This window comes from Hippoglossus stenolepis, chromosome 2 (assembly GCF_022539355.2).
Source record: "Hippoglossus stenolepis isolate QCI-W04-F060 chromosome 2, HSTE1.2, whole genome shotgun sequence".
NCBI classification, from domain to species: domain Eukaryota; kingdom Metazoa; phylum Chordata; class Actinopteri; order Pleuronectiformes; family Pleuronectidae; genus Hippoglossus; species Hippoglossus stenolepis.
In genome coordinates this window covers 15,175,291-15,317,825 of record NC_061484.1, presented here as the reverse complement: position 1 = coordinate 15,317,825, position 142,535 = coordinate 15,175,291, and the positions used below count along the sequence as shown (strand labels likewise).

Genomic DNA, 142,535 nt, shown 5'->3' with positions numbered 1-142,535 from the left:
AGTGTCATAAATATAGCAGCAACATTTTGAAATTGACTTTGGCTCCGTTCAACCTGCTGTTTTCTCAGAGCTCTGAAGTCTCTGAGCACTTAGGAGGGATCAGCTTACAGACTGCCTCCCACTCGCACTATACAATGAGGCAGAAATCACGAAACCCTAATGATTTGTTCTGTCTTTGTTTGTTGTGTCCTTTGTTTTTCTGTATCGCATGCTAATGATGATGCTAATAATCATAAGATACATGATCCTTAGTGAGGATTTGGTTAATCAGCGTGACCACAATCCTCCTCCTTGGTGGCAGTCAGTGTGTTGCAAAGATGAGTCAGTGTGATTCAATAAACTGCTTACAATTCTACTTATATTTTGAAGTAATGCTTGTCTTTTGTGTGGGTGTGAAATACTGGATACTCTTCAGGCCTTTAGTAATCCTAAAAGTAAAATCCTAAATTAAGGAAAACTCACTCTTATATTAAGAATAAAACCATACTCTGTAACAAGGAGGACACACAAACATATTGAATACATATTGCTTCACATATTGCTAGACATAAATCTTGTTTAATGCGTCTGCGCTCTCCTCTTCTCTTTTCTCGTTTCTGACCAGAAGGATCTGCCTCTGCCCCGAAAAAGTAGCAGGTAAGTTCATATTTACATGTTATTCCTCTATTGTATGTATGGGGTATTAAATTAATTTCCACTACTTGTGGAATTCATGGAATTTAGTGGGACTTTGAAAGTTGTATTCCAGCTGGAAAAGTATCAGAATCAAGGAAGATGGGTCACTTCATCTGCTATGGCTACATATATAAAACCTTACTGTTTTTCTACATCTTATGGCCACAACATACAACCAAACGGTTTTCTGAGCTGAAACACATACTGACACAGAGGGAATTACATTGTTAGGCCTTGGGATGTTTCCATCTTTATGGTACGTCATGGTTATGATGTGGTATTGTGAAGTGGGAGTCTTGTCCTCAGACGGCAGCGTGTTCCAGCTTTGTGTGAGCCCTTTCTCACTCGGAGCGTCTCAGTCGGAGCAATCTGTTGCAATCGGGCGTGCAATGAACATTCAGCAGCAGGAGACGAGTGCTGTGACCTCAGTTGCCCATGTGTTTCTGGGAAGGTGGGGAGGTAGAGGAAGGAGATTAGAGCAAGACATGATGTGTAATGTACAGTGATTAGATGTAGTGTCGTTTGTTGTTTTATGGCAGCACAGAGCACTATAGTCAATGAATCTCGTTTAGCATTAGTATTGAAGATGCTGACCTACTTTTTACAGTAAGGCCAAAAACCTTTTCTGAATAATACAAGTTTCTCTCATGAACTCAAATCTCAACAGACAGATAGAAATTCCAATTTAGATCCAAGGACATCATGTACAGAAGTCAATCCAGGATTTCTCTGAGAATAATTCAGTTTTTGAGTTTTCTTTAGTAGCAAAGTAATCTTGGAGCCCATTGGCTGCCGTGGGATAATTAATTAGCCTCTTGGACCTATGGCCAATATTAAGGGACTTTCGGAGTAGACAGTGGATATCTGGGCCAAGACACCGGCATCCAATCATCTTACACTGTTTCCAGTTCGACTAGTTTTCTTTTGTCACATGAGTCGAACGTTTCTCCACACAAAACACAAACAGTGATACTTTTTTTTAGGTGTTTTAAGTCCAGACGACATTTTAGCTAATCTCTATTAATAGCCATTGGCATATCAATGTAGATAAATCAGAATGCCAATACCTGATGCACTTGGGTCAATGTGTTCCGCCTCTTTTGCGCTCCACAGGGACTGTTTACCTGCAGATTGGTCAAAGTAGAAATGGAAACTAGAAAGCTTCCAGCCCCCAAATCTTGTCCCTCGCCAACAGATACAGTGCATTTACGTGCAGAATCTGTTTAAATAAATTAGTGTCAAAGTAATCCAGTGATGGTTGTTTATATACCTCCCGGTAAATCACAAACCTGCCAATAGCAAACTTAACATACTGTAAACAAACTTAACTGCCAAAAGGAATAGCACCATTTAACCAGCGCCACAGTTACAGTAACATAAATCTTAAATTGTAACCTATTGTTTGAAAGTGTTTTGTGAAGGAAATCATGTAAATCAGAAGCAGAGAGTTTGAGAGGACGCCCTCTCATGCCTCATCTCAGCTACTCGCGGTGCTCTTGAATGAAATCATTCATGGAAATTTCTTCAAAAAGTCAACGTTACAGCCAGACATTAACATTCAGAGACGGCTCTACAAAAACATGATTGGCTTCACGGAGACAAAGCGAGAGATACAGTTGGCTTCTCCACAAAGATGGATTACATTTAGTGACTGAATTAGAGGCCTCGGGAGTCATTTTCTGTGCCATTTAGGAATGAGTGGGACTGAATGATCCTCTGAGATTCGACAAAACTGATTAAAATATCCTCATTTGTGGTACATGCACATGAAAGCGCTCACACTAAACAATTAGATCAGGCAAAATGTGAAATACGTGAAAAGACTGGTGTTGTTTTAAGTGTGAGTCTCTGTCCATGGTGCTGAAATACACAGTGTCTCTATCACTGTTTTACTAATATTCCTTCAATAATGATAATGTTAATAATAATAATATATTAATATGTTAAAATGCTACGTATGTATTTAGGACATAGTGTCCTAAATACATTTAGATAGGTTAATTATGTTAATGTTCATTTAATACTACTTCCATCATGCTTTAAGCAAATATTTTGGCGTTATGCTTGATTTGTAATGTCCCTGTGTGTTGTAGTTCTTTTTCAATGATACAGATATTAGGATGCTGTAATAAAACTACAAACAACAGCAACGTCATACTGATAACTGCAATTAATCTCAGTACACTGTCTGTAGGAAACACTATGGATGCCAACTGTCTCTGCTTGTAGTTTGGAGGTAACATGGGGAGCTTTAAGTTAGTAATTCTGGGACTCTGATATTCCTTCATATTCATTACTTGTCATTGGTCTTAAAAAGTTTTAAATTTAATTCATTGATATCCTTGAAATTTTTCTGAAATTGCTGTATTCCAGAGCCGCACTTTTTCTTATTTTAGTTTCCTGCTTTTGTTCAATGTGAGCAAAATATAAAACTCTGTCATCGGTCTCTTTATCATATAAACTGTTATCGCTGCACAGAGAGTGTTGGCAGAACAGGAGGTTGTAAATATGAAGCATGGCTTTAATTCCCTGTGTATAGCTGAATTTGTATTTCACTTATTTCTTTGTATTTGTGTGTGTAGTTGTCTACTCAGTATTCTGCATGCGTCACACTCTGGGCAGAGGTACTGTCTGGCAGAAATACCCTGATGATGCTTCTTATACATGCCTGTGATCTTTAATGTGCATGTGTGTGTGTGTGTCCCGTGTGTTATTACAATTTACAGCCTTTGTGAGAGTGTGTGCTCCCGTGTGCAGTGCGGGTGTGTGTCCCTGACTGCTGTCATCGGGTGTGTTTTGCCCGTGACCTCTGACCCCGTGTGGCAACGTGGCAGATGTCACAGCATGACATAAAGGAGACACCGGAGCTGCAGGCTCTTAGCCAACACCCTTTGCCTGGTGCTGGAGTTGGATTTTTCTACACATGTCCTCCTGTGGGTGGAGCCGCAGTCTCTTTTTTACTTAGGGTGTAAACAAAAATGATGTTGACATCAGAATGGAAACAATTGACAAGCAAGTTGATAAATGTTTGAAACCATTACAGGTTGAATTTTCTTCTGTGAAAGACGGACAGAGAAAATCCAACTCCTACATGCCAGACAAAAATATGCACTATGCTTTCTATGTGATATCATGCTGCTCATGCCTGTCTGGGACCCCCCCTGCTGTGTGCCAGTGATATCACCACCCTCGTCCTCCTGCCCCCTTTCCCCTCGTCTCTACTCCCTCATGTATATTTTATCCATCCAGTCTCCCACATTAGAGATGACATCCATTATTGAATTACTCCCCTCAGCACTACTGTGCAACTGTCACCCAACGTCAGCTTTAACATTTGGTGGGATTGTTTCAAAGGGAAGGAGGAAGGGCGTACACATGCACGCACAAACACACACGGAGACATTACATCTCTAGACGGGCATTACAGAAGCAGCTCCTCTGATATGTAGGACAATGCCGGAGTTCGTCCAATATGGCGTTTATCTTGGGAAAAACACAAACATATGTCTGTCTCTATATTTGAAAGGATAAGGCTGATGAAATTCTATATTTTCTTACTGGCGATAAATCCCATGAAAACCAACAGTGTGTCAGTCTGTTTCTCATGACTTGTCCCTTTCTCTACCCCGGCTATCGCACTCAGCTCCTACTGAACATGTACCCAATGTAAATCTTTAAAGACTGGACAGAAACACAGTTTCAATTATTTAAAGGCTCCGTAAAAGCATGATTCGATCTTTTTGTAATTAAATATTTGCTTCAAAGGAAACATCTATCAAATTCCAGTAATCTCTGTCTGTCTGTGGAATGCTTACCTTGAGAGCCATTCATCTTATGGGCTTCACACGTGGTATGTCTATTGTTAAGGAAGTGCAGTAAGAAATTTGGTCTGATTTGGACACGTGATATTTTTTCATTAGATAGATTCCGTAATGCACTGATAGAGTAATGCATGGTTGGTTTCGTTATTCTTATGGGATTTATTAACAATAGTAAAAATATATATGAATACCAGCTCAATGCAATGTTTGTTATCATTGTTATTTGGAGGTGGAGGTTTATGGTACAGAGAAATAAGCTCCATCAGGCTTTAGCTACACAGAAAATACTTATTATTAGGTTTTTTAGTTGTTGGTGTTTGTTTCCAATAAGAAAAATATAGAATATAACGTTATCCTTTAACGACCTGTGTCTTTGTAATGTCAGTGCCACTCATGAGAAAGATTTATATAAATATCACACAGAATAATCCACGGTCACATTTAAAAATCAGCTTGCAGTGCCCTTCACTCTCTCTCTCTCACTCTCTCTCTCTCTCTCTCTCTCTCTCTCTCTCTCCGTCTCTGTCTTGTCATTTACGTTAGTCTTCAGTTCACTGGGTTCACTCCTCCATGAATCACTCGCTTTTTCTTGCATCTTCACTTAATTTCTCCCACACGCTGCTCTCTCACTCATACTGTATATGCTTGCATTGACTTCCCTGTCTTTTCCATTCCCTTTTTCTTTCCCTCTCTCTCTTTGTCCCTTTCTCTCTCTCCCTCTGTCTGTCTCTCTCTCTGTGCCTCCCTCCCCTCTCGCTCTGTCATGTTGCACTTCCTGGCTTGGCACGATACCCTTGAGAGCAGCCCCACAATCCTCTCCCCTTCTAAAAGGGATGCTGGGCAGCCTGTTCCCTCTCTCTCTCTCTCTCTCTCTCTCTCTCTCTCTCTCTCTCTCTCTCTCTCTCTTCTTCTTCTTCCCTCCATGCTCTCTCTCTCTTTAATTCTGCCGCTTTCTCCGCCTGTGACACAGCTGACATTTTTCAAATCCTTTTTTTCCACACTCCTGCACGTATCCACACGTCGACAGAGTCACAGACAGAGAGAGAGAGAGAGAGAGAGAGAGAGAGAGAGAGAGAGAGAGAGAGGGGAGAGAGAGAGGGGAGAGAGAGAGTCTGGTTGTGTGTGCATGTGTTTAACTGGCCAGAGGAGGCTCACATGCCGGCGTGGAGTGTAATCGCTGCCTCTTGACTGCCTCTCTCTATCTGTGTGTGTGTTTAGTTCCCTGTGTGTTTGTGTGAAGCCTCAGCTGCTCTCATGTTCACTTGCCAGCACAGCCTCTGCTTCTAGCAACATGTTTCGACGCACAAAAAGGTAAATGGCAACAATCTGTGTCCGTGCAGTCTTTGTGACCGGTGTGATGCCCTGCTGCTGTTAGTATGTGTAGATTCATCGGAGGAGGTTGTTGTGTTTTTCCATGTATTACCCTCGTCCCTGCCAGCTATCATGCTGTCTCACAGTTGTCTCCCTGTCTCCATTTAGCTCCAGCAATATGGTGTGTGTGTGTGTGTGTGTGTGCATGTTTACTTGATGTTTGTACATGCATATGTGTGTATATGTGACGTGTTTCTGTGCATTTAGTCTATTGTTACATCTGATGAATATATGCCTACAGGGTTATATCAAGGTTAATCGTCTGTTTGACGATTTTTATTTGTGTGTGTGTTCCACTAAACAATTCTGCCGCTACAACTCCTCAGATGTGTATGTATTTATATCCCTGTTGAGCTGTATTGTAGTGATGCACATAGTCTGTAGATTATGACCTGTGAGCTGGTGATGTCACTGTGTCTCTCTCTCTCTCTCTCTCTCTCACACACACACAGTCAAAGGCATGTGTGTGCTTGGCCAGTACCCTGTGTGTCAGAGATGGCATTATGATAGTATTATTGTCCAGTGTCCAGGGAGTGCTTGTGTAGCAGAGATCCAAAAGTGGGCTGTGCTGAAGTGGTGTCTGCTTGGCACAAGCTCCTTGCTCGTCCCCCGTTCCCTCTCGCCTTTATTTTCTGTCCTTAACGTCACCCTGTCTGTCCTCCATCTTTCCCGTTGACTTTCTGTTTGTCTGTTTCCCTCAATTCTTCCCTGCAACACTTACACTCCTCCCCTCTCCTCTCCCCCCTCTCATCTCCTCTCCTCCTCGCCTAATGTACAGTCTGTGCAGACCCCGTGGCCCCTCCTGCGGTGCCTCATTTTAGCTTTAGTCTTCATCTCATCTGATCTCAGGAGGATTAGTTGAATCTTCACCATTGCTCCCACTGTGCAGGGAATGAACAGCAGGATGTTCCGTATATGAACAACAAGGATAAGACCTCCCTCTGTTGATGGAGAACATGTGTGGGCTCTTTCCATTAGGTGTGTTTGCTTATGAGGCTCATGACACGTGTGTTTGCTGTTTCCTTGTTGGAGCTTAGCATGTTCACAGTCTGTTTGTTTGTGTGATGCAATACCATTTTTCTGTCCTTGTCTGTTTCACGTGCGGTCATTGGCCAGTTTTACGATTATTATACACTAGGGTAGAGTTTATTACTAATAGTACTGCAGCAACTTGAGATTCAAAATTTTAAATAGTAGAAAATAATCAGAAAATAGTAAAAAAATGCAGATCACAACAAATATCCATCAAACTGGTAAGGGGGGGCAAACTAGGCGATGCTGTGAGCTAAATGCTAAAATTAGGATGCAAGCATGCTTACAGTGACAATGCTCACATGATGACGTTAAACAGGTGTAATGTTTAGACCTCATGGTGGCGCTATAGGAAAGTCAGGGGCTCAGCAGTGTCATTAGAATCCGTGCTGGTTTAAGGTGTCATATTAGCACTCGCATCAATACCTATAGTCCTAATTTAGAGTTATAAATATCATCAAATAATTTACGCTTGATTTCTCTTCCTGCCTCCCTCTCTTTGTCCCTTTGTTGCTTTATATTGTGTGTTTTCTGGCTGTGCTATGGCATTTAAGAGAGATCCTTCTCTGGGCCCACTCCCAAACAGATTGAGCTAAAGGAAGACAGCAGAAGTGAGTAAGAGAGAGAGAAAGTGAGGCACGAGAAAGCAGCGGAGCAACAGGAAGAAGGGAGTCTGGTGGGATGAAAGACAGAGCCTGAGGAAGTGTCTCAGCCTACATTTAAGAGTAGCCCACCGGGGTTAACTGAGCCCCTGACGATACACTCTCAGTGTGTACTTCTTAGCCTCCCCCCCTCCTTGCTTGTCCTCTCCACTTGAAGGTAAACTCTGCAGGTTTTTTGTTTGGGCTTTTGAGATAATGGACGAAGGGACTGAAAGTGGATGATAAACAAGTGAAGGAGCTCCCAGTGGTTTGCAGCTCAAGAACATGAGAGTGCATGTTTATTTCACTCACTCAAATAGTACATACACTATTAGCCCACTCATACACTAAGATAACTACAGTCATACAGGATGCACTTCCACACAGTACCATAGATTGTATATAAAGGTGGAGGACAGGACTGCTCCCCAAAAGTGAAGCCAAGAGTCTCTATCGCCACCTAGTGGCTAGCTAGGCTAGGTCATGAATCCCACCTCCTCTGTGTTAGTGGATGTGACATGAACAAAACCAAAAAGTCCATCCATCCCTTATCTTTGCTGCTTATCCTTTGAGTGTCGCAGAGGGCACTGGAGCCAGTCCCAGCTGACTTTAGGCAAGACGCAGGGTACTCCCTGGACAGGTTGCTAGCGTGTTGCAGGGCGAAAACATAGAGAAAATCATTGACGCTCACATTCACACATATGGACAATCAACGTGACCCGATATGCTTTTGTTTGGACTGATTGCCCAGAGAAAATACCTGGAAATACAGGGTGAATGTGGAAACTCCACGCAAAAAGCTGGGATTCGAGCCAAGAACCTTCTTGCTACGAGGCAACAGTGACAACCATACCAGGAAACAAAGATGGCTTCTGTCAAGTTTGATTTAAAATAAAAATGTGATTGCTATAGAAACACTGAGTTTTGACAGCTGACAGCTGAGAATTACTCGCACTTAGTAAAGCGTGTTTATTGACGGGACCTTGCTTCTGCAGCTAAGCCCCCCAATCGCTACTACGCAGACTCTGGCTCCAGATGTGCAAGATGGCTGCGATCACATCTGGGTATTGGGGGGGAAGTGGAGACACGTCGTCCATCTTTACATGCGAAGTACAGTGTTTATGTATTAACATACTTTTCACATGATGTGACATAAATAATTTATTATAACCATCATAAAATCATGTTTTACTTTTAGACTATATGCTCTTTTGTTGAACAGACATACATTTTTTGCTACACTGAATATAAAAGATTTTAGACAAAAACAACTCTCACCTTGAAACACTCGCTTCATATTACACATCTGTTGATTTTGCTGTGATCTGTGCAACAAGCATTTCAGAATATTTTAGGCTACAGTGCAGCAACCATGAGGATGATGGACCTGAAAGCTCATTAGCAGGTACCACAATTATCTGCTTTGGCATCTACAAATGACCCACACTTACAATGAAGCTCAGTGTTGTGGCCTTCAGAGGTCACTAATGAAGGTGCTTACGCAGATATTTTTGCCTGCATGGTGTTAAAAATAAAAGAAAACCTGTTTGTCCTGCCTCTGAAACATGGGTGCTGTATATTCAGTGACACACGTTTGAGCAGCAGCATTTTTTTTTAATGAAGGAGCGGTAGAGAGAAGGATGGTGTGGAAAAGGAAAACTCCCGTGCACGCTCCACTCGTGTTGTTTGTAGCATGACAGCACCATCTGTTACTGGCTGGTGTTCAGGCCGGCCTTAACCAAAACACACAGACTGTTTGTGGTTTATCTTTGATATAACGATGACATGATAACACAGCGTATCTTCAACAGCTGACAGGGAGTTGGACGAGCACCTGGATAACATGAGTTGCATGAGAATGATAATCTCTTATCAAAAAATTGTTTTTACAGATAAATATAAATCTGGTTGAATTATTAATATTTAAGTGGTGCATTAGGATTATATAGACGTCATTAAGCCATTCATAAGAATGACTGTAAGACAGCTGTGTTTTGATAATGGGACCATAAAGAATTAATGCATTAATGCCTTATTGAATATTAATTTCTTAAATGCAGAAAAGTGGAATTTGAGCCCTGGCCTCATTCTGCTCCAGCAAATAGTTTGCGAAACAGTAAGTTTGACCAAAAAAGAAAAAAGCATTCTTACCTCAACACCACTTACCAGCTATTTTCTGAGCTTTCAACTCTATCTCACTGCTCAGTGGACTCAACACTTTACAGAGCTGGCTCCATGACAACTGGGCAAAGTGTGGAAAAGCCAATAAGTTGATGTTGAATGTTTTCTTTTGTTTGAGACGGGGTTGATACTTGACATATTTAATTGAAACTAATGTTCTATCAATAGCCTGCATTGTGTTTGTAAAAGCAAGGTTACGCAAAAATCACTTGACAGATAACTTCAAAACTTGGTGGAAAGATGCAGTGTGGTTCACAGAATAAGCCGTTGCATTTTGGTGCTATGTTTACATAGACAAGGCCTTTTTTGATGTTTTTACAGATTTTCCAGATAATTATTTATGGGTTTGGTGCAGCTTGAATTTAAGGGGACCGTCTATCGAGTGCCATTCTAGTCACTCTTGTGTTATCACATTATAAGAGAGCTTTAAATCATTCATTTATTATTTACGACATGCAATTCACGTAGGGAATAATCGTCTGCTCACAAAATGCCGAAGCTGTTTTGTTGAACTGTTTTCTTCTGAAGCTAATTTAAAACTATCAGTATCATAATTTAAAGTCTTGCAGCACCACGCCAAGCAATCTATTAAGTTAAGCTTCCTATTGCCGTCTCCATTCTAACACTCTTCTAAGAGATGGAAGCCGGCGCCTTGCTTTATTGTGAATCTGTATGCATTATCCATAATCAGATTAGATCATTTTTAATGTCTGTTTAACATGCTGCCAGACACTCCACTCATGCAAATGAGGTGCAGCTCACTGGCGAGGCTCTGTTTAGTCTTTATGATGTCTTTAGGACGGCTGCAGATCATTGGCTGTGGATAAGGTCACGGTGGAAATGTCATGATTATGGCGATTCAGAGCACCTCTCAGATCTCCACGTACAGTGACTGCAAAATATGAGGAGGGGAGACTGGTGCAGACAAACAGGAAACCAGCTGAGGAGAGACTGATAGTGACACATGCAGAACGATCCAGATAGGTCTTTGCACTGCCGCAATTTCCTCCTGCATCACTCTGCCTGAGGATACGCTTTCACACCTTTAGAGAACATCTGACAACACCTTGGACTGGAGAGCTGTGGCGTGACTAAAATAGACGTCTGGATGTTTATTGCGTCCCGTTGCGTTCTATTTTTGTGTGCTGTGCCCTCCCCTCTGATTGTGGTGTGTGCCCGACCAGTTGATCTTTAGGGGACATGGTATTAAATGTAATACACATTTTTCTATAATCTTTAATCATAACCAGGAAGCTTAGCTGAGCTTTAGCTCTTCTTACTCTTAACCTTGTTTATTATAAAGCATTTGTGGGAAAAACTCTGTCAGTGACAAATTTATCTCAACTCAAGATCCAATTCCCACCTTTTTTGTGGCTTTCAACCTCAGCTCACAGTCTTTCTTACACTTCGCTAAGGAGGTAAGGAGGAGGAGCTTTCATTACTGTGCCTTCATTTCTTTTTACTGAATGGATTTACATGAAATTTGGTGGAAGGATAGTACATGTTCATTCAAATTTGATGTGGAACCAGGAGTTTTTTTTATTGTAATGCCCCTTTGCCACTGGTCCGAAAGCCCACTAACATCCACTAACATCTGGCTTATGTCTGCAATGGGAATAGATTCATTCCCGGGTCAAATGACTGCAGAAGACACTGGTTTTTATCGGCTCAGATCCACACATGGGTGAATGCGCTAATTAGGCAAGACAGCGAGGTGAGAGAGTGCATCAGTTGTCGGTTGAGTTATCGAACATGGCGCACTGGGGGAAAAAATCTGAAAGGCAAACTCCTCCACGGGCAATAAGAAAGGAGTCAAATGCCTTTTTTTTTTTAGCTTCAATAACCCACGTATACCCACTAACTTTCATTTCCCAGGGAATAAGGGAATAATTCATGCACATTTAGGGAACTAATATCTAGTTTGTGAAATCTATTGTAGATCTGAATAGAAATCTGGATCTAGTGAATTTATATATGGTTTCATAAGGGGACCACTGGGTCTTTGGTATGCGTGTGATTCTAGTTGGTAAACGAAGCTGGCTGTTGTGTCCTCTCTTGACCTTTAGTGCAGAACATGAACAGTTCGGAAAAGCACAACCCTGCTCTCATTTCATAGATAATCTTTGGCCTTGTGACATCTGAGTCCGCACTAACTGATGAGGTCTGTGAGTTGAGGTTGAAAAACCTACTGAGATAATGTTTTTCTCACATAATGATCTCAAGTCAAGAACAAAGTTCAGTTATCAAACAGGACAATATCATAGGTCTTACATTTAGCTGATTTACATTCCTTGTGATGTTTTCTACCTCTCTCGTATGTATGGAACTACAAGCAGCAGATTATTAGCTTCGTTTAGCAACTTGCTGGGGTCTCAATTTTTTAGTTTTCTTCTCTGTGAGAGGATTTAGACGACGGCTCCGACCCCCCCCCCCGACAGACTTTAGTGTTATGACTATGTCAGTCAGCCACTACAAAATCAACTCGCCAGTGAGGAAGTTGAGCGAGCCAGAAATTCAGCCTGAATATCAGCCAGCATGTCAATCATCCAGCCCGCCGGTCGGCCCGCCTTGTCAGTCCGCCAGCTCTTTATTCAAATAAGAGACACCACAAAACACACAACCTTTGTTCATTTCTTGAACTAGCACCAAGTCTCGTTGTAAAAACTGAGAATTGCCCCTGAGTCACAGCATGAATTGCCAAAATCATTGCTACATGTTGGGGTGACTGGGTGACTGAGTCAGTATTTCATCTTCATTTACTTTCTCTCTCTACGGCTGTGAAGCTCTGTTTGCTACTTTTTTAGGTCGGCTTTGTCTTCATCGTTTTTTTCTCTTCCTCATGCTTTGCCTCTCTTTCATGGGGAATGTCAACAAATCATCTGTTTATGTGTCTCTGTGCTCCATTGCATAGCAACAAGAAAAAGCCATGTGACTAACCCCTGCAGAAATCCCGAACACTAAGACGGCCCACACGTATGTTCTCCTCCTAGTTTCATGTCCTTTATCTTTTCATCCATCTTCCTTTGTGTGTGTTTGCATTCATCTCAATCACCCTCTCTGTCTCCGTGTAACTGCCTCAGGCTTGATAAATCTGCCCAGATGGCTTGATTTGGACACTTTACACCCTGCATAGATCCCAGTGGTTGTTTAGGACCCCGGCATTACCAGCAGTGGATGCTGCATAATGGGACGCACCAACTAGGACCTGGACCTGTTGAACCAGGAAGCTTTTTTAAAGGGGAAGCATTTTATTGCCTCCATTTTAAGTTGTAAACATGCACTTACCTTTAAGATGTGGAGAGAGAGAGAGAGAAAGAGATAGATAGAGGTCACCTGACAGGAAGTGGGTTTGGATTAATAGTGTGGTGTAACCATCACAAAGGTTTGGTCTTCTGTGAGTCAGCACTCGGAACAGGACACGATGCTACTAATAGACAGAAGACACGCACACACACACACACACACACAGCAGAGAGTTAATAATCTACTAGGTGAAACACATTAAGCATGCACAGGCACTCACTCACATCTGTCACAGCCTTACATGTGCATGCGATTGGATAATCAGTTACGGTCCAGCACACACACACACACACACACACACACACACACACACACACACACACACACACACACACACACACACACACACACACACACACACACACACACACACACACACACACACACACACACACACACACACATTGTTGTTGCCTGTGTCCTCCTGCACATTGTTAAACGTCCTCTCATGACGGGCCACCATGCTGTCAGTGTTGGCTCTTCACTCTGAACGGGCTCGTTCCTTTAATTTGATTCTGTGCATAATGGAGGTGTTCAGCTCATTGTCCACGTTGCTCTGTGTTTTGATCAGTGTCCAGCTGTTATAATGAGTGTGCTCAGCTGTCTGACTACATCATAGACCAGTCAGAGGCCGTTTGGTTTTAGGATGGAGACGACAGCCTGCTCCATGAGGAGTCAATTTAGGAAGTAATTACGAAGCAAAGAAACATAATGAAGTTAGATTCTTTCCAAACGCTGGTTCGAGGGTGTTCTGTCCTTGACCTGGGAAAGTATTTATAAATGAGAACAAAGATAATTAGCGCTAATCACTTCACAAATCTAAGTTTTCCTCCGCACCACCTCCACACGCAAACAGTGTTTTTAATTGACTAAAACAGAGATTTTCAAAAGATGGAGGGTTTGGGAAACAATGATTTGCTTTGTGTAATGAGAAACAACAACAATAATGTTACACTTAATGATTTAATTATTAGTTTATAGCTATATTTAGCATTACTGGCCTTCACAGGCATCTGTCTCAACCAGTATTACTTGGATCACAGTTTTCTTCTTTGATATTTGACGGATCATTGATGTAGACTTTATCGCCACCTACTGGCCTGGCATGCTTCTTAGAGCGTCTGTAGTCGCTTTTGTGTTCTCGACTGAAGGGAGAATGTTTCTTTATTAAAAAAAGCAGAGTTGATTGGAAGTCCAATTGGAAATCAAACAATCCACAGGTCAAATAGTCAAATTATCTGTTCATCGTAAACATCCATCTCAGTTTAAATACTCACGTCATTATTCAACTTTGACCTGCTGCGGTAGTTTTATGCAATGAGGGATTATTAGCAACCTCTCAGATGTGTTTCCTTTCAGTTTTATCTCCAGGTGAAGTGGTTCAATCAATGTTGCTAAATGTTGTTTTTCCACTTTGCAGCAGTTACTTTGATGAGCGCAATACTATCTTAACTAAAGCTCTGGATTGTAATTAAACACATTTATACTTTAGGGTTTTTCTCTATTATTAAACAGGTTCTTTGAGCAGTTGGTGCATCATGTCTTACTCCCAAGAGACTGTGTCAGAAACAGGGGAGAAATAAAAGCGTAGTTTTAATGATCTGTATCGAAGTGTTGTTGTTTGTGTTACTTCTGTTGTTGTAATGAGTGGAGACGCTTTGCGACAGTTTGGGGGCAGTGTTAGGGACCAGCACTGTGCTTATGTGTATTTTTCCATGAGTGTGGGCACATTCGGGGTTATGTGTGTGAGGGGGACTAATGGCCCAGTGCCAGCCGAGGGCCCGCGGGGGGATAATTGCTCGTCAAAGCTGATGCGGTAGTCATTACCGCGGATTTAACCTCTGACCCTTCGGCAGCGGGCTGATCGTAACGTCGGAGCCGATGACTGCCTGGGTGCGGCGAGACACGAGAGTGGAGTGTTGGTCGTCTTGTGTGTGTGTGTTTGTGTGTTTGGGTTTTAGTAGCTCTATTTGTTTGCCCGTGGGTCACCTTTATGTTATTCTCTCAACATTGATGTGTCAACATGCGACCGGGTCACCTACAAAATACACTGGTATGTGCTTATTTTCTTTTGCCGTACATGTTTTAGAGGAATTTTAATTGATAGAGCCTGACTGATTTACCGATTGATAAAAATCAGCTGATAGGAGCCTTTGACAGACATACTGACAGGTTTTGGCGTTTAGGTTTGCCGATATGCACCAACATAGAAACTTTTATTTACAGAATAGAATATGCTGAAAAGATGTGCATTTATAATTTACATTTTACCCCAAAAATGTACTTTCTTAATTCAAGTTGTTTGGTTGTATTTGTGTTTTCTTTTAAATTATAGTTAATTATAATAAAGTTTATGATTAAACTGTAAAATATCAACCCTCAATTATATTTCTCTATCATTAGGGTTCGATAACAGCATCTTAGGAATCATTGTCAGGTGTCAGCATAACACATCACTAACTGATGCCTGGATTATGTTTACTGTCAATTTGTTTTTTATTCATATCAAAGCGTTTGTCTATTAAACAGCCAACAGATACGGAGAAACATGACTGTTTTGAGGTTGTGTTTCCGGTGAATGCTGAAAATTTGTCTCTTCAGCTGCTAAATATTCTGATATGTTCACTAGCGAGTTTCTAACCTTGTCACTCTGCTGTTTGGTGCTTAGCAGGAAGTGTACAGTGGGTTCATCTTGATCTTTTTGCTGAGAGCAGCTGCCTCTTGCAACTGGAAATAATCAATGAGAGCGGTGAGAGGGAAACAGTGCAGTTAAGTTGTTGGTGGGAAAATTAAGCAATGAGCTAAACGATGCTGAAATGCTCCATAAACATGATAATTAGTCCCACCATGCATTTGTCTATGTTTGTTAATAGGATTATGCAAAAACTACTGGACACATTACCATGAAACAGAGAAGGAACCCATTCAATTTTGATGTGGTTCTGGATCAGGGGGCAGATCTTTGCAAGATATCAACATTTTTGTTGATTTCTCAGAGAATATTTCATGGATTTTTATGCATTTCTTGCAGATCCAAATAATGGATCTAGTGAATATAAATATGGTTCCATCAGGGGGCTGTTGGGCCTTGGTGGAAGTATTTACTCTACTGAGTATCCTTCTAGTTATCTGTGGCTTTGTTTCTTCTTCATCATGTTTTCAAGTCAGTTTTTTCTATTTTCCCACAATTGTTCCTAACCCTAAAGGTCTTGGAGTTGCCACAACATAAAACCATTAGTTGTGCTTAAATCGCCAGTAATGCTCCCTCTCTCTTCTTTCCCTCTTTCTCCTTCCCTGTTTTGTTGTGGGGGCGTTTTTTGTGACCACATGGATGCAAAACCACCTGCATCCTGCAGAACAAACAACACAAAACCACTGATTTGCTTTTGCAGCTTGTGACAGATTCAGCCCAACACCATGAGAGATACATTCTCTCTCTGCTCTTCTCACTCACAGCTTTCTCCTCAGCTCTGGTGTCCATCAACAGAGGCCCACACAATAGCAGCATGCACCACTGACCTCGATGCATCATACTCCGTCTGACTGACAGCACGCGCACCTCACCACTACTCCTCTGTCACACACAGATTGAGCCTGTATGATGGATTACACAGTGGATTATGATGGATTATAAATCCAGCATTCATACATAAGAACACAAACAGCTCTATCAACAAACTCTGACTCACACCATTCGTTTTCACTGCAGGGTGAGAATTTTTTTTTTTTTGGTTTCTACTCATTTATGGTCAGAGCTGATTCCAGCTGATGCTCAACGTCATTATTTAATTTATTTCACACAAGTTGTGTGTTTCTCGTTGTGTACACCTTCTTTTGCATGTGACTCTAAATGCGTTGCTATGGAAACGTTCACACACACCCCCCTCTCCCATGACTCTTCATCTTCCCTCCCTCCTCTTGGTCAATTCATTATGAAAAGAGAGAATTTGTTCTTGATTAACCCCATTCGATCAGAAAGAGTCTGAATATTTTAAAGGAAAGTGCCTCGTTTTTAAGTAAAGCTTCCGCTTTCTGTTTAAAATTCATTTATGCACGAGCGCGTGACGGGAGAAATCCAAACATCAACCATCTGCCTGAAAACAGCGGAGGAGGTGGAAAACTGACAGTGTGTTTGTGTTTGACCACGAAACGAGACAGCTTTAGATTTATGATTCAAAGATGGCAACGTGCAGCATACTAACTTTTTTCTGTCGCACACACATGCACGCACACATACAGCCTCTGAACGAGATTGGGGGACGAGTCCAGGCTGCATGGTCATAACCGTGACAGAGTGATTTAATGTCACATTTATGCACACACACACACGCAGACACACACGCACACACACACTTTTTCTGCCCTCCACCAGCAGCACATTCCCACCTCTTATCTCCTTTCCTTTTTTTCAAGCGTGTTAGTCTTAAGCACTTACAGCCACCTCTAGCTGCCGTCCTGTAACCTTCACTGACTGCTAATTATGTGACCACGATTTCAGGGCAGGACAAGAAACATGAACGGGCCTGACAGGTTAACATGAACTCCTTCTTTAATATGCTGCCACATCTTTCTGCTCAGTGAAAGAATGAAGCGAGGGATATAAACCCTAAGAGAGTTCAAATTTTGTAGTTTTGTAATGACAGGTAACTTAGAGTAAAGAAATGAAAGGTTAAAAGTATGACGGATTTTCATATTCAGTATGTAGCCTATGTAATGTTGTCATAATGTGAGTATAATACAGAATAGAGTGCATACCTCCTCCAAGGCCCTATAGTCCCCGTAAATTCAATCAAGCTGCATCAATTTTCACACACTCAGATATCTCACCTATATTTAATTGGCTCTATCTTGACCCATACCAACTTTCCACCAAGATTCATGCAAATCTGTTTGGTTGTTTTTGTGTAATCAAGCAGACAGGGATGAAAACATAGATTTCCACTATTATTTGCAGTGATTTCTTGGAAAATGTGTTTTTCAGACCATGTTTTGGCTGCTTAAGTTATATTCCCACCAAGTCTGGAGAAACTCTGTTAGACGATCCACGGATGAAAGTTGCGTCCACTGTCTCTGCTCCTCAACGTCACAAGCATCAGAACTCTTTATCTGACCTTTACTGGTGATAAATATGTGACTGGTTTCTGGAGAGTAGAAGAAAGAGCTGCACTCCTATTCAACCTTTTTTTTACACTAATGCTTTTGCAAGATGCCCTTTAGAAGTATTCATTTAAGATAACAATGTTATAAAGCAGGGGGCGACGAGAGTCTCCGGGCTTCATGGGAAGATTAGATTGCTTTGCCCCGCTGTGTTTTTATTCTGTTACAGTCTTTAATAGTTTTGCTGACTCTCTAACCCTCGAATCTGGAGTTAGAGGGTAAGAATTAGTTTTCTTGACTTCACACGCTTCAATAATTCATCATTCAGAGACTTAATTTAGAAGAAGGAGCAAGCAGAATGAGATTAGAGCAGGATGTGAGGAGAAAGTGAAGAAATGAAGGTGAATCAGAGGGAGAGTGATTTAAAAGATGTTGAGGAGATTTATCGAGACTGAGGGTAATCGTCGGGTGAAATTCAGAGAAACAAGGTAGATGAAATCAAATCCCTGTCTTTGTAATATGTGGTGTGCAACATTAGACACTTTATACTTGCCAGTGAATCACCGCCATTTGACAATTTGCCGGCTGAGTAGAGCTGTGGTAGATGCAATGAATCATAAATCAAAAGCTCATAACATGTTGTGAAGAGATGCTTGACTAGCATGTGCTCGAGTGATTCAGCTTTTGATTAAGAAAGAGCAGGGACGGAAATGTGGATTTGAGAGAGCACAGGTTCAAGGAGGGAGAGAAATAGAAGATGATTTCAGGCAGATTCAAGAGCATATATAGTATAAGAGAAGAGTGTGACACGTGAAAGATATCAGAGGAACATGCCGTATGCACGCAAGTCTCTTTACTTTTTCGTCATGTTCTTTTTTTCATCCCTCCCCCCATCTCTGTTCACCATCTTCTAAGAGTGGTAGTGAAGGATGGCGTTCAGCCACTTCCAGCCCTCAGTCCAAACCTAATGCATTTCCTTTAAATATTTCAATACGCTCCTCCTCTGTTCTGCAAGGTTGAGAGAAGCTCTCGCTCAGCTGGCGCCCACAGAGGCGCACTGCCACCAGTGAAATCCCTGCCAAGGGTTTGATGTCTCCGAGTGTTAGAAACAACTGGCGAAGACTCACATCAAAAAAACGAGGAAGAGATGAGGCAGAATGTGGGAGGACTGCGAGATGGGGACATAGATTATAGATCGAGGTGTTATTTGAGATGCATCAGATAACCGATGTGTGTTGCGTGACTTCGCGCTTTTATTTTCATGTGCGTGTGTGATCCAATTTTTTTGACTGCACTTCCTGCACAGATGTGGAACAGCGTGCCGGCTGATGCAACGGGGGGGCAAACTTGTTTTGTCTTGTCAGATGTGACTCTGCAAAATCTGCTCTGACAGGCACTCGAGTGAAGTCCCCCGACGACGCAAAAGGCTTGCGAGCGAAAGCCCATCCACACATGAAAATAACACCTGAAAAATCCACTTCCCACTTTACTTTCGCTGTTACGCAAGACAAGAACCCTCATGCATCTGTGTGTGTGTGCTGTCCAGGTATCACTCATGTTGCAGGGACCTAAATCTGTTTACCCGGTCACACTTTAACACCTATAACACAAATCATTTCAATTTAAAATGAAGACATGTTTTAAGGGAAGGTTTAGGTTAGGTTTATATCAAGGTTAAGGTTATGTTTAGGCTTAGGGTTAGGCAAGTACTAACTATGGTTAAGGTTAGTAGTAAATCTCCAGGAAATCAATGTAAGTTAATGTAACACCCTCTAAAGTCACAGAAACACAACTATGTGTGTGTCTGTTTAGTCTGTGTAGTCTGTGTATGTTGTGTGTGTGTGTGTGTGTGTGTGTGTGTGTGTGTGTGTGTGTGTGTGTGTGTGTGTGTGTGTGTGTGTGTGTGTGTGTGTGCGTCGTGCGTCCGTGCGTGCGTGCGTGCGTGCGTGCGTGTGTTCCTTCAAGCTGCCCATTGAAACATCAAGTGGTGGCAGCATGGACAGCGAGTGAAGCATTTATGGTTCAATAATTCCACATCCTCATTACGGTGTGTACCTGTCCTGTCCTCCCTTCTCCTTTTCCTCCTCTCCATCTCTCTCTCTCTCCATCTCTCCGTCCTGCTGTTAAATTTCATGGCAGCTACCGGCGTGGGGCTGGACTTGGAGGAAATTAAAAATCTTTGTTGCTTTGTCGCTCTCCCCCCTGTGAGTGGGAAGACGTCAATAAAATCTTACATCACAGCCTGACACACGAGCAAGCACATGCTGTACTCAACATACAAAAGCATACACACACTCGCAGCCACGTGTGCATTATTGTATTTCAGGCTTTACATTTACTCAGGGTGACAAGTGTGCTCAAGGCCAAACACGGACACAGTATATTCATTAACCTGGAGGTGATCGGGGGGGTGTTTGTACCAGCTTTCATCTGACTGGTGTCGATGGAGTCTAAGGTATAATTAAGACAAATATTGACGTGCTCCTTCTTTGTTCTCCCGTGTGTTTTTGTAGTTGCAGAGCCAATAACCGGAAAAGCCTCATCCTCACCAGTACGTCCCCCACCCTGCCACGGCCGCACTCGCCGCTGCCTGGACACATCGGTCAGTATATCAAAGAGTTAACGCATCACACAATAACAGACCAAGCAGTATTATAGGGACCTTCTATATGCTTACTTAAAGCCCCTACAAGGAGTTTTTTAATGGTTATGAAACGGTCTTATTTTCATAATCCTGCCTCTTTATGACCTACAGCAGCAAATCAGACAATCAGGGAGAAAATTGGGAGACTTTTTGTATAAACCATCCTCAATGTCTGTGTTTTCGGGGATGGATTACCCGCGAGGTCAGAGCAACGATTTATGGAAGTCAGGCTGGAAAATCCTATGTTTAGGCAGAGGGAGAGGAAACAGAAGCAGGAGGAGCGAGCCAGGCTACGTGCTATGCTAAAAGGCTAAAGGCTAAGCTAAAAAAATCACCCGTACAGACAAGATGGATGAGATCAGAATGAGAATTAGGATATATTACCTCATCGCTATGCATCCTGCAAACAGCTGTGTGTAATGGTGTGGTTTGATATTCCAGGCAACTTTAAACCCCTATACATTGAGTGACTTGGGGAAGGGGGGTATGGATTTCTCGTGCCTGTATAAATGTATTAAATACTCAGTGGTGAGTATGTTAAAGAGTTATAATATTGTTAGAAGATTGTCTTTACCGACAAAAGGATTAATATTTTATGTATCTGAATATGTTGAGTGTTTTGATCTTTGAACCACCCCCCCCCCATGGGGTGCTGTCTGGACCGAGCTTTTTACGACAGGTGACAGTGGAAACACAACAGCTTTCAGAAAATAAAATCTAGGTCAAAGTAGATTGAACTGTCGTCTATTCAGGAAATCTTGTATTTTTAATTGTTGAAAATACTCGACAAGAAAACATTGAGCCTTAAAGAGCAAACTGACTCCATCTAATTATCTCCTACGATGATTCTCATTCTCACCTTGCATGTTAGTACAATGTCACTTCGCTGCAGCAAGGTGAGAATTCAAACCATTAATGCAGTGATTCCCACAGTTCCTCAGTGGGTATTAGGGCCAAAAGAAAATAAATTACTCAAGGATAAGGTCATAATATTATGAGAATTAGGTTGTAATTGAGATGTAAGTCTTAATATTACCAGAATTAAGGTTTAAAAAAAATAGCAGCAAGGGGAATCAGTGCTGTCTGGAGCTCCTCTCCGTCTGGATCCAATTTCTTGAACCAATCTCATTGTTTCCTGAGAAACTACAAAACCCCTTTAATTATCACACAGATGTAACGATGACCTCACAGTCGACCGCTACCGAACATTTCCTCCTCCAAAAAAAGAGGCAATTTCCTCCAAGTCTGTGATTCCTTCTTCGTAATAGACTCATTTTCTCGAACGATCTTTTCAAAGTCCTCAGATACTTATGATAATGTGGTGCTGATGTGACAACACATAAATTATTTTGTTATTTGTGAAACATATACTAAAGTATAACTTAACAAGATGCTCCACATTCCTCATTTTAATGCTGTGACCGGCTGATCTTCTGGTTCCCTCTCTAAAAAAACATGTAGCCATACACAACTTTATTCTTGTAATATTATGACCTTATTCTCAAATTCTCTACTGAATTTGTATTCCCTCACAATGGCCCCAATACACTGTTGTACCATAACACTCTGTAGTGCCACTAGATCTGTAGTCCAATATTTTATTTATTTAGTTGTTTATTTATTTTAAATTAAATTTTTCGGTCCTCGATTTCAACGATCCAAGCACACGGAGTACAAGCATTACTGTGTGAAATACTGCACCAGTGACTCCTGACTTTTGTTGGTCAAAAGACACAAGATAACAACACGGTGCACCCGACCACACCTAATTTTCAGACAGACGTGTCCATGGGCGCTCAGGTGGCCACAGGTTTATTTACAATGCAAACAATGTGTTCACTGGACAGGAAAATGGCAACTGCTTTGGTCTGAAACGAGCAAACACACTTGTGTGTCGATGTGAGATATGGCCCTTAACAGTCAATGTCAATATTAAGTTATGTTTCGCTCGATTATAAAATTATGCAACACCTGTTCTATCTGTGTCAGACACGTCAAAATGGAAAAATACAAGCAACAGACATCAGAATCCCTGTCTATGTTTTCATCTGTATCCTGGTTTTGATCATTTTTTAGAATGTCGTGTTTCCATGGAACAGGAAAAACCTGGTTATTCATGTCCATGTTTACATTATTCAGTATCCAGGGTTTTGCAGGAGTGTTTGGATTCTCACCAATCTGTTCTGCACCAATCCAAGAAAAATCTTTCTAGCACATCTAGGGTTCTCAAAACTGGGTCCTATCCAAATATTTGTATTTGTATTTTATACCTGGCAGCATATAACCTGAATGGCTAAAAACAGGATAGTAGTGTACGTTTAATCACACACATTATACTAAAAACGTATAAATGCAGTTATACCACAGCTGATGATATGAGATTTTACAGTTGCCGTAGTAAAGCAAGCATATGAGTGTTCAAGATGCACAGCCGTAAGAAATACTGACCATCATAGAAAGCAATGGGAAGATTTCTGAGTGCACAAAGAGCTCTAAGGAAAACAGATTCATCTGAGGCCTCAGCACAGTCTAAGACAAGCGAGCCTGTGGTGCTACAAAACAAACAAATCACCACGACAGGAACAGGATTCTCAGCTGGTGTTAAGTTGCTCTTTAACTCCATCCATCCATTATCTCTACCGCTTATTAGATCATAGGGGGAGCATCATTGCTCTTTAACTTAATCTTTAATCATTTAACACTGTAGGACAGGATCTAGGACAAGATTATTATTTTAAGTAGGATTCATGATGAATATACAGAGTTTTTAATTACAAATTAAAACAGTTATACAGTTATTATCAGTGTGTAATCACCTAAAAGCCAAAATGAAATAGTCCACACTGTATGTTCTCTGTTTTGCCGACAGGAAGCAGTCCGTTGGACAGCCCGCGCAACTTCTCTCCAAGCGGACCCGCCCACTTTTCCTTCGCCTCTTCTCGAAGGTTGACATCCCTCCTTCATTCACACGACAAGTCACACATGCAACGTTATGAGAACAGCGCTAAGTAGATTAGGCTTATTTTTACACGTACACACACTGGCACAGTTGAACTCTTCAGGGAACACAACAGCCTGCAGTCTCTCACACACACACACACACACACACACACACACACACACACACACACACACACACACACACACACACACACACACACACACACACACGCACACACGCACCGTGAAGCTGCATGCCGCTGCTCTATCTTTGTCATGTAGGCTGCTCCCGCCGTGTGTGTGTGTGTGTGACAGAGGCGTGACAGCAGAGTGACATGATGGAAGCGAGGTGCCAGGATTTGGCCCAGACGCGTGTCCCTCATCGCTCACTCAGAGGAAGTGTCAAACCTGGGGACATCTGGAGGAAGGCCTGAGGAAGAAAATGAGCAAATGTGTTATAGGATAAATTGAAAGGAGAGGAAGGTGGTGAAATGGCTGTAGTTAAACTGACAATTGTGTTGCTTGGAAGAAAGAAAAACATGCAAGCAACGATACTAAACTATGGTGGAGTTGTTCCAACGTATGTTCTCCTTTCTTTTCCTGCACTTCTCCTCTCAGGGCTGATGGTCGTAGATGGTCCTTGGCGTCTCTGCCCTCGTCAGGATATGGAACCAATACGCCCAGTTCAACGGTGAGTTTAAGGGGAAGATGATCAAGATAAAGAAGTTACACTTTAATATTTCTTTACCACACTGTGTGAAAGGCATTGGAATAATTGTTTATTTTCTTAGAATATTGTATAAAATCAATTTGATATACTCACTGCAAGCTAACGTCAGGCCAGTGATTGCCGTGGCACTAAAAACAACAACCCACTGTGACTAAATGACTGTGACTGATCGCTGATCCACTGAGTTTAACTGTAATGAATGTGGATCAGTCATGTCCCATAACCAGTCCAGTACTTTATTGAATTTTCCTGAGTGTATTTCTTTCCTCATAAAACATTTGCAAAGCTGATTTTTTATTTTTTATTTGAGCAGAAACAGTGTGAAACCATTGACCTTGATGTTTATCCTGATGCATCATAGATCTGGATGATCGGTCTGTGGCTTGAATTGGCAGCTGCAGCTCCATTGCTTTGTAATCGTGTGTTAATGGGTGAATGAGAGGCAAATTGTAAAACGCTTTGTCTCACTTAGGTTGTACAGAGCTGTATAAGTACAGTTCATTCTCCATTCACAGCCAAGAAAAGCCTCTCACATCCACACTGGCTGTAGCTTACGTGGTAGAGTGGGTTGGCCACTCAGTGCGAGGTGGATGGTTCGATTCCTGTGCTTGTAACTTGTAACTTGTACTACTTGATGTGTGTACATACTCTCGTGCTGAATACTTGGTGTGTTGGTCAGTGTTTTCAATATGCTGCGTACTCCTCTACTTTCTTTTCACATGCTATTGTACTGTACTATGCGGACCATCCACCACTATAATTTAAGTAACACATACTTGGCCAATATAGCCGATTCTGATCTGCTGTATTTGGAACATCGTGGGATGAAAACATTTCCCAATGTCATGTCACGCATTAAGAGCCTGCATCAGAAGAGCTTTGTGTTCTCTCTCTTTTTAAGATGTGACCAACAGTACAGCCGCAACTTTCCTGCACCCATCGTGTATTGTTACTGCAGCAGCCACTGCACCTTACCCTCTCCCTACTGTAGCATAGAGCTGACTAAGTGTGTCCTTGTAACACAAACCGTGTGGCGATCAAACGCCACACCACGGCCTAGCAGCAGCAGTGCCTAAGAAGTCCCCTGAGTTGAAATGTGAAACTTCTGGTGATAATTAAAATGTTTTTATGGACAAACTCCTTCAAGTTTCCATCAAGAAGTGAAAAGTCATTTCTTATTTTCTTCCTAGTTTCATCAGAGAAAAAAAAAAGACAATAAAGTGAGGGATCTGCTTATTCATCTTTTCCTAATTTGGCTCCATAAGTCAAGAGCTCGACACACAAAACTGTGTGTGATTGTTCTTCCATCGCTAATTTGACGAGGTGGGCTATGTATACTTTTCATGAATATGGATTTCACCCAAAGAATTTATTTGCATCTATTTTCATGCATAAAATCAGCGTGTGCTCTGCTGCATGTAAATTCATGTTCTGAGGTTGAATCTCCTACTTTTGTTACGCTTGAAATGATTACACGCTACACTAGCAGCTAAACGCCATGAATACACAAGCACACACACCCGCACACACCTCTGTGTTCTGTGACTGACTTCTGAGGTTGTTTAACATGCATCACATGTAAACCATACCTAAAAATGGTGCAACTATTCCGTTGCTAAGATATGATCGCTGGTGTTGACTTGACTTTTCTGGGAGAAAAAAGTGGGTCAGTGATAATTGAAATGAAATGTAACCATTTCAACCAGTATTTCTGCATTGCAGTCGCAAACCAGAGTTCCAGGAACTATTTCTCCATCCATCACTCTTGAAGAAGTAGAGATTGATGGTAAAGAAGGGCAACAGAGACAAATAAACACAAGTGTAGGTGGAAGTGAAACGTGTTAAGAAGCAAACAGAGACAACAATCATGTTCACTTTTGTCTGGGAGAAAGATGTTTGCAGCGTGGGAGACGACTCAAAGGGGAAGGAACCCCGCCAAGGTCCATTTGGTAAATAGTCCATTTGAGAAATGGACCTTAATGTGTGTGACGCTCAGATGGAGGCAAGGTGTTGCCTCATAATCCACTCCCTGTACATTTCAGTCTCCAACCTGAACACAATCCCTTCCTGTGCATATCTGCTGCTTTTCACACACCATTTCTTTCATTGACTGTCTCCCAGCAGTACACACAGTACTGTAGGCAACTGATTGATCTCTTTTTACTGTTGCACGAGGTTGATGATGGTTTCTCAGTTTCCACCACATTCCTCTCCACCTCTTCCCTGCTCCGTCCCGTCAGGTCTCAGCGCTCTCTCAGTTCTAACATGGGCCATTACTCGCTTGATCAGTTACGGCAGGACCCTTGCATACTGAGCAGAGCAGATTAAAGCAGAAGATGTGTGTATGTGCCTGTGCGTGTAGGTTTTTGTGTATGAAGAGGTGGATATGAGCTTAATGTATGCAGAAAAGCTGCAGGAGTAGTTAGAGATGTAAGACATGGTCAAATATGGAGGAAGTTAGAAGGTTGAAATGTTTCAGATCCCAAGTTCCCTGCATCCGAGTTCACAGTTCCAGTTTCCCTTTATTGTTGATCTAATAGGTATTTGGATGCTGCAGTGGTTTGGCCTGGTTTTGACTGAGACAAATATAACTCAGCTGTTATATTATTTATTATTTACATCATTTATTTCAATTCAGCATCTAATTCAAATCATTTGATCTACCTTAACTGCAGATACGATTAACAAGTGTGCAACTTTACACAAAAAGTGTTTCTTTTCACAGTCAGGAAGAGGAGATGTAACAAACACGTAAAAAAATGTGATTACTCATTAATGTGACTCTGACAATCCTTGTGCAATATGAAAGAAACCATATTATAATATGCTATAGCCTATAAGGTTTATATAAATCGCCAAAGAAGTTAAGGCCCCAAATGATTCTACAAATAATGAGACACTGTCATCATAGCCTTTATGAATTTACAAACAGAAATTCAGAATTGAATTATTCATAAATCAGCTATAACAAACGCTCTGTACGTTTCAAGTACTTACTTGTCATAGCTTTGACCACAGGGCTGACGGGAGAGGGCGGAATGTATCGGTTGCAGATTTTCAGTGCAGCCTGCTCTTGCTTTAGCTTTTGCAGGATTACCAACCCTAGGTCTAAGAAATTGTGGATTCTTCAAAACAGTTTGTTTTAAGGGAAAGCAGTAGAGTCTCATCTCATATTCCCTTTCTTTAAAAATGTGTTTCCTCACTTCCTCTTTCCTCGCCTCTTCAGTGGGCGTGACCAAGATGCAAGTGAAGATAATCTTCATGCAGTTAAGTGAAGTGAGACGCACACTGTGCAAGACCGGAGCAAGGCCTACGTCAAACATTTTTCATCTGTGACAGCCATTTTATCCAATGGCATCTTCCTCCATCTCTGAGCTCTCTCTGTCTGCAGGGAATGTATTAATTGATTCTGGAGACTGGACTTGCTGCATCCTGCAGCTTGCATGTGGCTAAGACCTGAATGGAGTTTCTAATGGATTTTTATAGCAGAAATCGTTGTGTGGCCAAAGCCAACCGAGGCGTCCCACTGGGAGATGTGTTCATTAAGCCTCTGATTGATCCAGGCTGTTTTTTTTCTCCTTCCTGTGCTGAAGAAAAGTCTTTTTTTTCAAGACGGAATAGTGCTGCAGTTAGCCCCCAAGGAAGCCGACACTTAAGGCGGCAGTAAACTTTTACTTTACTTTACTTTTACTTCTCTCCCTGCAGTCTTCTTCCTCTGTCATCTCAGTACAGATTATTCTGTTTTTACCCTCCCACACTACCTCCTTCTGGATGTTTTCCTTGTTTCTGCACCTCCCTTTCCCTTCTTCTTTCAACTTAGCTGCTTCTTTGTTTTAGTTGTTTCCACCCACTCACCTCAAAGTACATCTCATCTCTTCTCTTCTCTTCTCTTCTCTTCTCTTCTCTTCTCTTCTCTTCTCTTCTCTTCTCTTCTCTTCTCTTCTCTTCTCTTCTCTCTTCTGCTCTCCTCTCCTCTTCCTCTCCACTTTCCCTCCACATCAATGAAGGTGTTTTCATTTGTTGTTTCAGATTTCCTCTTCGTCATCCATTTTTCAGCTTTTGATGATGCAGCTGCAACGGAGACTTTTGAAAAAAGAATCCACCAAAGATCAGTCCTTTTTTTTTTAACCTTGTCTCTTTCCCGTGTCTCTCTCCAGTCATCCAGCTCGTCCCAGGAGCGTCTGCACCAGCTGCCCTTCCAGCCGACCATGGACGAGTTGCACTTCCTGTCCAAGCACTTTGGCAGCACAGAGAGCATCACGGACGACGACGGGGGGCGCCGCTCGCCTCACGTCCGCCCTCGCTCTCGGAGTCTCAGGTGAGACTATGACAGATTATTGGGAAAAAATTGTTATAGCAAATGAAGATTATGTCCTGTCTTCAGTGATAAGGAACCGACTTACGACTGATCCCTGAGATGAGGAAAGGAAGTGATATTTGTAAAGTTTCAAAGTGATTGGTTATAACTATTTTATGAAATTAGTTTGCAAGGAGAAAAATATTAAATACCACTCACCTTATCCTTAAATTGTTAATATATACTACTGTGTAGATAAGTCTATTGAAATAATCACAAATTCTAAATATTCGACCTTGAGGTACATGTACTTTACTTGAGTACATGTTTTCAGTGTTAGGATATTTTCCACTGTTGTTGTATCAGTGTCAGTCCAACCCTCCAGTGCTTTGAGCCTCACCAGAGTAAAGCAGTTTCTTCATTAGCAGGAGTCTCTGGTGTACACGTTGTTCAACCACACCTATTATTATCATCGCCGGGCCTCTGCATTCAGCACCCACACCTAACTACCTACAACAAGTCACTGCTCACTAGTATTCAGTTTGTGTATTGAGCTCCTTGTCCCGATTGCTGTTCCAACTCTAATATTGATCACAGTGAACATGAAATGTTTCCATTTATTGATAAATGAATTCTACGATTTAATAAGGATAGACTGAAAAGAAATGAACTAGAATAGCACTCAGTAGAGTGCATACCTCTGCCAAGGTCATGGATGTAATGTGATGTTAAATGTATCTCCTCTGCTGTGATGCATGCAAACTGATGTGTTTGGGAGAGTTTGTGACTGTGAAATTCATCATATAGGATGAGTTGCTGTAAAATATATTGAAGTACTTGTGCTATTTTCTTGTCTCAAATCAATTTATTTTTCCTTATGCCTGTGCATGTGTGTGTATAAGCACATGTGACTTATGTATTCATGCTTATGATGGAGGAGTGTGGCATGATATGCAGAAAAGACAAGAGTCCATTAGAGAAACAAAGTACTTTGAATTTCTGATCGCTCCATTAGCATAATGTACACAGACGATGGACATGATGGGAAGCAGTGAAATAATCCTCCACTCAGGTGACAAATACAGAATCTCATCTCTTTCGTCTCACCAGCCGCCCCCCCTCCCCTACCCTCACTGTTTTACTGTTTTTCTCCTTTGATTTTCTCAGTCAGCACCGTAGATTACTCTCCTGCTCTCTGTGTTTGTCTCTCTGCAGCCCGGGGCGCTCTCCTTCCTGCTATGACAATGAAATAATGATGATGAACCATGTCTACAAGGAGCGCTTCCCCAAGGTCAGCCGCACACAAACAAATACACCGTGTGTAAACTCTGCATTCACACGCTCCTCAAATATGCACACGAACACTACGCAAACAGTGACCCGCTTTTTAGCTACACTGAACTTCCTTTATATTCCAGCCGTTATCTAGTGAAAGATTGAATTGCAGATCTTTACAGTGAAAACCAGATCATGTGTTTGAAGCTGAACGCCTGTAATCAGGATGGTGTGGGGCTACTGAGTGAGGAGAATACACCGCCTCAGCCCAGGTCAGCCCTCTTTCTCGTCGTACAATGTACCTTGACCTTCATAGAGCTGAATTTCACTGGTATGGCCAGGAAAATGGGACAGGTCCCAGGACTGAACCCCGGAGGACACATTGCAGTGGTAAACAATTGATTTCACGGCCCTCTGATCTCCTGGAAATGTTCTTCGTGAATCGTGGGATCACTGAAAGGCCTTGAAAATATTTGAAGCCCCACATTATATGTTCTCATGTCTGTTCAACTGTACATTTGGCAGGCTGTTAGAATATAAAGCATAGATGTATGATGTATATGTCATCAACTAGAAGGATGTTGAAGGCCGCGACTTTCCTTTGTGTGATGTATTATTTGTCAAGAGCTTCACATATGCATTCACATTATAGATTTCAGGGAGGATGACCTCTTGCACTGAGCCGTTATCTCCTGTGAATGAGGTTTATCGTTCTCCTCTGACCTTCAACATAAAGAGAGCTTTCAGTCAGAGTGCTGCCCCTGATATGTTGTTTATTGCACTATTCATGTTAAGCTGTTGACAATGAGGTATGTTAAAACCCCTGGAGGTCGGCCATGTTTGAGATCCTAGTTCGGACTTGTCTGTCCCGGATTTTAAGCACAAACTAAATTAGATCATATCTTGCTCAAACTGGAACTTACGCTCTTAAACGTGTCATTCTATTCTGAGATATTGGACCTGACTTAATGTTTGACATGTTTAATGTTTGAGTCAAATACTTCTATGTCCAAGTGTAGGTTGGAAACTAGAATATCACTTGCTAGAGCACATACCTCCACCAAAGTCCAACAGGTTCTTTCCTGACCATTACCACATCATCCCATCAAGTTTTGGGGTAATCCATCTATTAGTTTTTGAGTCACCCTGCTAACAAACAAAGAAACGCAGATGAAAACATAACCACCTTGGCGGAGGTAACAACAGATACAGGTGTTTTAATCTAATTTATAAGCTGCTGATGTGTTAGCTTAAGTAATTTATCATCAAATTCAGACCTTTTCTAATTCTCCTCCAAATTAGCAGAGCACCATTGATTATCTTTGACAGGTGATTACATTACTCTCCCTACACCCGCCTGACAACGTGACAATAATTGACTGTTTAACCACTTTCTTTTCTTCAATCAGGCCACGGCTCAGATGGAGGAGAGGCTGGCAGAGTTCATTCACAGCTACTCCCCAGAGAGCGTCCTGCCACTGGCCGACGGGGTCCTCAGCTTTATCCACCACCAGATAGCTGAGCTGTCCAGAGACTGCCTGACCAAATCACGCGAGGGCCTCATCACCAGTGTCTACTTCTGTGAACTGCAGGAGAACCTGGAGAAGCTTATGGATGACGTGAGTAGCGGAGGTGGAGCGGAGTGATGAGTGAAGTCTATTGCTTTTGTTCAACACTACATCGCACAAACTGACCCCTGTCTGTGTCTCTGTGTCTGTCCACATCAGGCTTATGAGCGCTCGGAGAGTTCGGAGCTCACCTTCGTCATTGAGCTGGTCAAGAAGCTCTTCATCATCATATCTCGTCCCGCCCGGCTCCTCGAGTGTTTGGTGAGTTTGACACCGCTGTCTAAAAGCATAGCCTGTGTTTGGTGAAAAAAAAAAGGCTTTGAAATTGCTCAGATTCTCAATACACACTGATATGGATTTGACAAATGAGCTTTAATTGAATGTAGAGACAAGATGTTTTATTTTCCTTTTTATATTCTGAATATGTTCTCCTTCATCTGCTGGGAGAGACTCTTGTCTTCACAGGGAGATGGAGCGTCTACTCATTAATGCTGAAATGGCATTTAAGTAGTTGAAGTAGGGCAGGCTGTTTACTGTGCTTTCAGTCTGTAGTGATGAAACACAGGTTTTGCATGCATGCAGTTTTTTTTGCATTGCTAATTATATTACAGCAAGAAAGCTGTGTTGGCACCCTTCAAAACGCTTATTTAATCATTTACACTAAATTAGTTTTACTCGTCCTTGCTTTTATGGTAAAAATCCTCTAGTTTAGGAATAAGAACATAAGAGAGACTGACTGCACTCACTTACGGAACAAACTCCCAAAATGTAACACCTACCTGCACACATTAAAAATGCCTAGAATCTCAGTCTGAGATCTTGACAACCAAATACAAGCCCTTCCCAGTACTTATCTACCCTGTGCTGACAAGTCTTAACCTGTAGCTGCAGAAAAGAAAGAATCAACAAATAAAAATGAAATGAATTGAAATTGTTTACATTATAACATTATCATGATATGTCCCCTGAAGTATTTTAGACGTGAAAAATAAGTAGAGAATACAATATATTAGTAACAGAGAATGTTATGTATGTTCCTAGTACACAGGATGATGTACACATACTGTAAACACACATTTCAGTCTTGTTGCTGAATGTACAGCTTCTCAGGTAGACGCAGCCCACGTAGGTGACGACAGCAGGACGTACAGATGTCAAAATTCTTCAGTGTGCTTACTGCGATGTGCCATGCCATCTTATTTTATCCTATGTCAAAGAGAATGTCTGCAACTGAACTGAGTGTAAACAAAGTGCAGTACTACCTGATAACATCATCTGACGTGTTTAGCGTGTGAAGCCAGAAGGTGTGCTGAAAACACCGAGCTGGAAACTCTACTCCCTCACCTCCTCCTTTCGGCACTTGTATATTTGCATATTCACCCTAATCGTCTGCATTCACAAATCTCGTGCACTTGCTTCCAGTAAATGTAGTGTCACCTTCAGTAACACGAGCTGTGGATGTCTGTATGCTCTGTATTATGGAGTGTAGAGGTCATGGTTTTGTTTATTCGGAGCAGCTCAGTATCATCAGAAATGCTGCACATCTCTGCTGCAGCATTTCACTGCCCTGGGATGTTTTATTTACAACTTAATTCAAAACTTTGACAATATTCTTTCAACCTCCATGTTCATCACTCCTCTCAGCAGCACATCAAATTGTCCGGAGCCGTGTCCTTAGCATGTTCCTGCATACAGAACATAACTCAACACAACTTACTTAGTAATAACGAGTTTATACACCGGAGGCCTAGCCATCATGGCTATCAGCTCACTGATTGATGGCCTCCCATGTTCGTCATTGGCGTGGTCCCTCCTCCCAGCACCGGTGGCTCATCTTTCTGTTGCCAAGGCAACCGTCAGAAGAGGTTGATGGGGTCAGGCAGGATGTTGAGGGGACTTTAGATCCTTGCAGCCCTTTGGTTAGAGAGGAGAAGACACACAGCTAAAATATTGTCCAGGCCTGTAGAGTTCATTTAGCATTCAAGTCAGTGGTGTGGTCTGATATAGTGAAAATGTCACAGTCAGTCTGTGTTTAGCTGCTCGAATATTATCCCGGAGCAGAGCGAGCTATCAGAGAGGCAGGTTAATGCCTCCATCTCCATACTCTGGTCTGGTGTAGGAGAGCAGATATGAGGGAGTGGGGGAGGAAAGAAATGATCATGGCTGCCCCGGGGTCTGCTTTCTAATCAAAATGTTATTCCACCGACAGGAATGAAACTGAATCCCACAGGACAGCCACAAAAGATTTTTTCATCGGGGAAAAAAAGGATGTTTTCAAGAAAGCAATTTAAAGTTGGGAGCTGTATTAACACTGATTATGTTCGTCTGACAGCTCCATAGAGGTGTTTGGGCATGAATTTCCTGCGGCTTGTAAAGTAAAGTCTAGTTTTGGTGATTGTACCTCAGTTTTGGAATTGCTGTGATGCGTTTACGTGGTGCAACACAATATTATAACATCACTTCATCAGCAGTCATCCTTTGTAAGCTGTTATCACATCCCTTTGTTTCTGCTAACCAGGGAGATAACGCCGGTGGTTCGATACCTGGCTGTAGGCCGGGGGGAAAAAGCTGATCAATATGGGGATATACTGTGATACGTTCTCTGTTCATATGTGATCAGAACACTGAGCCAGAGGTTGTGTTTCTTCCTATTCTGCAGAAAGTTCACCTCTTCAACTCTTAACTGTTCTGCACTCAGTTCAGTGCCACCATAAACACATACTGTATACGCACATACATATATTTTAGACAGCTGACTTGCAATTTCTCACATACTTCACGATACCATCATATTTACAGAACAAATAATCATGCAGCACATCATAATTATAATGGTCTTAAAGGGATTGTTCACCCAGAAATGAAAATTCACTCATTATCTACTCACCACTAGGCCAATGGAGGGGTGGCTGAAGTGTTTGAGTCCACAAAACACTTGAGGAGTCTCAGGGGTAAACAGTGTTAGAGCAGAATCCAATACCATTGAAGTAACTGGTGACCAACTCTTCAGACGTAATAATACAACTGAAAAAACACAAGATATCATAACACCTCCATACTGCTCGGCGGGTGTCATCCAAGTGTCCGGAAGCCCTGACATTCATTTTCGATTTTTTTCGATTCTGCTCTAACACTGTTAGTATCTTAAGGCCGTCATACAGAAACAAACAACCATTAACATTCACACTACAGGCAATTTACAGTCAATAGGACTCAAAGTAAACCCACACAATCACAGGTAGAACATGAAAACTCCACAGAGAAAGAAACTGGGACTCGAACTCTCAACTTCGGGGTGACAGTGCTAACCACTGCAACACCGTGCCACATATTTAGTTATTTATTTATGTAGGAAGGTAAAATCTCTTTGTTGAGGGAGACCTGGCCAAGGTAGCACACTGTTTCAAGGTTACTGAATTCATAGAAAATAAAGCATATCAGAGAAACAATGTCCAGTTTAGGAATAACATGTGCTCTCTTCAGTTGCACAGTATTTTATGAAAGCTTCCAAAATCGCCCTTGGGAGACACAATCATTGAGCTGCAGATTCTGTAGTTCTGGAGGTTATTTCATGATGACTGGGCAAAGTAGGAGAAAGCTGCTCTGAGTTCTGAGTAAATCCTGGATACCCGGTGGAGAGCAGCCGTCCAGTGGAGTGATAATCACAGCAGCGCTTTGTGAGTGATAAGAGACCACAGAGATATGAAGGGGGAGGCCCCGTATGGCTTTATAAATAAAAGGAGGCTTCTCCTTAGGCTTATTAAAGACCAGGAAAAAAGGGTCTACTACAGAAAGCTGGTGTACTACAGAGTACTGGCAATGTAGTACTGAGGAGGCAGCATGAATTTAAATGATGTCCCCATAGTATAGAACACTTCAGAACGTAGCCTGGGCAAGTGTTTTACTATCTGTGAGATTGAGGAAGGCCTTGTCCTGATAATAAAAACTCTACTATTGCTCAGTTTCTTCACAAGGTTCTTAATCTGCACATGAGGCTTCTGAGTAGACTATCGAATCATCTGCATAGAAATGCTCCTAAGCTTTAAGCAAGCCCCTCCTAATCATATTTATAAAAATAAGACAGGGCTAGGATTCAACCCTTGACTTGTCCCCATCTGTATGTTTGCACTGGGCTCTATCTGCAGAGCCGTCTGAGCTTTATCATATACAGTTCAGCCTTTTCACCCATATCGATCAATTCCACACCATCAATTCTCCTGAAAATCTGCTTGATATTAAAGGTTTCCTTTAACACTTGAGCAGAAGCTGCTGTTTCAGTTCATCTTCTAGTGTGTTGACAGGAGCTGATTAAGAGTTTTGCTTTTTCAGAGGTGATATGATTCCTGCACTGCTCTTCAAACCAATCTACAGGTGTTTAAAATGTACTGTGAGATATTTTATAATGCTACGTGTGAAATCAGCAGTGACAGTCTTTCACTACATTGTTTCCACCTTTTTACTTTAGCTCCTATTCGTATCCATTTGGATTCCAAATACTACATTTGAATTATTTTGACTGCTGCCAGATCCTCAGTTGTGGCAGTTTAAGCTTTAAGGTACTTATACCTTAGGTATTTATATCGTCGTTTTCTTTGGCATTTCATGTATTTTCTTCTTTCAATAACAGGAGTTCAACCCAGAGGAGTTTTACCATTTGCTTGAGGCAGCGGAGGATCACGCCAAGGAGGGACAGCTGATGAAGGCAGACATCCCTCGGTACATCATCAGCCAATTGGGTCTGACCAGAGACCCACTGGAGGGTAAGAGAGAAAGAAAGAAAAGAAATGTTCCAGGAGGTGATCAGCTGAGCATGAAACCAGCAGGGAAGCAGCTGCCCTGTGTTAACATGTTTTGTCTTGTTTGTGATGGGCTGTAACTATTTCCTCCTGAAGCTGTGTCTTCTTACTATCCAGCCAAGCACTTAGATCTCAGCTTGTCAATTTACTACAGTATGTTGATTAGTAAAATGATGAAAGAGAACCAAGCTCTCTTTCATCTAACTTTTCAATGAGATGGCAAATACACCTTTTTTTTAACCAATAATGTCAAACTATTGCTTTTAGCCAGAGATTTCAAGGTGGGAGCCACAGTTTCTCAGGGGGGTGCGGAAGAGCTGCATGGGGGCGGTAGGCAAGGAGAGGGAGTGTGATGTGAAAGTGACAGATACCTGCCAGTGCTCAACAACAAGGGGAAGGCACTTCAGGAGCAGAGTTATCTGTGCCAGAGAGGAGCTCCCTAATATGTGTACTTTCATCTTATATACTGTATATGGTGAACCAGTATATGCATACCTCATTCCGCACTGAGGGAAGTCCACCATGGACTGAAACGTTTGCACTTTTACACTCCTTGCACCTTTGCCAGTTTTTTACTCTCAGTACAGCCATGCATGTGAAATGTAGACATTTGAAATCCAGACTACACTCTGAATCTCTTTTTGTTCTTTGTCCTTTCAGCTATTGATCAGTTTTACAGGATGTTCAGGACTAGGATATTCATTGAGATGTAGAGTCTGGATCATTTGCTGGCTGCTGGTGCATCGTTCATTAATCTTCAGGGCTGATGCTCTCGCTCCCATTCTAATCCATCAAGAGCTCTTCATTAGCTGATGGGCTAAATGACCCAGAAAACAATAAACCTCTGTGGTTTTTATTTTTGAATTCAAGAGAAATATTGGCCTGTTGAGTCTCTCTCATATTATCTCCACTAACAATGTGCCACTTGATAGCTCGATCTTGCACCTTCTTTTGCACCTACATTGTGATGCATTGACGCAAATTCACACCCACGCAGCTGCATGCATGTTTGTACTTCATACTCTCATTTCTTTTCTTGTTTCCCATGGAAACAGTTTCCATTATGACATAATGTTTGATTTTCAGCCCAGTGACTTTACATTGAGTAAATGTCTCCAGAGCAGCTAATTATTATTCAGTTATTTCCCTAATCGGGAGTGTATACAGTGTTTTCTAGCAGCTGTCACTTACAGTACAAGAGGGCAAGAAGACTGGAAATTAGCTGCCAGTGTTACTCAAGGAGGGAGGAGGCGGGAGACAAAGAAAATGAAAAGAAGGAACAAATTATAATTCATATATTTTTCTCTCTGTGATCAGACGCTTTTGGCCCTTCCGCTGTTTATGAAACTTGAATAGCTCTTTCATTGAGATGTTTGAGCAGCTTCTCACAGCAGTGTGGGAGGCCTGGTGTTATAGCTTTAAAAGTGCCTCCCGTCATGTTGCTGCTGGGTTTGGTTGCTAACTAACATGTTTCTCCCCAGAAATCGTGAGCCTTGACAGCTACGACAGTGAGGGTCCACACACTCCAGAGACTGATGACTCGGCAGAGGTGAAAACCAAATATAATCACAGACAGATATTTAAATTAAGCTTCTTTGATCTGATTGATAATCTTAAAAATGTTGGTTATATCATCAGGGAAGAGGGAGAACCTTCAAGCCACCAAGTGAAGAAGATTTTCAGAACATCAAACTGATCAGCAATGGAGCTTATGGGTAAGCAACAGATCTACCTCTTGAATCAAGCTTCAATGTGATTCAGTGCATGTACATTTCTCAGTTGTAGAGTAAGTATATTTCCATTGATTAAAAAACAGCTGCCTTAAAGGTTCAGTGTGTAAGATTTAGGTGAAAGGATCTCTTGGCAGATATTGAATATAAAATAATTCTAGTGATGTTTTCACTAGTGTGTTTGATCTTCATTGTACGAATTGTTGTTTTCTTTAACCCAGAATGGGCCCTTTATATTTAATACTTTATATTTACATCGGGAGCGGTTCCTCTCTACGGAGGCCGCCATGTTTTTTACAGTAGCTCAAACTCTACAAACTAAACACATTTTGAGTTTTTATGACAACTGAAGGCTACCACAGGTTCTCTTCATGTTTGGAAGGGGAGGGTGAGGTGAGGGGCATTCTGCTGCAACATGCAACTTCACCACTAGATGTCACTTAAATCTACACACTGAACCTTTAAATGTAAGAAACCATTCATAACATTTATGGCACTCGTAGCAAACTCTACATTATTATATTCTCAGCGGTACTGCATGGAAAAGAGATGAAACATTTATTTTTTACCACTGTCTCATCCTCCTGTCTTTTGCTCGATGTCCTCCTCTGTCTCACTCTCACTCCAGTGCTGTCTACCTGGTGCGGCACAGGGAGACGCGTCAGCGTTTTGCCATGAAAAAGATCAACAAGCAGAATCTGATTCTGAGGAACCAGATCCAGCAGGCGTTTGTAGAGCGAGACATCCTGACCTTCGCAGAGAACCCGTTTGTCGTCTCCATGTTCTGCTCCTTTGAATCGCGCAGACACCTCTGCATGGTCATGGAATATGTTGAGGGTAAGAGAGTCGGGTTTGGTTTGCAGTAAAGACGGACTCAAACTGATAATGTGTTTAGGATTGTGAGGCCTCTCTGAATCTGTGACTGTTTGTATGTGCCTGAGGAAATGTTGTGTTTTTATCTGTTTTCTATTTTAACAACACTTTTCAGACTTGAACAAGCACTTTGTGGTGTTTGTGTTTTCGTAGGTGGTGACTGTGCCACGTTGCTGAAGAACATCGGCGCTCTGCCTGTGGAGCTGGCGAGGATGTACTTCGCTGAGACTGTTTTAGCCCTGGAGTACCTGCACAACTATGGTATCGTCCATAGAGACCTCAAACCTGACAAGTGAGTGTTTTAATGCCCCAATGAATAATATTGTTGTACTAACAATTGATCAAGTGTTAAGTGTGAAAGGGGTTTTTCATATGATTCTTATCACAAAATTCTTATTATTCATGATATTATAATTTTGGATTATTATTATTATTATCACCCAACAGAGGTAACTGGGAGACCTGAGTGTTTTAGTGTTGTTCAGCTCACTGTTTTAGTTTTATTGTCAGCAGCTTTACAGTTTTGTTTTAGTTTTACCATGAGATTAGATTGAATTTGATTAGTTTGAGCAACAAAGCTGTGATAAACACACTGTTCACTACAGCATTCAGTGGCTGGAGAACTGTAAACTCACCACATGGCCAGAAAAACAAATCTTTTTGGTTAATGTTGATATTTGTTTATGTCTGCTGTACCTTAAATTAAACCACTGTTTACTAACATGTTCAGCATTTAATAAAAAAGTGCTGCTGCCTACAGTGGCTAAAAAGTAAACCTCTGCTTTAAAAATATTTCAGTCTCTAAAGAAATTATAATTTCATAGTCTAAAAAATTAATTTATTGAATCACAGACTAAATTTTAATAAAGAAACCTTGGTTGTGAAAATACCCACTTACTCCATTAAATATGGATTTCATTGCCTTGTGCCAGAATTTGAACTTAATAAATGTCAAATGAATCAAATCTCCTGTCTCTTTTCTCCACATAGTCTCCTGATCACCTCCATGGGCCACATCAAGCTCACAGACTTTGGCTTGTCGAAGATGGGCCTAATGAGCCTCACCACCAACCTTTATGAGGGACACATTGAGAAAGATGCTCGAGAGTTCCTGGACAAGCAGGTACAGACCCCGTAACCTCGTACCACTCTGTGGGCTTTTAGACATTAATTGCAGCACATTATCCTCACATTATAATGCACTAGTAGTCTTTGTGCCTGTAGCTGTGTGGCATTGGTACAAACAAATGCCCTGAGGAGGATTATGGCTTCTATTTTATTCCTCATCAGTCATCATGATTATTTGATGTCACTGAGGCAGCAAGTGCAGCGTACAATAAAAGACGGATTAGTGTCAGAAATGCACCCGCTAAGTTTAAAGTCGATCAGATGAGCAGTTGTCGAGACGGTCGAAGGACAGACAGAGATTTTAGGATTTATTAGTCTGGCTCAAAGTCAGGATGTTTGGTGGCTGAGCAGACAACTCCCATTCCCAGCAGCCTCTAGACTCCTCCAGCCATGCAAGCCAACCTGCCAAGTCATCCGGCAAAATCAATAATCTCCTAATAAAGACATTGCATTACAAATGCTTCCTGTGTTGTCTGAATTAGTGATTCATTAATGCTCCCCATCTCCATCACAATCCCATTTTGCAATTATAGTTATTGTTTATGCTGTGGGTTACAGCAGTCATGATCAGTCACATCGACCCGCGTGTTCTCCAGCTCTTCTGGGTGGAAGCCGGCATCTGTTTGTCTGCCGGTAACCAGCTCACATGTGCACATGAAACAGTCCAGGAATTTGCTTTTCAGGATTCTAGGGCAGATTTTGGTCAGTTTTAATGCTTTGACCACCACAAACAAAGTTCAGTTCACCATTATTGGATTAGGGTGACGGATCGATTCACTGTGGCAGATCTAAATAGCTACATCAGTGGATGAACTGGATCTTACAAGAATAAATGGGCTAATTTAAAGTTTTTAAATTATGTTTTCCTGTTTCATCAGAGCTCCTAAACTAATCTTTACATCTTCAGGTATGTGGTACTCCAGAGTACATTGCTCCGGAGGTGATTCTCCGTCAGGGCTATGGAAAGCCGGTGGACTGGTGGGCCATGGGCATCATCCTGTATGAGTTCCTGCTCGGCTGTGTTCCTTTCTTTGGAGACACTCCTGAGGAGCTGTTTGGACAGGTCATAACAGGTTCGAGAACAATTTCTCAAAATACTATGATTTTTATTCGTTTCCCTGATTGGACACTAATGCTGAGAGAACAAACTGAACATTACTAGTCATTAAAAGGAAACAAGCAAATAATCATATGCTTCTACAATCAGATCTGTGTTCCCGTGCTGTCTTTAACCTCCGAGTCCCTGAAGAAAGGGAAAAAGAAATGTGTTTAACTGACACCTTTCTTTAGTTAACATTTTGCTTCTCCAATGTTAAAGTTCAGGTATTGAAGAAGATTTTTCAGCGGTTTGAATTTGTTTCTCTTGGTTTTTACTCGGGCTTGTTGCTCTCTCTCTTTTGTCTCTGTTAGACAATATAATTTGGCCAGACGGGGACGACGCCTTGCCTGCAGATGCCCAGGGTCTCATATCAGCTCTGCTGCAGACAAACCCTCTCTTGAGGTTGGGAACAGGTACTAACTTATGCCTTTATTTGACACCAGACCTACCGTCTGCAGCCATGTGGCAACAAGGTTGAGAATCAAAGATGCATAAAAGCAATTTTAGTAGACAGTGAGATGAGGTAAGGTTGCCTAGCAATAACTGGACACAGGGGCTAACTTAAAAAATCCATCTTTCTATAATCTGTTCAAATATCAAAGTGTCAGAACAAGAAGTCTGAGTTTTAAGGGGATACGTTCCAAACTCTTTCTTTACTTTTCGACACAGTCCAACTTTTCTGTCTTTGTGCCAAGTTCATTGTCTCTTGTGTAGCTTTATTTTCAATTCATTCAATTATCCAGCCTAGTCCATCTTTAATTTGATCTCCGCCAAGGAGGTTTTGATTCTGTTTGTGTGTTTTTTTTGTTTGTTCATGAGCAGAAATATACAAAAATATATAACCTATATAAGAGATTTTCAATGTTTTGTATTGAATTTTTTGTTGCATTTGGATGTGGTTTTCATATAAGCCATTATTGGTTGCTACAACTAAACTAAATTGGATTAAACCAAAATAAACTAAGCTAAAAAAGAAATATATAAATAAAACTACTCGATTTCCATTTGGGTTCGAGGAGGGGTGGGGCATGATCCAAGGAAGAACCCACTCAATGTTGGTGCGGATCTGGATCAGGGGGCAGATCCATGATTTTAAATTTTTCTTCACTTTCTTTAACATTGTTTTTCAGAGACATTGTCTCATAATCAATGGATCTTGATTAAAAAAAATGCATGTTAAGAGGACTGAGATTTGTGAGTAATTTGGTGAGGATCCAAATGAAGATCCAGATCTAGTGTATTTATATGTGGTCTCATAAAGTTGTGTTGTTCGTACCCCTGCCACCAGGTGGGGCGTTTGAGGTGAAGCAGCACTCGTTCTTCACCGAGCTGGACTGGAACAGTTTGCTGAGGCAGAAGGCAGAGTTCATCCCTCACCTGGAGTCAGAGGAGGACACCAGCTACTTTGACAGTACGTGTGTCTGGATTTATGTGTCTGTTAAAGTGCAGCGCTTACATCAATATCGGGTTTATGGGTCATATAATAATTTCCTGACAGCGTTCCAGTCAGAAATGCACACTTTATTTTGAAGTGACAGCTCATATAAATCAACGCTTCACTCCCTCCTCTGCCCAGCCCGCGCGGATCGTTATCACCACATCAACACGTACGACGAGGATGACACCAATGACGACGAGCCGGTGGAGATCAGGCAGTTTTCCTCCTGCTCGCCTCGCTTCAGCAAGGTCTGACTTTGTCTTTCTTGCATCCTTCACTATTTCCTCACTCTATCATTGTATATGACTTTACATAGAATCTCACTCGTACTTTGAGGTTATTCGACAGGATTAGTGGAGGAGGGAAAGATGGATGAAATGAGGTCATCGGTCAGAGAGAAGCAGCTGCATTCTGGAACCAGGTGTCACACCTGAAGTTGAGAGAGTCTAACTGGGCTTGTTTCAACTGCTCCTCCTTATCCCTCTTGTCTCCAGTTTCTTTTTATAGGCAACTCAGAGACCCATGTACCTTTCATAGCATGGCCTGAGTCGACATTCTCTTCTCTACTTGTCTGCAGATGTGCGTTTAATGACCCAGACAATCTTTCATCCTTATTTTTCATCCACACTCTCTCCTGCCAACCCCTCGACTCTCAGCCCGCCAACCTGTTCTCTCTGTCACACTTCCTCTGGTGGGATTTTCTCACCTCATGCTGCCTTTTTGTTCCCTCTCTCATCTCTCACACCGCTATTCTCTCTCTCTCTCTGTCACTCTGTCTCTCCATCTGCCATTCACCCGGTCCGACACTCTTTTGTTTGGGTTGTAAAGTCGTGAAGGAGCTGTTCAGCTAATTTCTATTCAATCTGAGATGCATTTGAAGTTACCATTCAGAGCAAAGAGCTCGGCTAAACGCACACACAAAATGGTGAACACACAAACATCATACTTTTAAGTTATTAATATGGAGTTACAGTAATTAGTTGACAGATTTATGATAATTTTTTTGTCACAAATAATTTTTGGATTTTCCACCTCTCTTATTTACAGATACAGTTCAGTTATAGAGATAGGTTGTGAGATAGATATCAATAACTTTAATATAAAACCATAATAGTTAATTATGACTTAATTTATAGTGTACCTCAAAAGTACAAAGTGCTGTACAACAAGAAAACAAATGGTTAATATGCAAGGAAGTACATAAATAATAATGGCAAAAATAATGATAAAAGCGGTAAAAGAACAATATTAACCCGGCACGCCGAGTGAATTCTGTAATTTCCCCTCTGAAAAAGGTTCGTTCTGAGCTGAGACTTAAAAGCAGAAACTGTCTCAGACTTATTTCCTCAGGCCATTCATTCCTCAGCCTAATTCTCAGCCTAGATTCAGGAAGTGACAGCAGACCCTTGTCCGAAGATCCCAAGCTGCGCAGAGGTAAATACTGAATTAACAGATCAGAGATACAGCCTGGGGTCCGGCCATGAAGAGCCTTAAAAGTAATCAATAACATTTTCAGATTAATCCTAAAACAAACAGGGAGCCAATGTGAAAACGACAAAACAGGTGTGACGTGATCAGATATCTGGAGCTGCTGAATTTTGTACCGACTGAAATCGTTTTCTGATTAAGACCAGAGTGGCTTCAACTTTTTAAATTCTAAATTGATTCTTCATGTTTTGTGTTTTTATGCTGTTTTTATGTGTGCTTTGTGTACACACATGCTTTTTGAGAGGCACTTTCACGATTCTCGGAACTGAACATTTGTACTTATTATTCTGTTCCCCTGCTCAGTACCATGCGAGAGAGACAATCATGTTTTAATGCACTAGCTCATTTAATATGGTCTCATTTAACCTTAGTATCTCTGTCGTACCTCATTTATTATTTTGTGGAAATATAACAAAAAATACTAAAATATACAATCAAAGTAATTAACAAACAGATCATAAAAAAGCTGAAAGAGTGAATGCAAATGACTCCTTTGTGCAGGTGAGACTATAAAACCCTGAAGGCTTGAGTGGAAAAAATCCCACTCCAAAGCATAAAAGGCACGTGTGTGATCATCTGGAGCTTAAAGCAGCTTTTCTCTAAATGTCCTATAGCTCTTTATTTTAATCACAGCATTAAGATGTTTCATCGATTTGATGAAAATAAGAAATTGGCTCTGACATGGTTTTGGGTTTCTTCCTAAGGAGACAGCTGGGTCTTCAGCTGAGACTTGTTTCCATGGTGCACTGCTGAATATTCTGTAGTTCTTCCTTAACGTACTGTAGCTCGTCTTGTTGTCCTCCCCCACACGGCTTAGCTTCCCTTTTGTCGCTGTGCAATCTGCACATAATGAGAGCTTTACAGAGTCACTGTGTGCACGTCTTTGTGGATATGTCAGCAATTACATGCATGGTAATAACTTAGTGTTGCTTCTCACCGAGTAGGTCACATTCCCTGTGTCCTGTTTTGGCTTGTTAATAGTCATTTGTGTGAGGCTGGGAGTCAGTTTTATTGTCCTAAAATACACAAGAGAGCGTTTTGAATATACAGCTGAGACTGTTTCCTACAGCAGTGGAAGATATGAGAGATATGACATTTATATAAACTCAAGTTTTCAATTATTTAATTTAACTGAGCAATAATCATTTTCTATCCGTGCAATTCCAGTTTCCTACAAGTGCAATACTGCTCCACTGTATAGATTTTGTTTACATTGTGCATATTTTTTTTTGTTTTTGTAGTTTATAGTTTATATTTCCTCTTTGCTGCAAATTTCCCCATAGTAGGACTAACAAAGGACAATCTTATCTCATCTTCACTAATCTCATCGTATTGTATCATATCTTATCTCATCTTATCCTATCCTATAATATCATATTGTATCAACAAAAGTTTTTTCTAATTGCCATTTTGCTTATTAAGCTGTAATTTAACAAAATCTTTAAAATGACTCGTAACACAGAAGATTACATAGTGTACACAGTTTTCAAAAGCTGGCATCCTAAGACATGTATTTACGACTGTTGCTTGATAAATTCCAAATATTAGACACTGCGGCCAATCAATATTATATAATCTTGACAAGGGCTAATAGAAGATGTCGGCTGTGAAAGCCAACATAGACATTTTTAGGTTTACGCTGCCAATAACCAATATATTGTGCCAGTATTTAAATCTTGACTATTTTCGTGCCAAAATGTTTAAAATAAGAAGGATTCATAATGTTCTGCTTGTTACATCTTAAAAAATAGTTTCATACTCTTTTAGGAAGAAGAAAGTTTCATAACATGTTTTAAAGGCTTACATTACCCATAATGCAACTCCACTGCTGACGGTTCAGAAGCCGCCAGCCTCAGGCAGACAGGCTACAGAGGTCTGGTAGTATCGCTTCCTCTGACTCGACACCCTCAGATTTGTTTCACTTTCAAACTTGACATCACTTGAGGCGGTTTATCAGATTTTTTTCACATATGCAGTAAAACTCCCAAACACCTGTAAACAGAGAAAAACAAGAGTTCACCCTTAAAGGGATAGTTCACCCAAAAAATGAAAATTCACTCATTATCTACTCACCACTATGCCGATGGAGGGGAGGGTGAAGTGTTTGAGTCCACAAAACACTTTGGGAGTTTCAGGGGTAAAAAGCGTTGCGGCCAAATCCAATAGTTAGAACAGTATCTGCACCTTTTAATGTCCTCTATTATCTTATTGTTTGTTTTCTGTTTTTACTCTGCACAAAAGATGTACAGCAATGAATAAAACACATATATCTGAAACAAAAACAGTAATCTACAATCATATCATACAAATATTTAGCTGTAATGCACATTCACCAACAACATTTTTCGCAGGCTATTAATAACTGCTAACAGACCAAATGATTATTGATCTGACTGTGTCCCCCTGCAGGTGTACAGCAGCATGGAGCATCTCTCTCAGCTGGAGCAGAAAGCTTCGAGCTCTGTGTCCCGTCGGGAGCACAAGGGCCCGCGGGACGACAAGGTGACCAAGAGAGAGAGCCTGGGCAGCTTCAGCATGAGGGACAAGAGCTGGAGGACGGGGTCCCCTGAGATGTGAGTGACAGAGATGACGAGCTGAGGGGTTTTAAAGACATATTTCTGTAAACTGGTGCGGTCAGGAGGAGCGGATCTACTGAAGCGTTCTTCTCTTTGCAGTCACACATACCAGAGACCCTGCGTAACTGGTTTCTATATCAGGGAGACCAACTCCGACACTTCTTTGTGCGAGATTTCACTCTCACTTTGTGTCAGCATCAGGCAACAGATCTCACCTCTGCCAAGTTTGAAAACTGGGGAAGTGGAAATGGATTGTTGGCTCATGTGTCTCACAGAAACCCAATATGTCTCAGAAGTGTTTTCATGATTTGTTATGAATAATGCAAACGTAGCTGCTTGTTTTGACTCAAATCCAGTGCCATGTTCTCTTCTAATGGAAATAGGAGTAATTTTAAGACCGTTGAATACAGGTCGTTTGATGTGATTTGTAGCCTCAAGAGTAAAATTATATTTGCACAAAATCACAGCATACATCATCTCATGGTACTTTTCATTGTAAGGTGGTGACCTTACTAAATTGTAGAGAAAGACAACAGTTCCCACAACAAGTATCTTGGGGAGTATGGCGAGCAAAAACAGGAAGAAAACTCTAGTGTGGGCGTCCGCCTGCCTGGACCGGTCGGGGTGAGAGGAGAGAAATGGGGGAGAGAAGAGAGAGACCGGGAACAGTTGTGTAACCATCATATTTAAGCTCCTTCAGTTTTAGCCCAGCAAATGAAGAGATAATTTGATCCCTAGATCTAGATTCATTAAACATAATTCTGCTCTGCCGTCATGCAGCAGCTTAGACAGATGGCAGCCTGCAGAGGTCAGACCACACAGTATAATTCACTGATACACGTCTGATTGAGAACATACAGCAGAATCTGATTGACATTACTTCTCATTGCTCAGTTCCACGTCAGCCTTTAGGAAGCACATGTCATTCCCTCTATATTCATATATTAAGTAAAATGATTTCTTCATACATTCATAATGGATTGAAAGAATGATAAGGTGGACGTGGATCATAATTTATTGCCTTGCATATTGAATTTTCTCTTCTGCCATATCAAGTAGAAATGATCTCTTATCATCTCTCTTCATTGTCAGCTACTGATCCTCAGAGATTTCAACTGATTCTCATCAAAAGTTACAATTACCAGAAGGTGCATATGTTCATTATTATACCTGCGAAGCAACAGCAAGCTAGGACTGCCAGGATTGTCATTATGGAAATATTAGATTTCTGTTGTTAGCGCTTAGCTCAAAGCACTGCTGTGCCTAAACCATAGACTGTATATTAAGATGGAGGATGTGTCTCCACTTACTTCCTTTATAAAAAAATTATGCTTAAATATCCAGAATATGGGCTCAGCAGTCTTGAGCTTTTGATCTCATTTGGAGCCAGAGCCTGAGCAATAGTGATCGTGAAGTGGAGCTGGGTATCGAGGTCCCGCCATTACGCGCGATTGGCCAATCGTGACTTAGTCTCATCTGTTCTTCATATCATTTCATCCCGTTTCTCCCATTTTTATAGCATCAAATAACTATTTAAAAACCCCAAAATGGGATAAGAACCAACTAAGGTGACAGAAACCATCTTTAGAAAAAAATTACTTGACTTTCAGTTTGGTCCATGAGACATTCACTAAAATGGAGGAGGCAGGGTTTATGTCCTATGCCACAGCCAGCCAGCAGGGGGCGATCTAGGTGATTTGGCTTCACTTTTAGGGAGCTGTCATGTCGTCCATTTTCACATACGGTCTATGGCTGAAGATTCTCAGTGTTGTTGGATAATGGATTCTTACAGAGACGACACGTTTGTGTTCCATTACGTGACTGCCTCCATTTCTTCCTGCAGGAAGCGCCTGTCGTGTTCTGAGTCCCTCTACATGGATGGTGACGCGAGCCCTCCCCTTGGTGCTCGGCGGCGCTTCTCAGCCCTGATGGATACGCATCGTTTTGCCTCACCTCTAGAGGGTGAGCCAGACTTCTTGTCCCGCCAGGCTCCCTTCAAGGTCCGCGGAACCTCACTGGACGGGACCAGCGTCCCCTCGCCGAGTCTTCTGGAGCAGAGGAGCAGTCTGAAAGAGATCAACGGAGCAGGTGTGTTGCAGCTGGAGGTCTCACAGGTAGTGAGGGCGGAGGAGAGGAAAGAAATTTGAGAGGTAGAGAGAGAAAGTGATAAAGAATTCATGGAAAGGGCATAGGAGGTGAAATAGCAGCCTGAAATAGTCAATTAGGGGGCTGGTGTTGCGTCAGTGGGCAGCTGGACAATAATTAACTTCGCCGTTTCCCATCTCTTAAGTGCCGTTTTGTGATTTCAATATGACTCTACATCCTCACAGACAAGCCCCCTCGACCTGGGGAGACACCCGGCATTACCACGCCAATCAACACGCTATCTCCAGGTCCTGCAGCAGCCAGCCGTGATGTGATGACCCCTCTGTATGACCCTCTGGGGGCCCGGGCCACCAATGACCTGGTGCTCCGCAGAGCGCGTCACCAACAAATGTCTGGCGACGGAGACAAACGCAACTCCAGACCTGGCAACAAGGTCATCAAGTCAGCCTCTGCCACAGCTCTGTCTGTCATTATACCATCAGGTGAGGGCCACAAGGAAAGATTACAGCCAAATCCTTCAGGAAACACTTAAGTTGTGACGCACTAATACAATATCTTCTTGTTTTTTACCATATTGCTGCAACTAGTGGAGCAACATGGCGGCTTCTCTCCGCTGGCCAGCCCCATGTCTCCTCACTCGTTCTCATCCAACCCCTCATCCCGAGACTCTTCACCCAGCAGAGACTTCTGCCCAGCAGTCAGTGTGCTGCGCTCCCCCATCACCATCCATCGTTCAGGAAAGAAGTACGGTTTCACCCTCAGGGCCATCAGGGTCTACATTGGAGACAGTGACATCTACAGCGTGCATCATATTGTTTGGGTAAGAAACATGTAGTAGTGACCTTCCATAAAGAGGGTTGGCTCATGCTGACTAAATGAAGCAGCAGTTGCCCATTGGTACAGAATGCAGCAGCAGCAGCAGCAGCAGGACTTCTTACACACACTCCACACAGAGAACACAGAATCACTCCAGTCCTCATCGACTACACTGGCTCTCCATCCGCTACAGAATTCAGTTTAAGATTCTATTGGTCACTTTTAAATCGCTACATGGCCTGGCACCACTTTACATGTCAGAGCGTTAACCCCTTACTCTGATCCGAGATCCCTGGGATCAAATGGTAAAAGCCCCAGAATCTAGATGTAAGACAATGGGTTTCATGGTTTAAGTCCCTCAACTTATCTAGATTATCAGAATCAGTGCCTCAGTTTAAAAAGTGTAAAAAATCTGTGTTGACTCTTTTTTTAATGTTTTTTATTTTACTGTTCTTTAATGTTTTATTGTATTGCTGAGTATGATCTTGCTTTTCTATGATTTGCTTACTTTGCACTTATATTACAATTTTTAAAGCACCTTGTAACTCTAGATTTAAAAGGCACTGTAGAAATAAAGTTTAGTATTGTATTAATAAGTCCAGGGATCAGTGAATTATAAAACATGCAACAGAGGAGTCGATTTCATAAATGAAAACATGACCTCATGTCAGGAGTAGAAATCACCATATATTTATTTTCCTGTTACAGTTATATTCTAGTTATAAACCTTTAATATTATATTAATGAATGAATTAACAAATGGGAAAATAATTCCTCTAATCTGACACTACACAATTGTTAGTCCTTCCATAAACTTAAAGTTAATATTAAAGATTTTAATTCTGTAGTGTGTATTTTTACATAATGGTGACTTTTTGTATGCTTTGTGTATTCGCAGCATGTGGAGGACGGCGGCCCTGCACAGGAAGCTGGCCTGTGTGCCGGTGACCTCATCACCCATGTCAACGGGGAGTCTGTCCATGGTCTGGTTCACACTGAGGTGGTCGAGCTCATTCTCAAGGTAGGAATCAGTTACACTCACCTGTACTGTACATGGGTAAAATCAATATTATTATATCCATATCCTCTGTAGATATTTCTATCTCTGTGTTGTCAATTACAAGAAAAGGCCTGTAAATAAAGGCAATGTGTCGGTTAGTCAGTTTTTGCAAACCTTGACAATAAATAATTATGAGTGTCGGTTTCATTTCGTGTCACTGTTTTGTGCAGAGTGGAAACAAGGTGACAGTGACAACGACACCTTTCGAGAACACCTCCATCAAAGTGGGACCAGCCAGGAAGGCTAGCTACAAGTGCAAGATGGCTCGACGGAACAAGAGGACTACGGGAAAGGACACCCAGGAGAAGTGAGACGTTAGACACCTGCACCACTGCACACAGATGTCTCTTGTTGTATATTGCTTATTGTTGCATATTTTTGTATATATTAATATTGATTGTTTCTCTGTACGTCCGTTCTTGTAAACCTTCTTTTCACTTTTCACTCTCTCTCTCTATCCTGCAGTAAGAAGCGCAGCTCGTTGTTTCGTAAGATCACAAAACAGTCCAATCTGCTGCACACCAGCCGCAGCCTGTCCTCTTTGAATCGCTCTCTATCCTCCAGTGAGAGTCTTCCTGGCTCCCCAACTCACAGTCTGTCTGCTCGGTCCCCGACGCAGGGCTACCGCTCCACCCCCGAGCCCTCATACCTGGGTAGGCACTGGCACATCCTGTTTTATACCTGAACACAACACAGTTACACATATATATATTTTTAGGGCATGGATTTGGGAGTCATACAAATTTGTTTATGTCCTAGAAAGTGTTTTAATGCCAGAAGTTCTACCAGAAACGAAGACCAACACTCACTTTACTTTTAAATCAAGTGTTTGGATTTTCCTCAGCGATTCAATGTACCTCAGTTGATGTTTCTGCACTCTGTGGTCCTTTAGGTGCCTCCTCCCAGAGCAGCTCTCCAGCCTCCAGCACTCCAAACTCCCCTGCTCCATCACAGCACATGAGGCCCAGCTCCCTGCACGGCCTCTCACCTAAACTCCACCGCCAGTATCGCTCTGCCCGTTGTAAATCTGCCGGTAACATCCCCCTGTCCCCTCTGGCCCACACACCTTCCCCTACCCAGTCGTCTCCTCCGCCCTTGCCGGGCCACACTGTAGGGAGCTCCAACACCACCCAGTCTTTCCCCGCCAAACTCCACTCGTCCCCACCGGTGGTCCGTCCCAGGCCAAAGAGCGCAGAGCCCCCTCGATCGCCTCTCCTCAAGCGAGTGCAGTCGGCAGAGAAGCTGGGCTCACCTCTGACCCAGTCCAGCTCTACGGGAGGGCTGGGGGGTCCGCTGAGGAAGCACAGCCTGGAGGTGCAGCACTCTGAGTACCGCAAGGATGCTTTCCTCTGTGAGCTCGGGCTCCAGAGCCTGTTGGAGACAGATGGGGAAAATTTGCCTAATCCTCCTCACATGCAGTCCTCCTCATCCTCAACTACACCAGAGACTGGAGTGCTGAAGCCTGCGAGAAGACTGGGGAGGCAGGAGTCACCGCTCAGCAGGGAAACACTGTTAGCCGGGAGGGAGAGGGAAGAGAGGGAGAGAGGAAGGGAGAGAGAGAAAGAGAGGGAGACAGAGACAGGGACAAGTCGGGTAGGAGCACCAGCATTCCAGTCATCTTTAACAAGAAAACCTCATACAAGTGATCTGTACTTTAACTCACAAAGCTCCAGACTAGGTGCAGAAGGCACTAAAGTATCAACTCTGAGCACCCCGACCAAAACATCAGGGAGTCTGGGTGGTCAGATAGCACCTGAAAAGACCCACCAGGGTCAGGCAGAGTTAACTCCAAAACAATTAGACCCCAAGGCAGGCAGAGGTGTGTTATCTAATAGTAAAGATCTGCAGGAGCAGCAGCTCGGGGCGAGACCTGAACCAAAGCAGGAAGGAAACAACAAGAGTGGTTTCTGCAGGCCGAGTTTTCTTGGTGCTGCCTTCACTAAGAGCTCTGCTTCCATTCCAGATAAATCCATGGGCATCAACGTGACAGTGACAGCAGGTCCTCTGAGCATCAACAAAACCTTTAAGTCATCAGGGATGGGCGACGGCCTGAGAAAGGCTGGAGCTGAGAGCAGTGACTCAAGGACTTCAGACCTCGGCTCCAAAAGCCCCAAACTTACAGCTCGGGTCCTCGCTCCAGTTGTCCCCCCGCATGGGCAGTCGCTCTCCCTGAGCAAGGTAAGGCAGGGACTCGGAGCCGTCAACTGCTACAGGGGAACCCTTGACTGGGAGGACAAGTGTCGCCTGGAGGTGGTGGAAGAGCACTCACCTTCCCCTTCTCCCTCCCCTACCGCCGTCGCCCCCTCCCTCTGCGGGCCCTCCCTTTGCAAGTCGCGACCTGCATCCCCTGGCGACAAGACGAGCTTCGTCAGCCAGCTGACCACCGTGGCCAAAAGCGTCCTCGGGCCAATCAAGCTCGGCTCCCAGGAGGGGGCCAAGAGCAAAGAGCAGCAGACTAAAGCAGCGGAGGAGAAGCACGGAGGCACAGCAGGGAAGTCTGACATGCCTGCTGGAGGTCGAGTGGTTGTTGGGGCTGCGGTGGTGACCCAAAGTCCTGCTGGGTCACCCCTAGAGAAGGCTGCGACAGGCAGCAGCCTGCCCAAAATGTGACTGTCATGGTCTCACGCGAAAAAAGATGCCTTTTTTTTTTGGGAAGAACAATGCAACAAAAGTCAAGTACTTAAAACATTGTACATTCCAATTTCAGAGTATATAAATTGTTATTTATTGATTTCAATCATTGACTGATTCTAACTTAAAACCAGGAGTAAAAAAAAACTGTAAAGGTGCATTTACTATTGCTTTTCTATTATAAATTATTTAATAAGAAGACTCTTAATGTAACGTGGAACACTTTATCAGATGTATATGTGTGTGGGTCTATGTGAACGCATGTCATATGGTATGTGCTGTACATGTTTAATAGATACAAGAGGTCAAAAAGTGCTTTACCGATCAAAACATGCTGAATACTGTGAATACCAAATCCTGTCACTCTGTTTTGTCTTTCAACCAGCCCTTTCTTCTAATACTGCTCAAACAACAGGACGGGCCAGCGAACTGAGGCACAATTGAGTTGTTACGTTTTTATCGGACGACACGCAGCGTTGGTTTGGAGACGGCGTGTGAGCAACAAGATGATTAGACTCATTTCTTCTTCATCCAGCAGTTTGCTTTCTCTGAGTTGCGCGGTCAGACAAAGCCAAAGCAGGCGCTCTGTCAGTGGAGGTCACATCAAGCTCTGTCTGTCACAGTGGGGATTGTGTGTGTGTGTGTGTATGTCTGTGTACATGTGTGTGTGTGTGTGTAGCCACCTTGGGTCTATTTCTGGTGGTTCTTGAAGGCTGTGTCGTGCTGCACAAGAAATCAGGGGTGACAGAGCTCAGGCTCAGCGCTTATCTCCACTTCGCAGGATGGCTGCCCACTGCCCTTCTCTCCCCTCCGCTCCTGACTATCAGCCGACACAAACACATGCGCAGACGCACACACACGTCGCCACTGGAGGCCGCAGTGTCAGCAGCTGATTTTCATCCATTTAAATCCACCCTCCCTATGGTCCGTGAAGCGGGGTCGTGAGTGTGTTTGCGAGTGAGTGAGTTAAGAAGTGTGTGTGTCTTCTTCTAAGGGTTACACACAGCACGGGTGACTCAGCAAGGGCAATGTCCAAAACCATTGCAGGCATAAACAGACAGCAGTGAGGATCCAGTAACACGTTTTCAACCAGTCACACTGGCAATGAGAATATAGGATGTAAAAGCATAAGTAAATAGTATAAGCACATATACAGTGGACCCAATAGTTGGAAGAGCAGGCAGTCATGGATGTAGCATACCGTCATTTATCTGTTAAAGGGCTCTATAGCTACGGTAGGGTTCGTGGATGTGGGCATGGTATATCACAATGAACCTGTTATTGTAAAAACAAGGTTATCTCCAGTATATTCAGAATGACTGTGTTGTTAGGTACTACAAGCTAGGTAGTCGAGGTTGATCAATGTATTGCTATGTGACGTAACGGTGTTTGAATCAGCCTCGGGGGAGGGTGAAACGTTCACGACAGATCGGACTTCATTCGCCTCCTCATAGTTCATATCTCAGTAACTCTCCAGTGTACATAATCTTATGCAACACGTGCAGCTGTGTGGGAGGACCCCCGCCACTGCACGGCTTTCGACGCGCTTTTGAATTTCACTTTCTGCCATCGATTTGATTACATGTGTCTCTGATTCTTCCCTCGCCGTACAAACTGATTCAGCCAGCAACAGCACACATGAACTTCAAGAAAAATGTGGTTTCTCATCAAATGTTTTGTTTCAAACAAGAGGAAAAACAGGTTCAACTTCCTAAATGTTGACGTTATTTTGGACCTGGATAGATGGTGAAGAGTTGATCCTTGTTGCTGGTTATTATCTGTTTGGACATCAAGACAAAGAGGTGGAGGTGGCTAAATGCTACGTAGAGCTGCAGAGCGTGAGCCTGATTTTTGCAGTTTATAACCTTTACACATTACTAGTCATTAATATAAACTTTTCTCAATGCATTTCAGATGCAATATAAACTCATGTAAATCCTTTTAAATGTTTAGGCTTCTGTTTGCAATCCATTCTTGAATCTAATATTGTTTCAATGATTTAACATCACCCCAGTAAAAAGTCCCATAAATTAGTCAGCATTGTTTTTTATTTGGCATGGTGCTCTACTGCCCTCCAATGGTTCCCAATGCCCACTGTCCACGTTCATTAATAACCCTCTGAATGCCAGGACCGTTGATTTACTGCAACATGGATGTTATTAGCCATATAGGATTACCGAATATGCATTTATGTATCAGAATATTTGCAGTAATTATCAGATAACACTTGAAACATGAATTTATCAATTTTTGTTGTTGTGTTCCTCATGTGACTGTTAATGATATCTTCTGGATAATAGGAATTAACATTTTTAGATAATCTGTCTTATTATATATTCTACTGATAGGAAGCAGTTCTTTTATATCTTGGTGTAAGAAACAAGTGGTCAGGTCAGCTCCGCTCACCCGATTAACAAAACTAACTGTAATGTAATGGTATACAGCGATTATGTCCACTTTCAGGCCTTCTCCCAGTCAATGGTGTCTATACTAGTGTTATACGTTTGAGAACTTCTTTCTTTTTTATTTGTGATTGACCGAGAGAGTAGTAGAAATGCACTTTATTTGATAAACATCTTCATTTGCTGGTAATGTTTGTAAGTCACTTCGAAGAAAAGTTAAATATATTGTATACAATTCTACAAAATTAACACAAAAGTCCAAGTATAAAAAAAAAACATTCCACGTTTCTCTGTTCACTGAAAAAGTATTTATTTGTACCATTGGGGGCATTTTTGTTTGTGATAGATGTGATTCAAATGCAGACACCTGAAGTGCAGTATGTGGAATAAAACTGTTCCAAACTTTGTCATTTTCCTGTCTCTTTAACTGACTGTCGACATCCTGAAACCGACCTGATAAAATCTCAGTAAAACTCAGTGCCTGTAAACCATTTTCACAGCAAACATTTTGGATGATATAAGAAGGTGTAGCTACTGATAATATTTGGGACTCATTTCTAGTTTCGCAGTTCCAGGACCGTGGCTCACCGACTCTGCAACGGTTCCCAAACTGTGGGACAGGAGAAACATTTAAGGCGAAAAAAGTTATATAGTTATATATTGCGTTTCACAGCAGACATTTTAACCTGTCAGCACACGTGGAAATAATAGCATTACCTTCTGCAATACTGCAATATTTTCTTGAATTAAGCCATCATTTAGGTTATTAGTTCCACTCAAGCTTTTGCTTTTCCTGTTGGGAAAAGTCGGGATTCAGCAGCATTTACTCAGACACAAAATGAAGCCTAAAGTATGAGATGGGCACATTTTTAATGGAGCAAATAAGAAAAACTGAAAGATCATCAAGTCAGTCAATGCAAAACATAAAGCTTTAGCTCTTGGTGCAAGTTTCATTTCAATTTCTACTTAAACAAGTTTTTCCCCGCATGTTTATGACAAAAGAAAATCAACAACCACTGGCTCACTGAATGTTCAGAGCTATATAAAAATACAATATTTGAATAATAATGTGTACCTGGTATAGATTATCCATTATAAAACTTTTATCACTGAGTTAAAATAAAAAATAGGCCTACACCTCCTCCAGAATCTATAAATGTGCAATTATTTTATGTGCAATAACGTTTTGGTGTATTTTTTGTGCATGTGCGTCAAAAACTGCGGGAGGAGTAGAGGGACGAAATTTATAGCAGAAGAACAAAGAAGAATAAAGACAACAAAAATAATAATAATTATCAATAATTGATAATTGATCAGACATATGTTATCTTATTATTATGTGTGCATACATTGCATTACTGCACACATAATAATAAGATAACATATGTCTGATCAATTATCAATTACATAATTAGTTGCCTAGGTTACATGTTATATAACAGTGAAGGTTAATATCAGCCAATAGCACACTGCTCGTGCCCGTTATTCCAATATCACCCAATCAGCTTCCTCGCGGCGATTACTCCAACCAATGGCGCCACGTCAGGAAAGGACAACAGGAAGTGAGCGTCAGGAGACACCACAGCTGCTGAACAAGGGAAGCGCCGCCCAACCCACAAATGATGTCCTCTGTCGAATAGAGGAGCTTTTACCACTCGGACGGCAGCTTTTTTGTTTTGTTTGAAAAGTCGTTCGCAGGTTTTCGGGCCCTGCGGCTTCTCTGCTAGCCTAGCACGCTAACGCCGGCCAGGGCCTCAGAGACGCTAAAGTTAAGCTAGGCTAACAGAGGAGTGGATTTACCTGAGGAGACCGCGGTCCTGGCCGAGGAGAGGAAGGACAACACCGAAATGAGTCAAACAAGGTACCGACCAGTGTAACAGGCTTTTACAGGAGGCACCCGGCCGCCATGAGCTTTTAATAGTAGCTGAATTAGCTGGTCGTAAGTGAGGAGTACGGGAACCTGTGTGGTCACCTGACTGTCAGACCTGGCTGTCAGACCTGGCTGTCGTGTTAGATCCAAGGAAAATCTGTGTTTATTTCAGTAAAAAGGTCAAACGCATCGCTCCTGTGAAGTTACAGTAGAACGAGTCCGTGTCGTGACAGACGCAGGCAGCAGTGTAATAGTATTAGGTGTTTAACAGCCTGATCCACGGTGATGAGTAATGACAGCCACCACAAGCAGATGACTTTCACACACTCTGGTATGGCGCCTGTCAAATGTTAAAGACTCGATGTGTCTATTTCCACAGAAACGTTCCCCTCAGTGTGATCAGTGACTTCACAGCACACAAGTGTTACTCATCAGTTTCAGGGAAGACAGGACGGAGACTTTCCTCCCAGGGTTTCCTTCATTGTGAAAGAAGAAGTGAAAGACTGATGACTTGATTTTTTTAAATACTTACATTGCTGCATTTATTTATACTTTCCAGGAAGTGAGATTCTTCTTCCAGACTCATGATTTTAGTGTTTTCCTGTACAGTGTAACGGAGCTGTGTGATATCCATAAGGTCAGCTGACTGGAGGACGAGTTAATATTTCCTCAAATAATTGATCGATCTTTAAGTTGTCAGTAAACAAAGATAAACGCTCATCACATTACAGGGTAGAGAAAAACACTACACAATTACAATTCTGTAATTCAAAAGAAAATCTCACTTCCTCTAAAAGAATGAATAATTGCAGTGTGACGTTAATATTTCGTGACGTTGTCAGTCAGATTGACTTGTTTTGGCCCAATAGTCCAAAACCCAAAGCAAACTTTAGTATAATTCGACAAACTAATATAAAATTGTGTCAAATGAATGTCAAGATTGAACTTACTTGTCCAACATAAATATAACAGTCATAGAAAACCTAGTATCGTGAAGCTAATCTTGTATTTGTGGGAGCTGAAACCAGCAGATATTTGGCTTTATTAAAATCAGTTGTGATAAATTGTCACTTTACTGTAGATCTTAAGCTCCACTTTAAACTTCTCACAATCTTCTTCATTAGTTTGTTCACTTGTCATTTGAATTGATGGTTTTGTGTTGAAGTTGTAATAGTACAACCAAGAACCTTCTCCTGAGGTTAATCTGTAACATCAGTCTTTAACTTGTTACCTTCTCACTAAGAACTTATTCACAAAAAAGGGTAAACGTTAATCAGGTGCATCAATCGAGTCAAACGCATTGAATTTAAAGTTGTTTCCTTCTGGAGAGCATAAGATTTGGACGGCAGCTAGAAAGATGCTCCAGATTTAACATTGTCTAGTAAGGGGCTTGAAGAAGGAGCCATCAGCCCACGATCAGTCAAGTCAAATGATTCTCTATAGCTCAACATCACAAATATCAAATATGCCTCAGAAGGTTTTACAATCTGTACATCCTCTGTTCTTACAGCCTTTATGTGGAGAAGGGAAAGCTGTACTAAAAATGATTCACAGGGGGAAAACGAAGAAATATCAGGAAGAGCAACATTGTAGGATGATTCCTCTTTTAATCCAGACATTCATTAGATAGAATATAGACAGAGTAAACTAAAGAAGCAATGGCAAAATGAATGGATATAGCCAATGTTGGGTTAGACAGGGTACAGCGATATACTACTGAGTAAGAAAATGTAATTGTAGTAAGTTAAAGAGTTTCACACTAAGTGTAAACAATGATTGGAGTGAAGAGTGTCAACTTTTGTCAACAGTCAATAATTTACCTCATGTCTTCCTTCCTTCCTCCTTTTGTTCTCCCTCTCATTTCTGTTTTGCATTGACAAGCACCAGAGTCCAGCTCTGAGCTCAAGAGGCATGAACTCAGTTTCCCCCTGCACAGCTCAGTACATAGGTGGAGTGATGCAGGATGAGCTGGTGGAGAACCGGAGGCAGCAGCAGCAGCAGCAGCCAATGGAGCGACAGGGCAGCTTTGGTCTCAGGCCACCTCAGACTCCAGATCCCGGGAGAGAGGCGGTCGGAGAGCCCGATGAAATGGACAAACTAAAAGCCAAACTGATGTCAGCATGGAACAACGTCAAATATGGTTTGTTGTTAGCCTAGGAGGAGTGTTGTCGGTGCGACTGTTGTACATGTAGTTTGGCCAGTGTGTATAACTGCATGTTCTTCATTCTGCAGGTTGGACTGTAAAGTCTAAAACCTCCTTCAACAAGATGTCACCAGTCTCTGTCCTGGGACACTCCTATCTGCTGAACAGTGAGGGTAAGTTCTTCACACACCAACATATCTCATAAAGCTGTTATACATTGATCCTTTTGATGCTGAGTAGATCCTGCATATCTTCTCTCCAGATGTTGTAGGTATTTGTGTCTTTGGTTAACCACAAGTGTAAACCCTTTAGCACAACGGAGCAAAAAGAAAAGAAAGCTTTTCTACTTATAGATTTATTTCACAAAATATGAATGTAAACTGATCTTATCTGTGAAGATTCTCAGTCATTCAGATCATGCTATCTTGAGTTGTACATGTGCACATAGGCAACTGGAAACAAGCGAGTCATGAAGATCTAAACTGATCGTTCTGAAATCAGTGAATTATCACAAACAGGTTTGCAGTTTGAGTAAAAATTGTGTTTGGGTTCTCCTTTTGTGTATCTCCCTCTCAGACGAGGTGGAGCGCTTTCGTTTGGCTTTCGTGTCCAGGATCTGGCTCACGTACAGGCGGGAGTTCCCTCCGATGGAGGGTTCCACCTGGACCACAGACTGTGGCTGGGGCTGCATGCTGCGCAGCGGCCAGATGCTGCTGGCACAGGGACTCCTGGTCCATTTGATGCCAAGAGGTTTGTGTCTTTATCTGTCAGGCACCCATATTTCACACTCCCACATAGAAATGAATAGATACATTTACTTGGAAAGTCTCACAGCACCTTTTAACAGACTTGTTGAGCTTGTGCTGCCTGTGTGGTTATTAAAATCCTGTTTTCTCTCAAAGGTGTGACACGTACACATGCATCTCTTCCACCGGTTTATTTACTCAGTTTAAGTTTATTCTGCTTTGTATCTCTCTTCTCATTTACACATTTTCTATGCTTTATTTTTGTTCAGTTTCTTTTTACTGCTAACAGTATTTGACTTCTTGTGTACTGCTTCTGACTTCTGCTTTGTGTATTTATAACCTGCTTTCATTATTTGTCGATGCTAATTAGTTTGGCATTGAATACGTACTGTTAGAAGCTAAACACTCAAGAAATTCAAGAATAAAATACCCTGTTGATTATCAGCCCGACTGTACAAAGCTGTTTTAAGAATATGTTTTCTTTGTGTGTGTTCCCTAGATTGGGCTTGGCCAGATGCTCAGCAGCTGACCGATGTGGACTTTGAGGTGTTCAGACCAAATTCCCCAGCTCGGGCAGGTGGGGTCCCGATCCCTTCTTTCGGGTCCCCACGAGGGTCTAACACCCCTGTGAAGTCCTTGCCAAGCGATCAGGTCCCTAAATCCAGCCAGAAGAAGAGGCCAGAGTGTGCAAGGGACAGACAAGCAGAGCCCGTCCACCACAGGGTGGTCACCTGGTTCGGAGATCAGCCCCTTGCACCTTTTGGAGTTCACCAACTGGTGGAAATTGGTAGAAGTTCAGGGAAGAAGGCTGGTGACTGGTATGGCCCGTCGATCGTGGCACACATACTGCGGTAAGGGCTTTACTCTTTTCTTAAATTACTTACACATTTGACAAAATTATGCAATGATTTAATACGAGTGTTTTTTTCTTTTCAGGAAAGCAGTAGCCAAAACCTGTGTTGTCCAAAACCTGGCTTTATATGTGGCTCAGGACTGTACAGGTGAAATTAACAGATTTCCGTTCACTTCAGAGTTTATGATTGTTACTTTGCTCCAACATGTTCACCATGGAAATATTTCACTGGAGGAAATCTTCTAGACCTTTTTCATTTCTGTCTGACCTCTCTAGTGTACAAAGAAGACGTGGCTCGTCTATGTGATCCGTCACTAAGCCAGACTCCTCCTGATCCATCCAGTGAAACCTGGAAGTCTGTCATCATCCTGGTGCCTGTTCGGCTGGGGGGGGAGGCCCTCAACCCGTCTTACATAGAATGTGTCAAGGTCTGTATGTTCTGTTTCACGCCTCTCACATGTTCTTGGTTTAGAATAATCCTTAAAAATAACCAATAAACTAATAATTAACCAAAATATTTGATTTGCAGAACATTCTAAAGTTGGAGTGTTGTATTGGAATCATCGGAGGAAAACCAAAGCATTCACTCTACTTCGTTGGCTTCCAAGGTGAGAAACGGCCTCCGTATGCTCATGAAAGGAAGGAAGGAAGAAAAGGAATGAATAACATTATGCATACACAGAGGAAGGATCTGGTGTTCTTTGAATACACAATGCAAGAACCAGTGCTGTAGGCAGCATATTTACTTGGTAACATGTGCTTTAGAAAAGTAACTGTGGTTGTTGCATTAAACAGGCTGTTTCTCTTTATTTATTTTTGTATCTGGTCTTTCCTGCTCAACTGCCCTCTGAAAGGTTGCTTAACTAAAACTTATATGTATATATGTAGACTATGTAAACATGAGCAGAGAAACACCGCTCTGCTTCAGGGCAATGTGATAATCAGGAGGCTGTTGCTTGTGGTGCAAGTAAACTCGAGGTGGAACAACCACACTGCCACCATCACAAATGACTGTAGCTGTGTTTCTACAGAGGCTGTGACCGCAGCCAAAATTAATGGATTCCATACGAATGAGATTTCATTGGGTGTGACCAGGAGGTTTAAATCATTCGCAATCATTTTTAACAATCTGTCTGTCAGCAAGATTACCCTAAAACTACTGAACCAATTTCCAAGACATTTTGTGGAGGGGTGGGACGGGACATCATATTTAGGAGCGTATAAACAGGTGCATCTAGGAAATGTTTTCACTTTCTTGAACATGGCGAGACGGGGCATTTGCCAACTAGGTTATGTTTTCATCGGCGTTTGTTTCTCAGTCTGTCTGTTGGTTGGAAGGATTACACAAAAACTACAGGATGGATTTCCACGCAACTTGGTGGAAAGGTGCATTCAGGGAATGAAACCATTACATTTTGCGGATCAGGAGGCAGATACAGGGATTTTGTAGCATTTTCTTTAATATTATGAGATGATATTCATGAGTGTGTGCAGATTCAAATAAAAAGTTGAATCTATTGAATTTAAATGTGGTTTCCTAAGGGGAAGGTTGGGTCTTGGCGAAGGTATGCACTTCTCTGAGTGGCGTTCTAGTTGAATATGTGATGTTGGTTGTGACTGGGATGGTAAAATATGCACAAAAGATTAAAGTCAAGGCAATTTTATTTATAAAGCACCTTTCATACACAGAGGTAGATTCAAGGTGCTGAATCCACCGTGAGTGTCCTGATATAAAAAAACTTCACTTCCTCATGTATTTTTGTAAATCAGGATACAATTCCATTTTTACACAATACAGTAGTAATGGTGACAAACACTCATGCATCTTCATCCATTGTGGAGTGTACACAGGTGTGTTAAAAATGTCAGTAAGATACCATATCTAATCATTTTATGTTCTGTATGAACACTTGTGGTTGCTGGGGAAGGATTGTTTACATTAGACCCTGTCACCAGTTTATTCTGTAGTGACTGTTAGACGGAGCTGTCGCCTATGACTCTGGCATTGGCGTCATCACTCACACTGGTAGTTGCCGTGTGGTTAATTAAATTGATTGGCTCCTGACAGGTGAAGATTTCATACTTTGATGCTGTGTTTTAATTCGTCTTTACAACTTCTCTTCTCTATCAGATGAGCAGCTGCTGTATCTGGACCCTCACTATTGCCAACCTGTGGTGGATGTAACACAAGTCAACTTCTCACTGGAGGTCAGTCACATGTCACTTTTTTGACTTATTCTGATCTGTCCTGACTTTGTAACTCACATTTCAGATCATTTTGGACTCAGGCAACATGACGTTCTCATTCTGTATTGTTTTGACTCCTCAGTCTATTAAGTCAGTGACTTTTATTGAACTTTGTTGTAAAACCCCTGTGTCCCTCTGTCACTTTCCAGTCCTTCCACTGCAGTTCTCCTAAGAAGATGCCCTTCACCCGCATGGATCCCAGCTGCACCATCGGCTTTTACGCCAAGAACAAGAAGGACTTTGAGTCTCTGTGTTCTGCTGTTAATGTAGTGAGTTTTTTACACCCTCCTCCAATAAGAATGACTCTAGTCATAGTTTAGTCATAGTCATTATTTCTGTAATTGATGAAGTGTTAGAGTCACTATCGAGACAAAATGTCAAATATATACAAAAAATGTAAACATAATCTTTTGCGCTGACAGATGATAGATGTTTTCCACAATAAATTTTGAACCAGAATGATCAGCTAGGTAATCAACCAATAATAATTGTTTTTTTGTGGAGGTGTGGGGCATGGCCCAAAGAAGAACCCATTGAATTTATCAAGGATAAACATTTTAATGATTTCTCAGAGAATAATTCATGGATGTTGATGAAAAAAATAGGCCCATTTAAGGGGACTGACATTTATGTGTGTGTGTAATCTAATGCAGATAAAAAAAAAAATCAATTTCTAGTGAATGTAATGTGGTTTCATAAGGGGACTGTTGGGCTCTCTGGGTGTCATTCTACTTGATAATGTGGGAAAATAAGCAGTAATGAAAATAATTGTAGCTCTACATACACTTGTGAATATAGTAAACAGATGAATTGATACTAGTAAATAAGCGTTTAATTTTGGAATATTTGTATTGTCCTTTACTCACTCTACTTGTAATATATTCTCGTGACTGTTATCTTTTTTGACTGAGCTCTTTTGCCCTGACAGGCTCTGTCGTCAACCAAGGAGAAGTACCCCATCTTTACCTTCGTAGAGGGCCAGAGTCAGGACTACGGACTTGAGGGTCACAGCAGCAATCACAGTGGACCTGCAGCCCTCATCCTGCCCCCGGGCAAACTGGGCCGGAGTAACAACAGAAGAAACAGTGACGAGTTTGTCTTCCTCTAAGACTGAGGAGGATGCTCCCCCAGCTCTCACCTGCAGGGGGCAGGAGAGAAACAGTTGATTCCTTTTCTAAAGGAAGGACTTGCGTGTTTCCTTTGCAGCTGCAAGGTGGACATGATGCTTTTTGTACTTCATCACTCTCACTGGTGAACAGACTGTGTGGCTCCTGTCATTACCTCTGTATAGATGGGTATTATAAGCTAGTGGGCTATTAGAGTGGGGTCCTGACTGGAGCATACAATTACTGGAAAAATAACTGTTTGAAGTACTTGAAATATTGTTGATTAACTTTATCAGGCACCTAGAAGAGAACTCAAATTCAAGCGCTTTAAAGTGCTCAACTCAGTCCCCACTCAACTACTGTGTGTCCTGGTCTGAACTGGACAAACTGGAGGAGATGTGTGGTCTACAAAATATTTAATGAGCTCACAGGTCAGGTGAAGGGCTGTCTGATGTTGTATTATAAACCAACTGCTGTACATCTCCTTTCTATTTCATTTATTTATCAGGTTTCAGAGTGTGTGTTAGCGTGTGAGTGAGTCTGAGGGTTTTTGTTGTTCATTTGTTTTGTCTTTAGTAAGTGTACTGGTGTATTTAAGAGTCACGCTGCAACCCACAGAAGTTTCAGATTCTTCCGAGAGCGTCTCGAACAGCGGTAAATAAATAATGGTGTTGCAGACTGGCTCGTTATCACACAGTCAACCCAGGAGCCTCGATCTCGTATGCTTCCATCATCTAGGTCTCCAGTATTCATCGTTAGGATTATGAAACAAGATTATGTTCCCGTTGCTTCAAGAGTTACATCAGCTCCCAGATCTCCTCAGTCATCTTTAAATGTTAAATTGTGGTTTGGATACATTTGTAAAGTAAAACCCAGAACAGCTCTGTTTGCTTATGATGAACAGGTTCCGGGTTTTACTCGGTAAAGTCTGAACGCTGAACAGGGATTCCGCCTGGATCGTCGAGCTCCTGCTGCAATGCCATTTGTGTTTTGTTTGTCCCCTTTTTTACATGAAGGCTACTACTGCAAGTTGCACTACTACTGTTGGTTTGTGTGCTGATTAAACTTCATACACTGGAATCACATCTCACTTGTGTAGTTTTGTATTTCAGAAGAGCTGCACTCTTATTCTGACACGATCACGAGTTCTTTAAAATATCATTTCCTAAGAGGAGTGATTGTGTCGCTGTTCGTTGCAGTGGTAAACTGAATGGTACTGTAATGTTGTCTTCAATTGTTTGGAGATGGAATAATGAGCCATTGAAGCTAATGTGTGATCTGGTGTGTTCACTGTGAACTCAACTAAGGATGTGAAATCTCTTGGCTACTTCAAAAAAGCCTGATGTTAAAACACAGGTTTATTACTTATTACTTATTTGTCTGTGATGATCATCTGACATTTTCGTTTTCACTGCAGATAAATAAGTGTATAAATATATAAACTAAGTGGGTAAATGAAGGGAACTGTGGTAAATGGTATCTGGTGGTTTAACATGGTTTGAGTGTTCTGTATAGAGCACATTACAGCAGACTATGGACTTTGTGTTAACCTCTTCTTATTCCAGACTCTTAAAACAGTTAAAATCACTAGAAATGATTTAAAATAACTATATACAGACTCTCCAGAACTACACTGAATGTGCCGAACAGCATTTATGTAATGCATTGATCCTACAGGACGACATAGTGGAGTATGGTATTGTTGGTCACTGTAGTGCACAATTGGGTAGAACAGAAGTCTTAAACTATAGTCTTTGTGTATATACAGGGTAGACCTACAGTCTGTTTATAAACAAAGTATATATATATATATACAACATAGTGAATACAGCCTAAATTAACCTTGAGTCTTTTCTACATACTGTATATATAGTATATAGCCTATATGAACCTTGAGTATTTCTATATATATATATATGAACCTGGATTCCTGTCTTGATGCTGAGTGTAGATGGAGCCTGGCGGCGCATGCGCAGGTTGTCTTGGCTGTGCCCAGACATTCGGTCATGGAGCAGAGGAGGGGGGCGCTCGAGCCGCGTCGGTGAAACAAACGGTCGCTCGGAGGCAGATCTCGAACATGATGAGTTCACTAATTACAACAGTTTCTGCGTCTTCTTCCATCTGCCGCTGATCTCAGCCCGGGAGCAGCAGACATCCTCCGGCTCTGAGTCCTGCTGACGCGGGTAGGTCAGTCTCACAAGCGCAGTCCGCCATTCCCCCTCTTTACATTCAACCAGACACGCTGTCATTGTGGGACTGAGCAGAATCTCTGTGGCTCCTGGCTCGTGTGATAATTCACTGTGTTTCCCCGCGTGCTCGAGCCTGCAGCTGAGCATGCACATGAGCACAGCGGGTGATTTGGTGCAGAGAGGCTGAGTCCACAGTGTGACAGCGTCAGACCACATTCACCTTCTCCTGCAAACATCATGCACCCACTTCATTTATCAGAAGTCCAATATCCAGCTGCAGAGTCCTGATGTTTTCATACAGTCCTGTCTAATCAAACCAATAAGTTCATGCTTATTTAGATGAGTAACTTTAACATAGTGTGTCTTCATCCCTCAGAGTTTCTCAAAGATCATGTCCTCACCTGTGTCACACTCTCCATCATTTCTCTCCTTCCTCCCAGGTAACTGCTGCTCATCCAGGAGCAGGAGGTCCAGGGCCATGTCCACTCCAGATCCCCCAATGGGAGGCACCCCGCGCCCTGGTCCCTCTCCTGGTCGGGGTCCCTCCCCTGGGGCTATGCTGGGCCCCAGCCCTGGGCCCTCGCCGGGCTCCTCTCACAGTATGATGGGCCCCAGCCCTGGTCCTCCCTCCTCTGGACACTCCCAGCCGGGGCCCTCTGGATACGGCCAGGACAACATGCACCCTCTGCACAAAGTGAGGACACTGACTGAGACGCTCCATGAGTGTGGACCTAATTATTGATCAACAGTTAGTTTTAAATTAATATCACAAATTTAACCTGATTTATGCATTTTAAAGAGTTTAAACATCATATTTACATAGAAACTGATGCGTGTGGAGTTAATATGAATATTAAGCTTAATTTCACAGCAGAACATAAAACTTGATCACTTAGAAGGCAGATTTGATATGTGGCTGTTAAGAGAATTTACCACACAGCATTTATATTTATTCATGTTTATTTTCCGAATAAACAATGCAGAAAATATGTGCATTTATGTTTATGTTTTATGCTAAAAATATATTTATTTCCCTATTTTAAGCTCCATATATTTGGTTGTATTTGTGTTTTGTTTTTTTATTGACAATTATTTATAATCAAATTCATGGTTCAAGCCTGAATGACATTTGATTGTCATGAGTGTTTGATCACATCATCTTCAGAATATATTTTTTAAGTATACGTATATACATGTACGTATTGGTCGATATATGAGTATCATAATTTTTTTTACTCCCCAATATCAGTATCAGCCCCCAGAAATCCGTGTGGGCACTGATATAAATATTGTGGTGGAAATTGGTCAACAAACGAGGTTCTGAGACAAGTTGTCTTTTTTAAGTTTGTTTGTAAAAGCTTTCTGCAGAAAGGATCACACAGACAAGGTGGAGGTTGCAAGTGTGATGAAAAGTGAAGTGTCTGTTCTCATATTTAAGTTTCTCTGTGTGGGTTACCTCCTGACCCCAAAACACTTGGGGGGGGGATGTATTGTTCTGTGTCATACATTCCCACAGAGGAAATAGTATCATGTATGGTTAGGGTGTTGTGTCAGTCAGCTGAGTTCTTCGAACAAAGGACCAACCCAGTTAAACCAGAGGAGAGCAAAAGGTCACTATAGAATTCAGGTGATCTCAGGATCAACTTCTGCAAGACATGAATAGACAATGGGCTCACATGCTAGACAGTGGGTGCACCAGAAAGTTTAAGTTGAGCTTTACTCTGGATGAAAATGTCTGCTGTAAGCATAAACTAAGAAGTTATTAAGTATATTTCCATTACAATATATATATATATATACCTGCACAGTGTACAACTCATAACAATTGTATGATTTACTGCAGTCACAGGGAGTAATAGTTTCATTCTGACACTGTTGGATTTCTCCCACAGCCGATGGAGGGCATGCATGAGAAGAGCATGAGCGAGGAGAGCCGCTTCAGTCAGATGAAGAGTCTGTCGATGAGACAGGGCGGACACAGCGGCATGGGCCCCCCCCCCAGTCCTCTGGACCAACACTCACAAGGTAGACATGCAACAGAGAATCATCTTGAGCAATTTCATGCTTTCCAGCGTTGTGCAAGACGAGCGGTTTCGAGTGAGACTTGCCTGTGGTGGTGTTGTCATGTGGCTCTGTGAGTGTGTCATGGACCATGGGCTGTTTCTCAATCTCTTCATATAGTTTCTTTTTTAGTATTAATATACAGAAATCAACAGCTTGGTTTGCTTGGAAAAACAAACACAGTGTGGACGGCACGGTGGCTCGGACTCAGCAGCGTCTGCTATAAAACAAACAAACAAGACAGTCAGACAGACAAGTTGAGCTCAGTGAATCAGAGTTTAACACATTGTGAAATAACAGGCGGGCAGGATTTCAGGATCTATCAGGATTGGATCTGTAGCAACAAGTGGAAGACAAATCTCTTCCTGTTACCTGGAGAGTCTCTGGACTGGATGTGTTAGTATTTAAAAAAGTCACAATATTATTATACTGTGAAGAATATCTTATACTCACTGTTAAGTAGGTGTTGGATAATTTACAAAACATATACAGATAATAAATAGATATGAGATCAGCTACTTACGAGATATTTATTTTAGAAATTACATACATGCCTATAAAACATGAAAGGCTCATTTTAAAACCCAAATATCCCACCAGAGTCCCAACATACTGTAGATTGTACTGGAATATTAAAGGAACATTATACAGGGTTTAAAATAATAGAGTAACTAGTGCTCTGATTTGTCCTTTGTCTTCAGGCTACCACTCTCCATTAGGTGGCTCTGATCACTCCAGTCCTGTCCCGTCAAATGGCCCTCCCTCCGGTCCTCTAATGCCATCGTCCTCCTCTTCCTCCTCCTCTGGCGGCCCCGGCTCCGCCTCTACACCTTTAGACGGCCCCAGCGGAGACCAACACACGCTCGGCCCAACTAACCGTCCCGGACCTCAAGGTAGCTCCGGCCCCGGGCCCAGCCCCGGGCCCATTCTCGGATCCAGTGTCCCCAGCCTCGGATCTGGCATTGACTCCGGTGGCCCCGCTGGCCTCGGAGGTCCCGGTGGTCCAACTCCCTTCAACCAGAACCAACTCCACCAACTCAGAGCCCAGATCATGGCTTATAAGATGCTGGCTCGGGGACAGCCCCTGCCGGACCACCTGCAGATGGCTGTCCAAGGGAAGAGGCCGATGCCAGGGATGCAGCAGCAGCAGCAGCCGATGGCCAGCCTGGGTCCTGGGGCTGGAGTTGGTCCAGCTGGACCAGGGCCGATGGGCTCAGGCTACATTCGAGCTCACGGTGGGTATGCAAGGGGAAAATCTGGAATACCAGGCCCCTTAACTGTGAATGGAAAAGCAGTCTTCGACTATTGGACTCCACTGTATGTCCAATGGTCTGATGGGTAATGAATGTATGTCACATTGAAAAGCTGGAGGTTGTAGCTCTAATACATTTTTAAAAGAACAATCTAATAGATGTGCTGTTAGTCTAAAGATAATCTGTACCTTTTTGGTTTCTTTAGGTATGATGGGTCCCAACATGCCCCCACCAGGGCCGTCAGGGACCCCAGCTGGAATGCAGGGACAAAACCCCAACGGACCACCCAAGTCCTGGCCTGAAGGTTTGTGATGTTGATTTAATTTCTCAACTTAGCAGTTTCAGACATTAACTCCGGGTAATGTCTGGACAATTGGACTTTGACTTTCACATATGAACAACACAGCAGGACATTGTGCGGGTCAGACACGTCAGACAACGAAATATGATCTTTCTCATTGAAACTGGTTTCTGTGAATAAGTTTACAACCGTACATGGTGTCAGCACGTAGCATAAAAATATCATTATAACTTCTCACAATCCATCTAGTTTGAACTTTAGATTCCATTATCTACAGTAGACTACAGCAGTACTTACAGCAGTGCCGTATTGATCTCTCCCCACTTCACATGCCTCCAGGTCCCATGGTGAACGCAGCAGCCCCCTCAAACGCACCCCAAAAGTTGATCCCCCCGCAGCCCACTGGCCGGCCCTCTCCTGCACCCCCCTCAGTTCCTCCTGCTGCCTCCCCGGTAATGCCTCCGCAGACGCAGTCCCCCGGTCAGCCAGCACAGCCCACTGCCATGATGCCTTACCACGCCAAGCAGAACCGCATTACCCCAATTCAGAAGCCCTGTGGCCTCGACCCAGTGGAGATACTGCAGGAGAGGGAGTACAGGTATGACAAGGCCTTTTAGGGATGTAACTTAATTTCTTCATTTTATGACACAATGACGCTCTGACTCTTTCATCTGAATATTAAGGTTATTTTATATAAACATTAAATATCCCGACTTTATAATCCATTCAAATTATACAGAAAAGTGGGTTCTCTTTACTTCCCCAGGTTACAGGCTCGTATCACTCAGCGTATTGTTGAACTGGAGAACCTGCCGGGTTCTCTCGCTGGTGATTTACGTACCAAAGCTACAATAGAGCTCAAAGCTCTTCGACTGCTTAACTTCCAGAGACAGGTACGTATGTGCGATATCATCTTTACTTTCACCTTTGACCTCAACACATCACACTTTTCCCATGTGAATCTTTTGCCTTTCACAGCTGCGTCAAGAGGTGGTGGTGTGTATGCGTCGTGACACAGCTCTTGAGACCGCCCTTGACGCGAAGGCCTACAAGCGCAGCAAGCGCCAGTCTCTGCGAGAGGCCCGCATCACAGAGAAACTGGAGAAACAGCAGAAGATCGAGCAAGAGCGCAAACGCAGGCAGAAGCACCAGGTAGAGGACAAACGCGGCTGAGACATGGCTGTTATAATGTTAAAGTTTGTACTTTTGATCTACTCTTCTCCTCGCCCGTGCTTTCTCCCCAGGAGTACCTCAACAGCATCCTCCAGCACGCCAAAGACTTCAAAGAGTACCATCGCTCAATCACAGGCAAAAATCAGAAACTGACCAAAGCTGTGGCCACCTACCACGCCAACACTGAGCGAGAGCAAAAGAAGGAGAATGAGCGGATTGAGAAAGAGAGGATGAGGAGGCTCATGGTAAAAAGAAACAGCAGCAGCAACAGTGCAGACAGAGTTACAACAGCTTGCACATCGCAGACTTACCTGTGCACACACCCTTCAATCACTGCTTATCCTGTATATGTGTATCTCCTCCCAGGCTGAGGATGAGGAGGGTTACCGCAAATTGATCGACCAGAAGAAGGACAAGCGTCTGGCGTACCTGCTGCAGCAGACTGACGAGTACGTCGCCAACCTCACCGATCTGGTCCGAGCTCACAAGGCTGCACAGGCGCTCAAAGAAAAGAAGAAGAAGAAGAAGAAGAAAAAGAAGAAGGTACAAAAAAACTGGAGGAGAGAGAGATGTTTATAAATCAACATTCAGTCCGGGAAATTTACACACTGAGCTGGACTGTGCATCTGTTTGTTTTTGATTATGTGATATATGTTGTGTGGTGTGTCAGTGACTCAGTTCTGATCTGTTTTGCAGATGGAGAACGCTGAGGGTCAGACTCTGGCAATGGGCCCTGATGGAGAGGTGAGCTGGTGCAGCATGAGGAGGAGGAAACGGTTACATCATACGTTCACCGTCCCTGGTTTTCTTTCTAAAGATATACTCTTGCTCTTTAAATATGCAGGGTCCCTAAAGCAAACGTGATTGGTTGTTATGTTGCTCTCTGTGGTCTCCAGAGAGACGTGCTCTAAACACTGCACAGATCAAATTTCACACAAAGCTTCAGGGGGTAGTGTTTTCTTTTTCCTTTTTAGTGTTGTCATGGCAAAAAGTTGACTCTGCAGACTGCACAATGATTTCCTCTGTTCACTGTTGCTGTGCAACCTTTTGATCAACTAGATTTGAGCTTGTTTGAACAACATCCCATCATGTACCGTATACATATCTGTATTAACGATCTGAAAGGAGGTGACCACATTCTATAGTCACAAGTTACAGCCCCAGGTGTGCATGAAAACAGTGGAGGAGTGAAGCAGTGTGTGTAGCTCAGTTGCCATCACCTGTTGTTATCAGTCAAAGAAAGAAAGATTCACCTCATCTGTGTTGACAAAAAGCTGAATTTTATATTTATTTGATTAAATTGGCAAAACACCAGCGACTGTTAACCTCTACACAGTTCAACTATCTGAGGTTTAGTCTCATTTCCTTCAGCTGTTTAAAAGACTCAAACTAAGCCGGTAATTAACGTCTACGTTTCCTGACGCCTCTTTTTTGGAACGTTTCACCACAGAATGGAACATATGATCAAGGCAGCATATTGCTTCCTTGTTAGGATTGTGAGCAAACAGCTTTCATCCTTTTCTTCTTTGACTAAATCACCGGTCCGGAGCTGGTCCAAAGGATCCATCGAAACATAGAGTGTGAGCAGTCAGGTCATTTCAGACACTCGGTCCGTACAGTGTGAGCTCATGAATTGTGAGCCTTGGCCTCTCATCTCAGGAGACTTAATCGTGCAGTGTTAGGTGGTATTCAATAATAACTTTATTTGTATAGCACTAATCTAAACAAGGTTACAAAGTCCTTCACACAAAAAATCCAGCGCAAAATGAGGAATGAATTATGATACAAGGTATTCAGTTCAGATCAATTTTAAGAGCCAAATCATAACATACGAAGGTCAAGACCTTAAATTTTTTAGAGAGACACAACAGTTCCGACAATGAGCAAGCACTTTGGTGATTTAACAACAATGTTTCTAAAGCTGCACAGTGTATGCCCAGATAAGATAATCTGTGTCCTCCCTCTGCAGCCTCTGGATGAGACGAGTCAGATGAGCGACCTGCCTGTGAAGGTCATCCATGTGGACAGTGGAAACATCCTGACAGGTTTGGACGCTCCTAGAGCCGGACAGCTGGAGACCTGGCTGGAGATGAACCCGGGGTGAGACTGGAGGGAGAGGAAGGATTTGTGTATGTGGATATCGTAGACTGTAAATAAAGATGGACGGCGCGTCTCCGCTTCCTCCCATTGGGAAAAAAATTAAGATAAAAAATCGGAGATAGGACTGCCGCCATGTTCTGCTTCTGACGTCTGCGTAGTAGTGGTTGATGTGTGGAGCTGTGGAGTTAAGGTCCTGCTCGACCAATCACGTGTCAGTCTCAGCTGTCAGTCATCAACTAAAATCTAAGTTTTTGGAAAAATTAACACTTGAGATAAGAACTACCAAAAATTACATCTTTGGGACTTTATTTGACTTTATAGTTTAGTCTGCTAACATGGAGGGGGTGGGGTTTATAATCTATACACCAGCCAGCCACCAGGGGGCGAACAAGATGATTTGGCTTAGCTTTTGGGAGCCATCATGGTTTCCATCTTTATATACAGCCTGTGCTGAATATGTGTGGATGTCTTTCTAGCCACACAGTAAACGTTACACAAGGCAGCTTAAGGGGCTAAAGTAAAGGTGCTAACATGCTATTATTGTCATCATAACATCATGAAGTTTGAAGATGACATCATATAATGTAGTAATGCGGTCATAACTTGTACAGATCTACATCTTACTCAGATTAACCAGTCATTCATCAATATATGGTAAAAATGACGTTATTATTAAACGGCATGATTGCAACATTGGGTATTTACAGCATGTGCAGGATCTGCCACGCCTCTCTGATGCTTTGCATTTCTGATGATTAATTTTTCATGTGACTTGGACTGTTGGTGGATTTAATCACGAGTGTGTTTGTGTTTTGCTCAGCTATGAGGTGGCTCCCCGCTCGGACAGTGAGGACAGCGAGGAGGAGGAAGAGGAGGAGGTGGGTTGCTTTGTTTGGAGCCTTTTTCACACTCACTGCTCCAGTCACTGACAAACTGCTGTTCCCAACATCTGGCAGGAGGAAGAGCAGGAGCCTCAGCCTTCAGCAACTCCCGTGGAGGAGAAGAAGATCACAGGCCCCGACTGTGAAGATGTGTCAGAAGTAGATGTTCGCCACATCATTGAGTGAGTGCATATATTGAGTACTACAGTGGAATACAATTTAGTGCCATTTAGGCTCTCAAATAAATTAGGTACGCTAAAAGGTGCTCACAAAATTAATTTATGCTGTGATTAAACGAAACTTTTTGTTTGTGCTTCCTCTGCAGAAATGCTAAGCAGGATGTGGATGATGAATACATGGGTGCGGCCTTCGAACGAGGGCTCCAGTCTTATTACGCAGTGGCTCACGCTGTCACAGAGAAGGTGGACAAACAGTCCAGTTTGTTGATAAATGGGCAACTCAAGCAGTATCAGGTATACATGCATGATTAGATGCAATAATATGATATTTTCTACCTTGGCATGCACAAAGATGTTTTTACTGCTGCAATGCGGTAAAAACATATTCACGGATTTCCCATGGAATATCATGGATCTTGATTGTAAAAAATCGGACATATTTAGAGAGCTGATATCTATGAATTTAAGAACTATTGGGCCTTTGCGGAGGTGTTCGCTCTACTGAGTGCCATTCTCATTGTATGTCATAACTCTGACGAGGGAGGGAATACTTGTTCATGTTCGAAACCCTTTCAGGTTAAAGGTCTGGAGTGGCTCGTTTCCCTCTACAACAACAACCTGAACGGGATCCTGGCGGACGAGATGGGTTTGGGAAAAACCATCCAGACTATCGCCCTCATTACTTACCTCATGGAGATGAAACGTCTCAATGGACCCTACCTCATCATTGTACCCCTCTCGTGAGCTAAACCAAATGATTTTACAACATATTTGCAGTTTTATTCTATAACATATGCTGTTTTGTTCGATAAAATCACTAACTGATCGGTCTCTCGTTGACAGAACTCTTTCTAACTGGGTGTATGAGTTTGACAAATGGGCCCCGACAGTCGTCAAAGTGTCCTACAAGGTTAGTTTCTGCAGTTAACAATACTCTGATGTGTCTTTGCTTTTAACTTTTATTTAATAACACATTTTTGCTTTGTCTTAAATGGCTTTTTGCTTTTTGCTTGCTAAAATGTCATGATCAATTAGAATTGATGTTTTTTTTTTTTTTTAAACAAATTTATTTGTAAGATAGATTCTTTTTTTTGGCTGCCAGGGGTCTCCTGCTGCCAGAAGAGCCTTCGTTCCCCAACTGCGTAGTGGAAAATTTAATGTTTTACTCACCACCTACGAGTACATCATCAAGGATAAACAAGTGCTGGCCAAGGTGAGATGATGTGTACAAACAAACACAGGCAGAAGGACATTCACAAACACATCATCCTTTAAACCTTTCCCTCTACACATGTACACATGCCTGCAGTGAGATGTTTCTATTTGTTATCTATTAGATTTTGCTTGAGGTTTCTGTGTTTTTGTGTTTACCAGCATGACCTTATTTCCCAAAGTGCTCTAAAAGTGTTTGAGCCCGACCAATCTGACTTCCCTCTTTGCTGCGTCTCAGTGTTCTCTCCTAGGTCCTGCAACATACTGACACCTGCCTGTAAACCACGTCTTCCACTGTCATCTGTGACCATCATGCTGCTATGCACTCATGTAGTCATGTAGGCTTCCTGACTGTGCTGCAAGGTGGGTGTTGTAGTTCAGGCAAGAGTTTCCCCCACCAGGCTGTAGCATGGGACCGAGCCAGTGTGGGGCCCGGGCACAAACTGGAAGAGAAATCCTCCACTTTCTGTTGTTTTTTATTGGACGGGCAGAAACAGTAAGTTATTCCACTGGCAGCTTCATCCAGATGTTCTCCTCTCCTCATGTCATCCCCACCAGATCCGTTGGAAGTACATGATCGTTGACGAGGGCCACCGTATGAAGAACCACCACTGTAAACTGACCCAGGTCCTGAACACTCACTACCTTGCCCCACGGCGAGTCCTCCTCACAGGGACGCCGTTGCAAAACAAGCTGCCTGAGCTCTGGGCACTGCTCAACTTCCTGCTGCCAACCATCTTCAAGAGCTGTATCACCTTTGAGCAGTGGTTCAACGCTCCTTTCGCCATGACTGGGGAGAAGGTGTGCAGGACGTTTAGCTGAGGCGCAGTCCGCCAATGCTGCTTCTGATTTGTCTCTTTGTGTTTGGGAGATGCCAGGTTTCTCTTTGTTTCTCTCTCCAGGTGGACCTAAATGAAGAGGAGACCATCTTGATCATCCGTCGTCTCCACAAAGTGCTCCGCCCCTTCCTGTTACGCAGATTAAAGAAGGAAGTGGAGGCCCAGCTTCCAGAGAAGGCATGGCTCAGTTCTTTCAGTCCACACACAGCAGACAGACAAACACATGTCCAGATGATCTTCGTTTTGATGTGTCACGTCATTGACTGGCCTCGGGTCTCCTGCTCCGTCTTTAATTGACTGAATGCGTCTCTTCCCTCTGTCAGGTGGAGTATGTGATCAAGTGCGACATGTCGTCTCTTCAGAGGGTGCTGTACAGACACATGCAGGCCAAGGGCGTTCTTCTAACTGATGGATCAGAGAAAGACAAGAAGGTGAGGACATGAACACTCGGACACTGTGGGTTGCAGCTTTTGACACCGTTATTAACCAAGGCTCTACCTCATGTCTGATTTTGGAAGTGTTAATGTCCACATTCAAAATTTTCAATCTGCGTTTTTTTTAATAATAGGATAGAATCATATGTGGCACTAGATCATTTAGAAATGTTTTTTTTATTTTATTTATAATAAGGTTAAGCTTTTGCTGCAAACAGATGAAATAAACTTCAGGGTTAGTGGTATAAATTGAAGTTGTTTTCTTTTCAGTCTTAGCTTTGGTCCTTGGCTCGAAGAACCTGTTCAGAACCACATTTAACTGGCCCTCACTGTTGGTTTCACGTTGCACATTTGATCTCATCGTGTTCACCAGGGTAAAGGAGGCACTAAGACACTGATGAACACCATCATGCAGCTGAGGAAGATCTGTAACCACCCGTACATGTTCCAGCAGATCGAGGTACCGCTGAGGAGGGAGATGTTTCAACAGATTTGATTTTGGTCAGGATATTATATAACAAGATATTGTATTTACAAATGTAAAAAGCACATAAACCTAAACAAAAGCACAGATTTACTTTAATGATATGAGCTTCAAAATAAAGCCCCAATTAGACTGAAATCCTTGACTGTGTGTGACAGAATATTTCTGACTGATTTTGCAGGAATCCTTCTCTGAACATTTAGGATTCTCTGGTGGAATAGTCCAGGGGTGAGTTCTGATTCTTCGATCTCGCTCTCTCTGACCCCTTCATCCGTCCTGAGTGATCCGATCACGAGTGGTCAGCACTAAGTTCAGGTCTGAATGGACCCAAATACGTCCTCAATTCGTCCCGAGATCCAAAAATCAAACCGCATTTGGAGGTGATTCTGGAGGCATGTGGCCACATTCTTTTCTGTGTGAGCGCAAATCCATCCTGGGCCACATATGAAGGACCATCTACTCAGCTGACGTCCTCTGACTCGCTACAGTTTCACAATGACTCTAACTTATTGTTAAACTTCTCCGTCTGTTGATTTGTTTGTAGCCACCTCCATAATATCAACTTGAAATATCATCAATATCATATCAATATCATATTGAAACAACATCATTTAGTCTTCACAAACACAAATATCGTGCGTGTTTTGGGGGATTTATTTGCATTTATGTAGCCGGGAAGTGAGATCCAAACACACGAGTCCACAGAAGACACATTCAGGATCTTTCAGGACGGTTAATACCGGGTCTGAACAGGACCCGGTATTAACACACACACACGACTTTTAATCTATCTCATTTCCGTCAGACTTGACCTGTATCGAGCATCAGGAAAGTTTGAGGTGTTGGATCGTATCTTGCCCAAACTGATGGTGACAAACCACAAAGTTCTGCTCTTCTGTCAGATGACCACACTCATGACCATCATGGAGGACTACTTCGCCTACCGAAGCTTCAAGTATCTGCGTCTGGACGGTGAGACAGTTTATAGAAGGGTTGTCTTGCTGTCACAGAGCAGTTTTGTCCCAATGCTCATCATTTTCTATTGCCTTTTGTAGCATTTCCTCACTTCATTCTTACATCTGTTCTTCTTCTCTTGTCCCACCTCGCTCACTCGTCAGGCACCACAAAGGCTGAAGACAGAGGAATGTTACTGAAGACGTTCAATGATCCAGAGTCGGACTACTTCATCTTCCTGCTGAGCACAAGAGCTGGAGGTCTCGGCCTCAACCTGCAGTCTGCTGACACCGTGGTCATCTTCGACTCTGACTGGAACCCACATCAGGTTTGATGATGCTTTCATTTACACAAGGTTTAGAAAATCAAGTTGACTTCACTTTAGAGTTGCTTGGCTTGTTTATACTGGAGACTTAAGTACAAAACAAAAATAGACGTGAACACAGCATGTGGGGAAAAACAATTGAACCTGCATTTGAACCTACATAAACTCTCTCTCCCTCCTGATTGTGTCTCCAGGACCTGCAGGCTCAGGACAGAGCCCATCGCATCGGTCAAACAAATGAGGTTCGTGTGTTGCGTCTCTGCACTATCAACAGTGTGGAAGAGAAAATCCTGGCCGCTGCCAAGTACAAATTAAACGTGGACCAAAAGGTCATCCAGGCCGGCATGTTCGATCAGAAATCCTCCAGCCACGAGCGCAGGGCCTTCCTACAAGCCATCCTGGAGCACGAGGAGCAAGACGAGGTCTGGGGCCAAGAAGTGTGTCTACGCATAAATGTGTGTGCGTGCACCAGCGACACAACATTTTAAAGAGTGAGCTTTCTTATGCTCTGCTTGCCAATATGTGTATGCTGTATTCAGGAGGAGGATGAGGTGCCCGATGATGAGACGGTCAACCAGATGATAGCCAGGAGCGAGGAGGAGTTTGATCAGTTCATGGTAAGTACCCGCCTTTTGAAGTTAAATTCACATCCAGCTTCAACTCTACAAAGTCCTCTTCCGATATCTTTGTCCGTCTCTTAACTTTTCTTCCTCGCCCCCCCCCCCTCAGCGTATGGACTTGGACCGGCGGCGGGAGGAGGCCCGTAACCCGCGGCGAAAACCTCGTCTGATGGAGGAGGATGAGCTGCCCACGTGGATCATGAAAGATGATGCCGAAGTTGAGCGGCTGACCTGCGAGGAGGAGGAGGAGAAAATGTTTGGACGAGGCTCTCGGCTGCGAAAGGAGGTGGACTATAGCGACTCACTGACCGAGAAGCAGTGGCTGAAGGTGATTAGCTTGAGGGTAAAGTGCAGAGCTGAGAAACTAGACAGAATATAAACTGAATTTAAAATCCAGGTGAAAACATCCTTGCTTTGTGTATTAAAACTTCATTCTCGTGTTCATCGTAACCTCGAGCAGGCGATAGAGGAGGGCACACTGGATGAGGTCGAGGAAGAGGTGCGTCACAAAAGGACGACCCGCAAGAGGAAGAGGGACCGAGACTTGGACCTCCCCGGTCCCTCGTCTTCCTCCGGGGGACGGGGACGAGGGGACAAAGACGATGATGGGAAGAGGCAGAGGAAGAGGGGACGACCACCTGCTGAGAAACTCTCCCCGAATCCTCCTGCTCTCTCAAAGAAGATGAGGAAGATTGTGGACGCTGTCATCAAATATAAAGACAGGTAGCACAAATGAGCATGATATTAAATTTGCAGCTGTAGATAATAATTATTCTGCATCACTAAATGTTTCTGTTCAATCTTTGCACCAATTACTTCACTCAGCTTGTAAGAAATTCAATAATCTGAACTTTAGGCCTTGAGATGTTTTAAATATGTTAAAATATTGGGTCTTAAATACATTTGGGTAGGTCTTAATTTAATTTAATTTAATTTAATTTAATTTAATTTAATTTAATGCTACTTCTATTGTGCTTTTAGATTAAGTTTATTAGGGGAAAGGGATCTCTTTCAAGAGAAATGAGCCATGCGTAGTTTGTAGTTCTTTCTCAGCGTTCCAGATATTAGCACGCTGTAATCAAACAAATGTGGAACTGATAACTGATACATACGCCCTGATCAGATTTGATCTCGGTACACTCAGCTTGCCTGTGGGAAAGACTATGGATACTAACTGTATCTATCTGTAGTTTGAGATAATGTGGTGTTTTGAGGGTTATTCTCTATTTGGTTACTTCTTATCTTATCTTCAATTATGGGGAAGTGCCAGTAATTCATGGACTCTGACATCACTTCTTGGTCTTAAATTTCATTCACTATGGTCTTTAAAAGTCTTGAATTTAATGTATTAAAATCTGCATGTTTGTGGTTAAAATAAGATGTATTCAGTTTTACAGTCAGTTTATTTATGTTTTTGCTGATCCTGATGACATCACCTCCTGCAGCGCCAGCGGGCGTCAGCTGAGCGAAGTGTTCATCCAGCTGCCGTCTCGAAAAGAGCTGCCCGAGTACTACGAGCTGATCCGCAAACCTGTGGACTTCAGGAAGATCAAGGTACGAGCAGGAAAGGTGGTTCCAGCGGGAAACGTGGTCACAGGTGCTAAGAGTACTAAGAACTAAGTAAAGACATCTGTCACTGATAGTTATAGGTATAAAAACGCGTCACTTTTTATTATAAATAAACTACTTTCCATCACCAGGAGAGGATTAGAGGTCATCGCTACCGCAGTCTGAGTGACCTGGAGAGAGACGTCATGCTGCTCTTCCAGAACGCTCAGACCTTCAACCTGGAGGGATCACTGGTGAGACGGATCTGCTGTTTACACATAAACACAGAAAAACCCTGCTCAGTGTTTCTACCATGACAGCAATTACAATTCAGGTCCGGTTTTTTTCCCGGTTTTATATTTCAGACACTAAAGAAAGTAGGAGGGTTGGTGGATTCATAAATTGTTTTAATTGGTATATTCTTGTTATTTATTGACACCAATGTCCCTGATTTCAAAACTTAAAGGTCAGTATTTCAAGTTTTTATTAACTGATGTGACACCGGTGAAATGTTAAACCTGGAAAAACTCGATATCAAGATCTTACATGATGTGTGGACACTGTGGACGGTGTTTCTGTCGCTGTTTCCTGTACATACATGATGGCAGTGGTACTAAGCTGGTGTTTTCTACCGTGTTTGTCTTACGTGAGCAGATTTATGAAGACTCCATCGTTCTCCAGTCGGTCTTCACCAGTTTGAGGCAGAAGATTGAGAAGGAGGAGGAAAGCGAGGGAGAGGAGAGTGAAGAAGAGGAGGAGGATCAAGATGAAGGATCCGAGTCTGAATGTAAGCGGAGAGAAGGAGAGGAGACTCTTTAGTCATGTTTATTTCAGTGTGAAGTCTTTACACGGTTTTTAAACATTGTCTATGCCTCCACGCCGGCAACAGTCAGCGGCTGAAGGCATTATGTTTTCGGTTTATTAGTCCGTCACAACTCAAAGACCAATTTATTAGATTTCAGTGGTCAAAGCTCATTGTGACCTGAGTCAGGAAAAAACATGTATGGAGACTGAAACTGCACTGGTTCGTGGAGGCATACAACTGCAGTGCAGGTATTGTTAAATTATCCTTTAGTCAATAATCGTTTTGCTTTGTCAGTGACTTGATTTAATTTCATTTATACAAAGTGTGTTCGTCTCCAGCTCGCTCAGTGAAAGTGAGGATCCGTCTGGGCAGGAAGGACAAAGGCGGAGATCGAGGGAAGGGACGCAGCAGACGGACGGGACGCACCAGAGCCAAACCTGTCGTCAGTGACGACGACTCTGAGGACGAGCAGGAAGAGGTAGCTCCTGCTGTGTGTGTGTGTGTGTGTGTGTGTGTGTGTGTGTGTGTGTGTGTGTGTGTGTGTGTGTGTGTGTGTGTGTGTGTGTGTGTGTGTGTGTGTGTGTGTGTGTGTGTGTGTGTGTGTGTGTGTGTGCGGCGTGTGTGCGTGCGCGCGTGCGATTAGACTACATCTAAACTGGGAATCACTTGTGATTGCAGTGAAAATGGGTTGTTGTAGTATTTCATTATGGAATTGGCACTGATTTGCAATAGTTGAGACTGCAGTGTTAAGGTTAGGATGAAATGAAGGACTGAAGGAACGATGTTCAGAGACCTTGTTGACATGAAGTTTCTTCTTTGCTTTTCTTGACGTTTCTGCCACATGTGTGGTCTCTGCAGACATCAGGCCTCAAAATGTAGAGTCTGTTTTCTCTACATCCTTTATGATTCCTGTCAGGGAGGTTTTGTGTTACTCACTCTCTGTTACAGATTTCAGGTAAACTGATGAAAGTTGAAGCTTTGAGGAGCAACAGATTCATTTTTTTGTTAATTATTGAGGAATTCTTCATTTTCCGGACATGAATCTGTTTGTTATTTTTTTCCAGGAGCGCTCTCCCAGTGCCACTGATGAAGAGTCCTGAACTGCACTGTGACTTGGAGGAAAGGAGGGGGAAAAGGGATATTCCACTAATTCAACAAGAATATACATTAAATAAAAAAGACTCTCAACTCCATCCACCCTCAGTCAAATAACTCAAATAGAAGTTTACAATACTACAGTATCACAGGGAAACCATCTATCACCATCATATCAAATACAAATTCATTAGACTGTTTAATTCTTTGCTGAAGAAAGTCTGAACACTGAGGAATCAAATTAGTTTTTAAATTTTCACGCAAATGAGTTTGAAGTCAGAACACTGTCCGAGGTCAGTTGTTAAAGAACTTTACAACCTGCTAACAGTGTAATGGTTTAACACGTGTGAAGACAGCGGCTTCAAAAACGTTATAACTCCAGTAGTTAGTGATGCCACAATGATATAAAAAATATATTGTGATAACTAAATATTCATGACAGCAGGATGTCAGTTTTTAAAAAGATGTTAATGAACATCGATTGAAATGTGTTTAAAGAGGTGACATATCATCGATTTATACACCAACCTCCATTTATGGGTCCACACAGGAGGAGTTATAGTTGTTGACAAATACATTAAACACTTTATATATTATATACTATTATATTTATAAACATTTACTAAATGTTTATATACTGTTTATAACGCTAGTTGTTACTAACATGAAGGGTTGCTAGCCTAAACCAGCTTTAAGAACAAAGACCCTTTAAATTAAATTAAGCTGCACCAAATTTCACACACTCATAGCTAGTAGTCCTATAAATATGCCTGATTGTTTCATTAAGATCCATGAATGATTCCCTGGGTAATTGGTTAGGTTTTCAAAAAATGCCCTATCTCTCATTTTCTCGGCCCATGTTCCATCTTTCCACAAATTTTTGTGGAAATCTGTTTTGCAGTTTTTTGCACAACCCTGCTGACAAACCAACAAACCAACATAAACAACTGAAAAGAATCTCCTTGGAGTAAGTAATAAAGCTTCAATGAGTTAAACTCAGACAAAACTGTTATTGTTGTTTATATGAAGTAATTTTATTGCACAAACAGTAGAGTCCTTAGCTAACCTGAAAAGTTAGAACTGTAGGGAGCCAGTAAGTGAAATAAACAGTATTAAATATAAACACAAAATGAAGCTGTTTCTAACCACCTTACCTTACTTTACCTATGGACGTAAACAGACCTGATGTTTCACCTCTGCTTCACTGTGGCAGATGTGTTGTAACATCACTCAGCCACTCCGGAGCCGCTGTGATTTCCGAGGTGTGTGTGTACATCACTTATTTGCGAGCATGGCTCAGTGTTTGAGTTGGAAATCAAACCCGCTGTGGGCACAGGGAGCGACTTCTCAGAATCTCTTCAGCTACTTACCACAGTTATTTGACTTAGGTTTAATGGAGTTGAGTCCAGGTCGCTCTCCAGGGGTGAATGTGTGGTACAGTATAGAAATGTAAAACTACCCCTTACTGCTGCTGCTGCTGCTCACCTGTCTCACTTCCAGTCTCAGCACTTCTAACTGTTGATTGTAGACTTGTTGTATCGACGAGAACTGTAACTTTAAATGCTTCTTCTTCCATTGTTGTGTAGTGATTTAAGGATTTCAGAACTATTTGTTGTACTTGGGCACTTTTTATGTTTTATGATTTCAAGACAAAGGACCAGAGGGACAGTGGCTCTTCTCTGCTTGTGAATGCCTGATGGCCGTATGGTGTTGGATATACTGTATAGGGATGTTTTTTTAGAATATAATGTCCATGCACGTGTGTACAGCTCGCAAGCTCAGTACTGTACTTTTCTCATCATGCTAGGTTCCCAGAGTGAAGAACATACAACCAAAAGCATCAACGTTTTCACCACTAAATTATTCACATCTGTCTGTTGTGTTGTGTCATTATCACTGGAACTTGAAAAGAAACAATAAACCACAGTAAAAGTGGATATTGACGTTATTTTTTATGTAATGCTGGAATAAAAATAATATATTAATCAAACAAATGAAGAATTTGAACTATTTTGATAATAGATAAATAGTTCAAATCACTTTTTAAAGCAAAAAAAACATAAGAATTTGCTATTTTCGTCATGTCTTCTCTTGAGATTTTGTTAGTTGGACCAAATTAATATGAATATAATGATATAGTAGTAGTTCTATATATAATAGTTATTTATACAGTGCTGTATAAAGTGCTTTTAACAATGATCAAAATCACTTTACATCGGATAAAAAAAAAGACAAGCAGATTACTAACACAACTAACTACAATTCTGAAATGCACATCATACTCGCACATTTAAATATAAATACACACATTTTTTGGTTTTAAATTAGTGGGGACTATAGAAGCCATGTAGCTGACTGGGTTTAAATATTGACTCAAAAAAACAACAACATCAGCTCAGACTTTAGTCATGAATTGACGATGTAATGCCTCTATTTGACCACTAGAAGGAGGCATCATGTAAATACAAGACATACAGAACTCAGGTAAACCATCATCAAAATAATTGAAACTGTTTTATTTCCCAAAACTTTACTAAAGAAAATCTACCTGAGTATTTATTTATTACTTCAGTTCAACTTGACCTTATGTGTCGGGTCAATCCTCAAACATGAAATCAACATTAAATCAGGGTTGTTATCCTTCCTGGACTCAGCCAGTCAGGTCATGTAAATATATGAACACAGACGAGCTCTTTGTGCAGACGATATAAACAATCCTGGTGTAACCCTCATATTTAAGTTTATTTTCCTAGAGTTGGCCCAGATGTAAATATTTTGAACATACAGTGTTCGTTTGGAGCCAGTTAGTGGGAACGTGTGGAGATGTGTGAGGTGCTTAAACAGAACCTGGACACTGAGGCCTGTGTCGGAGGTCGCCGTGTTTGCTCCATGTGGAGAAGGGGGAAGGGCTTCACTGATTTCTGGGAACCCCTCGATTGCTTCAGTGTCTCAAAACCAGCTGTTAACATCTGCCAGGGGGAGGGGCATGTCTAGAACATGGCAGAACTTCAACAGCAGCAGACTCACAGAACGCTTTCACAGAAACTACTCAGGGGTTGTAGAAGGATGTGACGCTGTTTCTTAAAGGACCACATCCACCACACAAGAGTATACACATGTTCAGTATTATATATAACTGTTGTGCTGACAAGATGAATACTCATTCTCTTTGGGTGCTTGTCTGTGTGGGTGCATACTTTCATTTTCACGCTTGAGTCATTGATTCTCTAATCAAATATATTCTCTGGTAATGGACGCTGAAGGCAAATAATTTTTTGTTTATGTATGTGAACAGAGTTGCCCTCACTTACTTGTGACCTTTATACTGCATTTCCACAATAAATCTATAGATAAGAGCTTTAAAGACCAACCGAGGATCTTTCATTCAAATTATGTTTAAATATTATTATGTGTAGGCAGGAAAGCCAACGTCAATGAAACAGAAATATATCGTGGTGTTTGTCAGATGACAGTTGAAGGGATTCTTTAAATTCAGAACTTCCCAGGATGCAAGCATGTGAGTGAGTGCATGCGTGTGTGTGCGTGCGTGCGTGTGTGTGCGTGCGTGTGTGTGTGTGTGTGCAGTCTAATCACATCTGTTAGCCCTTACACACTGGACATGATTAGGATTAGAAAACATGCACACAGTCACTATTAGATAAAGCAGCACACAGCATGTAGTCCTGTTCTCTGATATAGGGACGAGTGGTCATGTCAAGTGCATGATAAGAACTCAATATGATGACTTGAGTCTGGCCTGAATGTAGCTCTCATTTAATTTTATGTCATGTTTCCTCCCAGTAAGAAGGTTACTGGTTCGAATCCCGGTTTGGCCAGGGTCTCTCTGTGGAAGTTTACAGGTTCTCCCCATGTGTGTGTGGGTTTTCCCCAGCTTCCTCCCTCAGTTCTGAGACATGCAGTTGGGTTGATTGAATTAAAATGTCCATACGTGAGTGTGAATGTTTGTGTGTCTCTGTATGTTGTCCCTGCGATGCACTGGCGACCTGTCCAGGGTGAACCCCGCCTCTCACCAAATGTCAGGTTGTCTCCAGTCCCTCAAATGATACACAGTATAAACAATGGATGGATAGAAGGAACAAACTGATCGGCCTAGTGCTTGACTTCTGAATCACCACTGATTACATCTGATTATTTTTAATAACGCCAACAGAAATAATCATTTGACAAAAGGCGTGATTAGAGTAAGCACAGTGTGCACACAGAGTGATTGAAGCAAGATAGGAGCCATCAGATGCATTGGAATATATTAACTGGAATTCATAAAGCTACTGGTTTATTAAGACGACATGATAAGTTGTACAGCATGTTGAAGTCTACATGTTAAATAATAATATGTTTAGCGGCCCAATCAAAACAAATGTTGTTTTTATGCATCCATGCATATTTCACCCAAGTGTCTGCAGGAACAGGACTCACTGTATCAAATTGTGTCGACCAGCCTTGAAGGGACATCGGACCCATGTTCTGTATTTGATCTAGAGAACAATGTACAGTAGATAAAAGGAGACAGGGGTTGGATTTGCCAGCACACACAGTTCTGACTCATGACAGAATGACTTCTTTATCACAGCCTTTTTTTATTATATCAAATCGTGTGACATGCAGAGATAGCAATGTACTGTGCAATCTCTGATACACAGCACAGTGTGCACACTTCTCAGAGGGTGTGTTAACAGTGTGTGTATTCACGATGAATGTAGTAGAATATGTAATCCAGCCGCTATTTCAGCATTCCTCAAATAACTCCCACAGCTCAAACTGCCCTTAGGAGCTAACCCGGCCCCCCCGTCTCTGCACACACACACACACACAAACACACACACACACACACACACACACACACACACACACACACACACACACACACACACACACACACATGTACCCTCATGGAAACATACATACAGTTTCACATAAATATTATCATGGCCATGTGTTCTATCCCCACTGCAAAGTGATGTCATGACACCCACATTTACACTGCATGTCCAACAGCCGTGATGATGATGAATGAAGGAGGGAAAATTAGAGTATAAACATTTTGGAGCTGTATTTTATTTATCCTGAATTTCATGAATCTGGGGTAAGAATCTCTTTCTTTCAGTGAACATCACCAAGTGGGAAACTAATCCTGAACTATACTGCATCTGCCTCCAAGTAACTCGTAATTTGTTCCTGTAAACTGCAGTTTTAATATGAGAGGAGGTTATTGTATTTCGTGGACTCATTTTGCATCACTAATGATGGTGATGTTTTGCTTTGCAAATGCTCTGTTTATTTTTGAAGTTGAGCAGACTGCAGTGACTGTGGATACAACCTACAGCTTTACATCTGTGCAGCCCCCTGCTAAGGCAATATATCAGATTAAATTGTGTTGATTATTATTTCCTTAGCTTTTTAGAAGTTACTTAATATGCTAGAACAAGTGGCAATTATGGAAATATATTCAATGATGTGTGACTTGGCACATAGCTATGTTTATATAATAGAAAACAAGGAATGACTCAGGGATAGGTGTGCAAAACTACAATAGTCACTTTAATCCCCTGCAGACAGGATGTCGTTTCTTTTACTTTTACATTTGTTATGTGTCTGAGAGACAGAAAGAAAGAAAGAAATATCAGGTACAACAACACTTATCAGTTACATTTTTTGTATGAAAAATAAAAAAATATTAATTGGGAAATTGTGTTGAAATTCAGCACGTGATTGTGTAAACAGATATAGGTCCCCACCGCACGCACAAACACACACACACACACACGCACACACACACACACACACACACACACACACACACACACACACACAACACACACACACACACACACACACACACACACACACACACACACACACACACACACACACGATCTAAGTGATACGGCAGCAGCTTCGTGGCTCCACCCCCCAGTGATGTTCGCCTAAATTCCGAACATCACACCACTGCTGTCTAGCCCCGCCCTCCGGTCTGCCTCATAGAAGATGGTCAGATGTGAGTCGAGCGTCATAATATTTTGGCGAACAGCCGCGCGGCGTCACTTTGCATCCTGCGTCTGAACCAGAGGCCGTTTTTACGCACAGAGACCCACCGCTCTCTCTCTCTCTCTGTCTCACACACACCACCAGCTTTTGACTTCAGCTGTCCCAGAAAGACACACAGGGAGGACAGGACATGTTGGGGATGTGGAGGGGACTCGCAGGACTGTCCACATGTTGCTGTGTGCTGATGCTGATTCACTCTTCGCCTCAAGCAGGTAAGAAAGAAGCTCTTTGACGCACAGGGATGCTCCAGACTGATTTATTGTAGTTGTACTGAAGACAACTTTTCCATCTTACATCCTTCATCACTTAAAATCAATATGAGTTACTGATTCGTTTTGACTTTATCTTGATTTTTTTTGTGCGTTTTACATGTTTCAAATTTCGAGTTTCCATGCGGAGCTTTTTGCGCGTAAAAGTTCAGGAGGATGAATCCTGTGCGATTTGGCTCATTTTTTTTAAATTCTCATGTAAATTCAAAAACTGTCATCAATATAATCGACCGGTAGCTATGATCAATACAAATGAAAATCTGGTCATGAATGAGCGCACTGCGCTGTGATTGGTTCGTTTCGCTCCAGAATGCGTCATAGCAGCCAATCGTGTTCTCCTCGGCGCCGGCCGGTTTCAAGTGTCAGACACCAGGAATAAATGAGGAAACAAGCGGTTGTCAGAGAGATGGGTGCGGCCGGGGTTTCTGGTATCCTCCCTGTAGCAGGCTGGATTCTAAGGGATGCTGGAAAATCAGGATTTTTGTTCTTGCAGTTGCACACAAATGTTTTTGCGTATGTGTGTGTGTGTGTACTCCCACTCCCCTTATCATCTTATCCACTGGACAGTAATACCATACATACAGTAGCCGTAGACATCATGCCAGAGAAAGCCGCTTCTAAATGTTACTGGAGTAAACTGAATAATTGATATTGTATGTGTGTATGCTTTATACATATTCCTTACATTAAAGCAGAAAGTAGGTTAAAAAGCTTATTTCTGCAGCACCTGTGGAAACCGAAGTTACAATGTGCTACACCTGAATAAAGGAAGAGGAAATGAGGGGGTATGAGATACAGTATATTTATGAGATATAGAAAACCATATAAAACAAGCAGAATTAAATATACAACCTGAACAACAACAAAAAAACAAAGATAAGAGATGGTTTGTAAAGATGTGAGCTACCTCTGCATGAAACCAATCAAAATATTGACATCGTATTGGAGGAAAATAAAGAGTAATGACATAATAAGATGAACCAAGAGCCTTCTCTATTTTCCAATTGAACTCTGGTGTTCAGAGCTAAAGGCAAAGTCCTGCGTTTTTGCCAATAATTATCCAATTATTTTTAAAACCCCAAAAAATGTGTAGGGAGTGAACCTACTGCCCCTCAAGGCTGAGAACTAACTCGGCAGGAGCCCTGTTCTGCCAGCTGCTCCACTAATCCCCCAATAATCTCAACTCTCCTCCAAGAGATTTACTGACTAAAACAAGACCCTTTTTCCACTTTGTTGTGCTCACTTCCAGTCAGAAGATTTACTTCAGTATCCGTGTGTGTGTGTGCGTGTTTGTGTGGGTGAGGTCAGTGTTGGAGGGAAATATCCATGTGTGTGTTCTCTTTCTCTTTTGGTCAGGCTCTGCTGTCTTTAATTCACTTTGTGTTTAGCAGACTCTGAAATGAGGCAGAGCTGGAAAGAGGAGGAGGGGAAAGAAGACAGGGAATTTAAAGACTCTGGTGACTCATGAAGACAAACACTGCAGTTTCACCTCTCAATCATTTAGAAAATACCTCTGTGGCATCTCTCAGTCGGCAATCAATATATCAATCACTCACTCAATCCACCACATTTTATGTGAATAGCTCATGTTCACAAATCACAATTTGTCTCATTGGGTTTAAGAGCAGAGGACGTCACACCTCTTTAACCCTCGAATAGAGTGAGAAGAAAAAGTGAATTTATAATCAGAAAGTACAGTTTAAAATCAATTTCAAGCAAAATAAGACATTAAAAGAGTAGAATAAAAGAGGTAAAGAGATCAAAAGTTAAAGTTGTAAAGCAAAACAAATAAAGTTGACAGAACAGTGTAATATAAAAATAAGAGCAGAATAAATACAATGATGGTTAATCTGTAACTAAGATGGTTCGATATCTCTTGGCATGTGAGAATCAGATGTTTGACTGTAATGCTGCACAGCACTATTATTTATTACCCAGTGATGACAATTAACCTCAGTGTGATTACTGACGCAGCATAAACCCAGATCCGAAGCAGAAGGGAGTTGCTGTTGGCTTCATGATGCTCATTCATCCTGGTTATTTATTAACTGCTGGGTGTATGTTTGAGTCAATATACACACCTCTTTGTGAGGGCTAGTCAGGTGTGTGTGCATGTGTGTTGCATGCATGTGCCATAAAAAAGACCGGGAATGCATTCTTAGCGAGCAAAGTCACATGTTGCCACAAAGGAGCAGAGTTGTCATGCAGTGTTGTAATGACGGACTGAATCTTACAGCAGCCTGTTGTGTGGGTTTGAGGTGGTTGCTGCTACTCCAGCGACCTTCTTTGACTGGGTGGGTTTCTGGTTGTCAGGTCCAACTGGGGGTATAAATAGTGTCCACTCGGATTCAGTTTCACTACAGGAGCAAATGATGCTCTCTCTGTCTGAGATACTGTTCAGGCTGGTAACCTGCAGTTTGGGGCATGTCTGCAGGTGAAAGTATCACAATCGTTTTCTCTTTTCTATGATGCGATAGCGGTGTTGCTTTTCTAACTTTCTCAACTGTAACTGCCAGTTGTGCAAGTTCTTCGATATGGCTGTGGTTTAGGTGACACCTTTCGGTTTCCGCATTAGCTGCACAAGTCAAAAATGTGTTAAATTTAAAAAAGCGAAATGGAGTAATAAATGTGGTTATGCTTGTTTCCAAGAAAAGTGAAGTTGATGTAAAACTTCAATAGCCAAACTAATCCTGCTCTTTTCTCCACAGAAACAAAATTGTAAGTCCTCCTCTCACTGAACAGTATTTCTCACAGCCTTGTGACCCATATGTGGAAGCACTGGGGAAGATTAGCGGTGGAAAATGAAAACATCAGCCCCTACAGTTTCCACGAGGTTAGAGGAGTCTGAAGGTCTTGAAGTGGGAGCGTTTGACCTACTTTTCTGCTCCTGCTCCGCTGAGTGTAATAAATTCCCGATTCTTAAAAAAGATTTTAAAAACAAGTGAGAGTTGCAGATAAACATTTTTTAAATTTCATTGTTAACTTGTGACACAGAAAATCTTCAGGAGCAGTTGGGAGACTCTATTCCTGGAAGCCCCACTGGCTGCGTGCCTGGCCTCCATGCAATGTGTCTGAGGGGTTGTGTGTCACACTTTCCCCGAAAGCATGAGTGTGTGGGTTAGGCAGGAAGCTCTTTTTCATTCCTTTATCAGTGAAACCACACATTGCCTTGATGGTGCCAAGCAAACGAAAAACGGTCAACGTCTCACTTCTCTTTTTCGTTTCACATTTTCAAGGGCGGAGGGCATCACTCTTGAGGAGCCTGGTGTTGAGAAAGCATCCTCTCCTTGTTTTCCAGGCTCCTCACACCCATCACTTTGTTTTAATCTACCAGGTCTATTCGGTCCTTTTTTAAAAGACCTGTCATCGCTCATTGACACACTGAGGCTGACAGACATCCTTGTGTTCAGAGTCGCCTCGTCACCGTGGTGATGCTGTTATGAGGAATGCCACTCTGTGACCAATCAGCAACTGGTGGTGTGATTGTTCAACTCCTCCCCTGCCCTATTGTCTTAAAGTGATAGTCTGACGTACCCGGCCGCAGCTTCCAGGCATCAGGAGAGCCGGGCAGGGCAGAGGTGATGGGGAGGACACACACACACACACACACACACACACACACACACACACACACACACACACACACACACACACACACACACACACACACACACACACACACACACACACACACACACACACACACACTGCGGTTGGCCTGTGTCATTTTCACATGTTCCTTGATGTCGATGCCCTCTTCGCTTTGACTGGAGGGTTCACTGAGGTGTGATCGTGTCAGGGGGACGACCTCAGTGCCCAAAATAAACCTGGGTCAATTCACGGTCGTACGACTTCAAACTCAAACTAGTGAAGCTGTTGACACCTGCGTTATATAAAAGGTATGTGAGGCCTGTTCCACACCTGCAGTGTGTCACACCAGGATGAAACCTGCTTTCATTCCAGTTACATCAACTAACACTGAGCAGACGTTGCAGAGAAGATTTACGTTAAAAACACGTAGACTAAAACAAGGAGAGAATGAAGAAAATAATCATTTTGTGGTACATCCAGGACAATTTTTTCCACTTTATTTAGCAATGTGAGGTTGAATTTCAATTTTCAATATTTTCACTGATATGAGTGTGTGAAATTTGGTGCAGCTTCATTGAATTTAAGGGGACTGTTGGGCCTTGGCAGAAGTATGTGCTCTACTAAGTGCCATTCTGGTTCTAACATATTTTGCATTTAATTTGAATCTTTAATTTAATTTAAATCTTTTATTTTTCGTTCTACCTTTTTTTTTTTCTCAAATCATCTTTTTAGGTTTTTTAAATATGTCCTTTATTGTGTGAAAGTAAAATGAAGCGAAATTGTGGTTGTGTGTCTCATTGGGAACTAACAGGAGTCAGGGAACCTCACCGTGTCGTTATCTTCATGTGGTGATTCCGAGTTTGGCAAAGAGTAAAAGGTGTGGTTTTCACACTGTCACTTATCTGAACGTCGGTGACCTTCTGTTTTTTTTGTCCTGTGTATAATTTCCAGTTAAACATTAACCTCTCAGGAAATCGTTTCCTCTGCGTATGTTGACACAAGCTCACGTTACCACAAGGTGCTCACGAACAGAGAAATGTAAATTGAGCAGTAAGACGCTGTTAAGGTCAGCGGCGATTTGTGATGTTGAATGTAAATGAAGCTGTTGGTTTGCTCTAGTGTAACACTGCATGAACTCGTGTTTGTTTTATCCTTCATCACAGATGCAGCGACCGCATGCAGCTCCACTCAGTTTACCTGTGGGAATGGGAGGTGCATCACCAGAAAGTGGATCTGTGATGGGACGGACGACTGTGGAGACGACACTGATGAACTGCCTGCAACCTGCGGTGTGTTTTTTTTTTTTTTTATCACTATCAAATAAAATACAAATTTTATATGTGGGAATTGGGATTAAGCCAATTATTATTTTTCATTAATCTGACAATTATTTTCATAATTAATAAACATCTTTCATAGAAAATGTGAGAAATTAGGGGGGGAAAGTATTCCTACTTTCCAAAATCTTCATTTACTGTAACTTGTTTAATCCAATCAATGGTTAAAATAACAAAGATATTTACTTTAGTATCATACATGAAAAGACAAACACATTATTTTGAGATTTTTGCTTAAAAATGTTAATAATTAATCAACCTCTTCTGTTAATTGACTATTAAGATGGTAACACATTAATAAAGCTACTACAGAGCAGTAGTTAGTTGTACATGATACTCTGCTGTAGTCACAGGCCGTATCTCTCTGTTAGTACATGCAAGTACTGCGTTGAGTTTTTAACATGTGTTTTTTTTCTGTCCTCAGCAAGAAAAACCTGTCGGGAGACAGAGTACAGCTGCGGCCTCCCCATGAACCAGTGTGTCCCAGTAGGCTGGCACTGCGACGGCAAAGAAGACTGTGGAAACGGAGCTGACGAGAAAAACTGCAGTACGTTGAATACCGGAACTGACAAGTGTTCAATTAACCAATAAACCAGTTTATTCACTTTCTGTGGATGACAGTTAAGCATCACAAGCAGCAACTGAGAATTAAAAGACATACAGGATTACAAAGAGAGACATGCAAAGCTATTTAAACCATTCATATAATAACTATAACTAGTTATAAAACATTTACCTAGATAGATAGATGGATGGATGGATAGATGGATAGATTGTCACTGTGCATCAATACACAACTGAATTTCGTTTGGCAGCAGTCCACTTAGCAGCATGGTATTTATGCTGATATATTGTTATTATATGTAAACCTGGCATTTAGAAACAAACACAATGTCTAGATAATAAATTAACTCCTCTCTTCTCCCGCCTCTGACTCACCACAGCAGCCAAACAGTGCAAAGATGAAGAGTTCCGTTGTGCCAATGGCCAGTGTATATCCAGGTCCTACTTCTGTGACAGCGACATCGACTGCTTAGACGGCTCAGATGAGGCCTCCTGCCCTAAGCCCTCCTGCAGCTCTCGCTCCTTCCAGTGCAACAACTCGGTGTGCGTGCCGGCCCTGTGGAGCTGCGATGGTGACCTGGACTGTTCCGACGGGTCTGACGAGTGGCCAGAGAACTGCGCTGAGAAGAAGCCGGACGTGGCGCCGCGCTGCAACATCCACGAGTTTCAGTGCGCTGATGGGGAGTGTATCCACAGCAGCTGGAGATGTGACGGAGGCCTGGACTGCAGGGATCATTCGGATGAGGTCCACTGCAGTGAGTTGGCTTCTTTGGAATATTATTTTATTCATGGTCCTCTCTTTGCTTAGAAGCCTATCCATGCTTTATATAATATCATAATATCCATCAAGAAGATCCTCATTAAATCATATTAGCCATGATTTTGTCCTTGTCCTATGTCGTCTCATTCTTCCCATTTCACTCCGTTGCCTCTCCCTCTCTCTCTGTCTCTTTTTCACCCATTTGTCCTCTTTTTTTAGGTCGTCCTACTTGTCGTCCCGATGAGTTCCAGTGTAACAATGGCGACTGTATCCACGGCGCCCAGCAGTGTGACAATGTGCCCAACTGCAGGGACCTCAGCGATGAGATTGGCTGCCACATAGGTGACTCTCACAGAGATCCGGCCGGTTTTCATCCATGGGAAAGTCTTAAAGGTTAAATTCATACCTTCTACTTCTTCTCTCCACAGAAAATGCATGCGAAGGCCCCACCAATTTTAAATGCAGCAGCGGGGAGTGTATCAGCATGGAGAAGGTGTGTGACAAACAGAGAGACTGCAGGGACTGGTCTGATGAACCTGTCAACGAGTGTGGTAAGTGAAACCTTATGTAATCATCCACCCAAAAGGGCAAAAATCATCAGTTTATAGCATGTGGACAGAGTTCGGGTGTACGCTCCTCTGCTGCGCTGAGAAAAAGTGAAACCACATCACAGTGTGGAAAATATATTTGGGAACAGTGAACCAAGCGGAACCACTGGCCTAGATAGTTTGTGGTCAGTGTGAGTTACCGTTAGGAAAACAGTTGACATGAATATCATTTGTATTTCCCGTGTGTCTGCGTCTCCACAGGCAACAACGAGTGTTTGACAAGAAATGGCGACTGCTCCCATCACTGCAATGATCTGAAAGTTGGCTTCAACTGCTCGTGTCCTCCTGGATACATCCTGAAGATGGACGAGAAAACCTGCGAAGGTGAGAGGAGGGAGTCGAGGACTGGCCGAATTTTAAACATTTGAAAGTCCATCTTATTAGCAGCTTGTAGCCTCATTTAAGCAGTGGTGGAGGAAGTAACTAATTCTAATTTTGGAAAAGTACAATTAAATAGACAAACATGTACTCAAATAAAAGTAAAAGAACCATATTAACTTTTCTACTTGAATAAGAGTAAGTAAGTACTTGCTTTTAAATATAAATAAAGTATTAAAACAAAAAAAAGTAGCTGTCAAGTGTAGTCTAAGCAGGGTCAAATGTTTATCTTCCCACTCTGATTGGAGTGAATTAACTTACACAGATTTAGCCAGTATACGCTTTTTCAAATAAATCCGCAAAACAAAGGCAATGTCTGTTTTTTCCCCCCAGTGAGTCATGTTCTATGTCACAAACGCAACGACAACTGAGATGCTCTCTATCCTCTCTGTTAGCGCGTTCCCCTGGTTGTCACGTTTCCATCACTGCCGGGTCAGAGCCGGGGTATTTGACCCGGGAGTGAGCGCTAATTCTATCGATTCCCATTGCAGACAGAAGCCAGATGTTAGGAGGTGTTAGTGGTTTTTTGGACCAGTGGAAAAGGGGCTTAAATATATGTCCTTCTTTACAACCCGCCAATAAATTTAGCAAACATTGTATTAGCAACTTGACTTTGTAAGAAAAGTCAACTGCTGAATGTTCCTCCTGACTTAATGTTCGTCCCCTTGCAGACATTAACGAATGTGCCGAACCAGACACGTGCAGCCAGATCTGCATCAACCTGCCCGGCAGCTACAAGTGTGACTGCCAAGACGGCTATGAGATCGACCCCGCGACCAAGACATGCAAAGCTGAATCAGGTAACGTTTGAAAGAAAGCCTGTCTCTCCTCAAAATGTTTCTCCTCTTTGGATTCATAGTCCTGTGTGAAAACTCTTTTCTTCTGTGTCCTCCAGGCACCGTACCTACGCTGTACTTCACCAACAGACACGAGGTGAGGAAGATGACGGTGGACCGCAGCGAGTACGTGCGTCTGATCCCACAGCTGAAAAATGCAGTGGCCCTGGACATGGATATGCCAAACAAGATAATCTTCTGGTCTGACCTGGCCCTGAAGAAAATCTACAGGTTAGAACGACTGAGGCCTTACCGCTGATGATTTTTTTGTATTTTCCGCTCTGTCTTGTAATTAGTCCTAGCAGTGCTAACCAAACGTAGAGAAAGTAGTATATAGCTGCCATTGTTGTCGTTATTTCTGGCGCATGCTCATTACACAAAGCAACAGTGCACATGCATGAAGCTGTGACCTCATTGTTTCCCAAACACTCTGCTTTAAACCCACATCTCATTCCCGACAGCTCCAAGCTGGAGGTGGCCAGTAACTCCTCTTACCACACTGAAGTAATTGGCAGTGGAATCGAGGCCCCAGAAGGAATCGCAGTGGACTGGATCCATGGAAACATCTACTGGACCGACAGCACGTTGAAAACTATCTCTGTGGCAACGACTGACGGCAGCAAGAGGAAAACGCTCATCACAGAAAACCTGGAAAAGCCAAGAGCCATCACCGTGGACCCGGTGAATAAGTAAGTGAAAGTTTGAGAACAGTAGTCATATACATCTCAACTTAGATGAATTACTAAATAAATGTTTTTCTTCCCCTGATTATAATTCATGTTTTGTTGTGTCCCTTTTAGTTTTATGTACTGGACAGACTGGGGTGAGGAGGCTAAGATAGAAAAGAGTGGATTGAATGGAGCCAATCGTGTTGCCCTGGTGACAGACAACATTGTGTGGCCCAATGGCCTCACCCTGGGTAAGCAGGAAACCAAGAATTTCAATCCAAACCTCACAAAGATCATTCGGCCTTGATAACTAATCAAATGTCTGTGTGTTTGACGTTCTCTCTGGACAGACATGGTTAACCAGCGTCTGTACTGGGTTGACTCCAAGATGCACACGCTCTCCAGCATCGACGTGAACGGAGGGACGCGGCACAGTCTCATTTTCGACGAGGTCAAGCTCTCCCACCCCCTGTCCCTCACTGTGTTTGAGGTAAGCAATGAAATAAATGTATCCACAAATGAAAATGTAGCCACTGAAGGTCTAAGATGTCTTGTCTGATACATTTAAGCACTTTTTAGACACAAACACCTGAAAATGTCTGCACTATTGGGTTTCGTACATTCTTTGGAGTTTGCCTTTCACTTATGAGGAATCTAGCAGGGGATCAGGTCAGACACGTTCACAACAACAGGAAAATGGGTTAGGCGAGGGGTGGTATCTGGTTAGAGTATGGACAAGGCAGGACATAGCGTATAAATTCCACTGCGGAAATCAAACAGTTTGTTTCCTCCTATTCACCCCCTCTGGATGATTTCAGGAGAAAGTCTCGAGTTCAGTGCATGTCTGAAAGCACAGTCTGATGCAAATTCATTCAAATGTATTTTACCACTCTAATTAAACCAGTAACTCAGTAATCCAATTCATATGCAGTTATCAGGCGGAAATCTTTATACTGGGAAGCCAGAGCTTAAACTGCTGCGGTTATTCAGTCCCAATAAGTCACGATGTTGAACCTTGTGTTTCAATAAACTTCAGCAAACGTAACAGAATTACTCAATTTGTATCCTTTCTTTTAAACAGGAGAAAGTGTTTTGGACAGACATGGGCAATGGCGCAGTTTTTAGCGCCAACCGTCTGACGGGGAAGGATATCACCGAGCTGGCAATGGACCTGGACCAACCAGAGGACATTGTACTGTACCACAACCTCAAGCAGCCCAACGGTACAGAAACATTCCTCCATCTCGGAGTTATCATAACAAACAACAGCCGTGTAATGTTTTGTAATGCTTATTGTTGCCACTCTTCTGTCGTTAAGGTACTAACTGGTGCAGAGAGAGCAACAGGATGAATGGAGGTTGTGAGTTTCTGTGCCTCCCTGCTCCTCTGATCAACCAGCGCTCTCCGAAGTACACTTGTGCCTGTCCTGACCACATGACAATGGGAGCTGACATGAGGACATGTGTGGCAGGTAAATATCCCCCCTGTGCACTGCCTTGCATATGAACCGGAAATGAACAGAGCCTCTATAGTGACCCTTTTACATTTTTGTTTCCCAGCAGGATCAGTTGCCCCTCCTGTCAAAAACAGAAGTGAAGCTACGCTCCCACCTAAAGTTCCCGCCAAGCCGACTTCACGCAGGCAGCCGGTCCCTACCTCTACAACCACAACCAGAGTGACTGAAAAACTCACATCTACCTCATCCATCCAGCAGCCTGTCGCCACTGCTCAAGGTACAGAAACTAGTCCTGTCTGTGGCTAATGAAAGTATCAATGAAAGGGTTTGAATTAAGATCCATGAACCCAATCTCATGTCCGTAAAAAATAAGCTATAGCTTAGCATAAAGACTGGAAATGGCTGAAACGCTGAAGTTCCACTATCCAGCTCCTCTAAAGCTCACAAAAACACATAGAGCCCTGACACACCTGGTGCAAAAAAGCATAAAGTGGTGCCAAACTTAAGTGTTTTTTGCTGTAGTTTCAGGCAGATTCAATCGTCATATGTTCATCCAGCCCCCATCTTGCACTTGCACCCATCCCTAGGGTGTATTATTAAGATCATAATATGCCTTAACATAGCAATCTGCTAAGGTGTTGACTTGACTTTTTAAAGTAGATTATTGGGGCTTTTTTTGATTGGACAGAACCAAGTGTGTGAAGGGGGGACAGCGATAGAACGGGGTTAACATGCCGCAAATGGCCACAAGCCGGAATCTAATCCTTCCGCTACAGAGGCCTGAAGCCTCAGTACGGGGCACCAGCTCTACCAAGTGAGCTATACGGCACACTGTGCACTGGAATTTGTTTAATAATGGTAGATGACACTAAAAACACACCCATGATTAACAATGAGACTACGTACAAACCTTTTAAACAATGCACCTGACGCAGTGACATTTATTTTCCATCATTACGCAAAAGTGGTTTAAGACACACCCTGTGCATAGATCATTAAAATGGAGCGTATACTGTTTATTCCCCACACAAACCAGAAGTTGAAAACGACAATCTGGGAGACACACTTTACTTTGTGGTTTGGTACAATGACTTCCCTGAGTCTCCTTTGCTTGTTATGCTAAGCTCACCTCTTACAGTATTTACCACAAAAACACACAAGAGGGACACTGATCTTCTCATCTAACTTTATTTTTTACAAAGAAAAGAGGATTTATATTAAGAAAAGATTGTATTCTTTGTTTTTCCAGGTAACAAATTGGCAGCTGTGCCTGAAGAAGCTGATCCATCCCACCCTATTGCTCTCTACATCGTGCTGCCAATACGTGAGTTCCACATTCCAGCTCCTCTGTGTCAGACACTCGAGAACACAGTCTGCCATCTACAGTCACACATACAGTCTGAATGACCTGTAACCCTTCTCCTGCTCTGCAGTGGTCATGTCCCTGCTGGTCTTTGGAGCAGTGTTGCTATGGAGACACTGGCGTCTGAAGAACACCAACACCATCCACTTTGACAATCCAGTGTACCAGAAAACCACAGAGGACGAGGTGCACATCTGCAGGAACAACTCTGATGGCTATGTTTATCCTCAGGTATCTTCACTTTGATGCCACTTTTGTTTTCTATCGTTATTCAATAGTGTTTTTTCAGTTTGAGAGCAGGACTTATTGATTTCACGTTCAGATTTTGCAATGCTTTCACTCCAAACCCTGCGCTTACACTCAAATAGCTCCTGCTTGTGCTTAGATTTGCAATGCTTGTGCGCTTGAAATCAGATATTTTGTTGCTTGGACAGATTTCCTGAGCTACAGTTTCAGCTCGTCTACTGTCAGATTTCTCCTCTGCCAAAATTCCAACCAATAGAATGCCAGGTGTAGTGTTGACGAATGAAATTGTCAAGCCCTAGTTGTGGGTGTGTTAGCTTTACTTCTTTGAGAGTCCTATACTGGCGGTTACTGGCTTCCCATGATGTTTTTGAAGAAAAAATGAGGACACCTTCATGGGAGGAGTTCAGCAGATCCTTGGTCAACATTGCAAAATCAAGGATCTCAAATAAGTGTTTTACATTGGGAACACTGTTACTAGCAACAACAAAAACTAAATTGAAGCTGCCCTGTTTTTTTTTTCTCCCTGTACTTTATGGGAACAGTAACAAGGGTAGGACTATTTCATTTGTCAACTCTTAAACCTGACATTCTATTGGTTGAGGAATTTTGTCTTATTGCACATAAAAGAATCAAAGCGCAGAAGAGAAGATCAGAGAGCAAATGTTTCACGCAAGCACAGAAGCAGAGTGAGCAAGAGGAGGAGAGCTGAAGCTGGAGTGCAAGAAGTCCAGGTGCAAGTGCATAGTTTTTAGAGCGAGCTGAGCAAATCTAAACGTGTAAGCGCAGGGTTTAGAGTGAAAGCATTACAAAATCTGAAGGTGACATCAAGTCCTGCTCTCCAACTGAAAGACCACGCTCTTGAATAAAAAACCATAGTTTTACAGTTTTAATTATACAGTGTTTCTTTTTTCTACAGAGACAAATGCTGAGCATGGAGGACATGGATGTTGCTTGAACCAAAGATGAAGAAGACAAACACGAAGCAACAAAGGCCATTTCTTCTCCTGCTGCTGCTTACCAGCCGCCTCCGTCCTCCCCGCCAGTGACCTCATTTAGTGGCCTATGTTTCTGACCTCAGCACTGTGCCGTCCAAGTCAGATGAAAGAACTTAAAAAAAGAAGAAAAAAAAAAAGATCTTTGAACATGACAAAATAGAGTATAACCACCGGAAGCCATTTTGTTAAACCACAAAATGGTTTCAAAATGAAGGATCAATGCGCGCTTTTAGAAGAAGAAGCATCGTGCTGCATGAGAAGGTGTAGACGAACGCTCGCTTTACGGCCAACACATCACCTCAGTATGTTGCCCACCTAAATACACATGGATCAAAATCTCTGTTCAATGAATTTAACTTGAAAAAACTTGACCTTTACTGTCCCAAAACGCATGTGTGCCTTCCATCCACACTCTGGATGTACACACAGTAAATGCCTTACTGACCCCACTTCCTCTCAAACCTGTTTCTGTGATAGTTAATGCTTGAGTGCTTTAACCCCAGGCAGTGACGGCCTCCATTACAAACATATCGTGGCCTTCTCTTTTCCTGGATACAGCTTTGCACATTTAGTATCAGAGGCATTTTTCTACTAGCACCTATTGTAGTAAATCACATCTGAATCAGTGCTTGTTTGTTGTCATTCTCTGAGTGAAGCATCTGTATGTGAAGAGTCACAGATGGTTTATTTTATAAATGGAAAAAGCTGCTGAGTTTTCTGAAGTCAACCAAAATGAAGTAAATGTTCTTTTTTTTTTTTTTAAATGAAGATAGTACAAGAAATGATTGTACTGTAAGTGACCGCCTATCGTAACACTGTAAATAATGTCTGTACATATTTTGTTCACTCTGGTGTTTTTACACTTGTAAATTTTAATCAAGAAATATTGTACATATGTGTAAGATTCTTTAATTTATTTATGGATATATGAGAGAAGGTTTATTTTTGGTTGTTGTCGTCTGGCTGTGAATACATTACATACTATATTTTAGCTGCAGCCACGGTGACGTGATTTAGTTACATCTCAGCCAGATTAAATTTATTTTAACTTATGCCTGCTCAGTTTCGTGCGCGCCACATTCTGGATGAGTCAGTGCTGTGGGGCAGTGCGTATTGTTTGTAACCGTTGTACATGTTACAGAGAAACACTGAAGAAACTCTCTTTGTTCCTTAAATCACATAATTTATTTTTGCTCCTGCCTTTCTGTTAAGATGCGGTTACTATCTACAGTCTACAAAGGATGATGTACGAGTATATTCATGCACAACAGCCTGCACATCACTATGTTCATGTTTATTTGTGTTGGTCTTTTTTTTAATAAAAGAAAAATAGTTTCTCATGTTCATGTTTGGGGGTTTTATAATTTGGAAAAGTTTTTATCATGACTGAGATAAACTTGTAGTGTGTTTTCATGCCACACACTGGTTTTAAGCAATTTGTGAGGGTGTTGTGTTCACACTGGAAAATGACAAAATAAAGTGTTATGGTCAGTATGCAGACGAAAAAAACGTTGTGGTGAAATGGCTCCAGTTTAACTGACACCTGGTGTTATTGTGTCTTTTCATGTTAATACTAGAACTGCACTCAGTAGAGCCCGGCCCTCTGTCAAGTCCCCTGAAATTGAAACAAGCCTCACTAAGGTCACATTATGTTTCTCAGCTACACAATGATGGTGGTTACAGGTTTCTAGCCCTATTATTACTGTACAGTGGGCCTATGAAACCATATTTAAATCCACTAACTCCAGATTTTCATTTGGATCTGCATTAAATCTATACCAACCCCCTATCTATCAGATTTTTTTCTTTTGGAGTAACACAAATGATGCAATGAGAAATTTTAGCTATCTTGCAATGTTAAAGAAAGTTTTTTTAAATGTTCCTAGATCTGCCTACTGATACAGATCCATACCAAAATAAACGTTTTCTTCCCATATCACATCCTTCAGCCCAGTTTTGTGTTAATCCATCTAATAAACCAGCACAGATGAAAACATAACCTCCTTAATTGGCGGAGGTAATACAAGTTAAATAAGTCGATTCCTCGTATAACAAATGCAACTATGGTCAAGTCTACTATGAAGTTAAGAATATAACACATAACGTGCACAAAGTCCAACCCTAATCATTAGATTATTTTAGCACATGAGATACAAACTGATTTTAGTTTCTCCTCTGGCAACACTGTTTATTCTCAGAGTACTATCAATGTCCATGAAAGCTGTTTATGTTTCTGTTGCCTGGAAACCATGTTGCCATTGCTCCCTGCATCTACAACACAAAACTAACCCACAGAGTGGACGAGTGCTTAAACTTATCAGAGTCAGTATCTCGTCCTTCCTCTCTGCCTCTGTTCAAAGAGCAGATTTGTTACCACATGATGGGAACTTTCATGTTTTTCTACCTGAACCAGTTTAAAGAAAAATGTAGATTATTACATTATTATTATTGAGTGACCTGCTGGTTTCACCTGTTGTTTTTGTGTCAACAGAGTTCAGTGCTAATCACAGTGTTGTGACTTTTAGAGGAAGATGAAGGGAATAGAGCTCTGTTCTCTACCATTCCTAATGACATTCAGAGAAAGATATATGGTTCAGTGTTGGAACCTGGAATGTTTCTGCAGATCAAATAGTCTGATACTGAGACATGAAATGGTGCCTCCGCGTCTGAAATTGGCTTTTGGTTTTAAAAAAGATGTCACAGTTTTCTTTGTATCTGCGTTTTTAATCCCTCTGTCCTTAACCTTTACATTTCCCCATTAGACTGAAATTCAACAGAATTTAACTCCTCTCATATTAAATGTAGGGTTATCGATTCGTCTTAGAGTGAGAGAGTAGCGCTGTTTGGCCGGACGGACCAATAAAACAAACAACCAGCGAACATCCTCTCTGTAACCTAATAAACCTCCTCCATAATTCATGTTCAATAATGCTTCCTGTCTGTAAAAGAAAAGCTCCGGCAGAGCTGTGTCTGCTGCAGCGCACCAGAGAGCAGTGGGGGTGGATAATGAGTAAGCAGAGGGAAGTCGTTTATCAACAAGATACAGACCTCCTAACAGAAAGGGAAGCTATATACTGGTTTGATTGGAAGCAAACCTGCTGTAGAGTCACTGTGAACATTTGTTGAGTAATAATACAAAAAAAAAAACCCGCCATGCATGACACAGAGACTAGAGGAACTGGATTGTCATTGTGTTACAAATGCTTCACATGCCGCCAAACTTGTTTCTTCAGAAGGTCGATTTCTTTCAGCCCAAAAAGCTCAACTCTGATGTCTGAAAGGGAATTTGCAGGAGTTGCATTCATTTCATTCACCTATGTCCAAATCCAACTTCAGCATCGGCCTCAGGGCACAGTCACACATATATCGTGGGTCAAAGTTAAACTCCTCGCAAAGCTACACTGTGATTTGCTTTATTCGCCTCTTCGCTTGCACCAAATGGAAGTGAACAGGAGGCAAAGGCTCACCGCTGATACGTCTTTGTGACCGTGCCATTGAGGACATTTTGGGAAAGACAGGACAATTTGGCCGGTCCTCCGTTTTAATGGGTTAAAGACCTACTTTTTGGGTTACGGTTAGATTTAGGTTCAGGTTAAGGTTAAACAATTAGTTGTGATTGTTGAGGTTAGGGTAAGGGGCTGGGGATGCATTTTGCCAATTGTATTAATCTAATGAATGTCCTCACTAAGACAGAATTTTGGTAAAGGCCTTCTTCTTGGAGAACCAACGCTTTCACTTGTCGCTGACGTGATCGACGAAAATAGTCTTGGTATAACGCAGGCCGCGGGGAGCGTTGACGTACCCAACAACTCCAACCACAATCATGGTGTCTCCACAATGGTCTCAGCAACATAGAAGTGTGTGTGTGTGTGTGTGTGTGTGTGTGTGTGTGTGTGTGTGTGTGTGTGTGTGTGTGTGTGTGTGTGTGTGTGTGTGTGTGTGTGTGTGTGTGTGTGTGTGTGTGTGCGTGTGGGATCTGCTGCCTTAACCGGAAACTGTGGCATGTTGTCTGTCAGGAACTGGGTTTCACATTCCAGCGAGGAAAACTCCACGCCCAACAGAGTCATCGTATCTGACGAAGGCAAAATGTCACCATTGGCTTTGTGCATTTACTTTACTAAACATTTTATTTGACGAGAGGATAAATCTATGATTTCCACTGCCAATGGAACGAGTTGGATATCGTATGTTGCCATCACTATTGCAGCATCCTTGTTGAGACTTGGCACTACTTAACATATTAGCCTGGGTATCACTGTGTGGTAATTTGCTTAGCCCATGAGGCAACAGGCAAATACACCTGAGGCTCAGGTGACAAGTGACACCTGCCTCCAGCTATGCTCTGTCAACCACGTCCTCATCACTATTTACACAGCGATACCATCCTCTATTGGCCCGCTGGTACCCGAAGGGTGGAGCTGCATCTCACACCACCGACTCGTAAGCAAAGGGGAGTGTCCTCGAAAATCGACAGTGGAGGAGGAGTGGGAGGGGAGGAGGGTGGATGGAGGATAGATGCAAAAGCCTGTTTGGTCTCTGCCTGACAACCCAGGGCCAAACAAGCTGAACCACTGCAGCATCTGTGGCTGCACGAGTCAGGTGGATGTACAACTGATACAGGCAGTGTAATATATGCTGCTAAGTGGACTGCTGCCAAATGTAATTTAGTTGTGTATTGATGCACAGTGACAATAAATAATCTATCTATCTATCTATCTATCTATCTATCTATCTATCTATCTATCTATCTATCTATCTATCTATCTATCTATATATATATATATATATATATATATCTATCAAAATGAAAGCTGTTTACTTTAATGAAACGGAGGAGGATGTAACGTATCAGTGGTAGGTGCTGAAAGGTCACGAGGATCTCTGTTGGGTACATTGCATCAATGCCAAAACTATCACTTACAGCCATTATCACAGCACCTATCACAGGAGGTCTCACTAATATCTCTTTCACTCTGATCCACCATGCTGAGCTCAGCTCGTCTGACCCTGACAGTGTGTTTTCACTCTCAACAATAGAGCCCTTGAGTGGTGGAAACATGACTAATCAGCAAAGGGAAGAGAATACAGCTCATAGTTGTCTTTCTCATGATGGATTCAAAGTGATGATTGTCTTAAGGTCTCTTTGAAGAGACCTCAACGGACTCAAAGATGGTCGCACTGGAGAAAAAGGCTCCTCCTGTAGTCTCAGACTGAGCTGCATTGTCAGGCTGATGTTTAACTCCCAAATATTTGTAGATACTAACCTTGACTGGAAAAGGAACAAATCCTAGGAAGTGGCTTCATTAAAAAAGTGCCTGTGACATGATGATCCTTCGGAAGGGTCTTACTACAGCTCACATCCTGTGTGAACACATGTCTAAGGTGTGGCTATTACATTTATATAGCTGATATCTCATTAGAAAAACAATGTTCTGATAAGGAGAACCAGCGCTCTATGGACAAAAGGAGTGGGATACTGGAAAAGACTGATCTCCATCTGTCTCTCAACGGCACACATTTACACGCCTGTGTTATGACAGTATGTTTTTCTCAGTCACTGCCTTCCTACACGAGGCAGATAAGAAGCAGACAAAGGAATATGAATGGAAACTAGGATTTGGGGCATAATACCACACCGAGAGGCTTAAAGAGGGGGAGCTGGTAAAACGTGGATATCTCGTAGAGCAAGCTTTATGGCTCAAGAGGTTCCTGAGGCATGTGATCAGCAAGTGTTTCGACAACCCAGAGGCCAAAGGTCACTCAGGAAACTACAGCAGAATCCAGTGAAGAATAAAAAAACCTTTAAAAACATGTGAAGGTAAACATATATCTAAAGGTTTAAATTAATGTTTTACTAATGCTGAATAAACATTTTCTTTGTCATGCAAAAGCCCAGGACAGGAAAAGGACTGTGTTCATAGTTTATAAAGTACATGTAATATAAGTATCTTTTAGATATTTTTGAGATTTAAATTGTTTTGCATTTGCATTCAGAATATGGATCAGAGGAAATAAATCAATATTTGTTCGATGTCTTGGTACCAGGGGGAGAGATATAATCAAAAAGAATAAAGAATACTAATAAAAAATAATAATTAAACAGTTTTTTTAAACATATAAATACTTTAATGTATAAATGTGTATGTATATATGTATATTTATATATATGAATATGTATGTTTATATATATATATATGTGTATATGTGTAACGGATATGGATTGGCCACAAGGATGAATGACTCAGGGGGTTGGTTTCCAGCTTTTTATTCACTGTAGAAAACACATTGCTTTGCTGTGGTTATTTTACACCTCCTGCTGCATCTCCGTTCTTAAACCCTCAGCAATGTAAAACAACACTCATTCATACTTTTAACAACAGTATGTAATAAACACAGTACAAAAGTGACATGAAATAGAAAGGTGCCTTGGGTTGGGTTATTAAACAGCTTATCCAACTCTGTTACATATGTATATAGGCTATGTATATGTATGTGTATATATGTATGTTTAGGTTAATGCATAATAGTATACGTATATTTATATGTAAAGTACAGTATATGTATGTGTATATATGTATGTTTATGTTAATGCATAATAGTATACGTATATTTATATGTAAAATAGATTATATGTATATGTTTATGCACGTATCATTTTTATCTACATAAAAGTTGACCTGTCAGATAAATACTGTGGAATAAAAAGTACCCGGAAGTCTAGTAGAGCTTGAAATGTTACAGGTTCCTCTGATCTGTGTGTCTACAGCGCCCCCTGGCGGATAGACCGGATCAGCACACCAACGACCCCTCCCCCATCCCATCCCTCCCCCTCCCGTACCTGCTCAGGTGAATGTTTCACCTGCCTGCGAAGACGTCACGGCACCTACAGGAAAAAGAAAGGGTCGCGTCCATGTCGAGCAGCTCGGGTCGGTGCGTGTGTCTGTAGCGTGGATGGAGAATCCGCAGTGACACGAGTGGAGCCTCGAGTTGAGCTTCAAGTTTGTGCGTGTGTGTGTGTTTGCGGGGCTGCGGCGGGTTCGAACACGATGTCCGCCTCAGCTATATTCATCCTGGATCTGAAGGGGAAGGTAAGGAAGGAGCTCAGTGGAGACACACACACTTTTTCACTTGCTTATTTACACGTTTGTAAAAACACACAACTTGTACAACTGCACTAAAGCTCTGAGTGTGTAGGCTGAGTTTGTCACTGTTGCTTTAACTGTTAAACATTAATGGCATCAGCTTCGTTAAAGATTAATGAAGAGCTCATTCATTGGCCCCTTCCTCTTCACTTCCGTGTGTGTGTGTGTTTTGTGTGTGTGTGTTGGGTGTTTCTTTTCTGTCACCTTATTTGCCACGACATACAGAATATAGACAAGCAGCCATGAATAGACAATACAGTTCAAATAGAAGATGGATCAAATAAAATAAAATGTCAGTCAAATAACAACAAAACAAACACGTTTGAATATGTATCCCCCAAAAAAGATAAATATGAAGAATGATAGCATGTCAAAAACTTACATCCAGCATCAGAGAATATAAAATAAATATATTTTTTTTGTTTTTGGTTAGGGTAGATGACTCCAATTACAAATTCAATTCAATCAAAAAGTCATCATATTTTGCGGAGGACTTGCTTTATAAATGTGAGTTTTACGGGGGCTTATTTTTAGATTTAAATTCAGTGATAATGTTTAGGTGTAAGGTTACAGAATGTCTCCTCAAAAGGTAAGGCAGTTTTATTTATAAAGCATCTTCCATACATTCAAGGTGCTGTACAGGGACATTAAACACAGCACAGAGACAACATATAGATAAAATAGTCTAGTTTCAGGCACTTGCGAATTAAAAAGTTTCCAATCTGGTTTTAAAAATTGCAATGGCTGGGCCCCAGCGCTGTTTTTCATATAGTGACTAAAAAGCTGCTTCTCCATGTTTGGATTTTGCCCTGGATACCACAAGCAGACCACTCCCCAGGGGTCTCAGGGGTCTCGCAGGGTTGTATGACTCTATCATGTCTGTGATGTACTTGTCAGCAGCTCCATCATAGAGATTTAAAGATGAGTACAAGTTTGAAGAGTAGGAACAGTGACAAAACAAGTGCATCGTTGTGACTGGCTCAGCTCCTGAACAGGTGTATTTGAAGAAGATTGTTAAAATGAATTTCTCTCATTTTGTTAGAAGTGCAGAATTGGAAGCCGTTGCAGCAGCTGTACAAGTGTTTCACCATCGTGTTTTTGTCGCAGACAGTGAGTTTTGTAGAAAATGTAAACGGACACTGAAGTTGTTGTCACTGATAGTTGTGGAGGAGCACATGGTTTCCGATGTTTTAGTGTTTGATTTCAGGGTGTGGGACTAGTACAACAACACCTGATGTGACATGATCCCAAAACTTTGCTGCTCCCTCTTGACTTGCAGCAGTTTTTTAAAACAAACTTTATTAAGTGAGATAGCACTCAGTACAGTTCATACCTCCACCAAGGTTCAACTTTCCTCTTATGAAATCACATTTAAATTCACTAGATCCAAATTTTTATTTTATTTCTCACACTGATAAATATCAGTCCCCTAAACATGTCTGCATTAGTCTCTGAGAAACCAATGTAAATGTTACAAAAATGCAATGTTAATGAAAAAAAAAAATCTGATCTAGAGCTTCACCAAAAGTGAATGTGTTCTTCTCTGACCCATACCACATCCTTGCACCAAGTTCTGTTGTAATCGGTTCAGTAGTTCCTGCATAATCATGCTTACAAACAAACAAACAAATAAACTGGTGAGAAAACATAACCTTCTTGGCGGAGATACAAACGTCTTATCTCTCTCTCTTCTCTTTATTTATTGGTGGCTGATAATGAGACCAGTGAGGTAATAATACCTTTTACCAACGATCACCTCAAAAGAAGGAGATTGAATGTTGCCTATAATGTGATTGAAAATGTCGGTAATGAATAAAACTATATTACAAATATTATTTTTAGACATACACATAGATAAAATGTCGTCCCAGCCTTGTTGATAACAGCGTTCCTCTCTGAGAATCAGTCCTGCTCTGACGTCAGGTCTGGTGTCAACATTTTGGGGTCAGTTATTGTCTGATAATCATGTTCTGTTATTCTGCCCGCTCAGGTGCTGATATGTCGAAACTACAAAGGCGATGTGGACATGGCGGAGGTCGACCACTTCATGCCTCTACTCATGCAAAATGAAGAGGATGGGCTCATCTGTCCTGTGTTGTCACACGGCAACGTTCACTTCATGTGGATCAAACACAGCAACCTTTACCGTATCCTTGTGGTGGACGTTGTTGTGACTGAGGGGACGGAGTCATGATAGGCAGAGGATTGTAGTCAGCTTTGTACCAGATCATGTCATCAAACACATTCAACAGAATTTCCTTCATATGCCACAGGCTATTGATTTATTTGTTAATAGTGAATTACTGATGGTGACTTTACGTTCAACTTAAAGCAAAACTATAGAATTTTGACTGCGCAACAGCGCCCTCTGCAGATCGGTGATACATTCTGTTGGACTTTTTTCAGTCATCAGTCAGTTACACAATTCTCTCAGAAAACACTCGCTCACGAAAGAGATTACGTGGAGCAGGAACAGTGGTTTGGACGAGTGGGAATGAAAGCGGCACAATTCTCTATATTCCAAGTCATTGTACCAGCAGAATGATTGTGAAGTTGATATTTTAAGTAAAAAAGTTGCACAGTGTTGCTTTAAGGATAAATCACTTAAGGCTTCCAGCTTACAAATTACGGCGATTATAACTGTAACAAAACATGAATGTGTGGAGGACTCCTTGACCTGATCTCTGCACAGTGGTGGCCACTACAAACAAGAACTCCAACGCCTCCCTGGTGTATTCATTTCTCTACAAACTAGTCGAGGTGAGTGACATATGCAACGCATTTCCATTTGGTGGTGACTTACCATTCAAATGTTTATTATGCAGTCGGTTTCCAAGAGTAGATTTGCATGTACAGTATGTGGAAAGCTGGTGTAGTGATTATTCGGAGTAGGACTGTTAAGGCTGATGTGTGTCGTGCGTATCGTGCAGGTGTTCACAGAGTATTTCAAAGAGCTGGAGGAGGAGAGCATTCAGGACAACTTTGTGGTCGTCTACGAGCTGCTGGATGAGCTGATGGATTTTGGATTCCCCCAGACCACTGACAGCAAGATCCTCCAGGAGTAAGACTCACCAACATACACACTGACGCACATACCGACATATAAGCATGATGTGTATATTGATTACATTGCATTACGTTGAGTGTGGTGCTGAATTATAGCGGACCATCTAATTCTTATGTAATGCTCTGCAGATACATTACACAGGAAGGCAACAAGCTCGAGGTGGCAAAGACCAAGGTGCCGACCACCGTCACCAACGCCGTCTCCTGGAGGTCAGAGGGCATCAAATACAAGAAGAACGAGGTGTTTATCGACGTCATTGAATCCATCAACGTGCTGGTAAGGCCAGATAAGGATCTTTTTTATTATGCTCTGTCATGGTGGCATCTGTTCACCTTTATATTTACTAAATACAAGACGAGTTGTCAGGAGCACTGCACTTTTGAATAATAGAAATTTGAATGGTGAGATTACTTTGCTGTAGCAATTTTATTTTATACGTCTGTAGCGGAAGGGCAACAACTGCAATCACCACTTGTCAGAGCTACCAACTATTATAATAGTTTACCTGTTGATTTAAGAAACAGGAGTAATTATCGAACATGAATACAAACTCTTAACATCGCTTAAAGCAAAGCTATTCCACTTCATCTTATGCGATTATGTTTACATACGTCTGTGGCTTTTTATTGTGTCTGACTGTTGCATTCTATTTTATTTTTAGTATGTGTTTTAATCATGGGTTATTTGTTTGTTTTTATCGGCTGTAGTGTTTTATCATGGGTTATCTTTTTATAAATGACTCATTTATAGTGTTTTGTCTGTTGATTCATGAGAATCAACAGACAAAACACTAATCAATCAAGAGATAAATAATTTAGTTAGTTGGGGCATACTGAATACACAATTGTTATATTAACTAATATGTTCATATATAATAATTATGGTATAAATCAGTATGTAATATGCTCTGTAGTGCCTCATTGTTTTATTTCTTATGTCATACTGTTAGTTATTTAATCCCTTATACATGTGCACATAGAATTGGTGTTTTTGTGTCACTTTATTTGCAGAAGATAAACTGCATGTTTTCTGTGATACTGGATTCTCTGCTGTTTGTTGAGCTTAATATCTCTGCCTGTTTAATAAAGCAGTTAATAATCGTTTATTCCATTAAAACATCATTTCAGAATTTGTTGATCACTGTGTGTTGTTTGTTAAGGTGAATGCTAACGGCAGTGTGATGAGCAGTGACATTGTGGGCAGCATCAAGCTGAAAACCATGTTGTCTGGGATGCCTGAGCTGCGCCTCGGCCTCAACGACCGGGTGCTCTTCGCCCTCACAGGACGTACGTATACGTGGACGGCTCCTGATTAACATTATCTGTCTGCTAGTCCACTTGTATATGAAGATATGTAGCTCATCAATCTGTTCAAGTTTTGTTTAAATTAATAATCACTCCCTGTGTTGTTTTTATGTTCAGGTGACAAGGGGAAGACGGTGGTGATGGAAGATGTTAAATTCCACCAGTGTGTCCGTCTCTCACGGTTTGACAGTGATCGCACAATCTCCTTCATCCCTCCAGACGGGGAGTCTGAGCTCATGTCCTACCGCATCAATACGCATGTTAGTTCAATGAAGTACCAGTGATTCATACGGGGAAAAAACAAATTATATGTCATATTTATGCCTCACAGGCTTCATTGTTTTATGAAACCCAGAGAACTGAAAATGATTTACTTCAGCTTAAATGTTAGTGATTGAATCCGTGTCATTTTCTGCATGTTAGAGCAGCGTAATAATATATAAAGAGAGATAAATATTTAAATAAGACTTTATTGATCCCCTGATGTGAAATTTGCATGAAGATTTCAAATAAAATAAGTATAACTAATCAATAAAACAGATATTACATTTAAAAGCTAAATATTACAGTACTTGAGCAAATATACAGGATTTGTGAAATGCAACCCACAAAGGATAAGTGGTATAGCTAATGGTTGGATGGAGATGTTGATGTGCAAATTTACATTTAAGTAGAATTGAGTTTAGTAGGGAAGACTCTTTAAGCCTCATATTTGAGCCTGATATTAGTTTGCATATAAATTAATGGTTTAAATTGACTTGCATATGAACAAAAAAAAAACACTGTCACATTGTTTTAATTGTTAAATAATTTGTATAATGAGACGCCGTCCTTTGTCTCTCACAGGTGAAGCCTCTGATATGGATCGAGTCAGTCATAGAGAAGTTCTCTCACAGTAGAGTGGAAATCATGGTGAAGGTACTACTGACCAACTGTATGTTTTACTACACAGGCAACAGAATTACATGCAGTACTTAAATACACATTTTGTGTCAGTGACTGGAAATATACACCCTGTAAACTTCTATAAAATCTGTTTAAAGAACATGGAACAGAGCAAAAGAAATAGTTCTGTCATGTTTTGTGTCTCCAGTTTTTGTTTATACCAAGTGATCACTGGCCTGAGACCACAGCGAGGAGGAGGCTTCCTTAACCTATCCTGCAATGTTGTTTTGTGTTTTTAGGCAAAGGGACAATTTAAAAAACAGTCCGTGGCAAATAATGTGGAGGTGAGGGTCCCTGTTCCCAGTGATGCCGACTCGCCCAAGTTCAAAACCAGCACAGGCAACGCCAAGTATGTGCCCGAGAAGAACATGGTGGTGTGGACCATCAAGTCTTTCCCTGTAAGAAATGGATAGCTTTATCTTTATTTTCAAATTATTTATATATGCTCAATGTTTGCTGACATTCAGATCAAATGTTGACTTGTTTTGTTCGATTCATCTCTCATTGTGTCTTTCTGCATGTCTGTGTATCTCTCAGTATGTATCTAATCCCTTTGTCTCTGTGTGCATTCATCTATCCAGGGAGGTAAAGAGTTTCTAATGAGAGCTCATTTCGGTTTGCCCAGTGTGGAAAATGAGGAGCTTGAGGGCAAACCTCCGATTACTGTCAAATTTGAAATCCCATACTTCACAGTCTCGGGAATACAGGTATGTGTGCACACAGATTTTGGTTAGTTTCTTATTTAATGCCATAAAAACAAGAATATATTCGGTGAAACACATTTATTTGGGATCAGAACTTCATATACTGTATCTTGCTTATGTGGATTTGGACAATTAACTCGTTTTCAGACATGAACTCTGAAGAATGTCTGCACAATTGGGGACAGACTTTCTTTTTTGTCCATTGTATTTTTTTGTGTTATATTTTTTGCATTTGTCGCCTGTTAGAAATTTCATCAGCGCGCCCATTTGTTCTCGGTGAATCCTCTGGAGCCTCCCCTGCTGTGTTCTAACATGAGCTGATTCAGACATTCTCCTGAGTTTTACTAGAGGGCTGGCAGGAGAAAAACTCAGGAGAAAGTCTGGAGGCTCTCACTCAGACATTTGCGTTCTGACTCACAACCCCTCCGGACAAAATGTCAGCAGATTATCAGGAGTTCAGTACGTGTCTGAAAGCAGCTTTAGAAAGCTCTGCATAGGGCGTCTAGTTTACAGCCTGTGAAAAGTCAAGTCTGCTCCAGTAAGAGCTGATATTGTGTGGCTAACCTAGGTAATTGGATTTGATTTGATGATGCAAATCTATGTTTCTTGCCTCAACACGTTGTGTCTGTCTAATTCACTCTATTTCCTCAGGTGCGATACATGAAGATCATAGAAAAAAGTGGTTACCAGGCTTTGCCCTGGGTGCGCTACATCACACAGAGTGGAGGTAAATATTCCATTTTTAATCGGGCCTTGATTTTAATAAGAGTTTTTTTTAAACACATTTTTCTGTTTAGGCAAGTGGTGGTGTAAAAATGCATGTAGAAATGGATCACATTTAACCTGCAGCTAACATTTGTTCCCTTTTTATTTAGATTACCAGCTGAGGACCAACATATGAAGCCTGAGGGACTACACTGCTGTGGTTTACTCACTTCCCGAGGGAGCCTCAATGACCACTTTAACTGGACTGAAAGAATGTCTTTAAAATTTCACCTGCTCTTTGTAATGTCTGTTGTTTTTTAAGTCTGTGTGCAGCTTGATTTTAATGTGTCTATTATGGGACCACTGCTAATTATTTAAATACTTTAATCAAATGATCCCATTTTAATCTATTTGTGTGTAACCTGCTCCTCCTTTTTGTTTTTGTCACGAGCTTGCAGCTCCACATGAGGGCAGGTCACGCCCCCATTCTGTAGAAACACATTGTGCAATCACAATCACTAAATTCCGCCTAAAATTAAAAACTGGAACCGCCTTTTTTTCTCCACTTGCCTCCGTAGAAACACAAGCAAAGGTCAGAAATGTGAATGAACTGCCTTTTGAAGACAGCAACGTATACAAATCGCCCGCTTTCTTCGCCGCGTGCTCTGATTGGCCGAGCGCAGCTGTTGCCACGGTGATAGTGTAGTAACCGAGTTGTGGCCCCGCCGCTTTGACCGTATATGGAAGAGCAACGCCCTCTCGGCGAGCGGTGATTGGTCAGCGTGCGTTCTCCCCCAATGTTTGTAAATTGTAGTCTGGCGACGCCGCAGTGTGGATCTCACCGCGCAAATGTATTTTCTAATGTTGATAAACTTCGCTTGTTGGGATTCCATTTAAAAACTCGACTCGACGGACTCCGGAAAGAGCGGGACTCAAACCTCTGCGACGCGGTGGATCTTGAACCGAAGCAGGTACGTGGACGAGCTCTGGTGTTTCCCCCTTTAACAATGCTAGCGGTTAGCCGGGGTGCTATCTGTCTGTGACACTCCGCCGAGCAGCGTATCCGTCGGTGAAAACAGCGGTTCGCCCGAGGCTGTGTCTGTGCAGGCGGACGGGGCTGTTCAGAGGACCCGACCCGGGGCAGTAAGAAGCTAGCACCGCCGGATAACATGGCGTCAACGGGGAACCGAAGCTAACGTTAGCCGGACGCTGTAGCTAGCTGTAGCTGCGGGGTCGATCTCCCTGGACTCTGGCTCCGTCGTTCAGCTGTCAACATGGGCAGCCCTTTGTTGTTGTGTCGGTGGCGTTAACCCGACATGTTCGTCTCCCACCGAACAGGCAGCAGCAGACGGCATCATGGTGCGTTGTCCGATGGAGACCGGCGAGGATTTGACGGCGGCAGCAGCCCGAGGGAGTACGAGCGAGGTGCGGCGGATCCTGGAGCAGAGCGGAGTGCACCCCGACACTGTCAACGAATTTGGCAGGACAGCGCTGCAGGTGAGGACCAGTGCCCGGGTTCTACTACGATCAAACCTCAGATCAGCCGAGGGCTTCACTGCACTGATACGTGTGGTGTAGAGATACGTTAGAGCAGAGGGTTTGTCAGCCACAGACTCGAGCCCTCTCCTCCCGACGCACGGTTCATGTCCTGTAGGAAGTTTGATCTGAATACCATCACCTGTTATTGCGCCGTATATTGGAATCAAATCGTACCAAAGTCCCTGAGAATACCACAAGTTCCCTGGAAACAGAGCGAACTCCTGCCAAATGTGGCATGTTCTTAGTTTTGACTTGGTACAACTCGATATCAGAATCAGAAATACTTTATTGATCCCAGGGGAGTAGCAAAATAAGCATATAAAGATGTAAAAATATATAAAAAATTATATAAACTATGAAATGTATACAATATGTACATTGAGTATTAGAGTATATGAGATATAAAGACACTGTTGGCACCTGATGAAATTCAGTCTTCAGTTGAGCTTCATTTTGCATCTTGTATTTTGTGTTGCTGTGGGATTGCAGTGTTAAATGTATAGGTGCTTCTAATGTTGTGTCTAACTATTTATATCAGAACGAGTGGGCTAAATGTAAAGGCTGCACTCAAGCATTATTTATTGAGATTTTATTTCATTAAACATTTATTCAATTAAAATATCACAAGTAAAAATTTCAATTTGCCTGATGTCAAAGTGACGTTTTCACCTGCTTGTTTTTTGCCCAGTCACCAGTTCAAAACCTGAAGCTGTTTAAGTCACAACAAAGAGAAAAGCAGCCGATCCTCACATTTGAAAAGATGGATCCAGAAACTATTTGACATTTTGCTTTCATATTTGACTTAATTAATCTTCAAAATTTCTGTTGACCGATCAATGGATTCAATGCCCAGTCCTTGTTTCAGCTCTAAATAGTATAATGCAATATATTTCAACGGCACCGCAAACTACATCCTCCATAATTATTTTAAATTTGAATCCCCTCCTCTCTCACCTGATGCAAAACATGATAACTTTCATTAAAGTTGTTGTTTTTATTTTATTAGACAGTCTTTATTTCACCCATGAACCTGACAGTAAAGAGATGCATTTTCCCAAAAAAGTGCCACTTTTCTCATTCCTGTCCTGCAGTGTCACTAATCCTGTTTTAAATTTTGTTACCAGTTCCTGTTTGACCTATACAGGGTGACTTTAGGACTAAAATTAGACTTTTATTCCGAATATGTGGTCTCAAATCCTTTAAATGAAATGTTAAAAACGCCTCTGTGTTTGAGAGTCACCATATGTGTTCAATTCACTATGTGTCTCTTAATATTTTCAACAGGTGATGATGATGGGGAACACCAAAATCGCCACAATGCTGTTGGAAAAAGGAGCAGAACCCAACGTCCAGGACAGACACGGGATAGCGCCCGTCCACGACGCAGCTCGCACGGGATTCCTGGACACTGTGCTCGCTCTGGTGGCGCACGGCGCTTCGGTAAATATCCCGGACCAGAGCGGCACCTTGCCTATTCACATTGCCATCCGGCAAGGCCACCGGGATGTTGTGGAGTTCTTGGCACCACGGTCCGACCTGAGGCACGCCAACTTAAGCGGGCAGACGGCGATAGACGTGGCCCGAGCTTCCGGCGAGCCCGATATGATTGACCTAGTTTTCGCTCACATACATCGTTAGGCAGTCTGTGGTGCCGGGTCCCCTCTGGGTCACCATAACCTCACGTTTTGTTTTTGCTTCAAACCTGGTGACTTGAATTCATTGCTGTGTAAAGGATTAATGTTTTGTTCATAGTGGTTCAGCATTAATATGTGACACAGGACATATTGTCTTGGCAGCTTATTTTCAGTTGACGGGTGGCTACATACAGTAGACACCTCTTTTGCACAGTGCAGTTTAGGCACCTTATATCTCTGTTTTTCCCTATTAACTGGGAGTGCACATCTGTAGTTGGTTTTCCCTCAGTGTTTTGTTGTTATTACATTATTTCCATTGTGTAAGAATTGTAACAGTTGATACCATTTATTTGTTTTTTTTAATTTAACAAACTTGACATGGTGCACCCTGATTGCTTTGCATAGTTGTGTCTCTTAACTACATGAACTTAGACTTTGAATTTACTCCTTATTTATTGTTGGTATAGGACTGAATGTTCCTGTCACTTTGTAAATGGTGACATTTATTGTGATTTGTTGAAATGTTATTTATATAAATCCTTTTAAAATGAAAGTGAGAGTTTTTCACTTTGCTATTTGAAGATGAAAGCACAAAATAAAGTCATGAACTTGAGGTTGTGGATTTTGTACAGTATCCTGTATTTAGCTGTACTGTCTTTTTGGAGCAACAACAAGGTGGCTACTACTAATACTACTGTGGTCATTGCTCTATTTATTTCTGGTAATTTGGGGATTTAATAAACTTAATAGTTTACATTTTACATTATCAAAATTTCCAGGTAATGTAATTTGCTGTGCTCTGTCTTAATGGATCACAAGATAAATCTGTGGATCTTGAGATGATAGATTATATCTCTACTTTCATAAGATTTAATAAACTGTAACTAATGAGTGGTGAAACAAAAATGTCATTTCGAATAGTCACCAATCAAGTGTCAGAAACCTCTGATGTCGAAAGTTTGAATTTACAGAAAATCTTGAAATCAGCATGTGTAAAATTCTTGCTATGACCATGAAAATGTTTTTAGCCTTTTTAACACCTGAGCAGAAATAAAATTAAGGGATTTGTGCTACCTCAGCTGACTAATGATCATCTCTGTTAAATCATGTTAACAACATAACGCGTTCCTTTTAAACTCACAATGATCTGCTGTATTTGACCTTTTGAGTCAAATCCGAGTGGTTCCTGTAGATCACGTTGCTCAAACCCTCAAGTGTGCAGTGCGTCTTCAAGGTGATTCATCAAGGGCATTTATAAATAACTGAACAGTGGAATGTACGCACAATGAAAAGCCTCTCAAAGGTCACACAGATAACTGGACTGAAACTCGACATGAATGAGGGCCCTGTTGTGTTGAGGATCGTAGGTAAGGTGCAGCACAGTTTGCTGATGTCTGTGCTCTTGTGGGACAATGCCTATTCTGTTTTTTTTCCTTCTCTTTTCTGTGCCAGTGGCCAACTTCAACGGCCGAGAAAGGAGACACAGTTCAGCTCCTGATGTGCTGCCAGCTCTGCACAGAGGCCCAAGATGTCACAATCATAAACACATTGTTCTCGCAATATTTGAATCTATTCAAACGTTGAAACCTTTTTCTGAGTTCATGAGGCAACATAGACAAAGACAATCATAGATAACTGTCATTTTGGGAGTAAGTACAGTTTTGTATTTATATTTTGAGTGTTTTCATTTTATTCCACTGTTCACAATTCAATTTCACAACAGGAGGAAGTAGAATGGCCCTCCGTAAAGCGCATACCTCCACGTACCCAACAGTTGCATTACATTCACATCAAACTGCACCAAATTGCTCACATTCTGAGATATTATTCTCCAAAATGTGCCTGAATATTTTCATCAAAACCCATGAATAATTCTCAAATTGTGAAAATGCCCAAAACGGCCTATCTCAAAATGTTAAAGAAAAGTTTATAAAACCTTGACCACCAAATTTATAATAAGCTTATACAATATAATTATGATTATTAATATAATTTACTATTAAATTGGTTACAATTGATTCTAACTTAATAGCTACAACAATAAAATGCTTTTCATATCCAGTATGAATGTTGCTTTTATTCTACCACTGGACTTAATGGTCTGCAGTCACGTGTTGTTTTCACCTTCCTGTTTTACATATTCCCACACACCTGCTGCACAGTCTAGCCACAGTATTTGACTTCTGGGTATTCAACAACTCTACAGCTCGAGCTGCTCGAGTTTAAACGTCTGCCTCAAGGGCACTTCAGCAGCTGTTGTTTACCAGCCAGTCTCGGGTTTTAATAAAAGTAAATGCATTTTATTTATGCCTACTTTTGAAGAAACTCATGGACACATTACAGATATAACAAATATAAAAAAAACATCAGAATATAACTTAAATACTATATCAATAAATTATAATAAAAAGAACATTTATAAATATAAAGATAAATGTACAAATTTTCACTAAATCATTATAGGCAGAAGTTTGCTCCTCTTTCTTTTGTGCTTCCTAATCTTGTATAATAAAGACAGACAACAGTGAATAATATTTCTATAAATCCCCACCCCCCACTGAGTAAATCAGTCATAAAACTGTTGTTATTAGAATATTGTGTTAAATTACAGACTCAGGCCGACGTGCACCCAGCCTGACGTCTTTGTCGTGTACACTTGTGGGTGTGTTTGTGACTGTGTTGTGCGATGTGTGAAAACTCCCTGTGTAAACACTGTTGTTGTTGGTTTTGCTCCGCAGGTTGTCAGAGAGATAACTCCACAAGCGGCAACAAAGAGCAGGAGTAGACAAGAGAAAACAGTGTGTGGCCACTCCCTCACACTCACGTGGGCGAGCGTACAGATGTGTGTGAATACATGGTGATAAGAATGTGGCTAAATAAGGCTTAAGTCAAGGGTGTGATAAGAGCCTTTGTCTCTATCAGAGATGGAAGACAATGAAAAAGACATGACCTCTATGACCCATTTGTCTGACTGAGAGCATCCCATTTATAACAGTTTAAACTGAATTTTTAGTCTGGAATTATTTTGGTTTTGATGGGTTTATTTCTTCGCTGAAGCCACATTGCATTGTCACTATGGAGATCATGAAGGCCCAACAATCTCCCTATAAAACCACAGTTAAATTCTCTAGATCCATATTTTTTATTTGGATCTGCAACAACTCATAAATATCAGTCCCCTTAACTTGACTGATTTTTTCATCAAGATCCATGAATTACTCTCAAGCAAATAAAGGAAAATGTTGAAAAGAGCCCCATCTCGTCCCCTGATCCGAATCCACACCACGATTTAAAAGGTGCTTCCCGGACCCATATCGCATCCTTTCACCAAGTTTCGTTGTAATCCGTCAGATAGTTTTTGTGTAATCTTGCTTACAATCAAACAAAGAGGGACAGGGGTGAAAACATAACCTCCTCACTGGAGGTAATGATGTGCTACAACCAAAAGACAGAAACTCCTTCTGGTGCTGAAATTATGTATTGTAAATTGTAGATTTTGACCCACAGAAGAAGCTAGACAGGAAATGATGTATTGCCCTAGTTGTCAGCACACAGGGCGCGACATTGTGCAAGTGAAGCCCAGACATTCCACTGGCATCTGTTACTGTACCTTCTTTTAGATGTAAGTTTTGTTGGACCAGATTTTTTATGATTTAATTATATAATTCTTTGAAAAAATGATGTCCCTTATTTGTAAAATATACACAATTTTTTTCAGTTTATATTCACATGCTATCAAATATAAAGCAGCAAATTTCAGTTCATACTCACCTCTTTGATTATTCTTTTTTGTTCAATGATATGATACTTACTGTGGTTGAATGACTGACAGAAATACAAATTTGAATAGTTGTATAAATGTAGTCTGTTCTTAATGTTTACTTACCTGTTTGTTATCCTAAGGCCTGAAAAGAAAGAAATTAGTTACATTTAAACTAACTTAAAGGTTCAGTGTGTAGAATTTAGTGCCATCTAGTGGTAAAGTTGCATTCCTAGCATGAAAGAGAACCTGTGGTAGCCTTCATTTGTCATAAAAACGCAAAAGGTGTTTAGTTTGTCCAGTCTGGACAATTGTAAAAAACATGGCGGCCTCCGTAGAGAGGAACCGTTTCCGATGTAAATATGAAGTTTTAAAATATAAAGGACCCATTCACCAACAGTTTGTACAGTTTAGATGATGACACAGGTGAAAACATCATTAGGATCATTTTATATAAAATTTCTGCCAATAGATCCAGTTCTCCTAGATCTTACACACTGGCTCTTTAATTTGCATTTTTATTACCTGCTAGATTAACACTGTGCCTTGTTTGTGTTTGTCAGTTTCTCACTTTGCTATATTAACGTCTGCCAAACTTATGAGGACTGTTGATCTCAACATACAATAGTTTCACAGAGAGCGCGCTGAGGAAGTAGAGTACAAAACACACTTTACTGCACATGCACTCTATTAAAAGTAAAACAAAAACAATCACTTAAGCTTTCTTAGAGGTCTCATATCAGCCATATCAATATATAAAGACAGTGGTAAAATACTATAAAACATCTTATGAATTATGGACTTGGATACCAGTGTACAGTGATACAATTACAGACGGTTAATTTTACAGTTTAAATCCTAAACGACCGTTATTACCATGGTGATTTGGTTGATCACGCTCCAGCATCAACAATGGTAGACAAAACACTGCTGTTTAAAGCAATTTACTTCCTTCTTCTGTTGGACTTTCCTGCTCAACGATGCAAAATCATTGTTTGAATTTGTGTGAAGTTGAGTAAATCATTGAACTCAATACTTGAGTCAGGCTACTTTGCTGTCAAGGGGAACTGAACCTTTGAAAACACAGATATTAAACATGCTGTCTTCAACATTATCACATATTCTGAGTTGACTTCTTAACAAGCTACAACCTTCCTTCTTCAATGTTAATGTTGCACATTTCAACAATAGTACGATAATACTGACAACAGTGATAATTTGGTCACTCTAATAATCATTTAATCATCATACAAACTTTTTCACTGTTTCAAAAAAATATATGGAAATGAAAGACAAAGGATTATATAAGGTCATGCAGTTCTGAACCTCTAGAAAATCCCACAGTTCAATCTGCCTCTTTCTCTCTTTTGCTGAAAAGGTTCAGCATTCAAATCCATAAATGACGAAATGTGAAAGAAATGAACAGTTTGTCATGGAGGTGTGTGGCAGAGTGGGCAGGTCAGTGTACGCTCAAACATTACTGTGGTATGTCTGTAACCCGGCTGACAGGATCCCATTTTGTTACCGTGCAAGCCAGGACATGACGGCAGAGCAGTTCAGGCAGAGAGGTGGACGTCCTGAGAGATGTGAAATGCAAATCTGAGTCTGGGACAGAGATACTGCTCGTATGAACATAGGGAGAAAGAAAAACATGAAAGTATTTCTTTGTGTGAGAGAGAGAAAATCACTCAGTAAAATATATACAATTTAAAGCATTTTAAACCCCAAAACTAAAACAAGTAACTAGATGGACCTTCAGTCGAGCTACAGAAACCTCTAAAATCTTAAGATTATATGTGGAAAATTTACAATATAGTTTTTAACATGTAATCCCTTACATAATATGTTGAAATAAAGAGCATCACTCCTCACCACAGACATCATTGTAAAACATGTCGCTAATCTAGGACAATTTAAGACTGATGTTTTGTCTTTTCTCTTGCTTTATTGATTATTTACTCAGACCTGCTTTTCATGCCGAATATTATGTTGACTTGACCTTTACCTGATTCATACTCATCTGTATGAATTCAGTCTTTCCCCCCCGTTGGACAGAATACGTAAACGGAGGAGTGGACACTTATTATTCTGCTGCTGAAAGGCTTTTTTCTTCCTCCTGCTTGTTTGGTGCCTGAAAGGCAGCAACATGAGCCACCACACTGTGGGAAACGCAGCTCAATGCTGTATGAACCTGTTCAACAGGATACAGCACAGTTACTAATCTCTGGCTCTGAGGGAACCCACTAAATATTGTGCAGGGAGAAGCATGAATAAAAACGTCTTTCTTTTATTAATGCTAATTATTACACATAACATCAGCCTGACTCTGTATTTATAATAAAGTTTACAATAATGTGCAATATGCACCATTTAAAAAATAAATAAATACAGTAAGGTATTTACAGGACACATATGACCTTCGTAAAATACTTGTAAAATGTATTTTTTAGAAAATGCATAAAAATATTTCAGAAACATGCATCTGACGTAAATTGAAACTTACAGTACAAAATTTTTTTTTTTGCAAGTTCACTTGTGGATTTAGTGAAGGAAAATTCCAGATCCCCTCTTTGTCCTTCCTGTTTATCCTAGACATAACTGAGCTTAAAATGTTTAATGTTAAAGGTCCAGTGTGTAAGGCAGAAATTGAATATTAAATAATCCTAGAGATGTTTTCACTTGTGTGTAATAATCTAAATTGTATGAATTGTTGTTTTCTTTACCCTAGAATGGGCCCTTTATATTTAAATACTTTATATTTACGTTCGGAAAGGATCCTCTCTACAGAGGCCGCTATGTTTTTTACAATAGTCCTAACTGGACAAACCAAACACCGGAACACACGTTCTCTTTCATGTTTGGAAGGGGAGGGTGAACCTTTAATTTAAGATCAGATATTAGATTTTGACTTCTCATACCTCTTAAATTTAGCTCCTGTCTCAGCCTGATCCATATTTAAGATCGTAAAATTCTCCCTCCACTTATCTTTATATATCTCAAATAATGAGATTCTTGAAATTGAGATCCACAAGGGCACTTGACTGGCTTGCACATGAGCCGACACAATATCTGACATTTGTGATCAAATTTAAGTGTAAAGAAATCCAGGACAGGATAACATTCCCTCTAGTACTACACATCAACAAACTGCAAATTTTCCATGACCTTCTACTGAGTCAGCCTTTCATCAACCATGATAGTCCACTGAGAGAAGATGCGTCCATTAGCTCTACAAACTTAGCTCTTTGCCTGCCTGCTTCGCATATCTGGTGGCAGCAGATCCAGCAGGTTGTCCTCTACTATCAACCCACTGACATTCAGAAGGGGACAGTCTGCTATCTCCAGAGGAAGAGACTCCAGACGATTCCCCTTAATCTCCAGCCGGGCCAGCTGAGCCAGGTTGGCCACGCTAGGGCTTAGGTATGACAGGCAGTTGTTTCCAAGAGCCAGCGTCTTTAGCTTTTTACAGGAGAACAGCTCCTCCGGCACCGTCTCTAAAGAATTGAAAGCAGCGGAGAAGAACTGGAGGCCTTGTGGGATGCCCACCTCAGGAGGAAGAGAGGTCAGCTGGTTATGGGAAACATCTATGTGCCTGAGCTTGGTGCAATAAAACAGTCGAGAGGGAAGCTTCCTCAGCTTGTTCCAGCTGACATCTATCGTCTCTAGGGAGTGCAATTTACTGATGTGATCGGGGATGTAAGCGATTTTGTTGTGCCACAGTCGCAGGGTCACTAACCGGCGACAGTGCTGTAAGCTCAGTATCTCCTCCACAGTGGTCAGTTTATTGTCTTTCAGGTCCAACTCCTGTAGATTGTTCAGGCTGAAGACAGCACTTGGGATGCGCTCCAACTCACAGCCCACTAACTCCAGTGAAAGCAGGTTGGTTAACTTCTTCAGGCTGCTGAACGCCTGGAGTCTGACACCTTCATTATAGATGCACAACCTCTGCAGCTGCACTGCTACATCCCCTACGCTGGGTGGGATCTTTGAAAGGTTGGAGCGGAAAGTGAGGAGTCTCAGAGCTCGAAGGTCTCGAAGGGAGTCGAGAGTGGCACTTCTGGACGCCTCAGTTAAGGGACTGTTCAGATGTAACTCCTCCAGGCCACTCAGGGTGTACATCCACAAAGGTACCTCATCTAAATTTTCAAAAGATAGACGAAGGACCTTCAAATGTTCCTTGAGGTGGTTCAGGGCAGGCAGCTGAAGCTTTGCTTGGCAGTACAGCAGCGACAGCTCCCGGAGAGAGTCTAGCTTTGCCACACTCAGTGGGATGGTAACGTTTTTAACTTGCTCCAGTTTGAGTGATTCCAACTCAGACAGCTCAAACACGGTGTCAGGAAGTCCCGGCAACATCGACAGGTGCAGCTCCAACAGGTTACTTGTGTTCTTGGCAAGACGCTCGCGTAGCTTTTTGGCGGTCCACTCGTGGTTGAGGTTGAGCTGATAGAGACGACTCTCACTGACCTCAGAAAGAAAGACGGCAAATCTCTTAGAGTAGAGGGCATCATATTGGTCCACAAGGTGCAGGAGGAACGCAAAGTCATTCATTACATCTGGTATATCGTTAATACCTGTCTCTAGTCTGACATGCTCAAAGGAGAACACTTTGAGTGGCCGGTGGAACAGCCAGTAGAGGGAATAGATGCACAGGAGACCATACACTCCCACAAAGCAGATGTAGCAATAAGCAAGCTTGGAGAAAAGATGGGCTTTGTTGTGGTTACAGCAATAAATGTCAAAACCAGTCAGTTCAGGAGGAACGTAACAGTGCACTACAATCTCAATGTTTGGTGCCATCACTGCAGTGTAGATAATGATCAAAAGGAACTTAAAGACCTTGACCGATGTCTGTAGCACATACATGACATACAAGAGGTCTGCCTCCTCTACATGAGTCCTCAACTTCTTTACCTTTTCAAATAGAGCTTTGGCCTGCTCGCCTTCCTTCTTGTCCAGGGCGGAGTGGGTAGACGGAGACTCTGGGGTTTTCTTTTCTGGATTAGACTTGACAGACAAGGAGCGAAGAAGCCCTGTGGTCTCCTCCTCCACCTCTCGTAGCTCCGCGTGTTCCTTTGAGGTGGTGTTCCTCCTCCAAATGACCATCTTCTCCTCTCCTCTTTCCTCCGACACTTCACTCAGGGCCCTCGTGGTCCACGGGGAGTCAAAGCACTTCACAAGGATGGTCACAAAGAGGTCAATCTTAGAAGACGTCCCTGGGAACTTGAACCAGAAGCTGCTCGCTGCCATGAAGATCACAGTGTGGATCACGACGAGGTAGGGGAAGTACTTTGCGTACCAGTGGACGAACCTCTCGTAGCAATAGTGATTAACAAACAAATACTGATGGATGTCCAGGTTGTTCTTGCGGCCGGTCACCTCCCAAATGATGGGACTTGCATTTTTCACCAGTGTGTGCTGCCTTGTCTTGTTCTCTGCATAAGTGCTGATGTGGCTGCAGTCGATTGCCTCTGGCGTTGGGCTGGTGAAGTGACTGGGCAGGCATGCAATCTTGTCTTGAGTGAGCTGTGGAAAATAGATGCATGAATTAATTAATAAGGGAGCAGACAGCAAGTATTTATAATTGTAACGTGAAATTAGAAATATGTATATGTGGACAACAATAAACATGTCCTCTCCCACACAGAAAGCACTGCTCCTGAAATGACTTGTCAGTAGTCTGGCCGATACTTTCACATGTGAGGCCATTGTGATGGCAAATGTTTGCATAATGCACACCTAACTGCTGGTCTGGCACGCCCCCTAACAAAGCCAGGTAAAGCAAGAGAGGAGGCCCACATTTCCTTTCCGCAATGGAAGTCATTGACCAATCACAAATGAGTGGACAAGCTGACCAATCAGAGCAGACTGGGCTTTATTGGGAGGGGGTCTTAAAGAGACAGGAAGTAAAACCAAGCATGAAAAGAGGAACTGCAGCAATGGACAGTGTGAGGAAAGTGGTTTTACATTAGAGCCTGTAAACCTGTTCAAGTAATAAATTAAAATCATTAACCTGAATTTAAGCATAACATCTCTTCTTTAAAGGTTCAGTATGAAAGATTTAGGTGAAAGGGATCTAGTGGAAGAGATTGAATATAAAATAATCCTAGTGATGTTTTCACTAGTGTGTTTCATCTAAATTGTACGAATTGTTGTTTTCTCTACCCCAGAATGGGCCCTTTATATTTAAATACTTTATATTTACATCGGGAGTGGGTCCTCTCTACGGAGGCCGCCATGTTTTTTAAAGTAGCCCAGACTGGACAAACTAAACACATTTTGAGTTTTTATGACAACTGAAGGCTACCACAGGTTCTCTTTCATGTTTGGAAGGGGAGGGTGAGCTGAGGGGTATTCAGCTGCAACATGCAACTTCACCACTAGATGTCACTAAATTCTACACAGAGAACCTTTAAGAAAGGGGTTTTGAAATACATTTAAGTAAATGTAGAGAAAATCTACTGTAACTTGTGATTTACAAATCCTCACAATTACATTTTAGTGTAAATTAAACACAAAAAGCTGATAGAGTAGAGGTATAGAGATGTTAAGAACGTGTACCAATTAGTCCTAAAGCTGTTATAGAAACTTTTAGTTTATATTATATACTGTGTTTTTAAACTATGTTATTGGTATGGCAATGACGGTCCCCCACTTTGGATGGATTGCAATAAAACTTTGTACATTCATGGTCCTTAGAGGATGAATTGTAACAACTTTGGTGTTTTCTAACAGTTCATCTTCTGATCCAGCGAAACTTGTTTTGCCTGTTTATAATGCAATGATTTTACATTCTTGACTCAGGGTTAAACTTGTCCTCTTATAGACGATTCCTTTGTACTAGTCCTTTGCCTCAGTAAAGTTAGGCTCTTGAGCAACACACGCACCTTCCTCACTGAGACAGCGTGTTGATGAAACACAGGAACGAGTAACAGAAGATGACAAGTCTGTAACGCTTTTCTTCTGTGCTATATTAACGTGACACAGAAATAATAAGCAGGTGGTGAGAGACACATTAAGGAGCAAGTTGGAGATCTGAATGTACAGTAAGTGGGTCAGGAGAGCCAAGTTAGTTTAGTCTCTGTCTTTGTTTCCGCCTGACGTGGAGGTCAAGAGCTTGTTGTTTACACATAGTACAGGAGATACACATGATGCCACTGTCTAATTGGGCAGGTCAGGCTGTCATTGGTTAATAATGACCATGTCACTAAACAGGCTAAAATAAACATTTAAGAGCATGTGATCAGGGCTGGTTTGTAGATGCCTCACCTGCAGGGTGCAACCAAAGACTCCGATCATCAGCATGGCAATGCACAGGTACTCTGAGAAAACATCCCACCACGGCTTCAGCACCCGAAGCTTGGAGTTCGGCTCTGTGCCGAGGTTTTTCAGTTCACCCACCGGGATCATCCTGGCTGCTGCGGCTGCTGCTCCACGCTGACGAGAAAAAACGGGTGGCTGTGAACACTGAGGCCAAATTAGGCTTTCAACACAGTGCAGCCTCCGGAGAACATCTTGTCAAAGGCTTTAAAGTCATATGGCACAGAGAAGCAGAGTATGTGTAAAGGGTGAGAGTTGGGGTTCATTATGTACACAGCGACTACAGTCTCCAGGTATCTATGGCCTTAAATACATGAGCAGCCTGCTCCTGTGCTCAGGGTGGGTTCAAAGTGGATAAACTAGTTTGACAACAAAGTCTAACTGACTGAAACTGAGAAGAACTTCCATTCAGGAAAACGCTGACATCATTTTAGGGTATATTTCCCCTGATATTTACAAAGTAATGTAGTTAAAAAATCCAATATATGTGGAAAATCTTAAAAAATGTAATTACATTAAAAGTATCAAAGTAGCCTGTTTAAATGCTGATGTCTAGAAGTTACACAACAATGGACGAACAAGTGCAGTTAACTTTTTAATCATGTTTGTGAGCACAGCTACTTCTTTGTGGTTCAGAGAAACTGTTTAACATCACACCAGGAAACACACTGGACTTCATACATGTGAAATAAAAGTCACATGTTCTATAGTTCATTCATTTCTGTATATATCTTGATAATGGTTTGGAGTTTATCTCTCAGGTTTCAGCACAGACAGAACAGGAAACACACATATTGTGTTTTTTCTGCTTTAAGCAGGTAAATTCAACTCACCTGAGCTCGGAGAAGATCCTCAGGTGTCCGGTCAGGATCAGGATCGGAACTCTACTTCTCATAGTTGAACACGAGCTCACCGGTGTCAAGTTACCGAGAAACAACACAGCACATCCCCCTTCAAAATAAAGCCCCGTGTCGTTGAAAGGCCGGTACAGTACCCGTGAGAGCTAACTTTACCAACGATGAGAAACAAAAAGAAAAATCGATTATGTTGATGTTAAGTAATAATAATAATAATAATAATAACAATAATAACAATAATAACAATACTACTACTACTACTAATAATAATAATAATGTAAAGCACCTATCAAAATATAGTTACAAGGTGCTTTACGAGTAAAAAATACAAAATTGAAGGTAAACAATAGGAAAAAATTAAAAGTCAAACAATACGAAACAATTTAAAAGGAATTTGAACCCCACACAGCAATAGAGAACAGATAAAACGATCAAAATAAAATCACATCATGTAATTACCAAATTCAACGTTTGGCCTGTTGCACTTGAACCTCATCCCTTTCTAATCCCTCTCATTTTCTAATGTAACATTTTTTGTATTTCTCTTAGTTTGTTTGTGATTTAGCTTTGTTAGTATTTAGTCTTGTCTTTTATGTGTAAGGATGAATTGTCTTTGCACTTTGCTTTGCTGTCCTGCTCCCCTCGAATTATTCCTATTGGGGGATGAGTAGTTTTAGAAGTATTTTAATAATTTACTGTAAATATAATATATTTATTTATATTTTTAATATATTGGTATTTTGTCTATTTAGATTTTAAAGTATTTTTAATTTAATTGTTCTTAAATATAAATAAGAACAATTATTTACAACTTAAGACTGATATTTTGTCTTTTCTCTTGCTTTATATGATTATTTACTCAGACCTGCTTTTCATGCTGAATATTATGTTGACTTGACCTTTACCTGATTCATACTCATCTGTATGAATTCAGTCTTTCCCCCCGTTGGACAGAATCCGTAAACAGAGGAGTTTAGGAGTTCTGCTGCTGAAAGGCTTTTTTCTTCCTCCTGCTTGTTTGGTGCCTGAAAGGCAGCAACATGAGCCACCACACTGTGGGAAACGCAGCTCAATGCTGTATGAACCTGTTCAACAGGATACAGCACAGTTACTAATCTCTGGCTCTGAGGGAACCCACTAAATATTGTGCAGGGAGAAGCATGAATAAAAACGTTGGCTCATTACAATTACAAGGTCTTTCTTTTATTAATGCTAATTATTACACATAACATCAGCCTGACTCTGTATTTATAATAAAGTTTACAATAATGTGCAATATGCACCATTTAAAAAAAAAAAAAAATACAGTATGGTATTTACAGGACACATATGACCTTCGTAAAATACTTGTAAAATGTATTTTTTAGAAAATGCATACAAATATTTCAGAAACATTCATCTGACGTAAATTGAAACATACAGTACATGTTATAAAAAAGTTTCTTTTTTTTTTTGCAAGTTCACTTGTGGATTTAGTGATGGTTTTTCTTGCAGAGGAAAGGAAAATTCCAGATCCCCTCTTTGTCCTACCTGTTTATCCTAGACATAGCTGAGCTTAAAATGTTTAATCTTCCAGTATGTAAGGCAAATATTGAGTATTAAATAATCCTAGAGATGTTTTCACTCGTGTGTAATAATCTAAATTGTATGAATTGTTGTTTTCTTTACCCTAGAATGGGCCCTTTATATTTAAATACTTTATATTTATGTCGGGAAAGGATCCTCTCTACAGAGGCCGCTATGTTTTTTACAATAGTCCTAACTGGACAAACCAAACACCGGAACACACGTTCTCTTTCATGTTTGGAAGGGGAGGGTGAACCTTTAATTTAAGATCAGATATTAGATTTTGACTTCTCATACCTCTTAAATTTAGCTCCTGAGAAAAAGCCTTTCTCTTGTCTCAGCCTGATCCATATTTAAGATTGAAAAATGCTCCCTCCTTTTATCTTTATATATCTCAAATAATGAGATTCTTGAAATTGAGATCCACAAGGGAACATGACTGGCTTGCACATGAGCCGACACAATATCTGACATTTGTGATCAAATTTAAGTGTAAAGAAATCCTGGACAGGATAACATTCCCTCTAGTACTACACATCAACAAACTGCAAATTTTCCATGACCTTCTACCGTGTCAGCCTTTCATCGACCATGATAGTCCACTGAGAGAAGATTAGCTCTACAAACTTAGCTCTTTGCCTGCCTGCTTCGCATATCTGGTGGCAGCAGATCCAGCAGGTTGTCCTCTACTATCAACCCACTGACATTCAGAAGGGGACAGTCTGCTATCTCCAGAGGAAGAGACTCCAGACGATTCCCCTTAATCTCCAGCCGGGCCAGCTTAGCCCCGAAGGTTTGTCTGACAGGCAGTTGTTTCCAAGAGCCAGCGTCTTTAGCTTTTTACAGGAGAACAGCTCCTCAGGCACCGTCTCTAAAGAGTTGAAAGCAGCGGAGAAGAACTGGAGGCCTTGTGGGATGCCCACCTCAGGAGGAAGAGAAGTCAGCTGGTTGTGGGAAACATCTATGTGCCTGAGCTTGGTGCAATAAAACAGTCGAGAGGGAAGCTTCCTCAGCTTGTTCCAGCTGACATCTATCGTCTCTAGGGAGTGCAATTTACTGATGTGATCGGGGATGTAAGTGATTTTGTTGTGCCACAGTCGCAGGGTCACTAACTGGCGACAGTGCTGTAAGCTCAGTATCTCCTCCACAGTGGTCAGTTTATTGTCTTTCAGGTCCAACTCCTGTAGATTGTTCAGGCTGAAGACAGCACTTGGGATGCGCTCCAACTCACAGCCCACTAACTCCAGTGAAAGCAGGTTGGTTAACTTCTTCAGGCTGCTGAACGCCTGGAGTCTGACACCTTCATTATAGATGCACAACCTCTGCAGCTGCACTGCTACATCCCCTACGCTGGGCGGGATCTTTGAAAGGTTGGAGCGGAAAGTGAGGAGTCTCAGAGCTCGAAGGTCTCGAAGGGAGTCGAGAGTGGCACTTCTGGACGCCTCAGTTAAGGGACTGTTCAGATGTAACTCCTCCAGGCCACTCAGGGTGTACATCCACAAAGGTACCTCATCTAAATTTTCAAAAGATAGACGAAGGACCTTCAAATGTTCCTTGAGGTGGTTCAGGGCAGGCAGCTGAAGCTTTGCTTGGCAGTACAGCAGCGACAGCTCCCGGAGAGAGTCTAGCTTTGCCACACTCAGTGGGATGGTAATGTTTTTAACTTGCTCCAGTTTGAGTGATTCCAACTCAGACAGCTCAAACACGGTGTCGGGAAGCCCCGGCAACATCGACAGGTGCAGCTCCAACAGGTTACTCGTGTTCTTGGCAAGACGCTCGCGTAGCTTTTTGGCGGTCCACTCGTGGTTGAGGTTGAGCTGATGGAGACGACTCTCACTGACCTCAGAAAGAAAGACGGCAAATCTCTTAGAGTAGAGGGCATCATATTGGTCCACAAGGTGCAGGAGGAACGCAAAGTCATTCATTACATCTGGTATATCGTTAATACCTGTCTCTAGTCTGACATGCTCAAAGGAGTACACTTTGAGTGGCCGGTGGAAAAGCCAGTAGAGGGAATAGATGCACAGGAGACCATACACTCCCACAAAGCAGATGTAGCAATAAGCAAGCTTGGAGAAAAGATGGGCTTTGTTGTGGTTACAGCAATAAATGTCAAAACCAGTCAGTTCAGGAGGAACGTAACAGCGCACTACAATCTCAATGTTTGGTGCCATCACTGCAGTGTAGATAATGATCAAAAGGAACTTAAAGACCTTGACTGATGTCTGTAGCACATACATGACATACAAGAGGTCTGCCTCCTCTACATGAGTCCTCAACTTCTTTACCTTTTCAAATAGAGCTTTGGCCTGCTCGCCTTCCTTCTTGTCCAGGACGGAGGGGGTAGACGGAGACTCTGGGGTTTTCTTTTCTGGATTAGACTTGACAGACGAGGAGCGAAGAAGCCCTGTGGTCTCCTCCTCCACCTCTCGTTGCTCCGCGTGTTCCTTTGAGGTGGTGTTCCTCCTCCAAATGACCATCTTCTCCTCTCCTCTTTCCTCCGACACTTCACTCAGGGCCCTCGTGGTCCACGGGGAGTCAAAGCACTTCACAAGGATGGTCACAAAGAGGTCAATCTTAGAAAACGTCCCGGGGAACTTGAACCAGAAGCTGCTCGCTGCCATGAAGATCACAGTGTGGATCAGGACGAGGAAGGGGAAGTACTTTGCGTACCAGTGGACGGACCTCTCGTAGCAATAGTGATTAACAAACAAATACTGATAGTTTTCCAGGTTGTTATTGTGGCCGGTCACCTCCCAAATGATGGGACTTGCATTTTTCACCAGTGTGTGCTGCCTTGTCTTGTTCTCTGCGTAAGTGCTGATGTGGCTGCAGTCGATTGCCTCTGGCGTTGGGCTGGTGAAGTGACTGGGCAGACATGAAATCTTGTCTTGAGAGAGCTGTGGAAAATAGATGCATGAATTAATTAATAAGGGAGCAGACAGCAAGTATTTATAATTGTACCGTGAAATTAGAAATATGTATATGTGGACCACAATAAACATGTCCTCTCCCACACAGAAAGCACTGCTCCTGAAATGACTTGTCAGTAGTCTGGCCGATACTTTCACATGTGAGGCCATTGTGATGGCGCATGTTTGCATAATGCACGTCTAACTGCTGGTCTGGCACGCCCCCTAACAAAGCCAGGTAAAGCAAGAGAGGAGGCCCACATTCAGCTGCAACATGCAACTTCACCACTAGATGTCACTAAATTCTACACAGAGAATCTTTAAGAAAGGGGTTTTGAAATACATTTAAGTAAATGTAGAGAAAATCTACTGTAACTTGTAATTTACAAATCCTCACAATTACATTTTAGTGTAAATTTAACACAAAAAGCCGATAGAGTAGAGATATAGAGATGTTAAGAACGTGTATCAATTAGTCCTGAAGCTGTTATAGAAACTTTTAGTTTATATTATATACTGTGTTTTTAAACTATGTTATTGGTATGGCAATGACGGTCCCCCACTTTGGATGGATTGCAATAAAACTTTGTACATTCACGGTCCACAGAGGATGAAATGTAACAACTTTGGTGTTTTCTAACAGTTCATCTTCTGATCCAGCGAAACTTGTTGTGCCTGTTTATAATGCAATGATTTTACATTCTTGACTCAGGGTTAAACTTGTCCTCTTGTAATGGTGTATTTTTATATTCCAGCTAACTTTAAAAACCCTGCAGTGAGTATCATCTCAGGGGGATGTTCCATTTGCCGACCATGAGAGGAGGGGGGGATATGTATTTCTAGTACTTTCTTATTTTTATTTTATAGCCAATGATTAGGCTAAATCAGTCCTAACATCTTTGTGAGATTCTTTTCAGTACTTACAAAAGGAGTAATGTTTTATGTACCTTTTATTTTCATGTAAATATGTTGTATATCAGTATTCTGGTCTGTGAACCCCCCTGTCGCGCTGTGGTACGTGCCGCTCAGGGACCTGTCTCACTGTCTGCATCTGGAGCTGAAAGAGACAGGTATGTTTATGGAGCGTTCCGCTTCTAAGTGTCGTTCCAATGTTACTGTGACTGCTTTCTGAAAGAGCAATATAAGACAGCTGTAATGTGTAAAGCGCAGGTCTGTACTGTGAGGAGTGTTAAGAGTTATTTCAAAAGTTAGCGCTGCATTGTTTTCTGCTGTTTTCCTTTGAAGTGCCGCCGATTCGCGCCGCAGCAACCCGCGGCATTATGGGAGATGCAGTTTTCTTGTGGGATTTGTATAGAACGAATGTGAAGTGCATTGTTACTTTTCTAATGTTGTTTGTGAACCCACATTAAGTCATTGTGTTTACTCTGTGATGGGTTAGACATGTGAGGCAGGGCATAGTTATGTTTATTTTGTCCTTTGGTTTCCATTATTATTTCATGCATCCTTTACAGTAGTCTGAGAAGAGGATGTGAACTGATGCAGTCCCTGTCACATGTTGTATCATTACAGGTATGATTGTCAAAAATGTATCACTATACGATCGTTTCAATTGACTGGTTACCTTGTTTGTAATTAAGCTTGCATTTTTTTATACCCTGTGTTTCCACTCCCCCTCTGCCAGATTGTCATCGTCTCCTTTGGGTGCACATGCTTTCAAGCCTTAAGTTCCTCGTGTTTGCTTGCCCGGTTTTTGACTCTGCCTGGATAATAGATTTTGGATTTTGTGTTTTTTCCCTAAATGGACTTGGTTGCTTTCACTGACTGCCTTCCCGTGTATGACCTTTGGATTGAAGTAAAGTTTTATTTTGAACTGTATTTTTGTCTCCCGTGCTTCCTTCTGCACCTGAGTCCCAGCTTTGTACAGAACTGTCACAGTACAATCTGGCCATGACAGACTCAGCAGAGGAAGACGCTGTTCGCTCAGCTCTCCGTGCCCAAGGGAGGAGGCTTCACGATCATGAGCAGCAGCTGTCCTCTCTTGTGGGTGGCGTGCAGCAATTGCACGCCAGGCAGGACACTTTTCAAACTTCCATGGCAGACCAGTTTCAAGACCTTTCCACCCAGATGCAACAGATGCTCGCTATCCTAAAACCCACTGCTTCGGCTCCACCTGCTCAGCCTGCTCTTCAGCCCAGGGAGGCTCAACCTGTTTTTCACCCTGAGCCCCGTCTCCCCAGTATCGAGGGGTATGATGGTAATCCCTCTACTTGCCGCTCCTTCCTGTCACTGCCAAATGACTTTTGAACTGCAGCCTCACTCTTACCCCTCCGAGAGCTCCCGTGTGGCTTTCATGATAACCCACCTTTCAGGAAGGGCCCGAGAGTGGGCTACTGCAGAGTGGGACAAGAGATCTAACACCTGTCTCTCAGCGAGGAGTTTTGCGGAAGCCTCCGCAAGGTTTTTGATCACCGTACACCAGGCAGAGAGGCGGCTTGAGGACTGTTGGACCTGCGACAGGGAGGCAGTCGAGTGGCTGATCATGCTATCCGCTTCCGCACCCTGGCGTCGGAGAGCGAGTGGGGTGAGAATTCTTTACCTAACACGTTCCTGCACAGTCTATCTGAGGACATTAAAGATCACCTGGCCCCACTCGATCTGCCTCCCGACTTCGATTCTCTGGTCACTCTGGCCATAAAGATTGACAATCGACTCCATTAGAGGAGGATGGAGAAGGCTCGACTCACCAATAGACCGCCAGCCCGATGGGGGCAGTCTTCGCCATCCCGTCTTTCTGCTCCTTCTTCTCTTCCAGTGACGGCAGCGGACAGCGCCACAGTGTCTCCCAGTGGTCAGGAGGAACCCATGCAGCTCGGGCGCACCCCCCTCTCTTCTGAGGAACGTCAGCGCCGCCGTAGGGAGGGGAGATGCCTTTACTGCGGGATGCTGGGTCATTTCTTGGCTTCATGTCCGGTAAAAGACCGGGCTCATCAATAAGGAGAGGGTTATTGGTGAGCCGAACCTCCACTTTCTCTTGTCCCTTCAGACCTTTAACCCACGCTTATCTGACCTCTCCTGAGGTTTCCCTGGAACTGGCGGTGTCACAGGGCAACAGGGAGCTGCTGGCTGTTAAGCTGGCTCTGGAGGAGTGGAGGCACTGGCTGGAGGGGGCTGAGCAGCTGTTTTTGGTGTGGACCGACCACAAAAACCTGGAGTACATAAGGACTGCTAAAAGACTAAACTCTCGTCAAGCCAGGTGGGCATTTTTTTTTAATCGATTTGATTTCACTCTGTCCTATCGCCCTGGCTCCAGAAACATCAAGGCTGATGCCCTGTCCCGCCAATTTGAGCGTGAAGACACCCCCGGAACCCAGGCCACCATTCTGCCGTCTACGTGCGTCATTGGAGCTGTGACATGGGGCATTGCTGAAAGGGTCAGACAAGCGCTGGAGGGGGCAGAAATCCCGGCAGGCTGTCCCGGAGAATCGTCTTTTTGTTCTGCCCATTCTCCGTCCGCAGGTCCTGCAGTGGGGACACTCCTCCAACTTCAGCTGTCACCCAGTGGTTGCCCGCTCCATCAGTCTCCTTCGTCAAAGTTTCTGGTGGCCCACGCTGAGGGAGGATGTCCAGAAGTTCATTGCTGCATGCCCCGTCTGCGCCCAGAATAAGACCTCTCGCCAGCGGCCCTACGGTTTGCTCCACCCTTTGCCCATTCCCCGGCGACCCTGGTCGCACATCTCCATTGACTTTGTTACTGGACTGCCACCTTCAGAAGGTAACACAGTTATACTCACCATTGTGGACAGATTTTCTAAAATGGCTCATTTTGTCCCCCTGCCTAAGCTCCCCTCTGCCAAAGAGACGGCAGAGGTTATGTTGTCTCATGTTTTTCGATTACATGGACTCCCCAGTTTGTCTCTAGGTTTTGGAAGGAGTTCTGTAGGCTCATCGGTGCAACAGCCAGCCTCTCCTCCGGTTTTCACCCCCAGTCGAACGGCCAGACGGAACGCTACAACCAGGAGCTGGAGACAGGACTTCGCTGTGTGGTGTCTCAAAATCCTTCCCTTTGGAGCAAGAATTTTATTTGGATTGAGTATGCTCAGAATTCTCTCCCTGTCTCAGCCACAGGACTCTCTCCTTTCCAGTGTGTTTATGGATATCTGCCACCCCTGTTTCCTGAGCTTGAGGAGGAGATTACGGTGTTATCTGCTCAGGCCTTGGTGCGCCGCTGCCATCTCACTTGGAGAAGAGCGCGAGTGGCTCTTCTCCGCACCTCCAGACGATACTAGCGTGTGGCTGACAAATGCCGTTCTGAAGCTCCGCAATACAGAGTTGGCCAAAGAGTCTGGCTGTCCACCTAGGACCTTCCTCGCCGCCTGGAGTCCCGCAAGTTGGCACCCAGATTTGTGGGTCCGTTCCCCATCACAAAGGTGGTAAACCCTGTGGCAGTGCAGCTCAAGCTCCCTAGGACCATGAGGGTCCATCCGACCTTCCATGTTTCCAAGGTCAAGCCCGTCAGGACGATAGTACAGGAGATACACATGATGCCACTGTCTAATTGAGAGCATGTGATCAGGGCTGGTTTGTAGATGCCTCACCTGCAGGGTGCAACCAAAGACTCCGATCATCAGCATGGCAATGCACAGGTACTCTGAGAAAACATCCCACCACGGCTTCAGCACCCGAAACTTGGAGTTCGGCTCTGTGCCGAGGTTTTTCAGTTCACCCACCGGGATCATCCTGGCTGCTGCGGCTGCTGCTGCTCCACGCTGACGAGAGAAAACGGGTGGCTGTGAACACTGAGGCCAAATTAGGCTTTCAACACAGTGCAGCCTCCGGAGAACATCTTGTCAAAGGCTTTAAAGTCATATGGCACAGAGAAGCAGAGTATGTGTCAGGAGTAAGTGTTTTGGTTCATTATGTACACAGCGACTACAGGCTTCAGGAATCTATGGCCTCAAATACATGAGCAGCCTGCTCCTGTGCTCAGGGTGGATTCAAAGTGAATAAACTAGTTTGACAACGTCTGACTGACTGAAACTGAGAAGAACTTCCATTCAGGAAATGCTGACATAATTTTAGGGTATTTTTTCCCTGATAGATACAAAGTTATGTAGTTAAAAAAAATACAATTCTTTGTGGTTCAGAGAAACTGTTTAACATCACACCAGGAAACACACTGGACTTCATACATGTGAAATAAAAGTCACATGTTCTATAGTTCATTAATTTCTGTATATATCTTGATAATGGTTTGGAGTTTATCTCTCAGGTTTCAGCACAGACAGAACAGGAAACACACATATTGTGTTTTTTCTGCTTTAAGCAGGTAAATTCAACTCACCTGAGCCCGGAGAAGATCCTCAGGTGTCCGGATCAGGATCAGGATCGGAACTGTACTCTACTCTAAACAACACAGCACATCCCCCTTCAAAATAAAGCCCTGTGTCGCTGACAGGCCGTGAGAGCTAACTTTACCAACGATTAGAACCAAAAAGAAAAATCGATTATGTTGAAGTTAAGTAATAATAATAATAATAATAATGTAGAGCATCTTTCAAAATATAGTTACATGGTGCTTTACAAGTTAAAAATAAAAAAATTAAGGCAAACAATAGGAAACAATAAAAAGTCAAACAATTTAAAAGCAATTTGAAGCCCACACAGCAATAGAGCACAGATAAAACGATCATAATAAAATCACATGTAATTACGAAATGCAACTTTCAGCCTGTTGCACTTGAACCTCATCCCTTTCTAATCCCTCTCATTTTCTAACATAACATTTTTTGTATTTCTCTTAGTTTGGTTGGGATTTAGCTTGTTAGTATTTAGTCTTGTCTTTTATGTGGATGAATTGTCTTTGCACTTTGCTTTGCTGTCCTGCTCCCCTCGAATTATCCCTATTGGGGGATGAGTTGTTTTAATAATTTAAATATAATATATTTATATTTATAATATATTGGTATTTTGTCTATTTAGATTTTAAAGTATTTTGAATCTAATTGTTCCCTAAATATAAATAACTAAAAACGAAACAATATTTAACTTTTTTTATTATTAAAATATTTAAACGTGAGAAAATAAAATGTGTTTTTATTTATTATATATATAATTTATTGGTATTTTTATATTTCAATTTTAAAGTATTTTGAATTGAATTGTTCTTAGAAATAAACAGAAGAACAGTCCCGAAGTAAAATCATAAGTATTTTTTTTTTTTACTTAATCGCATACTAAATCACAAAGGTCATACTGTGCTGTATTAGTGTGCCTGTTGATGGTCTAATCTTTGGGGGTCATGTATTTCTGTTGTTAAATAATGTGTTTGTTGTCTGGTGAAATAAGGATGTAGCTTTATAAAAGTAGTTGTAATTCAGTGCAAAGCATGCGTTTAAAAAAGTCATTCAAAATGACTAAACCTTATTTCCCCTGAAGGACACAGCTAAGACTGCAGCTCACGGAGGTTTCCTTTGTTGCGGTCTGCTGTGGCCTTTTCTCAGTTTGGCAGGATTAGGTCTTGATGCTCTTGTAAATCCACATAATCAGGGAAGTTTTCCTCTTGGATGATTTAATAATGGTCTCTCTCATGCACCTGTCAGGTACAGTGAGGAAATGAGGTGTGTTGGCTGCCATCTTGGGTGGTCGATTAATGGCACATAGGGCTAAAACAAAATCTATAATTATTGCAATATGATTTTCCTCAAAATCAATATGACAAAAGTGCAATACACTGTATATTGATGTATTGATTAGACATCAGTGAGGATGTATAATAAATGGACTGTTTAGATGGTGCTTTTCTGGTCTTGTCGACTATACTCAAAGCGATTCATAGTACAACCCATTCAC

At 42.0% G+C, this 142,535-nt stretch overlaps 8 protein-coding genes across 15 annotated transcripts in view; 6 read left to right on the top strand and 2 right to left on the bottom strand.

The window, feature by feature from the left end:
• Nucleotides 1-56,124, top strand: part of LOC118100340 (microtubule-associated serine/threonine-protein kinase 1) — a 64,450-nt gene extending 8,326 nt beyond the window's left edge. Inside the window, exons 2-27 of one of the 3 annotated variants that reach the window (XM_035145316.2) lie at nt 608-636; nt 20,635-20,723; nt 23,635-23,710; nt 24,324-24,396; nt 28,593-28,753; nt 29,948-30,023; nt 31,417-31,626; nt 31,735-31,836; nt 36,203-36,335; nt 37,853-37,920; nt 38,010-38,086; nt 38,730-38,938; nt 39,128-39,266; nt 39,965-40,097; nt 41,010-41,175; nt 41,513-41,614; nt 42,490-42,612; nt 42,778-42,887; nt 46,537-46,700; nt 48,547-48,791; nt 49,034-49,291; nt 49,397-49,629; nt 50,524-50,646; nt 50,856-50,992; nt 51,151-51,338; nt 51,578-56,124. In XM_035145316.2, coding sequence (XP_035001207.1) covers nt 608-636; nt 20,635-20,723; nt 23,635-23,710; nt 24,324-24,396; nt 28,593-28,753; nt 29,948-30,023; nt 31,417-31,626; nt 31,735-31,836; nt 36,203-36,335; nt 37,853-37,920; nt 38,010-38,086; nt 38,730-38,938; nt 39,128-39,266; nt 39,965-40,097; nt 41,010-41,175; nt 41,513-41,614; nt 42,490-42,612; nt 42,778-42,887; nt 46,537-46,700; nt 48,547-48,791; nt 49,034-49,291; nt 49,397-49,629; nt 50,524-50,646; nt 50,856-50,992; nt 51,151-51,338; nt 51,578-53,295 — 5,142 coding nt within the window. In that variant the 3' untranslated portion in view covers nt 53,296-56,124. Of the gene's footprint in view, nt 1-604; nt 637-5,580; nt 5,808-20,634; nt 20,724-23,634; nt 23,711-24,323; nt 24,397-28,592; nt 28,754-29,947; nt 30,024-31,416; nt 31,627-31,734; nt 31,837-36,202; nt 36,336-37,852; nt 37,921-38,009; nt 38,087-38,729; nt 38,939-39,127; nt 39,267-39,964; nt 40,098-41,009; nt 41,176-41,512; nt 41,615-42,489; nt 42,613-42,777; nt 42,888-46,536; nt 46,701-48,546; nt 48,792-49,033; nt 49,292-49,396; nt 49,630-50,523; nt 50,647-50,855; nt 50,993-51,150; nt 51,339-51,577 lie in introns of those variants that run through there. The other 2 variants (XM_035145307.2, XM_035145325.2) reach the window with 2 other exon arrangements.
• Nucleotides 56,125-57,237: 1,113 nt separating this feature from the next.
• atg4da (autophagy related 4D, cysteine peptidase a) lies at nt 57,238-65,768 on the top strand. 3 transcript variants are annotated; one of them, XM_035181292.2, is made up of 11 exons: nt 57,238-57,579; nt 59,470-59,728; nt 59,821-59,904; nt 60,308-60,481; nt 60,977-61,328; nt 61,414-61,478; nt 61,607-61,758; nt 61,860-61,938; nt 63,462-63,538; nt 63,727-63,843; nt 64,506-65,768. In XM_035181292.2, exons 2-11 carry the CDS (start codon nt 59,500-59,502, stop codon nt 64,683-64,685), a joined length of 1,509 nt encoding a protein of 502 aa, XP_035037183.1. In that variant the 5' UTR covers nt 57,238-57,579; nt 59,470-59,499; the 3' UTR covers nt 64,686-65,768. The 3 variants fall into 3 exon arrangements, with proteins under 3 accessions (XP_035037183.1, XP_035037174.1, XP_035037166.1); XM_035181283.2 differs by having other exon boundaries at nt 57,239-57,579; nt 59,476-59,728; nt 63,727-63,846; XM_035181275.2 differs by having other exon boundaries at nt 57,240-57,579; nt 63,727-63,846.
• An 891-nt stretch (nt 65,769-66,659) lies between these two features.
• Nucleotides 66,660-85,130, top strand: LOC118098066 (transcription activator BRG1). 3 transcript variants are annotated; one of them, XM_035141504.2, is made up of 34 exons: nt 66,660-66,866; nt 67,313-67,566; nt 68,765-68,897; nt 69,635-70,168; nt 70,392-70,490; nt 70,827-71,085; nt 71,254-71,380; nt 71,466-71,639; nt 71,732-71,905; nt 72,027-72,203; nt 72,357-72,404; nt 73,630-73,760; nt 74,581-74,638; nt 74,717-74,823; nt 74,967-75,114; nt 75,397-75,560; nt 75,664-75,730; nt 75,923-76,033; nt 76,591-76,833; nt 76,935-77,048; nt 77,195-77,302; nt 77,679-77,765; nt 77,971-78,017; nt 78,595-78,761; nt 78,908-79,071; nt 79,263-79,523; nt 79,608-79,685; nt 79,798-80,016; nt 80,149-80,411; nt 81,134-81,242; nt 81,389-81,490; nt 81,891-82,023; nt 82,380-82,519; nt 83,106-85,130. In XM_035141504.2, exons 2-34 carry the CDS (start codon nt 67,351-67,353, stop codon nt 83,139-83,141), a joined length of 4,998 nt encoding a protein of 1,665 aa, XP_034997395.2. In that variant the 5' UTR covers nt 66,660-66,866; nt 67,313-67,350; the 3' UTR covers nt 83,142-85,130. The 3 variants fall into 3 exon arrangements, with proteins under 3 accessions (XP_034997395.2, XP_047193861.1, XP_047193866.1); XM_047337905.1 differs by having other exon boundaries at nt 80,146-80,411; nt 81,888-82,023; nt 82,365-82,519; XM_047337910.1 differs by lacking the exons at nt 66,660-66,866; nt 67,313-67,566; nt 68,765-68,897; ... (13 more) ...; nt 75,664-75,730; nt 75,923-76,033 and having other exon boundaries at nt 76,737-77,048; nt 80,146-80,411.
• Nucleotides 85,131-89,113: 3,983 nt separating this feature from the next.
• ldlrb (low density lipoprotein receptor b) lies at nt 89,114-104,064 on the top strand. 2 transcript variants are annotated; one of them, XM_035184192.2, is made up of 18 exons: nt 89,114-89,414; nt 94,226-94,351; nt 94,824-94,946; nt 95,344-95,718; nt 95,943-96,065; nt 96,152-96,274; nt 96,533-96,655; nt 97,381-97,509; nt 97,605-97,776; nt 98,007-98,234; nt 98,346-98,464; nt 98,564-98,703; nt 99,295-99,436; nt 99,532-99,684; nt 99,776-99,946; nt 100,919-100,993; nt 101,103-101,263; nt 102,195-104,064. In XM_035184192.2, the coding sequence occupies exons 1-18, from the start codon at nt 89,333-89,335 to the stop codon at nt 102,231-102,233; spliced, it is 2,604 nt and encodes an 867-aa protein (XP_035040083.1). In that variant the 5' UTR covers nt 89,114-89,332; the 3' UTR covers nt 102,234-104,064. The 2 variants fall into 2 exon arrangements, with proteins under 2 accessions (XP_035040083.1, XP_035040074.1); XM_035184183.2 differs by having other exon boundaries at nt 89,119-89,414; nt 99,773-99,946.
• Nucleotides 104,065-109,116: 5,052 nt separating this feature from the next.
• On the top strand, nt 109,117-116,693 carry ap1m2 (adaptor related protein complex 1 subunit mu 2). The gene is made up of 12 exons (XM_035141623.1): nt 109,117-109,361; nt 111,406-111,562; nt 112,108-112,175; nt 112,346-112,476; nt 112,611-112,758; nt 113,642-113,768; nt 113,904-114,046; nt 114,633-114,704; nt 114,971-115,129; nt 115,313-115,438; nt 116,087-116,162; nt 116,311-116,693. The coding sequence occupies exons 1-12, from the start codon at nt 109,320-109,322 to the stop codon at nt 116,334-116,336; spliced, it is 1,275 nt and encodes a 424-aa protein (XP_034997514.1). The 5' UTR covers nt 109,117-109,319; the 3' UTR covers nt 116,337-116,693.
• Nucleotides 116,694-116,790: 97 nt separating this feature from the next.
• cdkn2d (cyclin-dependent kinase inhibitor 2D (p19, inhibits CDK4)) lies at nt 116,791-119,926 on the top strand. The gene is made up of 3 exons (XM_035141637.2): nt 116,791-117,111; nt 117,479-117,637; nt 118,964-119,926. The coding sequence occupies exons 1-3, from the start codon at nt 116,938-116,940 to the stop codon at nt 119,315-119,317; spliced, it is 687 nt and encodes a 228-aa protein (XP_034997528.1). The 5' UTR covers nt 116,791-116,937; the 3' UTR covers nt 119,318-119,926.
• Nucleotides 119,927-124,295: 4,369 nt separating this feature from the next.
• LOC118118122 (volume-regulated anion channel subunit LRRC8E) lies at nt 124,296-131,329 on the bottom strand. The gene is made up of 3 exons (XM_035171004.2): nt 131,224-131,329; nt 130,340-130,507; nt 124,296-128,596 (listed from the first exon to the last, which is right to left on the bottom strand). Exons 2-3 carry the CDS (start codon nt 130,478-130,480, stop codon nt 126,311-126,313), a joined length of 2,427 nt encoding a protein of 808 aa, XP_035026895.2. The 5' UTR covers nt 130,481-130,507; nt 131,224-131,329; the 3' UTR covers nt 124,296-126,310.
• A 1,096-nt stretch (nt 131,330-132,425) lies between these two features.
• On the bottom strand, nt 132,426-141,064 carry LOC118118123 (volume-regulated anion channel subunit LRRC8E). Its single transcript, XM_035171025.2, is given in 4 exon segments — nt 132,426-133,610; nt 133,613-135,713; nt 140,282-140,452; nt 141,028-141,064. Coding segments are annotated over 3 exon segments (2,412 nt in total). The 5' UTR covers nt 140,423-140,452; nt 141,028-141,064; the 3' UTR covers nt 132,426-133,440.
• Nucleotides 141,065-142,535: the final 1,471 nt, after the last annotated feature.

Coding starts and splice junctions, on each gene's coding strand:
- atg4da (XM_035181283.2), top strand. CDS start 59,500: ATGAACTCAGTTTCCCCCTGCACAGCTCAGTACATAGGTGGAGTGATG. Junction 61,479..61,606: donor TGTGGCTCAGGACTGTACAG/GTGAAATTAACA, acceptor TGACCTCTCTAG/TGTACAAAGAAGACGTGGCT. Junction 61,939..63,461: donor CTACTTCGTTGGCTTCCAAG/GTGAGAAACGGC, acceptor CTTCTCTATCAG/ATGAGCAGCTGCTGTATCTG.
- LOC118098066 (XM_047337905.1), top strand. CDS start 67,351: ATGTCCACTCCAGATCCCCCAATGGGAGGCACCCCGCGCCCTGGTCCC. Junction 75,731..75,922: donor TCGTCAAAGTGTCCTACAAG/GTTAGTTTCTGC, acceptor TTTGGCTGCCAG/GGGTCTCCTGCTGCCAGAAG. Junction 78,018..78,594: donor TCTGGTGGAATAGTCCAGGG/GTGAGTTCTGAT, acceptor CATTTCCGTCAG/ACTTGACCTGTATCGAGCAT.
- ldlrb (XM_035184183.2), top strand. CDS start 89,333: ATGTTGGGGATGTGGAGGGGACTCGCAGGACTGTCCACATGTTGCTGT. Junction 99,947..100,918: donor GCCTGTCGCCACTGCTCAAG/GTACAGAAACTA, acceptor TTGTTTTTCCAG/GTAACAAATTGGCAGCTGTG. Junction 101,264..102,194: donor ATGGCTATGTTTATCCTCAG/GTATCTTCACTT, acceptor TTTTTTCTACAG/AGACAAATGCTGAGCATGGA.
- ap1m2 (XM_035141623.1), top strand. CDS start 109,320: ATGTCCGCCTCAGCTATATTCATCCTGGATCTGAAGGGGAAG. Junction 111,563..112,107: donor CAAACACAGCAACCTTTACC/GTATCCTTGTGG, acceptor ATCTCTGCACAG/TGGTGGCCACTACAAACAAG. Junction 115,130..115,312: donor GGACCATCAAGTCTTTCCCT/GTAAGAAATGGA, acceptor TCATCTATCCAG/GGAGGTAAAGAGTTTCTAAT.
- cdkn2d (XM_035141637.2), top strand. CDS start 116,938: ATGTTTGTAAATTGTAGTCTGGCGACGCCGCAGTGTGGATCTCACCGC. Junction 117,112..117,478: donor TGGATCTTGAACCGAAGCAG/GTACGTGGACGA, acceptor CCCACCGAACAG/GCAGCAGCAGACGGCATCAT. Junction 117,638..118,963: donor TTGGCAGGACAGCGCTGCAG/GTGAGGACCAGT, acceptor TATTTTCAACAG/GTGATGATGATGGGGAACAC.
- LOC118118122 (XM_035171004.2), bottom strand. CDS start 130,480: ATGATCCCGGTGGGTGAACTGAAAAACCTCGGCACAGAGCCGAACTCC. Junction 128,597..130,339: donor TCTTTGGTTGCACCCTGCAG/GTGAGGCATCTA, acceptor TATTTTCCACAG/CTCACTCAAGACAAGATTGC.